We start from the raw sequence: 127,305 nt of genomic DNA, 5'->3' as shown, positions 1-127,305 counted from the left end.
AGTTTGCCGTGGAGGCCATTGCCAAGGCGTGCTACGAGCGAATGTTCAAGTGGCTGGTGAACCGCATCAACCGTTCCCTGGACCGCACTAAGCGCCAGGGAGCCTCGTTCATCGGCATTCTTGACATGGCAGGCTTCGAAATCTTTGAGCTCAACTCCTTTGAACAGTTGTGCATCAACTACACCAACGAGAAACTGCAGCAGCTCTTTAACCACACCATGTTCATCCTGGAGCAGGAGGAGTACCAGCGCGAGGGTATCGAGTGGAAGTTTATCGACTTCGGACTGGACTTGCAGCCCACCATCGACCTAATCGATAAGCCCGGCGGCATCATGGCCCTGCTGGATGAGGAGTGCTGGTTCCCCAAAGCCACCGACAAGACGTTCGTCGACAAGCTGGTTTCGGCCCACTCCATGCACCCAAAATTTATGAAGACCGACTTCCGCGGTGTGGCCGACTTTGCCATCGTGCACTACGCCGGCCGCGTTGACTACTCTGCGGCCAAATGGTTAATGAAGAACATGGATCCGTTGAACGAGAACATTGTGTCGTTGCTGCAGGGCTCGCAGGATCCGTTCGTGGTGAACATTTGGAAGGATGCGGAGATCGTTGGCATGGCACAGCAGGCCCTGACTGATACCCAGTTCGGGGCCCGCACCCGCAAGGGCATGTTCCGCACCGTGTCGCATTTATACAAGGAGCAGCTAGCCAAGTTGATGGACACGCTGCGCAACACGAACCCGAACTTTGTGCGCTGTATCATACCGAACCACGAGAAGCGCGCCGGCAAGATCGATGCTCCCTTGGTGCTCGACCAGTTGCGTTGCAACGGCGTGCTCGAGGGCATTCGTATCTGCCGCCAGGGCTTCCCCAATCGCATACCCTTCCAGGAGTTCCGCCAACGCTACGAACTGCTCACGCCCAACGTGATTCCCAAGGGTTTCATGGACGGCAAGAAGGCCTGTGAGAAAATGATTCAGGCTCTGGAGCTGGACTCGAACCTGTATCGAGTGGGCCAGTCGAAGATCTTCTTCCGCGCTGGGGTCCTCGCTCATTTGGAGGAGGAGCGTGATTTCAAGATCTCCGACCTAATCGTCAACTTCCAGGCCTTCTGCCGTGGCTTCCTCGCGCGCCGCAACTACCAGAAGCGCTTGCAGCAGCTCAACGCCATTCGTATCATACAGCGCAACTGCGCCGCCTACCTTAAGCTTCGCAACTGGCAGTGGTGGCGTCTCTACACAAAAGTCAAGCCTCTGTTGGAAGTGACTAAGCAGGAGGAGAAGCTCGTCCAGAAGGAGGATGAGCTGAAGCAGGTGCGCGAGAAGCTGGACACTCTGGCCAAAAACACACAGGAGTACGAGCGCAAGTACCAGCAGGCTTTGGTGGAAAAAACCACTCTTGCGGAGCAGCTGCAAGCCGAGATAGAACTGTGCGCCGAAGCCGAGGAATCACGTTCTCGACTGATGGCGCGCAAGCAGGAGTTGGAGGACATGATGCAGGAGCTGGAGACGCGCATCGAAGAAGAAGAGGAGCGTGTCCTGGCCCTAGGAGGAGAGAAAAAGAAATTGGAGCTGAATATTCAAGATCTGGAGGAGCAACTGGAGGAAGAAGAGGCCGCCCGCCAAAAATTACAGCTAGAGAAGGTTCAGCTTGACGCCAAGATTAAGAAGCACGAAGAAGATCTCGCCCTTACCGACGACCAAAACCAAAAGCTTCTAAAGGAGAAGAAGCTGCTAGAGGAGCGCGCCAACGATCTATCCCAGACACTCGCCGAGGAGGAGGAGAAGGCCAAACATCTGGCCAAGCTGAAGGCCAAACACGAGGCCACCATAGCGGAGCTTGAGGAACGCATGCACAAAGATCAGCAGCAGCGACAAGAGTCCGATAGATCCAAGCGGAAGATCGAGACCGAAGTTGCCGATCTCAAGGAGCAACTCAATGAACGCCGCGTCCAGGTGGAAGAGATGCAGGCGCAGTTGGCCAAGCGCGAGGAGGAACTCACCCAAACTCTGTTGCGCATCGACGAGGAGTCCGCCACCAAGGCCACCGCCCAGAAAGCCCAGCGCGAGTTGGAGTCACAGCTGGCCGAGATTCAAGAAGATCTAGAGGCCGAGAAAGCGGCCCGTGCAAAGGCGGAGAAGGTTAGGCGTGACCTTAGCGAAGAACTTGAAGCCCTCAAGAATGAGTTGCTTGATTCCCTGGACACCACAGCCGGTAAGATTAAATAAGTTCCTATCAATCTAACATGTTCTCATTTAAATACGATTTAAAATCAATTTGTTTTCGACAAACAGCCCAGCAGGAACTGCGCTCTAAGCGCGAACAAGAGTTAGCCACACTTAAGAAATCGCTCGAAGAGGAGACTGTCAATCATGAGAGCGTCTTAGCCGACATGCGGCATAAGCACTCGCAAGAGCTTAACGGGATCAACGATCAGCTTGAGAACCTGCGCAAAGCCAAGACCGTCCTCGAAAAGGCCAAGGGTACATTGGAGGCGGAGAACGCGGATCTGGCCACTGAACTGCGCAGCGTCAACAGCTCCCGGCAAGAGAATGATCGCCGTCGCAAGCAGGCCGAGTCGCAAATCGCTGAGTTGCAGGTAAATTCGCATTAAGCTAATCAAAAATACGTATTCGTCTCGGAGCAAGCACTTACCTATCTAAACAATCCCCAGGTAAAACTAGCTGAGATTGAACGAGCCCGATCGGAACTGCAAGAGAAGTGCACAAAACTGCAGCAGGAGGCAGAGAACATTACGAACCAGCTAGAGGAGGCTGAACTGAAGGCCTCAGCCGCCGTGAAGTCTGCGAGCAACATGGAATCACAGCTCACAGAAGCCCAGCAGCTGCTGGAGGAGGAAACGCGACAGAAACTTGGCCTGAGCTCCAAGCTACGTCAGATTGAATCCGAAAAGGAGGCGCTACAAGAACAGCTTGAGGAGGATGATGAAGCCAAGCGCAACTACGAACGCAAACTGGCTGAGGTCACTGCTCAGATGCAGGAGATTAAGAAGAAGGCAGAGGAAGACGCGGATTTGGCCAAGGAATTGGAGGAAGGCAAAAAGCGACTTAACAAGGACATCGAGGCCTTGGATCGACAGGTCAAGGAATTAATTGCTCAGAATGACCGCCTTGATAAAAGCAAAAAGAAGATTCAGTCGGAGCTGGAAGATGCCACTATTGAACTGGAGGCGCAACGCACGAAGGTGAGTCTTTATTTTCTCATTCAAAAAAATATTACCTGATGCAAATAAATATGTTCTTGGTCAGGTGCTCGAATTGGAGAAGAAACAAAAGAACTTCGACAAGATCCTTGCCGAGGAGAAAGCCATATCAGAACAGATTGCCCAGGAGCGCGATACTGCCGAGCGGGAGGCGCGTGAAAAGGAAACCAAGGTGCTGTCGGTTTCCCGCGAGCTGGACGAAGCCTTCGATAAGATTGAAGACCTCGAGAACAAGCGGAAGACCCTCCAAAACGAGCTTGACGACCTGGCCAACACACAGGGCACCGCCGACAAGAACGTCCACGAACTGGAGAAGGCGAAGCGGGCGCTGGAGTCTCAGTTGGCCGAGCTGAAAGCACAAAACGAGGAGCTCGAGGACGATCTGCAGCTAACCGAGGACGCTAAGCTACGATTAGAGGTCAACATGCAGGCACTGCGCTCCCAGTTTGAACGCGACCTGTTGGCTAAGGAGGAGGGCGCCGAGGAAAAGAGGCGCGGCCTCGTCAAACAGCTGCGGGATCTTGAGACCGAGTTGGACGAGGAACGTAAACAACGCACGGCCGCTGTGGCGTCAAAGAAGAAGCTTGAGGGAGACCTGAAGGAGATCGAGACAACCATGGAAATGCATAACAAGGTGAAGGAGGATGCGTTGAAGCACGCAAAGAAGCTGCAAGCACAAGTCAAGGATGCCCTGCGCGACGCCGAGGAGGCCAAGGCCGCTAAGGAGGAACTGCAGGCACTGAGCAAGGAGGCCGAGCGCAAGGTCAAAGCCCTGGAGGCCGAGGTTCTACAGCTGACCGAGGATCTGGCCAGCTCAGAGCGGGCGCGCCGTGCTGCTGAAACTGAGCGAGACGAACTGGCCGAGGAAATTGCCAATAATGCCAGCAAGGGCTCCCTGATGATCGACGAAAAGCGCCGATTGGAGGCTCGCATCGCCACTCTCGAGGAGGAGCTGGAAGAGGAACAGTCCAACTCAGAGGTGCTGCTGGATCGCAGCCGCAAGGCGCAGCTGCAGATTGAACAGTTGACCACCGAGCTGGCCAACGAGAAGTCCAACTCGCAGAAGAACGAAAACGGTCGAGCCCTGCTCGAACGCCAGAACAAGGAGCTGAAGGCCAAGCTTGCCGAAATCGAAACGGCGCAGCGCACCAAGGTGAAGGCCACTATCGCTACGCTCGAGGCTAAGATTGCCAACCTCGAGGAGCAGCTGGAGAACGAGGGCAAGGAGCGGCTGTTGCAGCAGAAGGCCAACCGCAAGATGGACAAGAAGATCAAGGAGCTTACGATGAACATCGAGGACGAACGGCGACATGTCGACCAGCACAAGGAGCAAATGGATAAGGTAATTGGAGGTAAAGTGAATTTTAGAGATCATTGTTAAACGTCTTGTTGGCTTTTACAGCTGAATAGCCGCATTAAACTGCTTAAGCGTAACCTGGACGAAACCGAGGAGGAGCTGCAAAAGGAGAAGACGCAGAAGCGCAAGTACCAGCGTGAGTGCGAAGACATGATCGAATCGCAGGAAGCCATGAATCGTGAGATTAACTCACTCAAAACGAAACTACGGTGAGTCGTGGCCGAGGCCACTATTTCAGGGCGGGAGGATCCTTAGGTGTCTCTCAGGGTTGCCCTTATGATTATTGTTTGAAATTTATCTTTGGTTTAAGCTCCATACAAGTGGCCGAGACCGAAAAGGCAAAGGCGTATTCGCCCAAAAAGGATGCTGCACTCATTATGAATTGTGAGGGTCTGCATTAGGTTTCGTTTCGCTTCGATTCGCTTGGTTTCCTTCGCGTAGGCTGTAAGTGCTGCTGTTCGCCATGCTCCTTAGAACCAATGAATGTCAACCGAACCGAACCCAGCAACCAAACCATCGTCTTCTTTCTGCATGTTAGGAACAGAACACACCAGTCCAAATGTGCGAACATGTGTTGTACCTCCAACTACCTCAACAATAGATCTTAGTCCTTAAACTCACAAACCGTACCCATGTTTTGATTTATCTGTTGACCCCTGCACTGCACGTTCACTAGGAATATGCAAGCCCAGATACTAATTGTTTTTCTTCGTTTTTCCCAAACCACTTTCTAGACGCACCGGCGGCATGGGTCTCAGCTCCAGCCGGCTCACGGGCACACCTTCATCAAAGCGCGCAGGAGGCGGAGGGGGCGGCGGCGGCGACGACTCATCGGTGCAGGATGAATCACTAGATGGAGAGGATTCAGGCAATTGACGCGTTAATTATTAGATGAAGATAAAGATAAAGCGGAGGAAGAAGGTGAAGATGAAGCAAAATAAACGATTATATTTAATGTTTCTTTTATATAATTTCTCTGTTATTTTTTATATAAACTATTATACATACTTAAATTAAAACGTAAACAAACGAAACCAACATTTTTATAACGACAAAACGTAAACATAAAACAAAACAAAAATATAATGTTGTAAACACACTCCCACTCCATACAAAACCTAAACACATAAGAAACCTTCCATCCCTCGAATGTCTGCGCATTAAGGCAGCCAACGAAATAAAATTAAAATTATACAATACAAAAATCAACCAAGAAACGTATTAACTCTGATCTACACAAACCTTCAAAATTAATTATGGACATGCAAAATCAGCAGGACACTCATTCTCACATTTTTTAATAACCTAAAATAGAACCCATAGAAGTAATATATGCAAAATGTAATTCATGCATTTAACAACTAAAATGGTTTTCAAACAGAAACAGATCAGAAAAGAAAATCATCTGTTGAACACGCAACTAACATACGAATTTCGTTTTTGTTTAGAACTAAAACAATAAAATATTTGCTACATGAAACTGATCTTTCTTTGGGCAGCAACAAAAAAGCGTGGTAAAATTGAAGAGGACCCGTTAAAGAAAAAAATGTACGATACCGCCCGAGTGTTTAAAGCTTAAACGTGGCATAAGGTAAAAAAAACCAAGATGAATAGTATGAACAATTTATTAAACGTTTTTCATATATATACATCAAATGACTACATATTAAAGGTAACTGGCGACTCTGCAGACTTAAGTTTAAGAACTATTCTATAATAAGCACTGACAAATTCGAAAATCTCATAAAAGTTTCAACAACTTCCCCCTTCCCGCCCATAACTAACTAACTAATGGCACAATTCGATCACATGGCAAACGCTGCTCGATGGTTGCTGCTCCCTTGCCCTGGAACCGGCGCCGGAACGGGCATGTCGATGTGGTGCACCACGACGATTTCTCCGTTTAGTGCCTCCAGCTCAGCGAAAAGACTTGCTCTCTTCGAGCTGCTCTTCCCGCCTGCTATTCATGTAGTATACTACGGCTACGATCAGGCTGAACAATGTCACCGATATGAGCAGTGTGCCGTACTTGAGAGTCTGCTGAATGGCATTCAGGCCAAAGGTACTCAAGTACAACTTATGGAGAACCTCCTCGGAGAAGTCACCCGAGGTGATCTCGATCCACATCAGCGGAAGAATGGTGGTGTTCCTCAGCCGAGCGCCCTGATCTAAAACAAGACGAATATTAATACAGCTCCAAGGAAAGTATTGATCCCTCGCTTGATCTTACTTCTTAGTATTGGCGTCTTGTCCAACATAATGTTGATCTGGACGCGTGAGGCTCCGCTAATGGGGAATCCGAATCGAGGATGGATGTCAGCATAGGTCTGATGAATGTCTGCGTCTGGCTTGATGCCATCAAAGTCCTTGTATAGCACCGGATCGCCGGTGAAGAAGTGCGGGAATGAGGGAAAGATGGGTGCGTCCCCGTAGCACTTGGTGGCGTTGATCACTCCGCTGGGCAGGCACAGCTCCGTGTTCTGGCAGTAGCACTGGTTCGCAGGATTTTCATCGGGATGGGCGAATACATCCATTGGCGTCCGGTAGCGCAGAACATCGATGTCGTTGTAGATGGTCACTTCCTTTTCAAAGTGTAGTGGCACTTTGCGGCACAGGACCTGGAGGAACACATTCACAGTACTGCGATCCTGCAGCAAATGCGGTGAGAACATCGATGGTTCGGAGCCGTCGATGCGGTTGCACTCCTCCCCCTCCCAGTAGTCCAACTGGGGCATTCCATTGAACTGGGTAATGACGCTGAACTTGGTGATGTCGTCCTCGCCCGTGTTGAGCTGCACGGAGTCCACGCTGGTTCCGTTGCGCTAATTAGAAAACTTTTTAATAACCTGACGAGTAATCCCCTTGCTCTACTTACAGTCATCAGAAGGCCAAAGCGCCGCCTGCCTTTGCCCAGGGACTTTAGTTTGATGATGCTGTCTTCATAACCCCATAGGAAATCGAAGGCTGTTAGGTTCTTAAAGAGCGGCTCCTGGTATTGATTGATAATGCTGGTAACAAATAATCGTTCGAGTGCCTTCATGCGCTTAACAGGTCCGGCCGCAGAGATTAGGGGCACATTGGGCACCCTTAGCACCTCGTGTTCCCCAACAGACGACTTCTCCGGCAAGAACTTGTACGTCTTGCGGTCCTGAAAATCATTTGTTTAAGCTATGGCTATAGCTGTTTTAGATAAGGAGACTTACCCTAAAGCTAACCGTGAAGTTCTTGTTAAAGGAGACTTCATCTTTGATAGTGTGTTCTTGGTAGGTGAGTGGTCCCACATCCACGACCTTTATTTTATCAGCCCGACCTGCCAAGTAGTCGTCGATGTTGGGGTAATGAAAGATGTGTGCCTTTAGCAACGTATCGTAATTGGGGTCGGGGTTCAGCCAACTGTTGGCGGTCTCCGAGTTCTCGGCTAAAATAAGGTTCTGTGGATCGGTCCGGAATGGTGAAATCATGGCACAAAAGGAGGCGTTAAAGACTTACCTCCAGCATGGTGTTGTTGTAGTATTCGGTGAACCACATTACAAAGAATCCGGTCACCGTGATTACAAAGAGCAGAAACATTACGCCGAGCACTGTAAAAGTCGAAGCGGATTAGTACCAGGGTTGTCCAGAGTGCTCTACTCACATATCAGGGTTCCGATGTCCTTGGACGTCGGTTCGCGGTTTTGAGCCTGATTGCGCAGGCCCAAGGCCTCCAGAATCATTTGCAGCACAGTAGGCTTCTCGGATCCGTTCGTCTGGCCGTAGCCTCCGAAGTTTCCCGTGCCCACCCCGCTCCTCGTGGAGGTTAGTGTGAGTGATTTGGTTATTTGTGGTGGCACTGTGCGATCGGATTCTTGACTAGGAGGCAAGGTCACCTCAGGGTCTGTGGCGCGTGGCATTGTATTGTGACTGTGGGGGCTGATAGTCTCACGTCCTGAGCTTAAAAAAACAGTAAATGCTGTAACGATGCGTTCTTATCATTCTCTTACTATGTTGTTGTGCTCGGTTTTGAAAGCCAGATTGTGACTTTAACTTTCCGACATTTATGTAATGTGCCTTATGGCTTAGTTGCAAATCCGAATCTTATTCATTCATCAACTTGTATAGAATGTTATCTGATAAATGCAAAACACGTGGCGCAACAAAGGGCCATGTTTGACATGATTATAAGCTTATCAGAGTCGTCTATATACGTTGGAAACTGGGGTTCAATGAACACATAGCAAAAGACTAACGGCTCCAGGGCACCTAAGTTAATTAGCACCAATTCATGAATACCTTTTATAGCACAATAATAATAATAATTTTAATGGATCAATTATTCAAGCATTAAAAACGCCTTTAATTTACTTCGATCAAGCCCGACGGACAGATTTTTAACCATGCGTTTACAGACGATTCCACGAACTAATCGGGGTTTTAATTCCGAGAGCCTTCGATGCTCCAGCGCTGGCTGGTTCTGCCCGTGCTGAATTCAAAGTTCAGCCATATGTACTCTAGTCTTATCAGCTGCTCCTACAAGTCTATATGCTTGGTACATACTTACTAGTCGTTAATTCATTATTAAATAGAAACAACAACCTATTTATCAGTATGTGCACTATATGTATAGAGTTAAGCTTTGGCAACCATGGGGCTCGGATTCGCCAACTTTGAAATCGGGTCAACGGCTTTAGATAAGGCGCAACCTAAGGTTTAATATTTTACAACAGTAAGCGCGATCCAAATTAGATTATTAATGATTTGAGATTGGCCTTAATGTTAGTTAATTTTTAATGTGATAGGATTATAGGAACCCTGCTTAGCACTCAAAATGCTTTATTGTTCTGCCAGGTATTGAATTCTATTTAGGCGCAATTACATTTTTGAAAATTGTTTCTGTTAATTTTTAATATGACAAGGCAAGAGCTTGTAGTTTTTTTCGTAAACCTACATATGTATATATGTTTAATCTTTAGTCTTATTCGTAAGCCCAAGACCAAAAGGTATTGTTAATGCTTTTCCCTTGCTACTTACTTTTATAGCTCTCCGATTCGTTGGTGACTGTGCTCCCCCGAATCAGTTGCAGAAAAGTGGCATTGACTGATAACGGGATGCGGGTTGGTCGGCCAGGGGCGTGTGGGTGGAATTGGTCGGGAGAGCGTGGAGAGAGAGAGAGAGCGATCTCGGGCAGCATGCACTTGAAATGAGCTTTGCGGGACCAGCTGATTTTTGGTGGGACAGGCCAAACGTGCGCGCCACAATGGAAGACCTCTCTCACAGTTTCGAACTCGAACTGCACCCACACGCTTATCTATCGCGCACTCTCTCGCTGTTTACTACTCGGCTGGCGGCTGGCTCCTCTGCTTTGCACTTTCGAAGACTGCCAAACATTTGGCGTCTTAATTAACAAATTCGTCGTGTTTACGCTGCCTGAACACAGTCGTGTTGAGTGGCCGCTTTACTTTATAGGTTTTATTTTTTTTTGGCTCTCGTCCCGCTCCCCTGTTAATAGACGCTTCTCCTGGATGCACTACCTTTGTATCTATGCTGCGACAGACTCGTTTTGTATCTGGTGTCTGGCGCTGGTGTATCTGAGTATCTGTGTCTCTCTGTTCCGTTCTTTTGTTGTTGCCTTGTGTTCTTTGTTCGCCTGCTTCTTTGTTTTGTCGTCGTCTCTTTTGTGGGCTCGATCGCACTGACTGTTGTTGTTATTGTTGTTGTTGTTGTTGTTATAGCTGCAGCTGAAGTCGTCGTTGTAGTTGCGATTAGAGCTAGAGCTGGTTTTGCACCCGAAGTGGACTTTTCCTGCCCAGCTGTTACTGGCGTGGATTTGTTTGCCCACTTCGGCCAATTCCAGTGAACAACAACAATTAAAGACGACGGACTGCCCGTGCGGAATTTGTTTATCTAGGCACGGAGAGTGGCCCACTGCCACCGGTTGGTTGATCCACTTGCCAGTTGTTGGCCGCGATTAGCTACATACTCGTACTCGGGCCTGCCCACGCACTATCTGGCAGGCAACCCTATTGAACCGATTAGATTTCGACCGTTTCGCGTCGATCTTCGCGGGGATTAGAGAGCGGGTTTGGCCTGGAACTGGGACTGGTTCTCCGCTGGACTGGACTGTGCGTACTGCCCACCAAACAAGTTATTACTACGACGTCGGAATCGGACGGAATCAGTTCGAGCTGAGAACTGCCAGCAGCGCAGTCGCTCCTCTTTCCTCAATCTTCGCCGTCGCAGTCGCCGCCGCTGCTTCAACCGACGCAGTGATAAGCGGTCGCTGCGGTCAGCTATGATGATTGGAGCTGGACGGGCTGGCGCCGACTGCGCTGCCGAGGAATCGGGATCTCTTGTTTACTACGTAGCAGCTTTGTGCGTGCCCACGAGACAAAGTGCAAACTTAATCGTCGTCGAGACAAAGAAGCCACTCAGCACAGATTGAAGAAGCTGCATCATCCCGCCAGCTGATCGCACCGCTCCAGCTCCGACCGCGTATCATTACTATCGAGTTAGACTGTCTTCATTGTTGCCACCGGTGTGGGTCCAGAAACAGGCTTTATTGTTTTGATCACTGTGAGAATAGTATGCCCTGAACACCTTTAAAAAACAAACCAAAAATTAACCTTTTTTAATTTCATTTTTAATATATTTTCTTTAGATAAGAGAGTCCGGGAGTAAATTAACATATCAAATAACCTGTTTTTAAAAAATTTAATAGATTTTATTTTAATTTGAGTTGTGTTTTCCCTTGGCTATGTTGCTTTACATCAATAAACACCGATCTTTTTATACCCTTGCAGAGGGCCGACCTTAGCGCTATATTCCCATTTGAACCACAGATATATAAAAAAAAATGAAAAACAAAATTTAACTTCTCAATTTTTGAATTCTTTTAAAAAATTTTAAGAACACAGTAATGGTTTGAAATTTCATAATTACGATTTTTATTTTATTAAAATCGGAGAACGATTTCACATTGAGCTAAACATATTTAAGACATACACACATATAAATCGAAACATAGATGTTTTAAAGAGTATTTAATTTTGGCAGTAGATGCAAGGGTATATTAACTTCGGCTTGCTGAACTTTGCTTTCTTTCTTGTTTTTGTTTGTTTCCAGACTTTAATTTTCACCACATGTTTTAGAAGTTTTTGTTCCAACGTTTTCTTAGTGTAGGCAGATGCAGATGCAAAGTACCCCACCCACAGTCTATTTATAGGAGTGCGCTGTCGCCAAAACAATTTAATTATCACTTAAGTACTTTAAGTACCCTTCAAGCATGGGCCTGCATATGGTTTACATAAGCAATTAACGGCGGATAAAGGCAATCCGCCGAGTGCATGGATACAGAAGGTACTCCCACATTTTCTGCTTAAATGTCGCAATTCTTGAAAACGTTCTTATTTAGACTGGCTTATCGCGCCTCTTCTTAGTTCTTGAGCTAGCAGAAAGGCCGGAAGAACGCAAATTTCCCCGACGGAGACGTGTTATTGAACCTCCAGCCTGTGTACTGAGCATTTATCAGTTCAGTCAAAAGTTTACAATCAATTCGCTGTGTTAAGCTGTCCCTGCCTAGTGCCCACATCATCGTGTTTCGCATCAGCGCGCTGATAGCCCCCCGAACTTTTTGTTTTCCTCAAAACGGATGACGATGACGCGGATGGGTCTTCAATAGCTCAATCTGTCGTGCTAGTTAATAGCCTCTCAATACTGATGAGCTGCCTGAAATATTTACCTGTGCACTTCCATTTTTGCGATCTAAACTCCATAGTGCTCAGTCCTCAAGTTCGGCTAACAGCCTAAGTGGCGACCTAAGTTAACGAAGTTCGTTTAGATCGTTACGCCAAAGTCACTGTTGGCTTGTGTCGCTCATTATCTGCTAGTGAGCACTTCCTTAACGACCGCTTACAGGAATCTTATCTCCCAATTGAGCTGGCTTATCAACCTGGTTGCCGGGCAGTCAAGTGCCAAACACTTCCGAATACATCAAAATATTAGCCCGAAGTCAAACGGTTCCGAAAGTGCTCCAAACCTTTTCCTGCCCCCTTGATGGATCACTGATTGTTGGTCATGCAGGTGGCCGACATTCTGCATAGTAAGTCTGAAAACATTAAAGAAGATTTACATTGACACGACTTTTGGGAGTTGGGGTAGGGGCAATTGATGACACGCCACCACAGCTAAATTAACATACATATGCGTACGTCGTTGTTGTTGTCGCGCTGTTTTTGTTATTATTTATTGCATCATTTACAGCAACAAATGCGCCATTTTGTACGACAGTTTACATAAACAGAAAGGTCGCATGCAACCCGGTTAGCCTTATTGGCATGCAAAGTCGCCGCAGTGTCAAGCATCGGATACGGGTCGCCAGTTAGGCGTGTGTGTGTGGTTGGACTTGGCGTGTATATTCATAAACATTGGGGCTGATCTAGAATTAGGGTTTGGGTTACCCTTACACGAAGATTTAATTTTGGAGTAAGCTCTTCCTTTTTTTTCATTAACTTCTCGTCTTTTTACGTAAACCTTCTCCAGTTTATGTTAAAAGCCACATTGTTAGTTTTGTATTATTATTAGTATTATTATTTCTTTATTATGTATCCTAGCACTACAAGTATTGTGTATTTAAATTACAATTAGCTTTTAATTTAAGTAGATTTTGTAATAAGGTGTGCGATTTTTGGGCTCTATTTATATATTTTACTTAGTTCTCAATCTTAATCGTTTTATAGCACAGCTAAGAAGGCGTTATCAGCACTTGTTAGTCATCCGAACCTTCTTTGAGTAATTTTAAATTGGCAATGTAAGTTTTGGCCCATTTTTTTCCTTTTTTCTGTTCGATTAAAAAAAAGAGTCAGCACCTGATTCACCTGGGTTATATTTTCACTACTTCTTCGTAGAACTCCGCCTGTGTATAATTAGCCGGGCAATTTATTGAATTGCATTAGTTTCATTGGTTTCCCCCTAGCAGAATGGAAATTTCTGGAGTTTGGTATTTTCGCAGCTGGTTTCTCGCATTTCCCAGATACCGTTTATGCTGATGCCCGGGTGTTTGGCAAGATTCCGATTCTGGGCATGCAGCAACATAAACCTTTCGCAATTCCGGCATCAAAGCTCCATCGGTAATAACAATAATTTGCGATCGCTGGAGCTGTCAAGTTTGCATACATTCTTAGACTGCAACCTGTCGTCGATCGTTGGCGATGTATATGTAAATGTGGTTGTTGTGCTGGGTTTGGCAACCACCCCGTGAGTCACTTGCCACAACAACCACGAAAGAAACACCAGCGGCAGATATCATAATCGCTGCGAGTGGATAAGTGTTGGTGTGGCAATCAATGAGATTTGCAGAGTGTACGCTGCTGTACAGCACTAAACGGAACGCACAACGCAACGAAATGAAAGACTTCAATGCAAGGCAACAAACTTGTTTTATCAGCCTGGCCCGAACAGTGGCCCCCACCTGGACCGCCTCAACCGATTCCGAATCCGAGTCCGATTTCGATCCGCCCGAGCTTTGATCGCATGCGTTGCACTCGCAAAAGCTTACTCTCGCTTTTGCTACCGGTAAGGTTTTGCCTACCTGTTTATCAGGTTTTCTTCGAGTTTCGCTTTGTCGCAACTTGGCTTGCCAAGTCGAGCTTCTGGGCGAGCTTTCGCCGCCTGAACATCTTACGTTGGGGGGCCACTCGAAGACGGCGACTTCAGTTACTCGGCGGCACTGCGAGCGTTCAAGTCGTTCACGTTTTTTACCGGCGGTTGCCTAAAGTTCCCTGTTCACCGATCACCGATCCCCGATCACCACGTTCCAGTCAGTCCGGGCCCAAGAATCTTGGCTTGCACATCGGACTGCCGCAAGTCCGTGTAACCGCCGAACTCAGTGTGAGTGTTGTTTGGAAATGCCTGTGGTTTCCAGCCCGTCCAGCCGCAATCAAACCTGCCGCACCAGATACAAAATATCTGCCGCGTTGTGGCAGCCAGCGAAGCAGTGTGTAGTGGAGGGGAGCAGTCGCATTCCTAGGAATCGCCTGACTGCAGCCAGAGTTCGATTGTCGTTTCTGCCCCGATCGGTAACAGACCCTTGGCCCCCAGTCCAAATCCAATTCCGAGTCCCAGTCCGCGTCCCAGTCTCCAACTCCAACTCCGAATCTGAATCCGAATCAGACTCCAATCAGAGCGCTGGTTGAGCAAGACCTTGCCCAGTCAGCCAAAGTAAAACTACTTCGACAGCGAGTTCGCTTGGCAGCGCTACAAAAGCGGAAAATCATTGAATTATGCTTTGGGGGCTTTGATTTTGTTTGTGTTTCTGTGCGCTGCCTCCGCGGCTAAACGCTCTGCGGCCCTGCCAAAAGCGCATTTTATGTACGTGCATAGTTTTATGATTACTTGTGTGGAAAAAGTGAAATTTTGCTCTGCACTTCACTCGAACTGCCAAGCTGCCGAGCTGCCACGAAGCAGCGGCTCAAAGCGAAATCAAATAAAAAGTTAACAAAACACACATTTACAAGATGCGAGATCCGAAATTAAGCATGCGCAGGCAAGAGACCCTAAGATAAATACTCGTAAATAAATAAATAGAGGGGCCTGAAAGCTTTTGTATTTTGACCACATAACGATGACGATTATGTGAAGGTTGCAGCAGCCGAGCCAGAGCTTTGGGCCATCTTCATCATGTCGGTTTTGTTTAGTGCCGCTGTGCCCAGTTGATCATTAAATTGAGGTGACAATTGCCTGGCTTTGTCTTCGCCTGCTGCTGTTGACACATTTCACTGTGAAAGCAACCGCAAACAAGACTCTGCACTTCCACTTCCCTTCGCCGTGCGAAACTGACCTACTGAAAGTCCAAGATGAGCCACTTCAGCCGCACATGTCTGTCACGCCATTGACTACGACATCAACATGCTTTAAGGCCCAAATTTAAAACCCATTTCGTTGCGTATTATCAAATGCAGCCCAGGCACGACAAAACGGCAGGTGAATTGCCAGCCGCTGGCTCACTTTTTTGGCCGGTCAGTGTCACAGTAGCCATAATCAGCGGCAGCAGAAAACACTGAACCGACGCTTTGAATACCTCTTAAAACCATTTACTACTGAGGCAGGAAAAAATCTGAGTACAAGGTCCTTTTCTGGGAGATTCGAGAAAATAATCTGGCGGTGTCAAAGAAATTTTAGGGTCAAGTTACTTTGCGTAGAGTTAAAAAACAATTTTGAAAAAAAAAACATTTTCCATCAGTTTGAAAACAAACTCTATAACTAATTCTACAACTACAAGTTTTCGATAAATCGTGGCAGTTAGTGACTCAACCCATAGAAGTTCGACTCACAGTCGAAGCTCTGCAAGGGTAGCAGCTACCGAATTGGGTCAGGGTAATTGCTTACACTAAATAGCTACCGCTTGTATTTATTTGTGCAACACTTAAACGCAGTGAAAATGTGAGACGACTGAGGCTCAGCTCGATCTCTGCGCCACCAAGCTGATCAGAGCAGCGGATGTCTTCACCGAGATTCCGCTTTCAGCTCAGTTCATACAAAACGTGTGTTTAGAAAGCAAGTTTCAATTGAAGTTTGGATTCTGGCCAGGCGATTCGTATTCGCTCTAACCGCCACAGCAGGCAGCTAACAGCTGCTAATTGAATGGCCACAACAAGTGAAACCAAAAATAAAAAAAAACTATTACATCAGCTATCGCATTTCGTTGGAATGCCGAAAAGCGCTGCTGTCTGCTCTGCCGTCAGTCGCTATTGTTATGGCAAGGTGTTGTTGCACTGAAGCGCCGCTTCTAAAGTTTCCTATCCAGCCGATTTGCATACTTTGCGGGGACGCTGATAACAGTCGCTCAAGTTCTGAAAGCAAACAATTTGTCCACGTTGAGTCACTGTCACTCCACTCGACGAGGTCTGTGTAAACATTTGGGCCTGGAGACCACGACCACTCTGATTCCGTTTCCGAGCAATGAGCAATCTGAAGGGCTTTAGCAGTTTGAAAAATTAAAACTAAACCAGCCTAGTGGGCCGTGAACACAGAACCCAATTAGCAGGCAAGCAAACAGCTGAAAATATGGGTAGCCAAATCCGAAATTGAAATCACTGATTAATGGCCTGGCTTGGCTGGCTGGAGTGTCGCCGAAAATTCATTTGAGGTGAAATAATTATTGGTTAATTAGTATTCAATGGGCATCGGCATGGGCCGCATCGATGCCAACAATGGTGGATCCGATACCCAGCACAATACGCAAGCACAGTTCAAATATTTAAGCCCAGCCTGACTTCGGCGAGCGACGACAGAGGCGGAGAAGTACGACCTTGTGGCGTTCGGAAAGCGCAGTAAACTCGGCAAATAATAAAGCTTCGTATCTGTGTGCGTTGATGGGGTAGAGCGATCTCAAAGTACAAAGTTTAACGCCTTTAGCTAAAAAAAACTGTGTGTGGAGAAATCATAAAACCGCTGGCCATTTCCGCGAGCGTCCAAGAATCAAAATCGGAGAGCCAATTAATCGAATCAAGGGGCGGACGTGCCAGAGCCCAGCTCCATCTGGAGTTTGGCCTATCTCATCGCATCGATAAGCGGCCGTTTGTATGCACATGGGGAGGAATTGAATTGAACGTCAAGGGACCGCTCGATCGAGCCACAATTAAAATGTTGCTATTGTCTCCGGCCGTGCGACGCCTGCAAATGGCCCGCGGACCATTAGCCGAAAACCATTTGGCTCCATGTCATTTGCTTTGTTTTATTTGGCTCCGTTTATGAATATGAATAATGGCAGACGAACCGCGCTATGCCTGGAATTGTCAATAATAAAAACGTTTCGGTTTACGCACGAAAGAAACATGTATCAGATGTATTTTGCGCTGGCGCAGCCCTGGCCTCGGTCAAGGTCCCCCACTCGCAGGCCGACCTTAGCCGAGCCAGAGCCTGTCAGCCCATTAAATAGCTCTTAATGGCCCAAGGTCCATCCCTGCCAGGAAGGGCAGAAGCGAGAGCACTGCTCGCTGTTATTATAAGCCAGCACAAAAGATGGCTGACGCGAAGGTTCTGTAGTCGGAGTCAGTCCCCCAGATTGGTTTTTTTCGCTTTGGTGCGCTATGATAAATCAGCTTTTGGCCGAAGCCGAAATGCTCGCACATCGACAAAGCGATGTCAAAACAGCACAAGGCTAACACGCCCCAAAACGTGTCTGAGGTCTTTGTGCCCCGACATCTCTCTAAAATCTGCATTGCGCATATGGAAAGAGTGGGGAAAAGAACGAGCACAAGTTGAGGGTGATCGTGATCGCGAAACGATGGCCAAGACCCAATGTCGCGTAGAATCCAGTGATCAAGATGTGGTATTGAATGATTACTTTCCTGTTTATCTGGCTGCCACAGACAATTATAGACTAACGATCCGAGACTACAGTTTAACCGGTATTACGGCTAGTCTGTCCGTGCATCTCTAGGTCTCCCTCATAAAAAACAACGCTATATCATTTATATATCATTTTGTTTTGCATTTTTAGTTAACAACTGCAAGGCGGTCAGCTCTTGACTTTCCAGCACCTTAAAACCCCAACGCGAATACGTCAACATGAACGGTCCCAAACACAAGTTTTGCACAAAACTCTCCAGCACTTATCTCAGAAAATGGTGTAAGTATGAAATAGTTAAGATAGGCTTAGTCTGGGGAGTGCAAATACCAAGAATTCACCAAATGTAAGTCCGTCTTGCTTATCAAACTATTTATACACAACGCAATGGGAGGCAGAATTACAAGTACTTGAGCGAGGCAATTAATCTAGCGTTCGCATATGTGTTATAACTCCACGTGCCTCGTTCTTGTTTTGTTTCAATGCTGGTTAGTCTGGTATGCGAATGGAAATATTCCTATTTAACTGCGATGTACGTTTAGGATAAACTGGATGTTCGAGGCATTCCTACTTACCCTTACTTTATTTATGAGACATACATTCCGCATTGTAACTTTTCGAAGGCCTTTTGCCAGAGATATCCCGGATCCGGTTATAGTTTTAAGCAGTCTTTCCGGTTCTGGCGTTTCAGCATCTATAATTTACTTGCAATTATTCAATCACAACTGATTGGGCTTATAAATAGATAATGGGTGATTGTACAACTGGGAGCTAAAGGTCAAAGGGTCAGTGATTCATTTTAGTTGCTCCATCAGCGGTGTATAAACATTTATGTCACATCCCGAACACTGCTATCGAGCAGTTTCAGTTGAGTTGCAACTCAAATACACTTTCCACGTTTTCCCATTCAATACCAAATTGACTCATCCCACTTATCGACTAATTTATGCATTCGGTGAACAATTGTTCAACAATTCGCTTTGGTTTTCAGGGATTACGATCGTCGTGGCGTCGGCGCTGATAATTGGCGGAATCGTAGTGGCCTGTGAATTCTCCGTGCTAATCGATGCAGTTGTGGACCGCATGGTGGCCTTGCGTCCCGGCGCCAAGACATTTGGCTGGTGGGCCAAGCCCCCGGTGGAGCCCCGAATCAGTCTATATATCTACAATGTGACCAACGCGGACGACTTCCTCAGCAACGGCTCCAAGGCCATTGTTGATGAGGTGGGCCCCTACGTTTACAGGTAAGTGATCTTCACTCCGAACAAATATGGCATACGATCCGATATGAACCCCATCTGCAGCGAGACCTGGGAAAAGGTAAACATCGTGGAGAATGACAATGGCACGCTGAGCTACAATCTGCGCAAGATCTACTCGTTCCGCGAAGATCTCTCGGTGGGGCCTGAAGACGACGTGGTTATTGTGCCCAACATTCCCATGCTGAGTGCTACCTCTCAGAGCAAGCACGCTGCCCGGTAAGTACATCACCGCCCTGCAACTCCTCTCTTGATAACCCTGATCTTGTCTTGTCTGGTGCAGATTCCTGCGTCTGGCCATGGCCAGCATCATGGACATTCTGAAGATCAAGCCGTTCGTCCAGGTGTCCGTGGGGCAACTGCTCTGGGGCTACGAGGACCCGCTGCTTAAGCTGGCCAAGGACGTGGTGCCCAAGGAGCAGAAGCTGCCCTACGAGGAGTTTGGACTGCTGTATGGCAAAAACGGCACCAGTTCCGACCGCGTCACCGTCAACACCGGCGTTGACGACATTCATAAGTACGGCATCATCGACAACTTCAACGGCCGCACCCATCTGCCGCACTGGACCACGGACGCGTGCAACACCCTAGCGGGCACCGATGGCTCCATCTTCCCTCCACACATTGACCACGACCGTATCCTCCATGTGTACGACAAGGATCTGTGCCGCCTGTTGCCCCTGGTGTTCGAGAAGGAGGTGATGACCTCGAACGAGGTTCCCGGCTACCGCTTCACCCCGCCCGAGTGGGTGTTCGCCGATGTCGATAGTCACCCGGAGAACATGTGCTTCTGCCCCGCAGGCAAGCCCTCGTGCTCCCCGAACGGACTCTTCAACGTCTCCCTGTGTCAATACGGTGAGGAGGAATCTTTGAGGCTGACTTCAATCAAGCTCTGACATAAAGTTTTCTACAGATTCCCCCATCATGCTGAGTTTCCCGCATTTCTACCTGGCCGACGAAAGTCTGAGGACGCAAGTGGAAGGTATTTCGCCGCCAATGAAGGAAAAGCACCAGTTCTTCTTCGACGTCCAGCCTGTAAGACACCAACAAGCATTCTTTAGGTTTATTTTAATCATGTGTATTGACAGAAAATGGGAACCACCCTGCGAGTGCGCGCCCGTATCCAGATCAATCTGGCCGTCAGCCAGGTGTTTGACATCAAGCAGGTGGCCAACTTCCCGGACATTATTTTCCCCATTCTGTGGTTCGAGGAGGGCATCGACAACCTGCCCGACGAGGTCACTGACCTGATGCGCTTTGCCGAGCAGGTGCCGCCCAAGATCCGCGTGGCGCTCATCGTGGGCCTCTGCGCCCTGGGCGTGATCCTGCTGCTGCTGTCGACCTTCTGCCTGATCCGCAACTCGCACCGACAGAGCACCCTGCACCTGGAGGGCTCCAACTACCTGGCCACTGCCCAGGTCGACATGAACAAGAAGCAGAACAAGGATATCCAACCCGCCAGATACTAAGCGCTCTAGTCGGAGTCTGGTCGCAGTCCGAGGGTCTCTGGGTGTCTTAATTTAGTATAGGTCTTAGCTAGGAACTGGGACTAGCCCTTCCCACTTCCATCCCCTAATCACCAATCCCATTACCCCTATTCCCATTTTAGTCCCTCACCTCACCCAATTGGGAATGTTGTCTCTGTAGTTTAGAAGAAATGGAGCTGGGAAGACTTGTATGTATTTTTATGTGTATCTGTATCTATTGTATTGTATGTAGGTTATCGTTGTAAGTAAGCGTTATGAAAATTTTGATATGTAGTCTTATGAAACAGTCGTGATCGCTTTAAGGCTCAAAGCTTTGACTTAGACTTCGACTTGTTATACCAAAACAGAAGCCGATCCCGTACTTGCTTTCTATTACCCCGTTGAAAATGAAATTTTATGTCCACACAATCAATCACAATCACAAAACTCGAAACGTTTCTCAAATAAAACAAAGTTCCGTCCTCGAATACAAATGTGCTTCATTAGACCAAATGTTGGACAAGCTCCGCATAGGAAATTTCTATACTATAAATACATAATTCTATCAATCGAATGTACAATTTATATTCATTAATGTGTACAATAAACTACGATATTATTTTAATTAGACATTGGCCATAATTTACCCCGAATCCATATAAGCTTTAAAAACTGACCCATCATGGTAAGACAATCGTCCAGGGATTGCTGGCTCTCAAATGGATTCCTATATGGCAAACAATTCGGTCTTGCACTTCAGAAATTAATTTAATTGATTGCCATTATTGAACACTTGCAAGTAAACAAAAATGAGCGATTTATTAATTCAAAATATAATATAACCCGATAACCCGGGGTTAACAATTAGTACTATGATTTTATTTTCCGTTTTTATGTTCAAGTAATAGAAGTTTTTTATTTCTACGATTATAAATTAATTCCTGCTTAATTTAATTTTTTAGTCACCTAACCATCTTAACGTACCGTAAATAAATATGATAGTGATACTCAAGAAAACTGATTGCCATTATTTTTTTAAAACATTCAGGTGATTTAATTTTTTGTATGGAAGTTAGCTTGTTTCTAAAAACGGTGGCAATCCTAACAGAGACTTATATTAGAAATGTATGCAAAAATGATAATATATTCTTGTGTTGAATATAATCGATTGATAAGAATTCATTTAAATGTAGATTTAATACAAATTTTAAAATTTAAACCAAAGTTCCTGTAGATAACTTTTGTTCTCATTTATATAGCTTCCTTGTTCTTCAAAACTTGTTAAGTAAATTCAAGTTCAGCATTTAAGTTGGTTTCTTTATATTCCCAAAAGTATGCAATTAAGTTTTAGATTAAGTTTTATTTAGATAGCATTAGGAAAGAGAAACTTAGTTGAAAAGTTCGGACAGGCAGGCATAGCTAGATCAACTCGCCAGGTGATGATAATCTAGAATAACTTATAAGGTTGAAAATGTTTTCTTCAATGCGTTGCTAACTTTTGACTCAATGTATAACACCCTAGACAAGGGTAAACCAAATTGAGTTGTTTCTGTTTGTCATAGGCAATAAAATGTAAACATAAATTAGCAATTAAAGCTCCATAAAAAATGAATCCCGAATAGTTAAGACTTCTACAAAATCTTGTTAGCAATTGCCATGTCAATACTTTCAAGTTAATTAGATGTCAAGTTTCGACACTGATTAAATTTTACTTTAAGTGATCAATTAAATCGACATAATATAAGGGCACACATAAAACTAAAATTAATTATTTAAAATTAATTTAACTACCAATTTTTTCATCGAAGTGGGCCAGACCGGATTTGGTAGCATAGGCATTGCGTTGTCTATAAATACTTGTGCAAGATCAGACAGACCAGCTGAAGCCAAACTTTAATGGCGAGTCATTTGTTTCGTTGCACGTTTGGCGGCCCGCGGCACTGATAAGAGCAGACTGCTCTGTCTGTTCCTGATAAGGCGACCTTTGCCGGAACCCCAGGACAGGGTCGTCGCCTTTTCAATTGCCTTTTTCAATCTGCTGGGCTGGGGTCGCTCTGGAGTGTGATGAAAGAGAGGTGAAATTCATGGAGGCAGTGCAGCAGTGCGTAGAAGTCTACGCCCGAGGCCAATCTGTGTTATGGGCAATGCCTATGCTCGGGTCAGAGATCCGTCGTTATCGCTGCTATTCCCCAAAGTCGGAGTCGGCATACGGGGAGTATAAGCGGAATCAGCTATTGGGCTTTTGCTGATAGCCTTTCTGCTATTTGGTTTTATAAACTTTGTTTTCATTTCGTTTAGGCAAGAGGATCAGATGGAGGGCGGAGGAGGCTCGTGATTAGTGATTGCAAAGCAATTGCCGAAAGCGTTTAGAAATCGACTCAAACGGATCGCGTGTTTTCTCCCGATCGGACGCGAATCACGCCTGTCTCTGGGTTCCGTTAAAGTCTTCCTCGGCCCCAAAATGAAGTGCGTTCAGTGGGTAAAGATAGTGTTCTGCCTCATCCTTGCGGCGCTGAGTGTCTATCTGTTTGTGGTGTCTTGTGGTGTGGAATATCCCATCCTGATCGCCAGGGAGCACGTACGCTTCCGCCAGGAGATGCCCACCATGGACAGCTGGATAAACTCGCCGTTCGGGAAGCTAAAGAACTATGTCTTCAATGTGACCAATGCCGAGGAGTTCCGGAGCGGACGCGACAAGCGGCTTAAGGTGCAGGAGATCGGACCCATTGTCTACAAAATAGTGGGCTTTAACGACATATTGGAAAGAAACGCGACAAACGTTAAGTACAGTAAGCACCGCTACCACTCAGTGGAGTTCCTGCCGGAGGAGAGCGTCGCGCCCGACGTCCTCAACTGGACCATCACGTCCACCAATAACGTGATGTTGGGCGCAGCAACGAAGCTCAAGCACATGGCCCCGCTCTCAGCCTTTGGTTTCGATGCCACCTTTATGATGGAGGATATGTTCATCACCGACACCATCTACTACTTTCTGTGGGAGTTCACCCGACCTCTGCTGCAGGCGCTCTCCAAAATGTCCAACATGAGAGCCAATGTTGCAGTTCTGCACAATGTAAGTCACAAGTCGACAAAGCTACTATCTTTCCTCTTTGACCCTTACGAATCCCTCCGCGCAGGCTCTCAAGGACAAAGAGGAGATCTACACGGTGAACATAGGCCCGGAGCGCGGCATTGAGAACTTCTTCCGCATCGAAACGCTTAACGACGAGGTCATCATCCGGGAGCAGCTACCGCACACCAAACGGTACACCCCTGACCAGTGTCCGTTCAACGTGACCGGCGCCCTGGACAACTCCCTTTACCCGCCCTTCATCCAGCCTGACACACCGCTGGACATAGTAGCGATCGAGTCCTGCCGTGTTCTCCCGCTCACCTACCAGCGCCAGGAGCGATATAACGGGCTGGACGCCTTTCGCTACACGCTGCTCAAGGTCAACCAGACGCCCCCGGCATGCTTGAGCACCAGCTACGGGATCAAGTTGCCCGACGGGATGTTTGACGTATCCCAGTGTGTGATAAGTACGTAATCGTGACTTCGTTCTTAACCATGCACGGCAAAGTACATACAAGTAGTAACCCACTAAAATGATCTTCCCCAAAGACGATGCCCCCTCGGCGTTCTCGATGCCGCACTTCTACGGGAGCGGCTACAACTGGAGCGAGCACTACGAGGGATACACTCCCAATGCCGAGGACCACGAGCCATACATTCTGTTGGAGCCGGTCACGGGCATTCCGGTCATGGAGAGGTACCGCTTCCAGTCTAACATCCCTATTCCCGATCTCAGATGGTTTAGTTCAAAGTTGACGAGGTTCAGCCACATGATGATTCCCAGCTTCTGGTATGAGTTTGTAAGTAGCAGTCGTTGGTGCCTTTAAGGCCGAAGTCATGTGCTAACGCTCAAAACCCTTTCAGGAAATGGGCCAGCTGCCCGGATTCGTTACCGCCCTGATGTGGATCAACGTGAACGTGGTGCAACACATGCAGCCGTACTGCATGGGGCTCTTCCTGCTTGTGGCCATGTGGAGCGTCCTGAAGGCCATCCGAGTGGCCTGCGGCGGCATCGGTTATGTGGGTCTCTTCCGCAAGGTTTGCTGTGGCGATATGGGCACGGTCACTGCGCTGGAGACCAAGTTCCCGGCAGCTAATCTCTCCCTGGCTGTGGCTGTTAAGTAGTGATCTGCTAAAGATCTGCTTTACTCCTCAGAGTGGTCCCGTGTGTATATGTATATGTATACAAGATTTAGATTTAGGCTAGAGGTGTGCTGCCGATGCACTATCAGTATCAGTAGTTCGCCATTACGTAATATACGATTAAGAGGAAAATTGAATGTGCCTCATTTCACCTTATCTGTCAGCCAACCAGACGACTAGGCCCAGGGCCTCCACCCGCGGCCCCACTGCATCCCTTGGCGATATGGCGGTCGGCGGTTTGAGGTCGCGGCTCACTGTTTGATTCGCCCCGCCTCTTAAGCCGTGCGGCGTGACACTGAAAACTTGGTCACGTACCGAGCCGAAGATTTATTTTGCGCTTTATTCAATCTGTGCATTTACCTTTTTATTTTATTGTTAATATTTCTTCAGCCTCACCGCCGCCGTTGTTGTGGATTTTGCGGTTTGTTTACTTTTGTTTTGCCTTGTTTACTTCTCCTTCCTGAACCTGACTTTTGCACATGTCTCATGATCTACCCTGGCTGCGAAGCTGATGCCCTGCCCGACTTCAAGGTAAGCCACCGGGCCACGGAGTTTTTTTCCTTTACAAGCTCTCTCGATTTGCATAAATCGATACCCCCAGCGCTCGGGGCTAAGGATGCCCCAATTTAAATGTTAATCACCGTGGACAAGCCGAAAGTTGTTTGTATAATTGGCACGAGAGTTACGCCACAGGTGGAGAGTCAACAGTCAACGCTTTTGATTTATTGACCTCCCTAGTCCAGACCGAGCAGAGCTGATCGTCAGTAGAATCGCCCGCGTCAGAGTCGTAAAAATGCTCATAATTATACGAGGGTATAAAGTGTATTTTGGCTTTATGGCCAATTACTGTTGGCCCCACCAGACTAGAATTATCAGCTTGAACTGGGCTGCATTAGCGAGCTCTGTCCCAAGTGCGGACGACCGCCGTGGCTTTCTGAAAAACGTCTAGTAGTGTAGCAATGAAAAACGTCCGAATCCGAAATGTCCACTTGGCAGGGTAAATCCCAATTGCTCGGACCAGACCAGTTGGAATCGATCGGGCTGCGGCTGCGCCAAAACAAAACAAAACCCAATCGCACACGATTGAAGAGCTTTCGAAATCTGGTTAAGTCTAGACTGGTGCGTGCGATTCATGACGCCAAAGATAATTAAAAGGGAAATGGAAATGCATAAAAGTGATTACAACACAGTGGCAACAACGTTGGCACTACCAAGTCAGGAAAGAGCTGGAAACCGAACTCGAACTCAAGCTCTCAAGCTCGGAGCAACTAAGACCGACTGCCTGCCAAAATCAACATGTATGTAAATTTCAATTTTCACGTACGTCAATGCTTTTCCTACGAATTTCGTACGTGAATGGGTAAACAAACGATCGGGGTGTGAGAGATAAATCTGTAATAAAACTCCCATTCCATTCCATTCCACCCTTTGTACCGCTTGGCCGGCTCTCGGACCGCTTGCCGAAATTCAGCTGAAAAAACCTTAAGTCAGACATCGAAAATCCGGTTCGGTTTGTCAGCTTTTAGTATACACTGTGCCGCGACTCTGGTCAAAGCCGCCGCCACCTCCCCGCCTGCAAAAGCTCCAGCCGCCAGAGAGCTGCCAATTGCGCTCAGTGTAGGGGCCGTTAAAGCTCCTGGTATAAAAGCCAGGCCAACAGGCTAACTACTCGCAATCCAAGCTGCGCCTTCGTCCGCGCCATAACTACCAGCAGGCCATCAAAAACCTCCGGAAGAGAAGTGAGTAAGCCATTTGGCCATACTTAGTCCGACCGGGATCGCCCCAACGAAAAATCGCGCTACTGAATTCGTATCAGCCTATTGCATAAACCGCATAAACCAGAGCAACTGACCACTGGCCTGCACGGATTTGAATATTGGCCATATAGAAGTCGAAAGCGACTAGGGCGACGTGGTCGTGAAATTGTGAAATCTTCTTTATAAAACATTTAAACCAAACGATACCCAATTAGTATGCATATGCGATATATATGCCAAGGGCCATAAATAATGCATGAAAAAAGTGGGTTGCGTCTCGGATGATTCTCTCGGCCTGCGCCTGAAAGTTAGAAATGCTGAGACTGGGCGACGCCGTTTAATTGGCAAACAGATATAGCACTAGACACCTGTGTTTTGGTTTTGTTCGCTCACCCGAAAATATCCTCTCTCCTTGCAGAATATCCGTCAACATGAAAGCCTCGCTAGCCATTGTGTTTTGCGTGATTGCCGGTCTGGCAGCCGCCGCTCCCGAGAAGCAGTACACCAACAAGTTCGACAACGTCAACGTGGACGATGTCCTGGGCAACAACCGGGTGCTGAACAACTACCTCAAGTGCCTGATGGAGAAGGGTCCGTGCACGCCGGAGGGCCGCGAGCTGAAGCGCCTCCTGCCCGACGCCCTGCAGTCCGACTGCTCCAAGTGCACCGAAACCCAGCGCCGCAACTCGCAGAAGGTGATCAACTTTCTGCGCACCAACAAGCCCGCAGAGTGGAAGCTGCTGCTGGACAAGTACGACGCAAAGGGCATCTACAGGGCCAAGCACGAGGGCCACTAAGCTTTCAGTAGCTCCTCATCCACAGCTACCAGCTACCGGCTAACAGTTACATGCACTCATTTCACATGAACCTAATTTAAATCAGAAATCCACAGTAAAGATTTTAGTTTTTTATACCTAAATGCGGCAAACGAAACTTTTATTCCAACGAGGGTGGTGACTAAAAACGGCTAGGAGGCGGCGAACGAAGGCTGTGTTGTGGCCAGGTGTTATTTGGTTTCATTGATCAGGTCGATGGCCCGAAACTGGTTGGCAACATTGATGGTCCAGTCCGATTGTTGTCCGGCAGTGAATTCCTTCACGAAGCGGTAGTTGCAGATGAACACCTTGTCCTGGTACTCGGGCAGCGTCCTGCAATTAAATGAGGAGGGAGGAGGGGATTAACTTTGGGCAGGACCAAAAAGCAACCAAAACTTACCCCATGTTCCATGGAATCTCCTCGCCGCGCTCTCGCATCTCGGACAGGCCGCGCATCACGTGGAACACCATGGTGATCTCGACGAAGCGCTTCTGCAGCTTGTCGTTGGCCTCGTCGAACATTATGCCCACCTGGTATGGGAAGCTGAGGTAGATGTCGCTCTCCTTGATCTCCAGCTGCCTGCGCTGCGTCATCGACAGCTTCTGAATCACGGGCCGCAGCTCCGAGATCGCTTCGGGGGAGACTAGCTTGTCTAGCGAGTCCAGGTCGCCGCCCATCAGTCTTGAGGACACCACCTTGCGGAAATTACGTTGAGTTACGAGTTAGAGGAGCATACTATATATCCGGAATGCCCAATGACCCACCTGCAGGGCTTGCTTGGCGCCGTATATAAAGTCCTTTAGCTGGAACTCGCTGTCGAAGTAGGGGCGGATGATGAACTGGATGGTGATCCAGTTCTTGAGGGTGTTCAGTGCCGAGGGCCACACGATCTCAGGGAAGTCCATAAGGCGGGGCAGTCGGTTGGGGCTCTCCCTGGCCTCCTGCTCCTTCTTATCCTGCTCCTGCGGCAGCGAGGCGTAAGACCGCCTGGCCGGCTGTTTGTTTCTGAATCCTGAGGTGGCGCCCGTATCCTGTGTCCTAGAGGCGGCCATGATGGCCCCGGGCTGCAGACGCGTCAGGGAGGATCGAGCCATGCCCAGGCAGCGTCTAAGCGTATGCTGCATCGCAAATATTGTTCTTTTAGCGGGTGCAGTAAAAAAAATATTTTGTTATTGCACAGCAGTTCAGTGTGACCGCAGCAGGACCAGGGAAAAATATCAAGCCTCTGTAATCGTTTTGAAAACGTAATTCTTGAATGATAGTAATTAATTGTGATTTAAGAAGTGCAAAATGCCTTAAAGCGCGTAATGCCTTTTTCAATATTGTTTATAAAACTTTCAAATTATTCTTGCCACTTTTGGCCAACTACATTGTACCCAGGCGTTGCCAGACTTTCACAGCTTGTTATCGATACATCGATAGCCAGCCACCTCTAGAAATTCGTGCTGACTTCCGGCTGTCAAATTTTTCTTTCTTTCCCAGCCACGACTAGCAAGGGTCGACAGCATGAGGTATAATTGAGTTTGTAAATACGAGCGCCATGGCGCATTTGCGGTGCCAAAATATGTGCAAAGTGTGCTGGGGCGGGGGCGTGCCACTGCGGCGGCCAGGGTGGCCGAGTGCAGCTCAGTTTTCGGCGGCAATTGTGAAATAACTAAACGTGCGCCTCTTACCCACACACACACACACGCGCACAGCGCAACACGCTGGTTTCGAATAGACCGACTAACAAGTACCCCTTAATTGCAGTTCTCTTAAGCTCCAGAAGAGGCTCGCAGCCTCCGTGCTGCGATGCGGCAAGAAAAAGGTCTGGTTGGACCCCAATGAGATCAACGAGATCGCCAACACAAACTCGCGTAAGTAAAGCCGACTACCAGATAACGAAGACAAGAGCCAATCTTCTATCACTCCCAATTGCAGGTCAGAACATCCGCAAGCTGATCAAGGATGGTCTGATTATCAAGAAGCCCGTCGTGGTTCACTCCCGCTACCGTGTGCGCAAGAACACTGAGGCACGCCGCAAAGGTCGCCACTGCGGATTCGGAAAGCGCAAGGGTACGGCGAACGCCCGCATGCCCACCAAGCTGGTGTGGATGCAGCGCCAGCGCGTCCTGCGCCGCCTGCTCAAGAAGTACCGCGACAGCAAGAAGATCGACCGGCATCTGTACCACGACCTGTACATGAAGTGCAAGGGTAACGTGTTCAAGAACAAGCGCGTCCTCATGGAGTACATCCACAAGAAGAAGGCCGAGAAGCAGCGCAGCAAGATGTTGGCCGACCAGGCCGAGGCCCGCCGGCAGAAGGTGCGTGAGGCTCGCAAGCGCCGCGAGGAGCGCATCGCCACCAAGAAGCAGGAGCTCATCGCCCTGCACGCCAAGGAGGACGAGATCGCCGCCAAGGCCGCCACCGCGGGTCACTAAGCAGTCCAGCCTCGCTAGTCGAGGTGCACCATATTGATAGTACTGTTTGTCATCTGAATAAAACAACTTTGGTTTGGCCGAAATGATTTTGTACAAACGTGAAACGCCCCCGCTTCTTAATGGCAGAAAACTATGACAAGACTTCGCTAGGGAATTAAAACAGTTCTTTAGCATCCTAGGAAACCTTTTCATTGCCTCACTTTTTGTTAGCAGGTCTGAAATGTGTTAAGATGTTTTACGCAAGTAATATTTGTAACGTTCAAATCTAAGCCGCCATAGATTCTAACCAAGTTAGATGTTATTTCGTTTTCCTGAAATGGCGCCCCGACCTTAAATTCTGGGGACTCATATCACTTTCCATTGGAATTGAATATTTTTGTGGTATATAGAAGCACTAACCATACATGTTGTATGGTTAGTGATAGAAGTTATATCATAATTATAATGTTCAGGTAGTCGTTACAGTGGCTATTGGCACTAGACTTTGGCTGCTCCTAAGTCGTAAATGCACTCGCAACCTTCCTGTACACGGGTAACGTATCCTTGCCCCTCGAGCTCCGCGTTCTTGCCGCTCCTTGATGCAATTAAAAAAAGCTTGGACGATCATGGACAAATCTTCATTGCTTTTAAGCAAATCAAAATGGTTTTATAGAATTTTGTAGATTTGTAAGAGCTGCATGGGTTTGGAAATTATTCATTTTTAGCTGTATTTACCATTACTAGAATTCAAAATTGAGATAGATTTTTGGTACTGCCATTTAATGAAGTAAATCAAGTACACAAAATGAGATTTCTTAACAAATGAACAGTAAACATATTTGAAATATTCAAGAATTGGAGGTACTCTAGTTGTGAGTGACAAACTTTTTAATAATTTAATGTCGAGAAAATTTCAGTTATTTTATTAAAACAGCAGTTGAGTAATGTAAATAACATATAAGTGATGAATGGTATACATAAAATCGGTTTTCTTAAAACATTTAAAATGTCTACTTAAGTTATATAGTTTATACGAAAGTTTTAGTCATTTTTACTTTTTTTTAATCCTTAAAAGATTTACGATGTTTTAGTTTCGAGGAAAACTTTGGCTTACCATTAACCGCAAGTAATTAAAGGCATTTATTTAACTGACGCCCAAAACATCTTTCACATCTGAACTGATGTTATGCATATTTCTTACAATCACTTACTACCCGACAAAATTTAGCTTTTAGCTCGTCGAAGACCGTCAATTTGTTTATCATGTCGTCAATATCTGTACGTAATGGAGCAAGTATGGCCTTGTCCTCGAAATTCTGCTTTGCACATCTCAAACGGCGATGTATCTCAGCCACATCGAGCATTTGTCCATTGGCAAGCTCCAGATCGGTAGACAAAATGGCCGAGCCGATAGCGGCCAACTCCTGACTTAATTTGCTTTTGTATCCAACACAGGTCTTGGGTTCATCTCCTTCGTCGTCCAAAAGCACGGTGTGGGATCCACGTCTTGGCTGACTTTCCTATAAAAAATTAATACGATATGGAATCATATTTTTACTACTGATGTAGGAGCAACTAAAAACTAATTTGGTATGTAATAAATATTGACATTTTATATTAAAATAGCTACATATGTATGTATGCATGACATGTTTGCACATTATTTACATGAGTGATTTACATATAGGGGCAAACATGTCGTTGCATGTTTGAGGTCCGCTAAGTGAATTTATGGATGTGTAAGGAATATATGTACCTGGGGTTTCTCAATATCGCCAATCAGACAGTAGTCACGGTCCTTTTGCAGAACAAAGCGAGATGCTAGTTCGCGATCGGGAGTATACTGATAGCCTTGGGCAACGCGTCGGAAGAGTGGGTGAATTTCTAAGAGCTTGAAGCGGTTCTTGATGCTCTCCGATAGCTCATAAGTCTCCAAATTTGGTAGAACTTCAGTCAGGAATATGTGACACACTTCGTCGGCAGAGAGATCCTGGAAATACTCGGTATTCGTGGTCCATTCCTTCCAAGCGGAAGCGTCGTGTATGTAAAACAAGCGGCAAGTTGTTGCTGCGTAGTTGATCAACGCCTCGTGAATCGGCGGCGCACTGTCGTCTATTTCCATTGGCAAGTTTTCCATTTTCCTGACACATTTAAGCAGTAATGTTCAGGACAACGAAAGCGTTATATTCAATTGACGCTTTCAGAGTTGCGTTTGTTCGTTAGGCGATTAGTGTTGGAAATCGACTTTCTATACTCCAAGAACAGCTGATAAGTCATAGGTTGTTTCGATATCGATAGTCCTATCGAAGTTGAGTATCCCTGGTCGTCCCACACCCTATATAAGCAACTCGCAACGCTCTCCTCTCTGTAATTTTTGGAAAATCTCTTCGTTGGCTGCGTCGTGGTCGTCGCAATCAAATAAAATTAAATCAAATCGAATCGAATTGGCGATGCGCGTGCTGACTGTTTAGAATTCCTACATATTTTAATAGGATCGTACAAGATCGACGGCCAAAGTCGTGGTCTTATCGAGCTCGGTGCGTGCATGCAAATTTTTGGCATAAAACAGCAGCGACTTCTTGGAGGCAGCGCACTAGTCAGAGCAGTTCCGCCGGGGCAGCAGCTACTCCAATACTCCAAACCAAACTAACTAAGCTCAATCAACCAAGCAAATCACCTGTGGAAATTTCGTAATCCCAGCCAGGAACATTCCGAACGCGAGTGAAAGTGCGCGAGTGTTGGTGCGGCCGAAATCAAAGATAATTTCTCACTTCAATTGTACTTGTGCCAGCGGGTCAGTAGCAGTTGTACATCATCATTGGAAAAACAGAATCAGAAACAGAGCCATCATGAGTGGATACACAGACCTCACCAAGCTGGAGACGAGTCGGTAAGTCCGAGTCCGAGTCCGCTAGTTAAAGCGTTTAAGTTTAATTTGCCCAAAGTGATGTTAAATTGATCCCCCCGTTCCCGATGCCTCACCGATCCGCCCCTGAATCTGAATGGCGCGCTCTCTTTCGTCGACTCACTCCCAAATTGAATCCAAACCAAAACCAAATCCAACCGCACCCCGCGTCCGTTTTCTCTTTCGTTTGCACCGACAAAGCGAAAAAACGAGATACAAGAAATTTATCGTACGATTTTTAGGTGGACGGCGGGACGGACGGCCCGGCCAATTCAAACACGAAAGAAAAAACCAAGCCAGCGCCGTCCGCTAATATGACACAATCGGCTATATATTGTACACCCATACAGAAAGAGAAATATGTTGGCGTTTTTTCACTGTTTGTTTGCTAAATGTTTCGAGTGAGCCAACGGAGGCAAATCAGAGGCCCAGCTTTTGGATGAGCGATAAGGCATTATCTGTATACCTGTATAGCACCTTCCCCTTAGTTCCGTCTACGAACTGACACTAGTTCGCTAGTTATTGGTAAAAAATCATTACTCATCGGGGCTAGATAGCCAGGTAGCCACTATTCGGCCTCCTTGGGCCGCTTAAATCGAAGAAAATTCTCTGATTTACCTCGCAGTGTGTCGCTCGTTTTTTAGGCAGGTGTCGCCTTGAACGGCAACTTACGACCGCCAACGGGCGCTGAGTAAACAAACCCAAACCCGGCCACCGAGTACTTGTACCGAGTTGGAAGAATATCTAATTTGCTGGCGTATCAAATATCGATTATGCTGGAGGTCGGAGCCAAAGCGCAAACCAAATGTTGGTCAATTCGGTTCAAAGACTGCGACTGTTGACTTCGTGTGTATGTATATGCCATTGCCCAACATTGCAAATACGAGAAATACCACAAAAACATGGCATCGCCAGCGATTCATTCATCATGCTCAGCTGATGGAGGCGACTCTTATTTTTGGTCCAACCATCGTACAGTTTCTGGGCAACATCACGCCACATCTCGGCAGCAAAGAGAAAACTCACGGACCGAAGAGAGCCCGTAAGAGAGGCGCTTCGCTTGCCACATGAAGCTGGCCCAGCACCACCCACCCACCAGCTGCAGTTCAATGAAAAAGTCGCCTGATTTCGGCGTTGTATGCGATGTACCGCACCTTCCCTTGCCCTTTTCTCCTTCTTCCATCTTTTCGCGCATGTCGCGTGACGCTGGCCGGGCTTAGCCCAATTCTCACACCGGGAACGGGAAACGGGGACCGGGGAGTTTGGGAGCGGGGAGCTGTCAGCTGGTGTGCTCACGATTCGAGACCTCCAATTGGCTGGCGGCGTGTGGCGTGTTACCCGAACCGGCGTTTGTGGGTTCGTGGGAGCGGCGGTTGAGGCGGAGATCAATGGAAAAGAATTGCTGTGCCCGCTAGGAAAGGTCAACAGCGCTTCCAAGGCATCTGGCGCGTGGCCAGCACTCAAGCGCACCTGATTAGAACCATCCATACAAATAAGCCAGGGTCGTGGTGTCGTGGTCAGGGGAGACAAATAACAATAATTGAAATTAAATTGAGGTGATTGTTTAGAGTTTCATGAGACAACAATCAAGCAATCTATTATGGTCGAGTGTCCATGCGAAAAGCGTTGATAGGATGGTAATTGTTTGCGCATTCCTACGCTGATTTCCATGATCGGAATGCCACGCAATTAGCTTAATTAGTCACTGAGTGGCTGGCTGGGAATCCTCCGCCGTCGTGACAGAGGAAAAAAACCTTGACACCCGTATAATGTTCTGCTTCTTGATCTACATCTGGTTCTGGCCCCTAGTGGGCCGATGTCGGTCAACGGAGCTCGGAGCACGCAGCACTCGCGTGGCCACCCCCACCCCCGGTAGCCCCGCATTACACTTCAGCCATCGATATCTAGATTGTCTAAGTTTGTTCGCCAGGGCAGCGGGAGCGGGCGGCCACAGCGGCGGAATTGTAGGGTAGAGGTCTTTGAATGGCGCAGTCACTAAAACTAAATTTATCAGTGCGCTCGACGCTCATTTTGTCAACTAGCTGCGATCACGCGGCCTCGCACTGGCTGGCTACATTCCGGGCTGGGCAACCTAGTCGCATTAAACGGCAGGCACGGGAGATACGCAACTCCAGCTCCGTCTGGGAACCGTCTGGCAGCGATAAGCCGTGCCGACTCTAGACTTTGACCGCTTTAGCTCCAGACACCAAAAACAAACTTCAAAACCCGGGGGGTTAATGGTTAGCGCGCTTTATGGGGCTTGACCTGACAATGTTACTCGATCTTCGTGAAATTAAAGTTAATGAGACCGGCCAGGATTGTATAACCATTACTTGGAATGTGGTGAGCCTAGTCGGGGCTTTGCCCTCCGCGCGCCCACCTCCATCTACTCCTCTTCCACCAGAACGTGGCCGGGTTAAATTGGCTTTAAAAACCAAAATAGAAATCTTGCTGTCCGTCCGGTCGTCTGGGCTTTGTTTTAAGAGCCGCACGAGCACTGTCAGGTACAAAAGCACCAACAGGTTTTCTATTTTATACAAATTGAATTTGAGACGTCAGCGAATCGTTGATTTGCATACAAACCAATTCATATCTATCATACGCCACGTTGGCCAGCGGCGAGGCCCACCCAGCGAAAGAAGACTTCGAGTGGCGGAAGTCTGATCGCGGCAGACTTAACGACGCTGTAGAACGGCCAGTCGCTGGTCCCTAATCACGCTGTCTATTGTCCAAACTGGTTCCTCTGCACACGCTCCACTGGTTTTCTGTTTGCGGTTTGCTGGCCCAATCTCATCTTCCGACTGTTCTGCTTTTTCAGGAACTGCCTGCGCCGCATCGCCCGTCACGATGAGCAGCAGTTTTCCAAAGACAGCATTGTCAATGTGATGGAGAAATTTGTTAAGACTGTCAACATTATGGACGACACCATACTGGTGCCTTGCAGGCTCATGGATCGACAGGTTGGTACCACAAGCCCCTTAAAGCTCAGTCCCACCCTGCGGCAAGCCCTTCGAACGCAACCGTACTTACCGCTCCTCCCGTTTGCTTGGTTCTCTTGCAGATCGGCGACAGCACTGACATCATCGCAGCCACCGGCAAGGACTCAACCGCCAACCAACTGACACAGAGCTCCAGTGCCCAGGGCAAGCGGGGGGCGGCGCACTCGAAGAACGTGCAAGACTTTCTCAGCGCCTCCGAGCTGTTCAATCTGTACAACATGCTGAACTCTCTCAAAAAGGATCTTCTGTGGACCGCCAACCAGGAAGACGACGAGCAGCACCCCCAGCAGCAGCAGCCCAACGCTTCATCCAACCCCACTTCGAATTGCAATCCCAGCGAGAGCAAGACTGAGTCCAGCGGCAGCCAACAAAACACAACCGCTTCAAGCAGTGTCAAGGGCCATGTGCGCCGCACCTCCACCGCCTCGATGATGTCCACCAACTCGGTGAGCAACATGAGCGACTCGGACTCGGACATCTCGCAGGAGAACGATTCGGGTCTGGAGTCGGACGGCAACAAGAGCGACAACGCCCAGAGCAGCGACGGCAGCGACATCGTGGACGTGGCCAAGTCGAAGCAGGGCTCCGGGGACAAGGCCACGGAGCTGGCGCAGCGCTGCCGGAGGCATCTGAACGGTCTGTACCAGTGCCTGGAACAAATGACAGAGGCGGCCAACTACCTGACCGCCAGATACCAAAGTGATATTGGGCCCGTTTAGGACGCCCAACCAAACGCCTTCTCGACCCTCTTCTCCTACGCCTCCTAATCCTACACCTACACCTAGAATTTCACTTCCTTTCGAGCTGGGCGGGGTTAACTTCATACCATATTAGCGGGCGGGTCTTACTCTCATTAGTATCAAGAGAACCAAGTGTGAGGTCTTTTTCTAACTTTAACTATAACTGTATCTGTATATCTATATCTGTGTATATGATAATGTATATGTATATGTAACTTGAGGGGGTGCTAAGTAAGACATATGAGGATCGTATGTGTGCATGAGGATTGTATAAATGTATAACTGAGGATGATAAATAACAACTGGTAGTTATAGTAGTTAAAGCAGCGCTTTTCAAAAAAAGAGTTATGTTGTAAAAATTGTAACCTCTACGTTGTATCCCTCTAATGGGTTTTAAGGGAAAACGAAATTAGAAAACAAAACACAGAAGCCAATCAAATCTATTCCGATCATTCCTTCTGTGTCCGTTGGGGCCCCACTGCGGCCAAGTCAAAATGTTATCCATTGCGCAGCTGTGGCCCTTACTCACATATCCCTGGTTCTTTGCAATTTAATTTTCTTATATGTATTGGATAGATAGCTATGGGAACTGCAGATACAACACTAAAGCAAACAATGTTCAACAAGTACAAGAAATTTAATTTCTAACTAAATAACGATTACGAACACAAGTGAAGTGGGAGCGGTAGCGAGCGAAAACGGCTTGCTTCACTTTAGCCTGTATGCAAATTTATATATTCCACAATTGTTATTGTAATTGTTTAAGCCAACTATTTGTGCCGTTATGTTTCGTTTGGTTTCCACTTTGCTGCCGACCAGCGATATCCAGGGGCTTTGAAGGAAGTGGCATGGGGACCTTCCCAGTTCCACCGAAACTCAATCCCTGCATGTCGTTGGTTCGGCATCGAAGTCTGCAGAGCAAACTGTAAATTATTAACGTTAAAAGCGCTTGTGCGAAAGCTAAAAGAGAATTATTTATACACAATAAATAAATTTTACTTAGAAAACATATTCCACCTGCTCGTTTCTTCTTTCCCCTTCTGGTTACCCCCCTCTCTGTCCCGTTTTTCGGGGCTTGGCAACAATAAACGATAAAGAAAGTGCCAACGAAGCTAAATTTTGAGTTGTGGCTCGTGTGATGGGTACAAAGGCCGGTTGGATCGGTGGAGTCGAACGGTTGAAAGGTGGCAATGGCCATTGTAAATGCGCTATATAGATTACAGTGAATTCACGGTAAGCGAACTCGGTTTTTGAGCAAAGTGCAGGTATGCAGGTGGTATAATGGACTGCCCCTTTTTATAACTATATGTATCCTATCTTGTTTTCAATATAAAAATGTACTCAAAAGTACGTATAAGAAATGTCTTCAACCTAATCTTGGCTCCCGATATTTAGATAAATAATGTACTTCCCGCCCCTCCATAACGAAAACTCTCCTTTATCTTATCCTACATGCAAATAAATATCTAACTAGGTCCTCTATCTTATCTAAATGGATATTTATAGTTATATCTGATCAATGAGACGATTGTTTTTGTAGTATTCTTAAAACACGTACATACTTGGCAATACATAAATGTTATTTAATCTAATCCTTCTTGAAAACGAAGATTTGTCTACCTCCGTAGACTCACTTTTTTAAATATACGTAAGCAAATTTTATTTAACCAAATTATCGTGCTACAAATCAGGAATATTAAATCCAAATAGGAAGCTTTCCTATCTAATCTTACTTCCCGTTGTATTAATGCAAGCAAACGCGTGCCGTATCATAACAGTCACTGGTTTTACTCCTCTGGTGATGATGATTGGGCGTAACTCGGGGAAAAGGAAAAACTTGCCCTCGGAAGAAATTTAGGTGAAGCCTATGAGGCAACCACCTTATCGACGCTTAGATAAAGTACTTAAGGCAAGGCGTTCCTCCAATTACAAAATAATTCCCCGCCCAGCCGATTCATAGCCAATGACCGCGAAAAACTTTCGATCATGCAACTGACTCATGGCCATATCTACTCTCTGCTCAAGTTCAGGGCGGGGGAGGACCAGGAAATTGGGCTCTCGGGTTCTTGGACACGTGCCCGGAATCAGAGCTATCAACACTATTTGCAAACAAAAGCGACATAATAGTATATGCTCTTCATCGGTCTCAAATCCGATCATGCTTCGGTGAACTGCGATGTGTAATCTGCTTTTAGAATGTCAGGCCATTGTGGTAAGTATGTATCTGGGCCAAGTAAATTGTGCTTTTCGCCGCGGCCACTCGACGGCTAGTTAATGTTTATTTCTGTTTCTATTTTGGCTGTGCTCTTGGACGTGGCCTTATCATCGTTGTGACAAGAATTGCGAGCAGTCTTTTAGAAGCCATGAACTTGATTCGTGCTTATCGGCAGACTCCACTTGAGCTTCAGGGTCTTCCTCCTCCTGGCCCACTGCATGTGGACAGGGTTGGGATTCTGGGGGATTTCTGAAAGCTCTGCTTCTTCTCGTCTCGGACAACCAATTAGCGCCTTGCTAAGGCTTCCGCATCGCAGGAGGGGCCGAGAGGGGGCAAACTGCGCCAGTCTCACTTTAAGACTCATTTTATGTTTCGAACATTTGTTTTGGCCTGGTGGATTGGCTGAGAGTTTGGCTGCTGCGGGGCAAAACTTGTTTACGGTTCTAGCTCGCTTTCGGCTTCCGCTTGTTGTTGGCTTGTTGGCTATCCGCTCGCCTTAACCCCGGACAGGGGCGGAGATAGACGGAAGTATCATAACTCATCGCAGATCGATACTCCGGCTATTCTGCTTTGTTTCGGCTTCGTTTATTGAACCCGCCCGCTCCGGCAGCATCTGAACCTTGAGCCGGGCAGAAGAACCGTCTCCAGATTCGGTTGTCCGGAATTAGCATAAGCCAGCGGCGACAAAAGAAAGTCGGAGTTGGCGTGAGTCAGCAGTTTGGGACGTTTGTAACTGGTCAAGCACTTCGGTACTGCCCAAGGTCCGAGTACTCAAGGCTGAAGCTGCTGTTCTTTAGCATTGAGCCGAACTAATCGCAGCAGCCATTGAAACAAGCTCGGAATCAAATTTTATCACGTGCCGCTGTCGCGATCCGAAAATAACTCGGCATGCAAATCGAAACGAGAAATTAATTAATAACTGCACTCCGACCAGATCCAACAGAGATTGGCATGAGAGGGCCAAAAGCATCGAGAAACACTTCCGTTTGACCCCAGATCGACGTACGCAGGCGGAAGCTGAAAGATCTTGACTGGAACCAAATCAAACTTTGACTAATTTCCGTTAGGGCCGCCGCCGCCGCCTCCCCCAGTAGCCGACTTCCTGATTCCATTCGCGGATGCTGGTCTCGTTATGGCCGCCGATCGATGGCCTGCCGATATGGGGCTACGATTCTGTTCTGGAGACAAATCGGTTGCCGAGAATTCCGCATTATGCTGTCAGCAGGTGCGTCACATTGCTGTCTGAATAATTAGAGTCCGCTGTCCACACGCCCATCCACAGCCCATCTTCGAGCCGCCATAGATGAGTAGCGAGGCGCAAACAACGCTCACGATCTGGTGGGGATTGGCGGGGGCCCGGACTGTGTTGGCGGCCAGCTCAGCGACGTCGGTTCATGGCTAGCCACTGGTGCAAAGTCCAAAAACTCGAAATTCCACACTCACACACGGCCAGAGCCGAGCTTGAGCTCACACGCCAGACATTACAGAGAGCGCTAAATCACGTTAAAGATATTCATTCACGAACTTTCTGCGCAGGTAGCTTCCCAATCCCCAGTCCCCCACCCATGGGGGTGCACCGAGAGCCTCTCAAAGTCCAGCGATCAACTTCATCTCGGGTTGAATGGGAGCAAGCGCTAATTGAGCACCCTCGAAATTAATTAGCTTGACCCACTCCACACAAGAAAGGGGAACTCACATTCGCAGAATGTGTGGGCCAAGTTCGAATCGCTGCCGTGACGTCAGGGGCTTTTCAAAACGGAGGTACTTTAAGGCAAGAAATGTACAAGCCCGGAAAAGGTTGCTGAAGGGGAGGGGAAGGAGGAGCAAGGGCTTACATTGACAAGGTTTATGGCTTTAAAAACAATTTTGTAACTGATACCTCAACTTTTAAGTGTCAAAAAATGATTTCGTAGAATTTATTTATTAAGCTAGACTTATTGAGCTACGCGGTAACAAAGACAAAGGTTTAGCCAGAAACGGAAAATACAGGCATCTGTTTTAATCAGGGCTTGATGGAAACCCACTAATCCCCCGATTAGATGCTGGAAACTAGAACCGGACAATCAGCTACGCAGCAGAATGAGCCAATTTTTGCACACAGCCGCATGACAGGGCTATTTTCCTTTGTCAACTCGGCTTGGCGACTGTTCAGTCCCCGTCTCCCCTCTGGTCGAGGCGTCAATTGATTTGGTATTGCGCACATTTGTCCCACCTTGCGAAACTCTGAAGAAGTGGCTGACGCAACATTGAGAACCAGCCAAAAGCAACGACTTGCATTTGGTTCAAAGTTGTGTTCATTTACCAAAAAGCCCATTCCACAGATCACTCATACGCCCTATATGCACCAGTGTGGGTAACTACATACTTACAAGAAGAGGAGGCAAAGGCAAAAGCTCGGAGCTGGCTTGCACACACACAGGCGGCGAGTCATTGGACTAGTTTCATAACTGCCAAAACAACAACGTACCCCTCCCGCCGCCTCCCACCGCTTCACCTGTTTGGAGCTGAGCGCTAGCAGCTCGGCTTGGCCCGACTCGGATTCGGACTCGGACTCGGACAGACGGGCCCGGTCCGGGCTCAGGTGAATCTGAATGCCACACACCTGGGTATGACCTTCATGGCTAAAAACAGCGGTTACGGCGACGCAACTGCGCGGCCACAGCGACGCCGGCAGAGGCCGGCGGGCCAGGCCAACACTAAAGTAACATTTTACGGCCAAAAACCCAGAGCGTCGACAACAACAAGAATCTCAATAATAATAACAATAATCGACAAAGACGTTAAAAAGCAGCAACAACACACAACCACAACAGTCAACAGTCAACATGATGGCTAACAAAAACGACAACTTAGCCCCCTGCCCCTCAAATCTTTGAGCTTTCGGCGCGCTAATCGCTCGAGATCGAAAGCTGCACTGTAGCCTCAGATCGGCACTCAATTGCTCACTCCACGGGAGGAGCACGGAGTCGAATATGTCTATACCCTAACTTGAAATCCCTTAAATCCTTCAAAAAATGTTGTAGGTGAAAATCCTATCCTAGTCTTAAAATGCTTTAGAAATATGTTTTCTAATTAAGTAGCACCCTGAGTTCTTAAAAATTAATTTGTGAAATTGGAATTGTGGGTATTGGGTATTAGTTAAAATCTCATCGTAGACCCAAAATTCATGAAAAATTTAGAAAATATATTCTCAGAAATTAACTACACCCTGTCGTTTTGTAAACAGAAGTGTACGCTTGAATACCTATTCATCTTTAAAATCTTTAAATAACTTGCAAAATATTACTTTTTTGCCTGCTGACTTCCGTTCACTGGCAGCATTTCTTGGAAAAGTACCTTTCATACACTACTTAGCGCAAAACAAAGCAATAACGAAAAATGCAGCTTGGGGACCGGCCCCTGCCTTTCGAAATGCACTCCGCCTCCTGGACAGAGGTCGGTCACTGCGGGCAGATTGTGGAAGCCGAAGCCGAACCAGTTTGCCCATATAGGGCCCATCTCGAGTGCAGCCAGCTAAGGAGATCAAGTCGCGCCTCCTTCACTGGGCCACCAACCATATAATGGCCGCTCTTTCGGACCATATTTTTTGCCCACTTAATACCGATTTGATGTTTCAAGCGTGGCCTGGCCAATTGTTATTCCGCCTGGCATTCGTTCCTCGCCTCGCGTCGTCCGCTCCCTGCCTCCATTTGCATAATTAGCAGCTGCGGAGGCAGCGGACGGCCGGCCAGGGCAGTCCATGATCTGTCTGCTAATTTTCCATTGCCGATGCTTTTCTGGGGATTTTTAGAACAATGCGGGGCTATTTTTACCGCCAGACACAATAATAAACAAGTTGACAAGAAACGGGGATTGGATCGGAGTCTCTGGAAATTCCATGATGACTGGGATGTCGATCACGCACGAAAGAGCAGTTAAGATAGGAGGTAGTTCAAAATATTGGTCCTTTATTGACGTTTAAAATACATGGGTTCGATAATTGTATGTGTCGGCTGATAGGGTTTTTGTTAATATCACTCATACCGCACGTGGTACTAGGTTTCCGCACATCCTGAACACATGTAAGCCCCCGTCTTGGGAGTGAGTCTGCTGCAGTCTTTCCTTAGTTGCCGTTTGTAAGTCATCATATCAAAAGCTCGTTGGATTGTCTTAAGGTCGCTTTAATCGGAAAGCCAATTGAATATTTGGAATCTAGGGCGCATAAATTACCACGACAGCTGCAGGCCCAAGCCGTTAACTACGCATTAGCAGCCCATTTAAAGTTCACAACATCGAGTTCGATTTTTGGAATTCGCGGCTTGCGTCTTTCGCTTGCAGGGCCAGCGGTCCGTGCCCGTTCAATGTTCAAGTGTCGCGTCGCGGGTGAAACTAATTAAGTAAATTTAACACAGCATACCGCTCCACTACCCCTCCTGCCGTGGGGCTCTAAAAGCAGGCACTACGTAAGAGAAAACGAAAACTAATTGCAATTTTAATTTCAATGAGAAACAAGAACGCAAAGCTACAAAGTACACAGGTGTGAAACAATAAACCACAAACTGTTACGATATATGCAATTACTTTATACTTACTACTCTGCGGATCCCCTTTAAGTTTGGATCTTGTTCGATTTTGGTCTAGGGTTTTCATTAATTTTATTATCACGTTACATTATTGACTTAAATTATGTATTCTCTGTGTAGGTTCTACATAGCCTATATGCATATAAATTGAGTACACAACACAATACATAATTCAAAATAACTTGAGTCAATTAATTTAAATTACAACCAATTCACCTCCGTTTGGAAATCATTAAAAACCTTACCAATACAACATATTTTAAATTAATGTTGACCAATCGAAATATAATTCAATATAGACTAGATTTATCCCATATCTAGCGCTAAAAACACAATCTTCGTTATCAACTTAGCTAAGGAAACCGAACAATGATTTTTTCATTAATCTACAAACAATTTTGCTAAAAAAATTTCTTTTGGATGGATAGTAATATGGTTTACTTAAAGCACTACTTTTGAATACTTTAGAGATAATGCTGATTAAGTAAAATGTTCTACCAAGTCTAGCCATAAATTTAGTGTTCTAAGTATACGCAAAATTCATGTAAGAAATGCATTAATGAGAATGAATTTTTGTTCCACATTAACGCACACACACACAAACACGTTCGATAAGAAACTAAGAAATATTACCAGTTATTGACTTATGTAATTTAATATAGTGATTAATATCAACGTATTCAAGCTATGGTTGTATAGTTGGAGTTGGTATGATAGTTGCATTGGAGACGCCAAGGATTTTGTGTTCTAAACACATGTTTAGCTTGGCGCATCCAAACTAATCAAAAATTACAACTCTAGGATATCTTTAAAAATAGAGAAGTGTTTTTAAAACATAGTGTTCTTAAAGTCAAACAACAAACTTAAACTTATCTATAGTAACGAAATGACGCTTAATATAAAAACCGTTTGATATGATTGAACTAAGATCTATGATATATCAACGTACATTACGAAATTAAACATTTAAAAATTAAAAATTTCAACACATTTCAAATAAATTAAACTTCTGGGTTATGTCTACGATTATTATATAAAAACTCCATCAAAAACAATTTGCTACATGCTAAAGATATTTCCTAATAACTTTCTGCACCAGTCCATGTTTCCAATTGCGGCCCTTAAGTATTGGGCCAAATGTGTAAATAATCGTCTTCTCTTATTAGTAAGAAAGTTATTGCGCTCAGTTTTCGTGTCTAGTCTGAGGGATTCGGTTGGACTGTTAGCCTAGGTCCTAACGAGCTATTTTATGTCTAAATAATGCGTTATGAATAAGTATGATGGTGATCTTAGCCTTAGTAGTTTGTTCACTCAGTTCTGTTCGACATTCAGGCCATTCAACTGATGGCTCTGATGCTCCAAGCTGCGCTTTAGATCGACAATGGTGTTCAGTATGAGCTGCTGCTTGCAGTTTCTACCAGCCGTTGCCTGGCCCTTGGCATCGTCAACGGTCACGTCTTGCATAGAGCTCTTGGCCGACACGGGGGCCGAAAGCTTAATTTGCGAACGCTCGTTGGACTTGCTCCGTCCGTTTGCATCTGTATTTTATTGTTGTTAGACAAAGGAAACGGAAACACTACACGTCTCAAGTACTCACCCAATTCCAAGTCAAAGTTCTTCTTAATTCGCTCGAACGAAGAGCTTCCCTTGTACACTTTGCGTTTTAAGGGCTCACTATGCGGGCAATAGAAGTTGTTGTTAATCTGCGACTCTGCCAACAGTTTAGTATTGATTGGGACCTCCTGCTTGATTTTCGGCTTGGAATGCTGCTGCGGAAGGTAGTTGTGATTGCCAATATCCTCCACAGCAATGCACTCCATCTCCGAATCGCTGCCGTTGAAGCTGATCACCGTAGTTGTGGTCCTGGAAGTGGAAGTCACCATCATAGTGCGTCGATGGCTCTTGGGACTTTCCTGCAGACGCCTTCCATTTAGCTGCAGCTGAGGTGAGAGTGGAGCAGTGAGAGTGCTGCCGCTTATCTTGCGTGGCGGTAGCTCTGGCGGAGCATTTTGGTTCATAAAGTTTGTCAGGTGCGTCTTGCGAGGGCTGCAGCGTCCAAGTTTCGGACTGTTGGGCGGCGAAGCAGCAGAAGAAGTCTCAAACTTTAGCATCTCTATGCGCCTATTGATCGCTGCGGCTAACTCATGCTCCAGCGGAGGAGAGTTTTGAGCCGGCGCCTGTTTCTTGGAGTCCACTTCGCTGTTCTTCAGCATCTCCACGCGCTTGTTAGCCAAAGGATTCAAGCGCCTCGGACTGGCGACTGGTGTGTCCCTGGGGATACTGTTAAAAAGAGAAAAATTAATTTATTATGAATGTGAAGAAAAAACCTTTTCCCACCTTTGCAAGCTGTTTTTTAAGGACTCAAGCAGGGACTCGGCCTCCATGATGAGCTGTTTGTACTTTCTATCAGCCTCCAAGTCCGCCTTAAAAAGAGCCTTCTCGCTCTCTGCAACGGTAAGTGTGTTTTTTTCATTGATACTGCCAAATATCAGCGAATTAGAGCGGTTTGACAGAGGTGAAGTCTTGTAGATCCTGTAAATAAGACACCATATGTGTATACACTATATATACAAAATCGAAGAATCTTTCTTACCTCTCCTTTCGACCCAGCAAATTTCGTCGCAAGCAGACGGGTGTGCCTCCCACACTTCGAGAGCCGCGAGGCTCACATAGCGGTGACGAGGGAAGCTTTTCGTGGTTTTCGCTACTCTTCTTGCGCGTCTTGAAAAACCGCTTACGTCGATGCTGTTGGGAATTCTCACCCGTTTCCTGGCCACTCTTGCGTCGAGAGCGTGTTGAAGCCTTCCGCTTTATTCCGGGACTAATGGGTTGATTGGAATAGTAGTGGCACCTGCCCAAATTGCGCGACAGATCGTGGCGGTCAAGTACCACCTCTTGCATGGATGAAGTGTCTATAAAGTCAATGTCCAATAACTCATCCGTGTCGCACTCATCGCCTGCGTCCTGTCCAGTATCCAGCTCCGAAGCACAGCAGTCGGTGACATCCGAATCGCTGCTAAAAGACCAATGGAAAATGAGCCGACCACTTGGGAAGCAGTTAAGGACTACAGCAGCTTACCTAAGTATGTCAGTCTCCTTCTCATAAATGTAGCTTTCGTCAAACTTCCCAATCATCTCGTTGAGGGTGGCCTCGTCATCACTAAGCACAAAGGAGGTAGTGGTAGCCCCAGCTCCACCAGCTGCCACAGGAGCTGAAGTTGTTGTCGTCTCCGCTTGCTCCAGGTGTCGTCGTTTTATGGTATGTGGTGCATGCAGATTTTCCACTTCAGTCGACGAAGAAGAGCCCTCGGACTCGTAAGCGCCCCCAGTTCCAGGTGCGCCAACAGCCCCACCCCCAAAAGTGCCCACACCCGCCACTCTGGCCGACTTGCTGGGAGTGCTTCGGCCGTTGGGGGTTGGTGTACAAGTGGCTGTTTTTCCTGCTTTGTTTGCTGTTGTTTTGGCCGCCGGAACTTCCAGCTCATTGCTCGACTTAATGCCCGACGAGGTCGTAGAGGTGGTGCTGGTGGCATCCTGCTCAATGCGAGTGGAGCCAGCGGAGGCTGGCAAGTGCTCTCCCGTGTTGTACCAGGGATTTGTTCTTATACGACAGCGCTGTCTTGGTGAGGGAGCTGCAGATAGGGGGATAAACGAGCAGTGGGTTAAATGCTAATTTTGCCGACGGGCCGGCTAAGAACACTCAAACTTACATTCAAAAATCTTTGGCTGCTGCCTCAAGGCCAGTGGACTGGGCGACGACTCAATGCCATGATTGCAACTTGCAAAGTTACTCTTGGGCAGTGGATCCATGGGCGACATCTCCTCAATGCGGTTCAGGCCGAACTTGTAGCGCTGCGCCTCGATGGCCAGCGAATTGACGCTCTTTGGAAAATAGTGGGTTCCCGATCGCATATTGATGTAGTACTCCGGTGGATTGTAGTTGCTGGCGGCGCACGGCGATGTGCCATCGGTGGAGTATCCCGTGGAGTAGGCGCTTTCCGGCGAGGGCAAGCTGTGGGGCCGGGGTCCCGGTAAAATATTGCTGCGCTGCATTCCCCGAGGAGTTCGCATCCGAGAGCCAGCTGGCGGAGCGGGTGGAATCGGAGGTGTCAAATTGTCTAGGGACTCGCCAAGCTGAATCAGCTTGGAGGGTAGCAAGCGACCGTATCGGACATGGTTGTTGCTTTGCCTGGGTTCCTCCTCGTAGATCAGCCGCACAGAGCTTAAGTTCTCGGACTGCGGGCGCTGCTGGTCCGCTGGAACGAGTGCCGGGGGTCGCAGCAGCAGAGCGCCAACCTCTTCGTACTCCACCTCCTCCTCAGGTGGAATGTGGTACTCCCCATTTAAAGCCTGCTCCTTCACAGCAGCTTGCTTACCAAAAGAAGGCTCCTTCGATCCTGTCGACCAGGACAAGGACGATATGGATGACGAGGAGCAGTTCACCCTGATGGGCGATTTGTCGGTGCAAGAGTTGTCCTTGCTGTTTGGGACGCTCAAGTGATGCGATGGCTGCTGCTGGAGCACGTGGGACTGATAGCAGTGCGGGGCGTAAAGCAGATTGTCCGACTTGGGCGAGGTTATGACGTACGAGTCTTCGTCAGGGGATTGCCAGCCATAGCGACGGCTGGGTGGCTACGGAAAAAAGACAGACGTAAGCAGTTTGTCAACTCTCCCGTAAGCTCCCACTTACGTGGCACTGGATGGGCGACACCTCGCGTCGCCGCACCGGACTAGCGATGCTGTGACTCCCGCTGCTGGTCAGGACCGGACTGGTCAAGTTGCTCCCCTGCGGGGGCAGGGTGCCCGCCTTCTTGGAGTGGTTGGAGCAGGAACTGCCCGCTTCCGAGGCGGCCTGCTTGTGCTTGCTGCCCTTTTTGCGGGGACGCACGATGTGCGTCTCCATCCAGGAGCGTAGTTTGGATCCAAACATGGTGGTAGGTATATCTAGTCTTAATCAAAGTGGACGGATTGTAGTAGCTGAAAGGGAAGAGGTCATTAGGCAAGTGGCAAATGCATTTCAGCTGCAACAATAGAACAAAGCGGACTCCTGGGACCTCTTTGCGCTGATAAGGAAATCCATTTATGTATGTCGGCACAATAGCCAAGCATTTTGTATAGTTTGTGTGGGAGGGGGCTTGTGCTGGAATTTTATGCGAAATTACCTTATTCGCAAATGCGGCTGACAACGGCATAATATCCTTTGCGCCTCCTTTTTTTGTGGCGCTCACACACACACACATGCACAAAAGAACGGTAAATCTATACCAGAAACGAGACCCACACTCGGACAGCGTCGGCTTCCAGTGTTTGTTTGTTTTTTGTTGACGGTTATTTTTTTCCGTTCTCCGTTACGTTTAGACCGAGTATCGACGCACCTAATGTTGTTGGGGGTTGTTCGTAAGCCGAGATGCTTCAAGGACTGGGGTCATCCCCTCCCCTCCCCTTCCGCCACCACCCACCGAACTCAAGCTGTGCGGTGAAGTAACTTTGTGTGCGTGTGAGCGAAGTGGGTGAGCCTGTGTGGGTTGTCTGTGTGTAACTCTAACTGTAAATCCCACGTAACTGTAAATTTTATGTAGAGCTATTTCCCTTTTCGGGTACAGAGTCGAATGCTTTACGATATTTTGGCACTTTGTTTGAATTGTTATGGCAGATTGGCAATATTCGAGTTTCGGTTCCAGTCGGTATATTGGTATATTTGTGTTTAATGCAAATTATTTGAAACTGTTCTCGCAAATTATAAGGAAAAAAGCACAATTGATTCTGGAAAAACTGCAAGTTGTGTTGGCCTAAAAATGTCGCTTTTCACTTGAATTTATCGCGCTTTGACTTTTTATTTTTCGTAGCTGTGTATGGGTATGCGATGCGTAAACTTCGGTGGTAGCGTGAAAAGCGTGCGACAGGATTAAGTGAACAAAAGATGCGCGGACACCAACGGAAGGAAAACGTCCGTCGCCGTCGAAGGGGAAAAAGCTAATGACGACAGGTATCAAGGACTACCGCGTTAAGGATATGCCACTGACCGTTACTTTTTGAATAATACATGAATAGCTTAAGTTCAGGAACAATGGCGTTGATTCCGGTTTTAAAATAGATTTTCCCGGTAAAACTACAGATTTATTGCTTTCGCCCCAAAAGTAAGCTACTTATTACGGAATTGAATCTCTCGCTGCAGCGCTGTTCAACACTGGCACCATCCACGCATTTGTGAGGGGTTATCGATAATAGACTTCGCTTGCCAATTCCCAGCTGAGCGCTGTCAAAATTATTTGTTAGAACAAGAAAACATGCGCTGCTACTACGAGGAGCTCGAGCTCCAACGAGACGCCAAGGATGGGGACATCAAAACTGCGTACCGCAAAATGGCCCTGCGCTGGCACCCGGACAAGAATCCCGACAGCCTGGCGGAGGCCAAGGAGCGCTTCCAGCTGATCCAGCAGGCATACGAGGTGCTTTCTGATCCACAGGAGCGGTTCTGGTACGACAATCACCGCGAGCAGATCCTGCGCGGCAAGAACTCTGAGTACGCGGAGAACTGCCTGGACGTGTTCCAGTTCTTCACCAGTTCCTGCTACAAAGGCTACGGCGACGACGAACAGGGCTTCTACCGCGTCTACACCGACGTCTTTGTGAAGATTGCCCTGGAGGACATGGAGTTCATGGACGAGGACGACCGTCTGGGGATGGCGCCGGACTTTGGCCACGCTCACAGCAGCTACGAGGAGGTTGTGGGTCCGTTTTACGCCTTCTGGCAGGCCTATAGCACCAGGAAGACCTACGAGTGGCTGTGCCCTTACGATGTGCGCGAGATCAAGGAACGCTTTATCCTGCGCAAAGTGGAGAAGGAGATGAAGAAGATCGTCCAGACTGCTCGTAAGGAGCGCAACGAAGAGGTGAGATTTGATCCCCAAAAATAAACAACTTCTTAAAATATAGTTTTTAATCTTAAAACAGTTTCTTAACCTTTTAAATTTTAAAAACTCGATTTTAGTAGCCTTAAGTTTCTTTTTTGATGAAACCTTTACTTTTCCCTACTTTTTCTTAGGTTCGAAACTTGGTAAACTTTGTGCGGAAGCGGGATCGCAGAGTGCAGGCCTACAGGCGAGTTCTTGAGGAGCGGGCTGAGGCCAATCGCCTGAAACAGGAGGAGAAGCGCAAGGAGCAGCTGAGAAAGCGCCAGGAGGCACTGGCGGCCGTCAGGGAAAACAAAGTGTTTAATGAGGGCTACGAAGAGCAGCTGAAGCAGTTGGAGCAGCAGTACGGCAGCGATTCGGACGACTACACAGATGAAGACGAGGACGCAGAGGTTGGCGAGGACTCAGAGGATGACATTGATCCGGAGGCCGATAAATTCGAGGTGGAATACGTGGACGATCTGTACTGCGTGGCGTGCAACAAGACATTTAAAAACGCCAAGGCACGGGCCAATCACGAGGAGAGCAAGAAGCACAGGGATAATGTAGAGCGACTATGTCAGGAGATGGAGGAAGAGGAGGAGGCGTTCAACGATGCATCTCACGAAGACAGCTTAAATGGAGTGGAGGAGTCGCTGGGTGAATTGCAAGTTGATGAGGCACAGTTGTCCAGCGAAGAGGTATCTACGCTAAGCAAGCGCAACAAAAAGAACAAAAAATCAAGGAAATCAGCTGCCAAGCAAGTGGAGGAAGAAGCCAGCGATGGACCTGAAGAACCCATAGACCTCAAGGCAGCCATTAGCGAATCAGAGGATGAAGACTGGAGTAAAGGCAAAAAGGGTGCCAGGAAAAGCAAAAGCAAAAAGGCGGCTGCTAGCAAGGCAAAACCGGCAGATCAAACGGCTCCGGAACCAATCCCAAACGAGTCCAAAGCGATTCCCACGAGTGCTTCTAAGAGCGGAGATGAAGATCTCGATCCCACCAAGCCGCAACACACCTGCGTCACCTGCCGGCTAATTTTTGACTCTAAGAACAAGCTGTTTGCGCACCTCAAGAAGACGAACCACGGCGTCTACATACCCAAGGCCAAGCCAGATGTCGAGGGCAAGCCTCCGGGCAAATCCAAGGGCAAGCGGAACAAGTAGATCCAAAGGAAAATCCAGCCACACCCTATATTACTATTGTAAAATGTTAGTCGTTTATTTATGCTAATGTTAAAGTTAATTCAAGAATGAAGTTAAGTATGCTCGCTCTAAGTCGGAGGTTGTGCTCATTGCATCTGGAGCCAGCTACGGAATGCAGACCAGTTTGCTGCCCGCCTCTACTCGTCTGCAAACGCGTGTGCGCATGTTGGAAGACTCCGCCTTGAGGCTGATGCCGGCGGCGGCGAATGTGAGGAGTACGCCGATGACTCCGCAGTAGAAGGAGATTCCTGTGGGGGTTAGATTTAGTTCGCTTCAACAGGGAGTTTCACTCAAGTACCTATGCTGCAGTCGGCGGGATAGAAAGGCTCTGCATCTGGACCGCACAGCCGTTGAACTCGGGGCGCCCTCCAGCCTATCGGATGCAGGAAGAGGGCCAGCATCACGCTTATTGCTGGAATTTGCAAGTATAGCTGCAGTGCCGACGGTGTGAACGGATTCGCTAGGCTCTTACCTGCCACCACCTGGGCGCAGGCCGTTAAGTTGTGGATGCTCTTCCCAAAGGCCGACTGGCGACAACAGGTAAGCAAAGTCAGCAGCACTGTGACCGACAGCAGGCTACATCCCAGCGAGGCGAAGAACATGGCTGCCTTCCACTCTCCGGGGTAAACGTTGCTGTCCGTGGCCAGTCCGTCCAAGTCGAAGCGTCCGCAATGATATAGTCCCCCCTCCTGCATTACCTTGCAGCGCGTGTAAATGCCCACCGAGGACTGGCGATGGGGGTTAGAGCTGGAGTTGATGGCTTGGGCGGGGCCCACCAGCCACTTGGGCGTGACCAGGGCCACTGCGACGAGCATGTCCGACACCAGGGAGCAGAGGAACCACACCAGACTGGCACTGGTGATGATAACGTAGCACATTTCGATGCTTGAGATTTACCAGAGTTCAAAGATTCAGCAATCCGTCGATTGGGAGTCGCAACGCGTCAGCACTGGCCGGATAGATAATAGACTCTAAGCGCTGCGGATCTGTCTGGGCACGCACATCCCACACCCACCACTACCGCTACCGCTACTCCACTGCACCGCTTGCCACCACCAGCAGCGCGGGGGCCAGAACTTCCTCCCAGCTGACCAGCCCGAAATGGAATTGTTTATTTTATGCTTTCGCCGTTCGCTGTTATGCGCTCGCCGTATGCCGTTTGCCTTCTGCCGTCTGTTTTATGTTATTCACCCCACTCACACGCGCACGGAGGGTGATGGTGGCTGGGGGAAATGAGGGAAATGAGGGAGAGCGGGGCGAGGCGGGGCCGTAGACCGCCCAGTTCGCGGTTGGCAGTTAAGTACTCAATTCGTAGACGCCGTGGAAGCGAAGAAAGAGAACCGCGAAGATAGAACTCTGCCTCGATGGCGTTTTCGCTAGTCCCCCAAGCGAATATTTGGCAACTTTGTGCCACTCTCTGGATCTGGATTTCCGTTCGCGCAGGCGTCGCCGTGTCCGCTGCCGTTACCCCACTGCGTCATCTCTCGCCGACATCGACCGACTGAATGAATGGGGCGGCCCATTAAAGCCAGCTGCAGTTCCAGACGCAGACAGAGCCAGGCCCCGATCGCAGCACTGGAAGAATTGGGTTGGAGAGACGTTTGTAACCTTGAGTGATTGTATTACGTATTTTAAAAAGTAAAAATGACTTAAAGCGCTAAATATATATGAATTACATCTTATAAGTATAACTTCTTAATATTTACAAAGTAATTTGAATAATCATATTAATAATAATAATTTATTTATTTAAATTTTTTTAAGAAAGACTTGCAATTCTTTGTCAATACAGAAATCAGGTACGTATCATTGTGCTTTAATATATTTTAAATTTATATCTCGGAACTACTGCGTAGTGAAATAACATTACTTTGTAGAACTATACTAAATATAGTAAAACCAATTAAATATCCAGTATTATTTTTTTCAACTTTTTTCGGCCCTAGCATAACCTGTTTTTAAACAAACAAATGGTAATCAAAGTTTACCTTTAGGAATGAGCAACAATTTTGGTCTTTAATGAAAAATATTCAAACTTACTTTTTGCAGTGTGGGCGTCGTCGCCGCAACATAGAGAGCGTGGAAATCCAGACATTCCAGAATCGGTCCCCAAAAGTGCTCTCTCTGGCTCTCTGCACACACGTTTGAGTTGGATGCGATCGGCGATCGAAAAAGTCCCCACCAGACTCAAAGCGCCACCCCTCCCACGAATTCGTGAGTAATGCAACGTCGGACCGATTGGATCGATGCAAATGCCCTGATCATGTGTAATTGCGATCTAGACGATCGCCGGTCGAGCGGTTATCAGTTGGCCGCGTCCGCTGGGGTCCATTGCGTCATCCGCACTCTGTTTGTACACAGCGATCGTGATCGAGGCCGTAATGAGATCCGCACACAAATTGCTCCGCCTGCGAAAAAAAGCACTTTCACTCTCACTCTCGTTGGCGGGACAGAATCCGCCGTGCAGATCATATGCCATTGACCAAGATGCCGCGTCGGATGGTCTTTCTGCAGCTGCTGATGCTGTGCATTCTGGTGCAGGGCCACTACTACTACGACTATGGCTACTGGGAGATCAACGAGCCTCCGCCGTTGTGTTCGGACTACGAGATGCTGGTAGTCAACACCCACCAGTGCGTGAGGCGCTGCAACATAGTGTGCCGGGATGGGGTCTGCTTCGAGGACGGACCCTGTCCTTGTGCCGATCAGTATATGGCCGGGAATCCGGACGGACTGGTCTGTGCCTCCGAGTGCCTCCCTGGATGTCGTGAAGCCGGTGGCTACTGCGCTGCCCCCGACCTGTGTGTGTGCCGTAATGACAGGCACTATTACTTCGATCCCCTGTCCCAAAAGTGCCGTCACAGGGCGGCCCGACTGCTGGACCCATGTCTCGGGTGAGTAGGAGCCATGTGGGACCATGGATAAAGATGTAAATATCCGGTGTCAACCGCAGGCGCTGCACCCATGGCAGCTGCTCCTCCGACGGCCAGTGTATCTGTGCTCAGGGCTACGAATTAAGGGCCAGTCTGCTCCACGGACATCAATGTATGCCCATCTGTGATCAGTAAGTAAGTTTGCTCGTTGATACTTCGCCGGTCTTATCATACAATTTTCCTCCCAGCAATTGCGGACCCCAAGCCTACTGCTTCGCTCCCAACTTGTGCGCCTGCCGTCACAAACACCACCATTATGCTCGCAAAGGAATCTGCTCCAGGGACTATTGACCTTGTAAGGCCATCTGCAAGCCAGAGGGGCTGTTTTAGGACAAGCTGATGTTTCGGTTAAATGGCCTGAGGCTTGTTTAAAATAGGATTCGTTATAAAAACTATGAATAGTTTTTGATTAATTTATTGTATTTATGTAGATCTCAGGCTACATACACGACATAAGTTGAGAGATAAAGACTAACTGAACTCTTTTCGAAGCTCAGTTATCTTTTCATTTAATCTGCCAATGTAAAATCATTGTAAGGATTGGGGTAACGTAAGTGGATCCTGTAACTCGAGTTTACGTTGATAGTATCAGATTTGATTATAGAAAGAACAACTTTAATAAATGCACCAACCAATTTCTTCACGTTAGTAAAACGTGCAAAAAAAGTAAAAAAATTAAACTATAAATTAATGGAGACATCAAATATAAATGTGAAAACTGTTTAACTGTTATAAATGCACCAACTCATAGTTTTTGCTTACATTGGTAGAACGGGCGAAAAAAAAGAAACCAATACTTATCTGTAGAACTGTGGATACATAAAACATACTTAAACAAAATACATTTTCCATTAACAGCAGATAAATAGATGCTTAAATAATAACTTTTATAAATATATAAGAATGAAAAAACATAGACCCACTAAATATTTAAAATGGATTTAATGTGGTTAATTGATGTAGATGCTGAATTTTTTTCAGTCTCAACTGTATGCGGAAACAGATGTGCCTTGCCTCTGTAGGGGAATATTGGAAGAGCACTGAAAAGTCTTTAAGAGCGGAAGAGAGCTGGCTAACTGGTTTTGTTGTTGCCTTACATAGCGACTTTGTTATTGTTTATAACAGAATGGGCGCATAGAAGGCCCGTCGCTATTAGTTTAAATAAGTTATCCACAGATATATGAATATCCGATCGTCATCAGTTTCGCAAACAAAGCTAATCGAAGAAGGCAAAAAATGCGTACGTGTTCCCCAGAGGCGTCGCCACCGAAAACAAATGCTTCGAGGGTTCTGAAAAGGGGAGCTTGGCTTTAAAGAGGGTGTTTCCCCACAAGGGCTCCTCTCAGTTTTCAGCTGATTCTCCGATAAGCCACGAATTTTGTAGTATTTATTTTGCGGGGCCTATCAAAATTGGGGTATTTCAACTGACCCTCACCACACCCCGCTGTAGAGGGTATTTCTTAGATAAAGCTAGAGCAAAGAAGGCAGCGGCAGCGCAGTCGACGCCGACAGAGGCGGCATTTTAGCTTTGCGCGTGTGGCGTGTTTTTGTTTTAAATTTTGTTGTTCCATGGGAGGCCGGCCTCTTGGTGTTGGCAACGTCTCACAGTGGGCAGGTAGAAATTTGTTTTTGGAAATATTTTTTTTATTTTCTCTAGAACATCTGGCCAATTACTCTTCATTAAGGAGAAAATTTTTTTTTCTTATTCGGAGAATTATATAAAGCAGATATAATCTTATGATTCCCTTTATTATACCCTTGCAGAGGGTATTATAATTTCAGTCAGAAGTTTGCAACGCAGTGAAGGAGACATCTCCGACCCTATAAAGTATATATATTCTTGATCAGCATCACTAGGCGAGTTGATCTAGCCATGTCCGTCTGTCCGTCTGTCCGTCTGTCCGTCCGTTTATATGCAAACTAGTCTCTCAGTTTTAAAGCTATCTGCATGAAACTTTCCCAAAAGTTGTCTTTCTATTGCAGGTAGTATATAAGTCGGAACGAGCCGGATCGGACGACTATAGCATATAGCTCCCATAGGAACAATCGGAAAAATAAATGAAAAAAAATTATAACTTTGCTGTTTTTTAATTTTTTTTTAGTTCTTCGACATTTAGTAATGGTTTAATATTTCAGAATTATGGTTTAAATTTTATCAAAATCGGACGACTATAGTATATAGCTCCCATAGGAACAATCGGAAAAATAAATGAAAAAAATTATAACTTTGCTGTTTTTTAATTTTTTTTTAGTTCTTCGAGATATAGTAATGGATAATATTTCAGAATTACGGTTTAAATTTCATCAAAATCGGACGACTATAGCATATAGCTCCCATAGGAACAATCATAAAAATAAATGAAAAAAAATTATAGCTTTTCTGTTTTTTAATTTTTTTTTTAGTTCTTCGAGATATAGTAATGGTTAAATATTTCAGAATTACGGTTTAAATTTCATCAAAATCGGACGACTATAGCATATAGCTCCCATAGGAACAATCATAAAAATAAATGAAAAAAAATTATAGCTTTTCTGTTTTTTAATTTTTTTTTAGTTCTTCGAGATATAGTAATGGATAAATATTTCAGAATTACGGTTAAAATTTCATCAAAATAGGACAACTATATCATATAGCTCCAATAGAAATAATAAAATTATATAAAATAACTACCTAATAATGAGCTGCAAATCATCATTGCTTCAATGTTTTTAGACATATACGCAAGTAAATCATAATTTTAATGTTTTCAAAAATATTAAATTCTTGCAATAGCTGCAAGGGTATATAAACTTCGGCTTGCCGAAGTTTGCTTCCTTTCTTGTTTTTTTTTAAATCTAAAGAAATCAATTTATAAGATACGTTTGTATCTTAGTAGCTAACGAGCTTAGGTAAATGAATATAACCATATTACAAATTTATCAAACATTTTTCCCAACCAAAGTTCTAAAGATGAGTTCCACTGTGCCCGACAGCAGCAACAGCGACAGCACCCGTGTCCGTGTCCGATTGTTCTCCATCGCGTTTCAGTTGGAGTTTTGCTGTCCATCGGCGCGGTTGTATCTTTCGCTGGAGCTCCTGCGCACGCATCTTAATACCGCAGTACTCTTTCTCTTTTGCTAACTGCAACAATTTGCAATTTTAATTATCTGCAAGGCGGTTCGACCAGAAAATAAAAGAAACAGAAAAAAATGGGCCAAGCAAAGGTAAGCGAAATCGGGAGTGCACCACCGTGTGTGTCTGCGCATATATGTATGTACGTGTGCATCCTTTTTTCCCTCGTCCTTGGCAAGTGGGCAACCCCGAATGGAAAGCGTGGGAAATCTAGTTCATCATTAAAAAAAGGATGTTAAAACACACTGCAAATCAGAAATTTAACATATATTTTATATAGTTTTTATGGTAGTACGCGTACGAACATACATATGTACATATGTATGTACATACATCTTTGTGTTGCCGCCAGTTCTGGGGGTTATGTAAGCGGATTTGTCAAGATGCTTCGATGCAACCGCTTGTCTATTAGTTGTAATGACTTTGATTACAGGCCGCCTTGCGTGTGTTCTCCATTTACTGCAATGATTAGACCGATTTAAGCAATTATTTATGTGTGCACTCAATCACGCGCACATACTCCTCGATTTATAAATACATGTGTACCTGATGGAGGCGTAGCTGATGCGCAGTTTGTGAGGAACGCACGACAGCCCCAAAAACGCTATATTAGCAACAATAACCGAAACAGCCATACATAAAGAAAACAAGTGTTAATGCAGGGAACCGGTTAGGACCATCCCATCTGTACCCAGAAAACAGTTCGGATTTTATAAATAAACGCTGAGAACCTCTATAATCACAAACTGAGTCGCCTTATCAAGAACTTTGCGGGGGGGCTTTGCCAGTGCAAAATATTCAAATGCCTGATAAGCTAGGCAATTGATTGATACTAATATTGCAGACATAAGATACAACCTGTTTGAACGCCTTTATCAGAGTTCATAACTAACCACACATTTCTCTTTGTAGAAAGTCTCATCCGCCCTGAGCAAACTCTTCGTGTACGGCGCCCTCAAGTACGGACAGCCTAGCAACTCCATCCTGGCCAGCTCCGGCAATGGATACGCCAAATTCTGGTGCAAGGCCACTACCACCCAAAAGCTGCCGCTGGTGATCGCCACCCGCTACAACATTCCATTCCTGCTCAACAAGCCCGGAGTGGGCTATTACGTAACCGGGGAGATCTACGAGGTGGACGACCGCATGCTCAATTCCCTAGACAACCTGGAGGATTGCGAGGAGATCTACACGCGGGAAAAGCACGACATGAACATTGGAGTGGGCGAGGGGTAGGCATTGCTTGTGGGGGCTGACGCCGTCTCATATGGCGAACTGATCTGATAAATTTTCTTTTTGTTTCAGAACCGTCCCCTGCTGGGTGTACCTGCTGCAGAAGTACCCGGAGAACCTGCTCAGCCTACGCTATTTGTCCGGATACGAGAACTCCACAACCCATCCGTACATCATGCGCCACCGCCGCACCCACAAGCACCCGGCCCAGGACGATCTCACCTACGAGGCCCAGAACTAAAAGCCTAAGCTGTGGCTCCCCGTTTCCTTAAATGTTTGGATGTGCTCTGGACAGCCCAGCCCGGCCACTATTCTTATGTTACCGTAGTTGCATTTCTAGATCGTACCTGCAGATGCAGCTGTACTGATCCATAAATACGCGCTTATATTGGCAGTGATATATGAACACTGATATGTACCATACGCATTATTTAGGTTTTAGCGAGAGTAGTTTGTAATTTCATAGTTTTCGACAAACAAAGCCAATAAACTGAAGCAATTCATAGTAACTGGCGGTTCGGATCTCTTACATAAGCATGGGAATATCAAGCTGCTGTCTGGTACTTTTCCACCATCGAGTGTTTTTGTTTCTCGCGGTGTACAGAAGCAAAATTCGGTGCGAATGGCAGCAAGAAGCAGAGCGGGCGGGTTACGTCGGCTGGGCAATCTTCAGGGCGGATTAAAAAGCACTATGCTTATCGAAACTGATAAGCCCGACGGCGGGTAGCGCAGTGGTTATGCTGAGAATGGCGTCGAGGGTCTTTGTGTACGGCACGCTGAAGCGCGGGGAGCCCAACCACCACTGGCTCACCAAAAAGGAGAACGGCCAGGCCCGGTTTCTGGGAAGGGGCAAGACGGCGGCCAAGTTTCCCCTGGTGGTGGGCACCCGCTACAACATTCCTTTCCTGCTGGCCCGCCCGGGCGAGGGGAACCACATAGAAGGCGAGATTTACGAGGTGGACGTGGCCATGTTCGGCAAACTGGACCAGCTGGAAGACTACCCACAGTACTACGATCGCGAGGAACAGGCCATATTGACGGAACAGAATGAGTATAAGGCGGCGGGCATTGCTGGCAGATGGAGCATTAATCAAAAGGAGTGCTTTCTTTGTAGGAATATCCAGTGTTGGGTGTATCTCATCAGAAACTTCCCGGAGAAGATGATGGCCAAGAAGCTGATAGCCTCGTACCACAACACGCCGGAGCAGCCGTACAGCGAGAAGTCAGTGCGCACAATTCCGGCCAGAGAAGATCTCTCTTACTGACGCAGATTCCTCCTGATCTTACAGCTACCTGAACAGCAGCCCAGAGGACTTGGCCACGGATGAGTGAGACGCGGGACACGAGAGCTTATAAAAAAGTAACGTTTATAAACGGATTTCAACGCATGGCTATTATTCGTATTCTATTACATTGATTCCATACTTCAAAAATGCAGAACGAAATGAACAATAGTAGTTTGTGGTTTAGGGTAAGAGTAGCAGTGACGGAGGTATGATGAATCAAAAAGCCTAGAAAATCTGCATTTGCTGGCGCAGAGCCAGAACCCGTGGATGACTTGAGCTCGGCAGCGGACACTGTGGTAGAAAGCGTGGTAGAACCTCGTGGCCAGCAGCAGCACCGTTGGCAGGGGCAGGACCTAGCTGGCCTCGTCGTCGAGCGACTGGAATCGATTGGAGGCCGCCACAGGGGCGGTCGTGGACTCCTGCACGCGCTGGAAGCGGCCACCGTGACGGACTTCTTCGAAGGCGGGTTCGTTTTTCTTCTTGCGCTGTTCCTCCGGACGCGCCGCACTTAGCGTGGGGAAGAACTCGGTGTTGGTAATGTCGGGGGCGGCGCGTCGTGGACGCATGGCGCCGCCAATGGAGCCGCCTCCCAGTCCGCTTCCGGCCTGCTGCTGCAAATGGTTCAAGGGTTAGACTGATTCTGCTTGTAATCGGGTACATCTCTTTACTTACGCTGTAGCGTAGCGCGGGTGAAACGTAGGTCTTGGACGAGGGCTTCTCCACCTCTACCGGCACCGGGATCTGCATCACCTCCTCGGCCGGGATCACCTTCTTCCAGGGCCCGTGCCCGACGCGTTCCTTGCTTGGGTCCGCGTTGTCGTACCCATTGCTGTCCTCGTCATCGTCGTCGTAGCTGCCGCCATCCGGAGCGGAGGAGGGCACCCGAGCGGCACGCGCCTCTTCGGATTCCTGGGCGGTTCTGGAATGGGCCGAAGAGCTGTATAGATCGGGTTTGCGCAACATATGCGGGGGTGAAATCAAAAGTTTAACAACTGAATGTGGCCTTTGTTCGCGCTCTTTGAACGGCATTCGGGCACTCGACGAAAACTCACATGGTGCTCAGCTGGCCGATCTTCAGGCCGCTGTAGTCCTTGCGCTGCTCCTCCTCGAACTCCTTCCACTCCTCCTCGACGGGCTGCAATTAGTGAGAGTGGGCTTGTAAATAAGTGGCACACGGACATCGACAGCTAATTTCACCAGACTCACCGGGGCGGACTCTGGCACATTGGTGCCGCCGCTGTTCTCGTTTTCGCCCACCACTGCCACGCCGCCAGCGACTGGCTCGGGTTTTTTTGGCTTGACCACCTCGCGCTTGCTGCCGTCCTCCAGACTCTTCACCAGCTCGTCGGCGGTCACAAACTTGGTCGCTTTCTTGGACTTCTTCTTGTCCTTTTTCGCGAAGAAATCGTCCAGTTCGGCCATGGCTTGCAATTAATTATAAATGAATAAAGGTTCGCGACAGGAAATTTGGAGAACAACTCTGCACGCCTTTTGTGCCAGGGCTGCGAGTATATCGATAGGCGTGCAGGGCTGCAGCATAGCAACGAATTTTAATTGTATACATTTTTGTAAGTACAATCGACACATATTAATTGAATACCTTTCGGTTTGTTGGTTGGACGGAATGCTTCTCCAATGTCTTTACAAATAACCCGTCGATATCTTGTCGGTATCGAATCCTTAACGTTATCGATTTTGTTGGCGGACTTTTTAAAATCACATTAACAACAGACCTGATTCAAAGAAATTAATTTTTTGCAACAACATTGGCAATGTGCATAATTAAGCGTTTGCAAAAATCACAGTAAAGACTTTGCATTGATTATCAGTATTCGCGACATTGGGTAACGTATTATTTGCATAGGAGATTGATAACCAACTAATTAAGTCAAGCAAAATGGAAATTGTCGCGATGGCTTCGAATGCGAAGCTGGACCATTGTGTAATGAAAACCAAGTCCAACCGTGGCTAATTTTGCATCAAAACAAGTTGTCCAAATTGCGGAGCTAATTGTCCCCCAAATAGGTTTAAGGTGTTCCTGGGACTCGCACTTTATTTCGTCCCGGGCTTGCCAAGTGCCCAAAAGACAACTATTTGGCCCAGTACTCGGCCCAGTCTCAGCCTTTTGGGCCAGACAGTTCCGCCTAGATTAGCCAAGCTAATAGATATTTATGTCTGTACCAACACCTAGTGGATATAACTTCGTTTCGGCTCGGTTTACCACATCCCAGAGCGCGGCTGGCCCACTCCGAAATCCATTCATATTGACAAGCACTTGGCTGGCCGCGTTCAGTCTTCTTTCGAGCGTCGTCCACATCGGGTCGATTCCTCCACTATCTCGATACGATTCAATTACAATTCGAGCCGATCCAGTCCCGCTATAGTTTCGCATTTATTCGCGTGCGCGTGTGACGAGTTCGATAAAAATACTGCAAACGTTTTAGTTGAAGAGAATCCCAAATACTCGAGGTAATTAAAGCACTTGACGGCGCTGGTGTCAAACATCTTCTCTACAAGATCGACCAGTGGTTCTGTTTATGATTGCCGCATTGTCTTTGGCTGTTCACTTTGCGGGGCAATTAGGCTGCAATTCGAGGCATTTACCTGCCCAGCGAAGCATTTAATTGGGGATTGTAAAGGCATGCCCCTCTAGATTCATATCGTGCCGTAATCAAGTGGTTGCCCTACTGAGACTGCGTCCGAGATACGCTCGTGAACCCGCTTCCATGTCAGGGTCGTGTCATGACCTGTCGCACAGGCTGGCAAAAAGATAAATCTGATATTTGGGTATTCCGATATTTTACAATTTCCGCTTCGAGTTCCGTCATTTGGCTTGGCCCTTTGCATATATTTGAAACTCGGCTCACTGTTAATTTCATGTGTCTGGGCTAAATCTCATTTGTATCAATGCTGATCCAATACAAAAGCTATTTACATATTGAGGGGGGTTTTTGTTTTTATTAAAATTTTTTGTGAGACTGCGCGACCAAAGGCCAAATGGGCAATGGAATGGAAGAATTGCCAAACATTTAAAATTTGTTCGATTTCATGGTTTAATGTCTCAGCCTCAAGTGGCTTTCTTAATGATCCTCCACACAGTCACGGCTCTTCTCCATCTTACATCACCGTAGTGATCACTTAGAAAAGGGGTCAGTGAATCGTCGGCAGTCCGTCAATCACATTGCATTGGCTCTATTAACGGTAGACAGATTGGGGCTGCACTTTGCATTGGAAAATTTTAATGGTCCCCCATCATCGTTAGCCAGTTCTGAGGTCGCAATCGTGTTGCAACAACAAAAAATGGCAATATATAAACAAGAGAAACACACCGTCGATAAACACAGCTACATACAAGCTAATTAAAGATTCGAAAATGTTTCTACTTACAACTGACATACCGGTTTGGGCTCTAATAAAATATGACAAAACGGAGGAGGAAAACAAATAACATAAAATAAAGTCTTGTCGTTTTGAATAGGGTCATTTTTTGCCATTGCGCAATATCTTAGGAGATTTTGAAAAATAAAAGGAAATTAACATTTACGGGAAAGGTAAATTCAAAATGTGAAATTTTAAAATGACAAAGCATCTTATTTGATGCTTATTAATCATATAATTCCTTCAGATGAAGTGTATGAATTATTCTTAGTAGTTACATTTTTTGTTTCATAATAATGGTATAAAGGGACACACTTTATTACAAATCGCGATTAGAATTTGATAAATCTTTTAAGTTGCTATTTGCGCTTAGTGTTAGCTAAGCTAAGTTAGCTAAGTGCCCCTTCAGCTTTCTCCCCTTCCGTTTTTAAATGGATCAAGTTCGTTGCCTAAGTCATTCGTTTGCATCCAACCAAATGAAGCTTCGTTGTTTTAGTTCAGTTTCAGCGGAGTTGGGTGTGTGTGTGTGTGTGTGCTATGTTCATGGCTTCGGGTTTGACAGCTTGGCCGACCCGGCTCTCAAAATTTGGCTCAATGTGTGTATTCCGAGCCTTGCATAAGTGCAAGCGATCTTAAGTTGTTTCTCGGGCTATGGCGCTGCTCTTGCCTTTTTCACACATATGGCGGACGCGGTTTAATTGGCCATAAAGCCCGAAACTGGGGATAAGTAACGAGCCCCAAAAGGTGGGCACCAAGAGATGAGGGATTACGCCAGTTGGCCAAGTAATGTGAACCCCAAAAGTTGCCCAGGTAATCTAGAGCTTGTAGTTCAAGGTGCGGGTGGAGCTGCCGCGTCATGCCTCCTAGCAATTTCCATAATCGCCAGCTCTGCTATGCTGGAGAAGGTAAACATTTGCGGATAAAGATACAGTCATGGTTTCGGTTATGCTTGCGGTGGGTGTGACACACAGTCGAGCCGCAGAACAAAAAATAGGTAAACAAATAATATTGGCTCAGTGTTTCGTGAAATGTCATGACATGGCCAAAGTGCAAGGCACAATTGGAAACTGCCGCGCAGATGTGGCCAAGTGAAACGCGGCTGCAATCCAATCCAAGTCAAGCCAGGCCAGCCGCATGCAGATTGAGCAACAAATACTTGCAACAATCCCCGACTTGGAGGAGGGGGCGATATAAAGCCAACCTGACATGCTAGACGGGTTCGATGCCAGCTACCCCGGGCCATTGCATAAGTAAGCAAAGCAAAGAAATGCGAATCCACAGGCGCAATCGAAAATCCAAATAGAAACCGAAAGTCCAACTGGAAACCAGTTTGCGGCAGGTTGCAGCTTGCTAAAGTTGGACTCCATATGTGGCAAGAGGGGCACGCGTGGCCAGAATGAGCTCCAGTTTTCTTGCGCAGCTTGCGCCACTTTTTGCCACAACCACTAGTTTTTTCTTTGGCTGGTTATCGATTTCCCGGAATGCTTTTTGCGCCACTCCGTTGCCATTTCCATTTCCAATCCGTCGAAGGTGTGCTAACTCACTCTGGCCCCCCTCTCTTTGCAGCCAATATGACGGTGGATCTATCACCCGTGCAGGAGTACTACAAGGACAAGACGATCTTCATCACTGGAGCGTCAGGGTTCATGGGCAAGGTGCTGCTGGAAAAGCTGCTCTACTCCTGCCACTCGCTGAAGGAGGTGATCATCATCTGCCGCCCGAAGCGCGGAAAGGCCCCCGAAACGCGTCTGGAGGAGATGTTCAAGCTGCCCATCTTCCAACGCATCAAGGACGAGCGTCCGGAGATGCTCAAAAAGGTGACCATCTACCAGGGCGACGTGACCTTTGACCGTAAGCACAGAAAAGTTCATTGCCATTCCCTCTGAAGGCAGCAGCATCTTCCGTCCTCCGTTTTTCCAGAGTTGGGCCTCAGCGGCGAAAGCTTGAAGCATGTCACCGCGAACACCAACATTGTGTTCCACATGGCGGCCACACTCAAGCTGGAGGGCAACCTTCGAGACGCCATCGACATGAATCTGCTGGGCACCCGGCGCGCCCTCAACGTGGCCAAGGAGATGAAGCAGCTCGAAGCCTTCATCCACCTGTCCACGGCCTTCTGCAACTGCGACCAAGAGGTAATGTACGAGAAGGTGTACGAGTTCCCGCACAAGCCCGAGGACCTCATGCGCCTGGCCGAGTGGATGGACGTGAAGACCCTTGACGCCATCACGCCGGACCTGCTAAAGCCGCACCCAAACACCTACACCTACTCCAAGCGACTGGCTGAGCTCCTGGTGCGCGACCACTACGAGTCCATGCCCGTCATCATCGCCCGTCCTAGCATCGGTAAGTGACCTTTTGACCCCCGGCCCCAGTGTTTCCTTTCCGTGTTGCTTGGCCTGCGGCCGATTCGAATGAATTATTTTGAATTTATTACCTCCCCATTTTTCTTATTTGGGCGTTTGCTTGCTTGCTTCGAGTCGAAATGGAGACTGCAATTGCCGCCAGTCCCCTCTGCTAACTAATCGTGCGCCTCCGCTTATCTTGCCTTGTGGCTGTGTCTATGGCTATGTCTTTGCTTGCTTATTATTTATCTCTTTTCGGACACCGTCTGTCTGGGCTGGCAGTCAATAAAAGTTTTCTATTAGCAATTTTCGGCCAACCTGAAAGGTCGTTATTTATAGGAAATAGAGAAACTATCAGCCAGAAACCTGTTAAAGCGATTCGATTGTTAATAAAAGCTTTGGGGTAATTTAATAGTATTTTCGGGGATAATGGGCATCTTACATAACAGTTATACTCAGTCAAACCTTTCAATCTTTCTGAACATATAAAAAAAACAATAAATAAAAAGTGAAGAAAAATTTTTTGAAATAGAAGGGTAGCCATATAAATAAGCAAGTTTTTTATAGTACATTTCAATATTTCTGAACATATAAAAAAAACAATAAATAAAAAGTGAAGAAAAATTTTTCGAAATAGAAGGGTAGCCATATAAATAAGTATGTTTTTTATAGTACATGCCGCAGATTACTGTACTAAATGTTATAATTGTATTCTATAATTATTTTTATTATTATTATTTTGCATTGCATTATTTTTGTTGTGAGTGTACGAGTATAGCTTGTTAAAATAAGTGAAACTGAAATTAGTTCAAAGACCCGATTAAGGCTCTCTGTAAGAGGCGGGGCCGCAAATAGGTAGTACCGCTGACAGTTCCCTCCGAACTTATCTTGAGATTGACGAGTCGGGAGGAGCAGCTAACTGTCTCGTTGTAGCAGTTGTAGGTTCAAGGCAGTGGTGACCCGCTTTGCTCGGCAAATAATCAATAAATACAGTCAATATAGGCACGGGTTGCGTTTTCGTTCGTTAACTGGCTAACAAAGTCCCGCTGAGTTCGCGAAACTAAGCAGATTTAGCAGATGTTTATGAATGGCTACATGAGGGAGTGGGATGCTTTGGTGCCAGTTTTAAGCCGCTTCTTGACGCTTTTCGCTAATTTGTCAAGTGTTTTACGCTTTCCGTGTGTTTTATGACATCGCCACCGGTTTGATCCCGCGTCCTACTCTGTGTGGCGGGCTCACCCGCTTGCCGCGCTTCTTAATACAAACACCGCACATGAACCACAGCAGAGGCAAAATATATCTGGCCAAGCTGAAAGCAACCAACCACCACCACAACAACCACAGTGCTTGAAAAGAAAAAGTCCGATTACATGGCTCGGCATGTAAAAACATTGCTTAAAACAACAAACTAGCAACTACCAACTACAAACTACATCAACCACTGCACACAAACGCCGTCGTCATTGACCAAAAAGTTCAATGAGCATGCAATGAAAACAGAAGAAGACAGCAACGCCAACCAGCCCCCCGCTTACCCCCGCCCCCGCATCCGCCTGATCCCCGGAACTGCTGGACGGGGAATCGAAATCCCAATCCCCGCCAGCCTGAACTCAAATCCCGTCCGCCCAGTGTCGCCGTCGGCATACGAGCCCGTTCCGGGATGGGTTGACAACCTGAACGGACCCACCGGCCTTATGGTGGGTGCCGGCAAGGGCGTCATCCGCTCGATGCTGATCGACACGCGCCACCTGTCCGAGGTGATCCCGGTGGACTACGCCATCAACGGACTGTGCGTGATCCCCTACCAGTTCGCCCAACTGACGGAACGGCCGGCACAGGTGCCTGTGTACAACATCACGTGCGCCGATCACCGCAAGATGCAGTGGGGCGAGGTGATCGAGATGAGCAAGGAGATTGGCTACCGGTACCCCATGGAGGCGGGTCTCTGGTATCCGGACGGGTGCATCACCACGAACAAGTTGCACCACAACATTAACGTGGTACTTTTCCACTGGCTCCCCGCCTACTTCATCGACTTCATCTTACTGCTGCTCGGCCAGAAGCGATTGTAAGTTGCGGCTGTGGCGGCTCGTGGGCCTAGATCCTGATCGTTTCTCCTTAGCATGATCCGCGTCCAAAACCGTATCTCTGTGGGCCTGGAGGTGCTGCAGTTCTTCACGATGCGCGCCTGGTTCTTTAAGTCGGACGCCTACTCCTCCCTCTGGGACATGCTCAACGAGGCGGATAGGAAAAAGTACGTACCACGAGAGTAGTGTTACTGAGTGTTACTGAGTTGACAACCCTAAAACCAATCGTTCCCGCCCAAAAGCTTTAATATGGACATGGATCCCGAGGAGACCATTCCGATGTACATTGAGTCGTGCGTCCAGGGAGGGCGGCAGTACCTGATGAAGGAGTCGCCTGACAGTCTGCCGCGCGCCCGGCTCCAGCTGAAGCTGTAAGCGAGCCCCGCCTCACAGATCCCCGATCCCAGATCACAATCTCTGAGCTCTCCACCTTCGTTCCTTTCAATTTTAGAATGTACACCTTGGACCGTGTGTGCAAGATGCTGATCGTGGGCTCGCTATGCTACTGGACCTACGGTTTGGTGTCACGTCTCCTGGGCGTCTAAGTGATCTGCCTGGTGACCCGGACCATTCCCATTTCATTAGCGCGCATTTCTCAAATAAACTCCGCTTAGGTTCGCTTTGGGGCTCCATTTCGGGCCTCTCGACGAGAGGCTTCGGATCAGGTTTACATTTCTACTTTAAGTGATTATCTATGTTTCATGTGAAAATAAAAAGTTTGTGTACTGAGCTTATGTGTCTGTGCTTCAAGTGTCCAAGTGTTGATCCAGTGCGGAGGAGCAACCGCTCGCGAGACAACACTAACAACATAAACAGAACCACACAACTATTACACAACTTTACCTTACCTATACCTTACAAATTCTAAAGTCGCACACTCATCCTTGGCTAATCCTTGACCTAATCTCCACCATACCACTTACACCCACACCCACACACCCACACACACATTAACACACTTAATACGGCTTCGGGGACCATCATCCTTTGGCTCGTGGTATGTAGACTGGTTTCAGCTGGAGTACCCATCGGACCTCTCCTAGTAAGCCTCTCTTCTCTCCGCCTTCTAGTCTCCCCGGCCGCATACGAGCCGCTCCCCGGGTGGGTGGACAACCTTAACGGACCGACTGGCCTGATGATCGGATGCGGCAAGGGAGTGATCCGGTCCGTGCTGGTGAACCAGAAGAACAAGGCCGAGGTCATTCCCGTGGACTACGCTATCAACGGACTGATCGTCATCCCCTACGAGTTCAACAAGCAGGCCAAGCGTCCTGCCAACGTGCCCGTCTACAACATAACCAATGCGGACCACAGAAAGATGTGCATGGGCACCGTGGTGGAGATGAGCAAGCGCATCAACAAGCAGATCCCCTTCGACGCCGGCCTGTGGTACCCGGACCCCTGCGTCACAACCAACCAGTACTACCACAACTTCAACGTGGCCCTGTTCCATTGGCTGCCCGCTTACTTCCTGGACTTCCTGATGCTAATACTTGGCCAAAAGAGATTGTAAGTTGTGGCGCCTTGAACTTGCTGGATAAGAGTTAACATTCTTAAATTTATTTAGCATGCTGAGGGTGCAAGAGAAGATCTCGACGGGTCTGGGCGTCCTGCAGTTCTTTACGCTCAATGCCTGGTGCTTCCGCTCTGACAATTACGCCTCGTTGTGGAACAAACTTAACGAGGAAGACAAGGCTATGTAATTTTTGTTAATTTATTTAACATTTACAGGGTCTTAAGCAATTTCTCTCGTTTAGCTTTAACATGAACATGAACACTAAGGACACCGAGGAGGAGTACATGATTGAGTGCGCCAAAGGAGCTCGCAAGTTCATTCTCAAAGAGAAGGAACAGGATATTCCCAGGGCGCGCGTGCATATGAAGATGTGAGATAGGTAAAAAGCTCTGCTGGCAGTAAACTTACATGGATCATATTTCTATTCCAGCCAATGGGTCGTGGATATCGTATGCAAGACACTCATCGTGGGACTGTTCTTCTACTACCTCCTTAAGTGGACGGGGGTGCTGGCCATATTCTGAGTCCAGTTCCCGATGGAATCTTGTTGGTTTGGTGGTCACAGGCAATAAATTAGTCACTTAGCTTAACTCTAGTTACAAATATTCGAGGTTTTGAGCCCAAATAAAAATCATCTTAGGTTGTTGAGTATATCGCCACTGACCCGTGTTTTACTCCCCCTACACACTCGTCAAGAGTCTAATTTACGGGCTTACCTGACATGATCTTTGTTCCCCCAGTAACTCCAGCTATTGCTGAGCCTCTGCCAGGTTGGGTGGACAATATGAACGGGCCTACGGGAGTCCTGATTGGCGCCGGCAAAGGGGTCATCCGATCCATGATCTGCAATGGTGAACTTAAGTCTGAAGTCATACCCGTGGACATCGCCATTAACGGTTTGATTTTAATACCTTACCACAACAGTCTTGCTGAGAAGAGGTAGGTTCTGCTATGCCATCCATATAAATATGATGTAAATCCGTCGTTGCAGAGCTCTCCAGATACCTGTCTACAATTTGACCGTGGACGATGCCAAGAAACGCACATGGAAGTGGATAATGGATGTAGGTCGCGACTTGGGAATTAAGTACCCCTTCGAAGTTGGACTCTGGTATCCCGATGGCAATATGACCTCCAGCAAACTCTATCACACCATCTGCACTGTCCTGTTTATGTGGCTGCCAGCATACTGTATCGACTTTCTACTACTAATCTTCGGACAACGTCGCTTGTATGCTGTTTATGAGAAGTTGGCAGGAGCTGAAACAATGATCGTCTTATTTCCTTTTATTTTAGCATGATTCGTGTACAAACAAAAGTCGCTGTGGGTCTGGAGGTTTTGCAGTTCTTTACAACGCGAAGCTGGGACTTCAAGTCTTCACACTTTGAGCAGATCTACAAGGAACTGGGCGCAATCGATAGAAGGATGTAAGCTTCGGCGTCATTATTGTGTATTTTAAAGTTGTATACAAAAATGTTACTTTGAAAAGATTTAAGATCAATACCAACGATGTAGACGACCATGAGTACATGAAACTCAGCATTTTGGGTGGACGTCAGTATGTGATGAAGGAACCTTTGACCTCGTTGCCTAAGTCCCGCATACAGCTAAGATTGTATGTAGTAATTGGATACTTTACTTTTTACTTAACTCTTTTGATTGCAGCATGTATGTCCTGGATCGTATTTGCAAAACCATTATAATTTTTGGTCTTCTATATTGGACTTCCCAGAAACTGGGAATAATCGATTTGGTTGCAAAAGGACTCCTGTATAGTAAATGAGCCATTGTTCTTTAAAAGCTAATTTTATTGTTTCGCACCTTCATGTTCACGTGCCTTTAAAAGGTTTTATTGTAAATCAGGTCAAATATATTCAGGTGTTTTGTATACGTTGACTTGTTTTTGCAAGTCGTGTTAACTGTTAAATAAAAAAATTTTTGTTTTTGTGTATAAAAAATCTTTATAGTTTTAAATAGATAGGGGCTAGCACTAAGAGGAATTACATAATTAAAATGAAAAGAAAATCGAACCAAAATACAAACCAACATATGATTTTTAGAACTTTAAAATTTCTGAAAATTGGATCCAAAATTAGAAACCAACGTTTTAACTCCGTTAAAAAAAAATAAAACATGATGATTCATAAACATTAATTTCAGAAAGATACTGTGCTTTATAAACGCTTTATTCAAGTTAACTTGTTTTTGCAAAATCAGAAGGGAGTGTTGCTCTTGAAATATAACATAATCGAGTTCATCAAGATCATAATAGAAAAAATCAATTTTATAAACGATCCAGAGGATGAAAGCAAAATTTCATTATTTTACTTAAGCATTATGGTTGAAATTTGAAGTCAGTAATTAAATTTAGAGAAAAGCTAGGGTGTGAAGCAGCGACGCCCCCAACCAGAGTGTATAAGTATCTTGTTTATGTTCTTTATAGGCGAATTAATTAACGGATCCACTAGTACCAGGTATGCAACGTTATCCTGTTAAATTTAAAGAGTTATCAATTAAAGTCCGATTCTAATGTAGTTGTGTATATCAGCATACCTTGATAGCTTCGATTTTAGCGAGAAGTCTACGGTAGCGAATCAGACGGAAAAAGTAGGCACTGACACTCGATGACCATGTCGAACCCTTCCAGGGAACTATATAGGCTAGGCGCCCGTGCAAACATAGCGGCGGCAGCACAGCGAACTCCTTCTTCAAAAACTTAACATCTCCGTAGGACACACACATTATGTCCCCGGTGTCTAGGAGTTCCACATCTATGGTCTTCATTATGTTAGTTGGTTGGTGTCGCACCACTTTGGCTCTTTCCCACACACCCGAATTGCATGATCGCACCACGCACAAGTGATTCAAGGCAATTAAACTCCCGGGAATAGTGAACGTTTTCATGTCTTGATTTTCGTAAAACGTTCTACAGAAAAAAAAGGATAAAAATATAAGTAACAAATTGTATATAAAAAATATATTAAATATATGTTGGTTTGCAGTTGAAACCAAGATTATTAAAATAGTTTAATAAACATTAGGCTTACTGCATGTTACAGGACAAGACCCAATAGTCATGAATCTTTTCGTCATATATCCAGATTTTAAAGTTGTGTGGACTGCACACCTTCACCAACTGCATTTCAAAGCGCTCCTTTACGTTGAGCGTAGCCTTAATATCGCGAGCCGGCAATTGGAACTCCAAGCGAACAGAGTCCTCAGGATATATACATTCGTCGTCCTGACCGAAAAAGAAATATCTTTAGTAAATATGTAGGCCATAATTTTCAAGTTAACAGTACCACATGGCTAGCAGGGCTGGCATTTTCACGACTCCCATCAAGCGCTACTGACTCATTTACATTTACAATTGACGATGGTTTTTCCTTTTTAAGGCTTATCCATTCCTTATCTTCGGATTCATTCGTTCCGATTTTGGGCTCATCTGGGTAACTAATGGGATAAGAATCCTGTGGCTTTTGCAATTTCGGTTTGACTTGCGAAAAGTTCTGTCGAGAAGAATAGGCTTACTGAAAGTGGTACATCTGGTCAAATATCAATATACGTACAGAAGAAACTATTTCGTCTTCCTGAAAAAAATCAAAATCAAGTGCCTGTGGCTCATTATTTTCCACAGGCGATGCGGTTTCTTTCCCAGAATTTATCCATCCCGTATCATCTGACACACATTCCACAGATGATTCGTTTTTTTTCTCAGAGCTTTTCAATTCCTCATCATCGAATACAATTTTTCGGATTTCTTGCTCATCGAGGTAATAAGAAGGATTAGTATTCTCCGGGTTTTGTGGCTTTTGTGGATAATTCTGTCGAATACGTATAATGAATATTTTCAGGCTTGCTTAATAATATCATATTTACACAACAAACTGTTTTGTCTTCCTCAGAAAAATCTAAAATTTCAACTGCACACTTAAATGCCTGTGCTTCGTTATATTCCACATGCGTTGAGTTTACTTTCTCGGAGCTTTTCCGTTCCTCATCGTCCGACAGAATATTTTTGGTTTCTTGCTCATCCTTTGGTCTGGATCGTGAATAGTTCTGCGGGAATGAGAAATTAATATAAAAAGGGTAAAGTTTAGTGTATACTATCATACTTACGGCACAAGCTGACTCCTCTTTTTCAAAAAAATCTTCATTTACAACGGCTTGTGACAGGGCCCGACAATAATCGTTTTCTCCACCACCCCCTAGGTCAGAACTATTCTCAACTAAAGCGATTTCCAAAGATGCCACCATTTCCTTGGCGGCTATTTTTGGTTGTTGAGACGAATTGTCCTGTTGACTCGCATAAGAACAATTACATAATCTATTTTTCGGAGAACGGCACCGGTTGCAATTTCCCTGCTTACTCGTATAGGAACAATAGCTTGGTCTGATCTGCGGAAAACTGCAGTGGTTAGATCTTTGGTTAAGTTGTGGGTAGTTATGTGGGTTAATCTGGATTGGTGTTGTAAAACACTGCTCCTGAAAGTTGTAATGAAAACCCCGGTGCTGGTAGTTATAATAGTTAACCGGCTGCTGGTAGAAATTATATGGCCGACTTTGTGGGAAAATCTTGTAGAAGACCTGCATGTCATAGTTGCAGGCGCTCATATTGGGATATTGATAAAAGTTGCGACGGACAACGGCCCTATTATGCTGCCAGTTATAATTGTTTGGGTACCACATATCCAAATTCTAACGCCCATAAAAATTTCGTTGAAATAATATTTTTTTCTGGTCGCTGATCACCGCCACATCAAGCCTTGAGTCCTTGGCTTGGGAACTGAAAATCAAAATAATTTAAGAACGCACAATTAGTTTAAGCAGTTTTCTGTAGGCCCACTGAGAAAGTGTCCTAATTGGAAAGCAGGAAAATTTCCAAGTCGTCAAGTTCTTGGAACGGCAAGGCAAGACTTTTTCAAGTGCTCTTATATAGTTATTACCAACGACATAACCAACGAGTATCACTTATTTTGAATAGATTAGCTCAGATCGGGTTGATTATTCATTTTAAATGTATTTTATTACACAATCTTCCTAGGGTTGATCAGCAACAAGCGCCAGGCTTTAAAATATATGTATCTATGCTAACTGTAAAATAGGGTGGTCAGGTTTTGATAAAATGTATATTCTTGCCTTTCGCAAGTCCGTTAGACTTAAAACTAATTTAATGTGCCCCTGCTGTCGCAGCTTATAAACAAATATAATCAGTCCAAATCTGTTTTGTTTTACCTGACTTGAATTCCGCGTGCTTCCTACAAGACCTGTGAATGTGGACAGTGATATTTATGTTAGCAAATATAATTTTATTTAAATTGGATGGACTCAATACTAGAGATGGCACGCTTATGGTCAGTTAGCTGAGACTTGCTCCCGACTCGGCAAACATCGATAGCTCCTCCCAAACATCGATAAGACCGATATTTTGATGGCATCGATGACATCGTTGTTACTATCGATGTTTCCACCTCTAACCCGTGCATAAAAGCAATTTTAGGCGTTTTAAAATTCGAGAGTAGCTAAATTCGGGGTCACAATGCGCCCAGTTCGCCTCTAAGTGGCTTTCGCAAGCGTCATCGTAGGTGAACAGGTGCGAGGTAGCGCGGAATTCCGCCCAAGTGCTAATCAGGAACCCAATATCAGGCACATCCGCCCAGCCAGTGGGGAGAAAAATCGATTTTGTGATAACAGGCTTACGCGTTTTCGCACTGCTAGTCGGAGTCCAGTGGTGGTTTCCAGTCCCAATCCCGCGCCATGAACGTGGACTTTGCGAAGGTGTGCAGCAAGCACATAGGCGTCTACGAGGCCTACTACAAACAGGTAAGCGGTGCGCCACGCCTCCTGGCCGAGAGTATCCACCTACAAACGCCAGTCCACAGCCCATAACTCATACCCACCCCCTATTGATTTTTGCAGATTGACCCCAAAGCCACCGGAGCAATCGAGGCCATGACGGCGGCCAAGTTTCTCAAGAAGTCGGGCCTCAGCGACGTGGTGCTGAGCAGGATCTGGGATCTGTCCGACCCCAACGGCAAGGGCTTCCTGGACAAGCCTGGATTCTTCGTGGCCCTGAAGCTGGTATCGCTGTCGCAGGCGGGCCAGGTGGCCAATATGAACAACATCTATCTGGACACTGCCAATCCGCCGAAGGTGGTGAGTAACGAATAAAATAAGCTTGGTTGCATATCTATGAGTATATCATATATATCATGCTAATACTAAGCAAGGCCAATCAAAAATTTGTTCAAACTAGCTCTTATTGTAATATTTCTTATATAATTATGGAACTAGCGTTTTTCTCAAACACCGCAAAAAATAGCAGTAGTTTGTTATTCCAAGTTGAATTACTTGACCATAGCTTTTAGAGTTAGTGGTGAGTTCTGTTTTGTATGTATATATTTGGTTCCCGCCTTGCAATTACCCTTTTGATTATGTCCCTTGTTCTGGCCACTATTATTCTTGAATTACATTGAGGGCTTTGTAATTTAAGAATCATTTTTCTTTCGTCAATGCAAAACGTTTTTTTCTCTACAGCAAAAAGTGCATATATTAACTGAAAAACGTTTGAGCTTCATAAACAAAGCGAACTTTATTTGGCCAATAAATTACGATGCTCTTAGCTAAGCGCAAGCTTGTGAGTTCTTAACTTTGCAGGGGCTTCAGTTAGATGGCTAGGTTTATTATTTGCTGCTATACGTAGATTTATGCAAAAATTGTTGGTAAAACGAGTTTTTAAAATTAATAATACCAATTTGACAGGGTGAAATACCAAAAACTATGCCAGCACGCATCCAGACGGTGCCCGTGTCCAGCGGCGGAGTGGCCAACGGGGACTGGTCCATCGGTGTGATCGACCGGCTCAAGTACGAGCAGCTCTTCGAGTCGCTGGGTCCCTACAATGGCATGCTGCCGGGCAACAAGGTCAAGGGCGTGCTGATGGACTCCAAGCTGCCCATGGGCATTCTGGGCACAATCTGGGATTTGGCCGACCAAGACAAGGACGGCAATCTGGACAAGCACGAGTTTGTGGTGGCAATGCACCTGGTCTACCAGACGCTGCAGAAGCGCACTATTCCCAGTGTGCTGCCGCCCGAACTTCGGAAGCCCGGAGGTGCAGGTCCGCCACCCAAACCCGCCATGCCCCCACCACCGGCTGCTGCCATGCCGCGTGCTCCCAGTGGCGAGGGATTCGGAGATGGCGGCTTCGTGGCCAACTTCCCCAAGGACATCGCCCCCCCGGCGGCCATTCCGCCATTGCCGGTGGCTGTGCCGCCCATGACGCGCATTCCGCCGGTGGGCGCTGTTAGTTCCCAGCCGCTGATCCAGACGGATCCGCTGATACCCATCGGGGCTCCACCCTCGGTTACGGCAAACGCCGACTGGGTGGTCACCCCGGCGGAGCTAAAGCGCTTTGAGGACATCTTCCGGCAGTCGGATCTGGACAAGGATGGCCTAGTCTCCGGCCTCGAGGTGAAAGACATCTTCATCAAGTCGGGTATACCGCAGCGCAGTCTGGCGGACATCTGGTAAATATATCTTTCGAGATTAGGGTATCCCTTTTAACCCGTCGTACCGTTTCAGGGCGCTCTGTGACACCAATCAATCCGGCAAGCTAACTGTGGAGCAGTTCGCCTTGGCCATGTGGTTCGTGGAGCGGAAGCAGCGCGGCGTGGATCCGCCGCATGTGCTCAACGCCAACATGGTGCCGCCTTCGATGCGGGCCACAGTGTCTGGAGTGGATATGCAGTCGCAGGAGGTGAAGCCAACTTACTCGAACCCGGAGCTGGAGATGATTTCGAAGGAGATCGAGGAGTTGGCCCGCGAGCGGCGAGTCCTGGAGACGGAGATTGCCCAGAAGGAGGCGGATGTGCGAATCAAGAACGGCGAAGTGCGCAGTCTGCAGGTGAGTTTAGTGAAATATTTATGTTCTTCACTTATAAGTGAAATCTCCCTGTACAGAGCGAATTGGACACTCTTACCGCCACGCTGAAGCAGCTGGAGAACCAGCGAGGAGAGGCCCAGAAACGACTGGACGACCTACAGGCTCAAGTAGTTATTTGCATGATTATGCGGGTGCTTTCGGGTGTTCCTGCGCCACTGCTTGCCTTTTGCTTGCTATTAGGCTTTCTTTTTATTTTAAACTTAAATTCCAACTTTGGTTTCCTTTCTTTATCATGTTCCCTCCGACACTCTGTTAACAATTGGCTAAACCCATACTAAACTGGTGAATGCACTTAAATTTACAATTACGATCACTTAAGGTTACCCACAATACGGCCGTGCTGGCCAACGTAAGTCTTGACATATCGCGCACCAACGATCAGGTTTGTTTTAGTTCCTCATGATTTCTGTATATATATTTGCTTTGTATTCCGTACATTCGTTCATGTGATTTATGTTTTGGCCTATGTGTTGTGCAAAGTCCTTGGTTTAAATGACCCTTTATTAAACTCGAAATCCGCTTGCTTGCAGGTGACCAAGATTCGCGACCAGTGCCACATGCAGGAGGAGACCATTAACGAGCAGGAGGGCGAGCTAAACGCCAAGCGCTCTGAGCTGCAGAAGCTCAAGGACGAGGAGACGTCGCTGCAGAAGGAGTACGACGACAACAACCGCGAGCTCTCGAAGTTGACCAACCACCTGCAAGTCACACAACTGCAGATCAGCTCGGTAAGTTTAGCTAGACCATATCTCATAACAACGAATAACGAATCAATCCGTTTCGAAGGTTCGCTCGATGGTCACCCAGCTGTTAGAGACGCAGCGCCAGATGACTGATGCCCTGCTCATCTGTCGAGCGGCCATGGAGAGCCAGAACGCCGAGCTCGTCTCCGAGTACCAGCTGAAGATCGAGCCGGACTTTGACGAGGCGCGCCAGACGCTGACCAAAGAGGTGCACATGCCCAAGGACGATCCCTTCGAGGAGAACAACAGTGGCGCCGCCAATCAGGCCACCAATGGTTTTGGCACCGACCCCTTCTCCGGCCAGCCGGCCAGCAAGCCCGCGATTTCCACCGGCTTCGATGACAGCTTTAACATGAGCTCGGGCTTCGACAGTGGCTTCGATGCCTTTGGTCAGAGCGGAGCGGGCTCAGCATTTGGTCAAACGACCCAGCGCGATCCCTTCGGTTCGGACGTCTTTGCGGCCAACAAGAACGACGCCATTACTCCAGAGGTGAGATTGGGAAGTAGTCAATCGAATTCTAAACTTACTCATTGGTGCATATTAACATAACAGCCGGGAAAAGACGACTTTGGCAGTGATCCGTTTGCCGCTCTGCATGCTCCAACTGGCCAGGGTCAGGTGCTCAGCCCCAACATGCAGAAGTCAGGTCCGCCGCCCAGACCGGAGTCCCCTAGTCCAGCATTGCCGCCAAAGAAGTCCAAGGTGCCGCCCCCGCGACCAGCGCCCCCACGGGCAGCCCAGGTAAGCCGACTTGGAGGTTGTCTTCCATAGAAGGGTCCTAATTGAATATCTTTGACAGCCTACGAGTGGATTTGGAGGCGGCGGCGGAGGAGGTTTCGCCGACTTCGACGACTTTGACAATAAGGTTGGTACTCCACAGTTCAGTGTCCGCTGGGATCGGTGGTAATGCATGCGTCCCGCACCCGCACCCTTCCAGTATGTTGTAATAGCTCTAATCCTTGGTTGTTTCGTTTCCTAACATTTCCTAAGTTCTGTAGAAATAAACCACTTTTATGCAACGTTTTTAAAAAGTAGAATTGATTACTTATGATTTTTGATTTGTAGCTGTTTTGGTTTGCCATTAGTAGTAGTTACAAAACACTGCCGGATAAATCCCTCACCACCAGATCACCAATTTCACCGCCCAATGTCACACATACCGTAGCTTTTGCCTTGGTGTTGCCCGTACTAAAACTAACCGTTTGGTCTCTCATCTCTGCAATTCTCTATTTTCAGTGAACATCTTAAGATAACCCATTCTATATACGATATATACCAGTACTAACACACATACTCTGTTAATGAATGGCCTCCTCTAGCAGCATAACGAAACAAATCAATTTGAGCGTACAAAGCTATTTGCAGCCGCATATTAACGTTAACGTACATATATCAGTCACGGTGCATGGTATAATATCTAGAGGACGCAGCATTATCGTTCATGCCTAATTAGCTAAATGTACTAAATCAATTCAATCGAAACTCAACCACAACTCAAACCAATTTCAAGCGTTATGTATCGTCGTGTTATAAATGTAGTCACAAAACCAAAAGCAAAAAAAAACAGCAGACGGATGGAAGCCCTAATCGTTCGATTCCCAATGTTGTGCAGCAATGTATTAGCTTACAATTATTACTATTATGGGTTCCATTCCTCTTTAAATCGTTTGGAGGACAGTGTATAGTCCCGGTTATTTCTTTTTGTGGGGAGAGAACTCTAAAAGGAATTTAATGCAAGTTGTTTGTTGTTTCTGCATATGCGAATACTAAAGTTTAAAGCAATTATACAGCCATACTCTATATTAAAGCATTTTTACACACGAGCCTCACAAGCATTCAGATATTCAGATATTGGTGTAACTGCCGCGAAAGTTCGAATTTTGCGGGGCAAGCGAGGGCAATCGGAGGCCGGAATCGGAGTGCCCACTACTATTTACCGAAAATTCATTTCCAGTCAGCTTATAGAGCCGTTTAGTGTTCCCCAGTGTAGCCAGCAGTTCGCGCTTGAGAGGGGAGCTGGTCCCCACTCAACTATATCAAAGTACATATATATATATTTGTCAGATCTTGATTATTATAGCCACACATGTACGAACACCCACACCGAAACTAACAAGCTTCCGTGCATTGATTTACCGAGAATGCATATTCCGTGCATAAATACATAATTATAGAGAGAACTTTTAGAGAAACCCCAGCCTAACCGATACAAAAATGTAACAGACACAACGTTTTGCATTATTAATAAAAAGATATCTATGTTCGACATCATTCAACGTACGTCCGTCGAAGTTTTTTTGGAGGAAGGAGCCCCAAATCCTTCTCACTTCTCTGTGTTCTGGTCATGATCCTAGACAAACTACAACATCCTACGTGGCTGCTTGAACGCTTTCGTTGACCTTGTTTGATTTCAGTTCCCCCTTGGTTGTGTTATCTTTTTGATTCCGCTTAATTTGGTTTAATTTTAATTTAATTTTGTTTCATTTCACTTCTATTCCCCCACGATACCACACGACATGACGCACCCACACAACACAGCTCCACAACATTCCAAGCACGCCCACGCCCACGGCCACGCCTCTTTCCCTGCCCCCACTCCCGCTTCCGCCCCCTATTCCGGCTTTGATCTCTAGCGGATCGTCGTTGCTGGACAGCTTTTCGCTGTTTGACGATCCCGGCCAGATCCGCAGCCAGGCGGCCAGCACGCCCAATCCCACACCCACCACCACCTTACATCCCCTGCTCTCGACACCGGTATCCACACCAGCAGCCCCATCCCCGGTATTAGCATCTGTATCAGCATCACCAGCGGGATTGGTAGCGGGAGCGGGAGCGGGAGGAGTTCCCCTTAGTAGCAACATCACCATCACCACCGCCCCCAGCCCAAATAACCAGCATTTGTCGCGTTCCAATACACCGCTGCAGAATCCAAGCACGCCGGCATCGGGATTGGGAGCCAGTGTGTTTGATGCCTTTGGAGCAGCGATTGTCAGCCAGAAGTCTCCGACTTCTGGCCTCATCATTGGACCCACCGATTTCAAGGACGATCCCTTCAAGGACTACCGCTACGAGGATCCCTTCAGCATCAAGGATCCCTTCGCAGACGATGAGGAGGAGCTGAAACCCAAAGGAACTGATGAGAAGAAGAAAAATAACTTTGCCGAGGACTTCAGTTCGGAGGGTAGGTCACTTATATATATAACCTAGTAAATCATCTCTAACTCTATCCCTAATCCCTTAGACGAGATGGGAGCAGCCGCCAAAAATCTGAGCAACATGTTAAACAACAATAATGGCAAGCCCAAGGCGGCCACGCCCCTCAACCACGATCTGCTCCAGCAGTTCGACGCCTTCAACCTGAACTCGAGTCCGGCTCCATCGTACCACTCGACCACCTCGCATCACTCCAGCTCCACGCCGAATCCCCAGAAGTCCCAGACGGCGCTGAACGCATTCGCTGATTTCGATGACTTCCCTGCCACCCTGGCCACCACTGCAGGATCGGGGTCTGGACCTGGCTCCGGAACGACGATCGCGGCCACAACCACTAGTAATACAAAACTCAATGATTCCTTCTTTGATGCATTTAACGACAACTTCGGTGTGGGCCAAAACTCATCGGTGACCACTGGCTTGACCAGCAAGCCCAATGAACAAAAGGCCACTGCCAAGGCCTTCGACGCCTTTAACGACAACTTCGAGGACCAGTTCAAGATGGGCCTCAACTTTGCCCAGTTCGAGGCACACAACTTCTCCAGCGACTTTGGAAGGACTTCCTTTGAGGCCACGGGCAAGGAGAAGCTGAATGGGCAGGTCAAGGCCAAGATGGATCCCGGTAAGAAGCCGCCGACCAAGGACAAGTTCGCGGCGGACTACTCAAAGCCGGAGAGCTTCGACGCAGATCTGGAGGAGGCCCTCAAGCGCAGCGTGCTGGACAACTAGATAAGAGGATAGTGCAAGCAGATACAGTTGAATATGATTGAGTTCCACGCGAAATCTCCAATGACACATGCAATGTTCTCTCTATTCGTTGCACTCGATCTGATCTTTAGTGTTAATGCTTCGTTCCCGTTTCGATCACGACGCCATGGATCTATGTATATCCATATTTCCCATGGTTTTTAACCCGTACTCCTCGTGCTCAAGGATCCCGGCGAATAGAGAATTCCAACGGAGCCGCAGCTGGTATTACAAGCTACATGCTATATAGAGTTACATATATAAAAATTCGCTTAATCACATACTCGTAGAGCCTAAACATATTACGATTTAACCTGTACCAAAACCTTATGAATAAACCTATGAAATAACATTGTGGAGGAGAGAGAGCTTAAGAGAGGCAGTGAGAGAGAGAACGTGATGAGAGGACTCCACTCCCAATCTCACCTACACCAAGGCAAATGGGTTCTCAGCAGAGCTAATGGCAGAGCTAGTGGAGCCTCTATATAGTTTCTCGTTCGCGATTCAGATCGCGTTTGGACTTCGGAAGAGACGTTCGTTTGCCAGCTTTATACATTCTAGTATATACATACGTTTGTGTTCATAGAAAAGTGTGAGTTGCGAGTGTATGCAAACCAATGCGCAAAATCAGCCCCCTTAAAAAAACAAACCCACACACACGCGCACAAATTGCTGCATTGGCTATTTGACTAGAAAAACAATTCGCCGGCGATTGCCTGTGCATTCGAACAGTGGGGGCGCGATCTACATGTGTGTGTGCGTGCTGCTAATTACATTTGTTTTGTAAACTTAATTCCCAGTAGCAAAAAGGGGAAGGCGGCCTAAATGGGAAGGGACAGGGTCGGCGATAGCCCCAGTAAATTTCCTTCGCTGTGTGGTTGTCGTGCTAAGTGCTCTGATAAGTCGCCAGTTACCGTGCCACAGATCCGGGGGTTATCTGATATTGCTGTGGGTGCGATACGGATTCGGTACTGGTATACTGGTATGGGTGGTGGTTATTGAGGTGGTGTGAGTGCGGTTAGCAGAGCTCTGGTATCTGATCAGATCGCTTGTTGACACACTGCCCACTGCGAGGGTTGCTCCAGGAGTCGTTAAATAGAATGTGCCGGACTACCCCCACAAGACTCCCACATCATTGATTCTCTGGGACAGTGACTGACTCACACAGTTTGCCGATAAGAACCCCACTTTTAGGCGATTATGAGTACTCGGATGGGGTGTCGGGTACATTGTTAATGTCAGCTACAAATCTGATAACTATAATTTTTGAGATGAATAAGGCTTAACCATAAAAAACTCCATTAGTTGATTCAAACCATATTTACTGTTTTGATATCTACAAAATGTTCTGTACATTTAAAAACAAGTGTGCGAAGAATAGATACCACTATAATTCTCTCTATGTATATATTAATAATTTTATAAGAACTACTGAAATCTTTCGATCCGGAATACCATATATAGACTTTAGGAATAATAAGAACTCTAAGCCTGACTCACTGTACTAATGTCGAGATATCCCCCCATCCAGTGAGTCCACCATGTCGAAGCCAGCTCTGTTTTACGCCACACTGAGCCCCCCATCCCGCGCCGTCCTCCTCACGGCCAAGGCGATCGGACTCGACCTTGAACTAAGGTAGGTTCCCATACACCACGCCACTTAACTCAATTAACAAGTGTCTCCGCCCGCCCGTACCCAGGCCAATTAACCTGCTGAAGGGTGAGCATTTGACGCCGGAATTCCTCAAGCTGAATCCCCAACACACGATCCCGACGCTGATCGATGGCGAAGCCACGATCATTGACTCACATGCCATATGCGCCTACCTGGTGGAGAAGTACGGCCAGGAGCAGCAGCAGCTGTACCCCAAAGACCTGGTGCAACGCGCCAACGTGGATGCCCGTCTCCATCTGGACTCTGGCCACCTCTTCGCCCGCCTGCGGTTCCTCTACGAGCCGATCCTGTACCATGGATCCACGGACTGCTCCATCGACAAGATCGCGTACATCCAGAAGTGCTGGGAGATCCTGGAGGGCTTCCTCAAGCAGGACGAGTACCTGTGCGGCAGCGAACTGACCATCGCAGACTTCTGCGCCGTGGCCACTGTGGCATCGGTCAACGATGCCGCTCCCATCGATGAGTTCAAGTTTCCAAAAGTGCACGGCTGGCTGAAGCGCCTGGCAGAGTTGCCCTACTACCAGGAGGTGAACGGCGATGGAGCCGATGAGCTGAAGGCCATCTTTAAGGCCAAGTTGGCGGAGAACCGCGGCAAGTAGTCGGCGGGGGCGGATCTCTCCCGTTTTTATTCTGTAACCACACACTCTATTTGCATATCCAGTTTGAATAAACGTCTATAGTTCGAAGATCTTTTATCGATCATTTATTAAGTGGACTTAACTTACATTTAGCAACAATATACTTAGGAGGTAATGGAAACGGAAATCGCCTTGGGGATCGGGACCAAAACGCTAAAAGGCAGGGCGGCCAGAAGACCTCCATTTAACGCTCGGTGAGCTATACATACACAAACGCTGGCGAAGATTATGTTTCACAACATAGGATCGTCCAGGGCGAGGTGTGTATTAAACTGGTAACTCGAACCAAATTACAAAATATATCTACAGAAAGTACAAATATATAAGCGCCTTCTAGCGGGGATCGGCCAATGCCAATCCCAATCCCGCCGGGAGTCGGGGGTCAATGAACGGCAGCGCTGCAGGCGTATAAAATATATATATGGGTAAACATACTATCACGACCCAGGCTCATGCACTCTCCCTCACACATGCATCTAACATTCACACACACTGGGCCCTATTGCATAGAGCTCATGGTCCGGAGGCTCTAGTCGCGGCGCAGCAGGAATCTTTTGATGCTCTCCGGCAGCGGCAGCTCGGTGATCGCGTCCTCTGTGAAGTTCTCCAGGATGACGTTGCGGCAGGCGCTCTGCAGGGACAAAACTGCGAGAACAAAGATTTAAATAACCTGCAGAAGGCTACCAGCAAACGATTCCACTTACTGCCCTCCAGCTGGATAATCCTGATCTGCTTGGTCGTGCCGTAGACGTCGATCACGACGAACAGGGGCGCTCTGTTAAGCGGAATGTCTCGAGAGACGGGGCCGCGGTCCACACCGTTGATGATGAAGTGCAGCTCTCCCTTGGAGGCGCTGTGCACCGTGGGCACGTAGATGATCCCGATGCGGGAGCCTCTGTCCGTGAGCAAGATGTCCGAATCGTTGCCGTTGCCCATCGCCGGGCGCAGAAGTCTCTTTGGTAACAGCCCGCGAGGAGTCCTCACGTGCGTGGCGTCGCCCAGAAGGTTTCCTGGCAAAGAATAATTGGCTACGTGGAGTAAACACTTCCATTTAGTCAGTCAGTACGTACTGTGGGGCTCGTCGTCCGTCTCCGGCTCGATGATGTCGTTGGCCTCCTGGCGCTGGTTCATCTCGAACTTGGATATCGGGTAGATCCAGCTGTTGCCCAGGTTGGCCAGGTCGGGCAGTGCGAAGTGCGGCAATCCCTCGCTGCTCGTCCGGATCACATTGGGCGCCAGTTCGGTGAGTCCCAGGCGCATGTGGCCCGACCAGCCGCGCTCTATCTTTTCGATCTCCACCAGGAAGATGTCGCCGGGGGCCAGTGGGCGCTCCGAGAAGGTCAGGGCGTCGGCAAAGCTTGCTCTCCGGTAGGCAACGGTAGCGTCGTCGCCCAGCTGAATGTTGGATCCGTGGTAGGGGTGGAAGCGACTCAACTGGCGCTTGCGACTGCTTAGGGATGTGACGCCCTCCCACAGCCCCATTGGCCGTTCCCGTTCCCGGTCACCGTGCAGATCCAGATCCAGATCCTCCTGGTCGGCGGCTTGCTCGACTGCGGCTGCAGCTGCTCGTGGATGCCCGCAGAGGGGGCGCTCCTCGGCGGCTTTCATGGGGCCGGTGGCTTGGTGTTCGGTGATCCTTGAGGGACTCTCCTGGAGTGCCCGCAGGTTGCTTATTTACCTTTTGTCTGTAATTTCCTCAATTCAATTTTGTTGTTCGGCGACTAGGGTTGGTAAACGGCAGAGCGTGCAGAAAAGCCATTCACAGCGAAGGATGCCGCTGGTCCAGTGTTGAGCAGCGTTCGTGACGTAACCCCAATCAGCTGTTCGACCAGGAGACTTTGGAAAATACGAGGTAAACTAAAATTGTATATAGTGAGTGAAAAAGCAGGAGTTACTAATCCAAAGTGTTCCAGATGCGAGTACCCAGTGCCCTGTTCGCCGCCCGTGGCCGAGCGCCGCAAAGCGAGAAGGACGTGCCCTTCCAGGAAATTCTACCGCTCCGTTTAAAGAACACCGTGAGTGGGAAGGCCGACTCAGGAAACGATGTGGCCTGCCTTCAGGAGATGGGCGTCCTTTTCGCTTGCCTGAAGGACAACGAGTTCGTGGAAAAGTACTGCCACAAAGAGATCAGCCAGTTTCAAAACTGCTACAAGTGCTACATGGACCGCAAGTTCGAGGCCAAGAAGACCGTGAATCAGGGCATTGTGCAACCCGGAAGCAACCTCAACTACAAACAGCTTAACAAGTACATGCGCCGCTACCCAAATCCCCTCTAGTTTAGAGATTGAGTCGTTTAATAATACACTATTTACAAAGTAAGCTATCTTGGTTGTTCAGTAGACCACATCGGCGTCACCAAGTCCGGCGGAGGATTGGCTGACGGGCGAGGGCTGACTGAGCACAAAGTTGGACATGGCACGCAGGAACTGCGGGTGCGGGTGCGGATGGGAGTGCTGTGGCTCGTACAGATCCGACAGGAGAGGCGGCTTCTCGCGGACGCGGTTTAGAAGATCGGACATCTGTCGGGGTTTCGATACGGCGGCCGTCGGCAGGGCCAGGTTAATGTGCAGTGGGTAGCCGCCGTGCTCCCAGGTGTCCGCCAGGATCTGGAGACTGCGATTGGCCTCCAGAACACGACCACGCTGGAAGTTGAGTCGCTCCTGCTGCAGCTCAGACCACTGCTCCTGTGGGCAATCCAAACAGGTTAACTTTTGATTCAAAAACGGCTGGGACCGAAAACTTACAAATCTGGTTCCCGAGCGACCGAAATACTTGATCTGCTCCTGGACATTAAGCACTTGCTGCATGTACCAGTCGCGCGCCTTCTCCACGCCATCCAGGCCAAACAAGAGCAGTTCCCGTTGCTCCTCCAGCTGCTTCATTCGCTTAAGCATGTTGTAATCGATCCCATTTTGAAGCGTGTGCCTTCGCGACTCCCGGCGCTTGCTGCTCGACTTCTTGGGCAAGGCGGGAAGGGCGGCCAGGCTCCAATCGGTGGCCGAGGCGGAGGTTGAGGAGGAGCCGCCATCCGCGGATCCCCGGTGCTCAAACTGCTCCCTTGTCTGCGGCGCCTTGGTCTTTCCTGCATCCGCCATTAGATTGAGCTGCCAATTTTGCAGGGCATGGCGTATGTCTACCTTTCCCAGGGCAGGCGGCGATGTGGCCACCTGACGTGGCGGCTTGGGCGGTGGAGCCGGAGAACTGTAGTCCATCTCCGGAGCCATGTTCGCCTGGGAACGAGGCCGCATCTTCACTTCTCCCAGGGCCTGCTGCTGATTTCGGAGCAGGCACAACTTTAGTCCCGCGCAGAAGCGCTCGAAGGAGAGCAGCCCACTGCTGGGAGTGACCCGACGCAGTGAGTCCAGCACCCCACGGGGCAGTCCCTTGGAGCCGTCGTCCTGCCAGCCCTTTTCGATGTCCGTGTAGCGCACGTAGCCGCTCTGCTTGTCGTCCAGAATGTCGAAGAGCTTCTTCATGGACAGCACAAACTGCTTGGGCAGAGCATCCATGTCCAGGGATTGGCACTGTGCCTGACCGGTATTGCCATTGCCATTGCCGCCTCCTCCGTCGCCAATGCTGAGGTTCAGCAGACTGATGCTGGTGTTCTGGCGGAGCATCTTCGTCTGCGGGTGGTGCAAAATGAAAAGTAGTGGGATGGCATTACGGATCGTCCCACGCTTGCTCCCAATGCATAACTGAATATTCATGGGAGCTCATTTGCATGGGTAAGTCAAAATGGAATGTGTGTAGATTTTGCACGCTTCGAATCTCGTAGAATTTAATTGAATGGTGCCAAACGAAAGACTCAGGCCATGAACCAAACTAATTTAACCCAGATTCTTAGTTTTTATATTTCAAATGGTAATGACATTTTTTAATACAACTTTTTAAAAGGAGTTTTTAGTTAAGAGTGTAACATCTTTTCGAATAAACCACTTTGCTTTGCAGTTTCCAAACCTTGTTTGTAAATCCACTTCGATTGTTTGTTTTGTTTATAAACAAAGAGTCTGCCGTCCAATTTGCTGACTTACTCAAGCTATGCGGAAACGCTGCCTCCTGAGGTCCAAGTCGAAATCAAATTGCAATCCAGTTCTTCCGTGCGGCTTCTCTGGCAGCTTTTGAGGCCGTTCGTCAAGGCTTCTGCGCAAGCTCTGCACCTATTCTGTGTATATGTAATGCAGCTTGGCTCGGTTCCCCGAACGAAGCTCCCAAACCCAACCAACTGGTTATATTGACTGCACACTAGAGGTTTTGTTTTGGGGCCTGAGTCTCAGTCTCGCACGCATGCGCAACTTGCGCGACTGGTTTCTGTGGTTTTTCTGTTTTTCGTGGATCTTTCAGAGCGGGAGAGCGCCAGGAGGCCAACCCAATTCACACAAAAACACACACACACACAGCCTAGGCCAAAAGCGGGTCCAAACACCCATAGAGATCTCTCTCAATTTAGGTAGAAACATATTTATTAGTAGAAATGCAATGCGCTTGGCTTAATCAGTCGAAAGAGGGAGCTAATCGCCTAGGTTAATAATGTATCTGGTAGATGTATCTGAACTGCAAACTCTGCGTGATCCAATGGAGCTGGGATGGATCACTAGAATGAGCCGTTCACCTCAAAGTTGTATTCTATTAAGTACTAGGGCTTAAACGTATTCCAAGGATTTCGACGTGAGGAATCCTGTCCAGCTTTCACAGTGCTCACAAGTCGGCCACCGACTTCCGTCGCACGTACTTGGCAAAGTAGTCCGGACGCCAGCACTTGCAGGAGCCGGGGATGAGGAACCAGTCATAGTAGAGACGCACCTGGAAGCAGCCCAGCTCGTCGTGTCCATCGCAGTGGGCATCGGAGGGCGCCGCGGAGCCGGATGCTCCGGAAGATGTGCCGTCGGAGGCGGTGGCCACGCCGGCTCGCTTCTGCAGATACTGCTGGTAGGCCTGGAAGTCCTGAACCGAGGGCGCCTGCGTGGTGGTCGAGCTGGTGGGCACCGTGTCCTCTGCGTTCGGGTAGAAGATCTCCGCGACCAGCAGACTCACCCAGCGAGGCGAGGACAGGCAGCCGCCGTCCAGGTAGTGACAGCGAGCCTGGATGCAGCGCGTCACCTCTACCGTCTGGGTGAAGTAGCCCTCGTAGGGAATCTGGACCACGTACCGCCAGGCGCCCTGGTAGTTCTTGGCGAAGACGGGCGTGGCGTACTCTACCTTGGCGGGGCAGGGAGTGGGCGGACCCTCGTACCGGATGGGGCCTACCTCCTCGCGGCGCTCCGCTGTGGGCGTGGCAGGTGCAGCTCCTCCGGTATCGCCCTGGATGGCCCTGTACAAGGTGCAGAATCTGTGGAAAAAGTTTAAATTTTATGATAGAGTGGGTTGAGAAGAGAGAACTAATAGTTTTCAATCGCGAACCTTTTTTCCTAAAATTTCACCTATGCAAATTCCAGTTTTGTTGTTTACCCATATAAATATTTATATGTTATGGAAAGTGAACCTAAATTCCATCGAATACTTTTTTTTTTTAAATTGTGTGCTTATGATAATTATTGATTAATAGTTCTTTCAGTTCTCGTTTTTTGCCAACTTATAGTAAATAATTTAATAGGTTTATATATTTTTTTAAAAGTACAAGAAATTTAAAAAAATCATGACGAATTTCCATTACTCTAAGTTTCTTAACTTAAAGTCTTTGAGCTAAGATAGTGCTTATAATAACTATCCTATAAAGACCGGTTTATACGTTAGTATTAAATTGACACCAAGAGTATTATTCCTATTACACCCATTTCTATTTTTTTGAAGTTAACTACTTACACTCCACCGCCATCACAGAACTTTCGTGGCTTCCTCTCCTCGGCGGCTCTTCGCTGCTGGTGATCTCGTTCGCGGTGCGGATGCTGATGCTGCTCCTCCTCGTCCAGGGCGGGATCAAAGTAGCTGTACTCGTTGGACTCCACTCCCTCGGGCAGACTGCGTCGGATGCGGGTTGTGGAACCTCCTGCGGGATATGGCCTGTCAATGTTATTGCTGTCCAGCTGCTCCACGGGCTCGTCGCGGATAATTTGGGTGACCTTGGGCAGGGTGTCGTCGGCCTTTAGCACGGGTAGGGTCTTCGAAAGGAACTTTAGCGTTTGGTTGCGAATCAGCTCACTGGGGGGAGAATAACTTCATTGGAGATTTACGGATTCCCCAGTACTTAACTCTTTACTTACAAGGGATAGGGCTCCCCAAGCACATTCTGTCCCAGCGGATTCTTGGGTATCTGACCCTTGTTCAGATCCCCGCAGATATTGTGCACGGACACGGCGGACTTCTTGCCGGCAGCCACATCCTTGCACTCCGCATTCACAAAGGTGTAGGGTGGCAGTCTGACCTTCGGCGGCACCGCATTGGGGGACTCCACGAAGGCGTAGTAGCCCTCCGGTGGCTGCTCCTCGCCGTAGTCCGATGGCGACTGCTGCTGCTGCTGCGGCTGCGCGAAACTCAATTGGGCCAACAGCAGAAAGCTGAGAATTTTCTACAAAGGGGCAGAAAGACAACAGACGGTCACTGTGGAGGTGGAATCATAGTGCCTTCACTGCCTGGAGTCAAATTAATGGCCCCACAGAATGGTAGGCCAGTGAATGGTCGGCATTGTCCGGAGAAAGAGTCGAGATCAGACACTTTTCGGTGTTTTGTTGTTTGGCGAAAGCGCGAAAGTTTCTGTTTCTGTGTAGATAAACAAACTGAAACCGAGACGCGACTTTTGCATCTCTCTGCTCGGCTCACTTGACCATTTAATTGTTCAGGGGAACTTAACTTTCCCTGAAATTTTGGGCATCGGCATCGCATCGCCAACGAAACCAAAAGTTCCTCGTAAAGAGTCGAGTTATTCAGGTCAAGTGGCAGTGCTTTTGGTGGGCGGATGCAGTGCCAAGAAGCTGTGGAATTTCTCTCTTTCGTGACACGGTTCACAGCGCAATTTGAATCCGAAATTGGGTCAGTCTCTGTTCAACTTATTCTTTTGTTTTTTTCCCTTCTAATGGGCCAAAAACTCGTTTGCCCTGCGAGAGAGTTCCACAACACAAATACGGAACCATTCCAATTTGCATAGGTAAATATGGGTAGCCCAATTGCAGATTGGAGACCCGAATTGGCCGTCTTTCGGAGGCCAAAGACTGAAAGAGTGGCTTTTCTGTTCTGGCCAGAACGAATATAACTCGTTGGCGGTGTGAGTTCCAAATATGCGTGCCACACGACCACTAACGGGAAAGTTGCTCGGCACCCGGCCAGAAAAGTCAGAAGTTAGAACATAACGCTGCTCCACAGTTAGCTTAATTCATTAGCATGCTCCAGAATCGGGCGCTTCCCAGCGACTGCGACTGGGACTGGGTAACAGTAAACGTGATCGCTTAGCTTGCCAATGCTAGCGCATTGCAAAACAAAAGACTTGTGCAACGAACTTGACTTGACTCGCCAGCCCCGGAAGAAGTTACCAGTTAGCACACCCGTAATGATGACATACCAGCACTAGGCGATAATCCATCTCCGCTCAATCGCTTTTTCTGTTCGTCTCGGTTCTTGGACTTGGACTTGGCCTTCTTCTTCGACTCTATTTTCTTCGATCCGCAAAGGGGAAAAACAGAACCAGACGCGTCAAGTGCAGCAACTGAACTGAGTCGCTGGCCATGTCGCTGCAGACGTTGAACCTCCGGCTGCTTTCAAGCGCCGGTCAACTAGCAAGAGTACGAGAAAGTGGAAAGAAAGAAAGCTTTACCTTGAATTTAGCATATTCCGAGAGAGCCAAGCTCGGATATGGCTTCCAAGCTCAACTGCATACTTTCGGGCTTAAAACGATGAAGAGGATCATCAAATACCAAGTGCTCTCAAACATAGTCGCACACTGAATTGATTGATGATTATTTTATATCCAGGTGTGAATACAAATCGATAGCGTACTTAATAAGTAGTTCAGCAAGGTATGGCTTTGCAATTTAAGAGGACATGTTTGTGTCCAAAATACTCCTTGTTTTTTGGACAACGATCAGGCTTTTTGTCAAAAACTAATTTTTTTTATTACTCGAGTTGTTTTGGGCAAAAAACTGTAATGGAAAATTTAAATTTAATTTAAATGAATGCTAATAATGAGGGGACCCGGGTAATGTGTTATTTTGGGCCATAGGTTCTACCTAATTTTTCATAACGGCCGACAGCCAAGACAATTTTGTAGTTTATTATTTTGCTTCAAAATCGTATTTCATATCCAACAACTTCACGTTTATTTATGAATACAATGAACATTTTACACCGTAATAAAGTTCTTTCTCTCCAAAAAACAATGTGGTAGAGTCCTTAAACATTTTTTATCATATAATGTTTTGGTGTAATGCTTTCTTCTACATGTAGAATACATTATTCATAAAGTAATATATATGTTTGTATATAGATCCGCATTATGAAAGCCCCACAAAACTTAGCCCCGACATCAAATCGAAAGAATCATGCAGTTGTACCAGAATTGTATGTGGGTGTGGAAAAGTGACAAGCAATAGATTGATATAGAAATAAAGGTAATCTTAATTAAAGAGAATACATGTTCTTAGATCTATAACTATACGCATAGATTGTAGTTTGAAACTTGGTTTCGTGTAAAAAAAAACTAAATTTAGGCATGCCAAGCACTTCATCGTTACGTCAGAAATCGATAGAGAACTATACAAGAAGAAGGTATACGGATGAAATGGGAAACTAAGTAAAATCAAATTGTACTTCATTGTTTGGCTAAATAAATATTGGTAGTCGTTAATTATTAAAAACAAATCAATGTCAATTCGGTAAAATACAAAGAAAATTAATGCTCACCATTGGCTTTGAATTGCCAGCGAATAAATAAACTTAATTAGGCTTACGGACCCTATTCAAGTTTCATCCAACTTTTCAAACTTAATGCAATATTGCAACTATCGTATATATGAGTACATATCTTAAAGTAAACAGAGTTGTATAACATCTTCATTATGCTTTTCGCTTGTCGCTCGGTATCTCCGGTTTAGAAATATCATATAAAGTAAACTGTAGGCTTATGGCTATAGTGCGTTTGTGTATGTTCTTGTTTCGGTTTCGTTTTCATTTTCATTTTCGGTTTCCATTTCTGTTTGTATCTATGGCCCGTACGGATCATAATATCGCATTTAATTCTTGGGCGAAACCGTAATGAGTTTGTGTGGCGTCACGGGGGATATCTGTAAAACATGATTGTTTGAAATTACTTCGAGTTCTTTTGGATTTTTTATCTTAACGTACCCATAGGGACCGGCCCATATACGAATCATCATCATCTTCAATCAGTCCCGCTGTGTGATGGTGACCCTGCTGGTCGATGAACAGCAGCGTGTCCTTGCTGCAAGTGTTGGCCGACTTCCGCAGCAGTGATGACAGAGTCTCCGTGTAGTTGGAGCTGGTGGAGAAGGAGTGCCGCAAACTTAGACTGGCCGCCACCTGCTGCTGTTGGTGATGATGGGTGGCATTCTCCACCACCGACACGCTGTTCCTGGATCCGTGCCAGTTGTGGTTGTGCAACACCTGCCGGGATAGTTGCAAGCTGGAGGAGAGCTGGGCGGCATTCATGTGGCCGTTGAACTTGCTCTGCAAAGTGGACGCCGCCGTCACTGAGGTACTCAGTGATCTCGGCGAGGAGCGTGACGAGAGCGAACTTTCCGAGGATGAAGAGCTGGGTGAAGAACTCACATGGCCGTTGGTCTTGACCTTGGCTTCGGCGTTGGTTGGTTCGGTAGCTAGAGGGGCTTCAGAGATGTCAGCTTCTTTCTTAGCAGGATTCTCATTTTTCTCCTCCACAAGGTCGGAGCAATCTTCATCCATGGCAAATATGGGCGTGGCTTCCTCTACAACACTCTGCTCGGGTTCATCTTCGGCTGCTAGAGCTGCCTGCGTCTTGCTATTCTCACTTACACTGGTGTCCAGATCGGCATCGGCAAACGCCAGTTCTTCAATGTTGAGCTCGTGTGTTGCTGATGGCTTCTCCTGAGCACCAGCTGTGGGTTCTTCGTTAACTGAAAGTGGTGAATTGAATTGGTTTAAAATATATTCTTCAATATTCACTAAGCTTGACTTACCCTCCGCCCTCTCCTGGCAAATTTTGGGTATGTCAACTGGCTTCGATTGAGCCTTCTCTGCCACTGCTGCCGCCGTAGTTTCGGTGGACTCACTGGAGCCCTCCAACTTTACCGGCTCCTTATCTTTTCCACAAGTCGAGGAGGCTGAGGACGAGGGCGCCGGGGCAATGCGCGATACCCAGTGATCGCCGGAATTCGAACTGGATCCCGAGCACTCGCCGGCGTCCACACTGCGTCGCTGGTAGAATAACATGTAGGCCTCGTTATTGATGATGTCCTGCTCGATGTCGTCCTCAGGCACCTTGCTCACGCGTTGGTCATCAAACTTGTACCACTGCCGGTCGTACGGGTTCTTGCAGGCCGCCGTATAGTGACCGGTTTCTAGGGTGTCACCCTGGTGGTAGCACACGGCGTATAGATCGTATCGCGTGTCTTTTGGGTCGCAGCGCGAATTGAGCGTGGAAGAACGCGAATCGCCGGAACGGGCCCGCTTCCAGGGATTTGAACCCAGGCCCAATCCGAGCCCCATTCCCGTGCCCATTCCCAGCGAGCTGCTGGCGCTCTCGTGGACGCCGCGTGCCAGGTGTGGCGACATGTCGAAGGCGGTGAGCGGAAACTTGACCATGGTGGTTAGCTTGGCAGCCTGCGGTCCCTTTGACTGGTGCTGGCGGAAGCGCTTGAAGTGCACCACCAGGATGTCGGGCAGAGACCACAGGCCCAGCGTCTTCACCACGGGGAGGTACTGCTGGCAGTGTGGACAGCGCCAGGCGTCCTCGGCACTCAGAGTCTCCGCCTTCGTGTAGTGTTCCAAACACTGCTCCAGCGTGAGGGAGGCGGTGTCGTTGGGCTTGCTGGCACTTAGCCGCGCCACGCTCTCGTGCTCCACAACGACTTCGTCCACCGAATCCTGCTGCTTGTTCAGGAAGTGCTCCTCGGGGGAACTCCACTCCAGCAGCAGCTTGATGTGCTGTGGTCCAGCCTCGGAGGACAGCACGGACAGCGCCATGTCGATCATCTCGGTGAGCAGAGGGTGCGCCACCTGCTCCAAATACGTGTCCGGGTCGGCGGAGGGGTCTTGCAGCCGTATACGAAACATCTCAGATAGCGGCGTGGCATAGGAGAAGACCTCTGGCTTGAGCAGTGGCGCCATTTCGCGCAGCATCCGTTTCTGCAGATCCTGGTAAGAGCAATCGCGTGGTGCTTTCATGCTGAAGGGCGCTCCAAAGCGGGTGATGTCCTTGCCATCCTTCGCTCGGTACATGTTGGCCACCAGGAGCAGCATGTCGGCCTGCGATTGAGCTGCTGCAGGAGCAGTAGCGGGAGCAGAAGTACCTGCCGCAGGAGCGGACTTATTTCCCGACTCTGGCGGGGCATCAGCCTTGGGAACAGGCGTCGTCGCCTCCGGCACCTCAATGCAGTAGACGGTCTCAATGCTGGCCAGAGTCTCCACCGGCTGTGTATCGTAGAATACCCGCGAAAACCCCTCGCCGTTCAAGTCCACCAGCACCATGCGCGATCCCTCGATGCCTGTGTCCGTATGCAGCTGCTCTCGGAGAGCCACTATTGGGGATCCGGCAGGCACACGCAGTCCCATCCGAACCTGGCGGGGCATCTGCTTCATGTAGACCACCGTGACGAAGATCGTCTGCTGGGTGAGCTGCGGCAGCTGCACCGAGATGCAGTGGAAGGGGTCGAAGGTGTTGGACTGCTTCTCGCAGCGCGGGCAGGTGAGCGAGGATCGGAACTGGGCCTGGAACACGGCCTGGACGAAGCTGTTGTTGCATCGGATGTGGTTGGCCAGCGTTTCGGCGGCGATCACCTCGTCCGAGCGGCCATACGAGTTCTGCGCGGGTGAACAATGAGGAGAAAGAGTTAGTCGCGTCGTCCCAGGACGGGGTAGCCGCCAACTTGAGATTGCCCCCACCTTGAGGCTCTTGTAGCGCCGCTTGCTAGCCGTGTTCAGGTCCTCGTGCACCTTGTCCAGCAGCCAGAACAGGAACTCCTGGGCGTCATGCTGCGTGGAGCTGCGGAACTGCGTCCCATATCGATCCACCACTGCCTTGAAGCTGGTGCTGTGGTCGCTCTCGTTCTTGCAGGTCCACAGCGCCTTCAGCACGTTGGCCAGCTGCTCGGTGAGCTCACCCTTGGTGCCGAACTTCCTCGAGTTGATCTTGTTGCGCCGCTTAAGGTCAGCCTGTGGTAAGGTAAAGAAGTTGGAGGATTAGAGTACCCTATAATAAAAGTATGTATTTACCTTGTACTGATCCAGCACAAAGTACTCGGCCAGGATGTCCGTGTGGCTGAGGCACTGCAGCACCGCGTTCATGAAGCAGGTGTTGCCGTGGTTCTTCAGTCCCATTACGCCCGGAGTCTGGTCCGCCGGCCACTGATAGCCTCCGATGGGCGGCACCCGCTCCGCACCGCCTGGTCCTCCTCCTCCTCCTCCTCCCGAGCTCGCTGAGGATGCCATTCCCGATGGCTGAGCATGTTTGTTCGCCTGGAGAGAGAGGAAAATGCGGTGTGTTAGTCGCTGGGGAGTACAAATTGCAGGCTGGTCAACTGAATGAAAACCCGTTTCCAGATCACACTGGAGTGCAGTGGAGTGGACCAGGGGCCAATTGGCGATTGGGTTTCAATTTCGTTGCCAATTAAAAATTGTTTAGTGCTGCGCGCCAACATCAATTTGCGATAAATGAAGAAATATTTAGAAAACAAGGCGAAAAAAGAAAGGCTTGTCAGCCACAAACGAATAAGTAAATACTCTTCAATAAAACTAAATCATCACTCGGCAAGTCAAAGGCTTCCGCGAATTCGCTCTACTAATATGCAAATATGATATGTAATGAACCAATTAGGAGTACATGTTTAATGCGATCTAAGGAGATGGGTAAACCAAAGAGGTTGTGTGTGTGTGTTTGTGTTTGGGCGCAATCGTCTGGAAAATTTCGGTGTTAATCACCTAGAAATCGAAATTGCTTTAATAGGATGTGCGGAGGTGTGACTGGATAAATTGTAGAACTGAAAAAAACTTTCCACAAAGCAAAAAAAGCCAACAGCGCGGGGAAATCTTTGCGGTGCAAAACCAAACCGAACAATAACTAGCCTCAGCATTTCGATGGATAATCTCTAGCCTTTAACTAAGTGATCGCTTGTAGCAAATCTTTTCTTTTTGTACTGAAGCAACACCTCTTAAAGGGGCCGAATATGAATTTACGATATAATAAACAAGCTCTGAAAAACCAACGGAATGAATTGTGGCTGATGTTGAGGCTCTTTGGCAGCGGCATTTTCGATGTGGCCGAGTGCCTTTAAAAGGCTTTTGCTGCGTTCAGCAATGAAATTTTGTGGATTATGAAATTGGCAGCCGCACTTGGAGGTCACTCGGCTGTTGCGGGGTCAATGCTAAGTGGGTTTGTTTCCCGATTTCCCGGGGAAATGCAAGAGTTGCCGCTGACGAAAGCAGACAGCCGGACAAAAGATGAGTAAGACTGGTAACGTCATCATTCGAGTGTGTTGTACAAAAATATGAAACAAAAAGCCAGCGGATAATGGATTCAATAGAGACAGAGACAGAGATAAACAGCGACCCAAAGAAGCGCAAATCGAACAAAAAACCCGTTTTCAGAAAGCAAAACCCACGCAAAACTTAAAGTGGCAACGAAATCGGCGGCCAATGGTAGATTGGCCAAAAGGAAATAAATCTCTGTGTGGGATGGGCGTTGGTGTAGGGCTGGTGGTGATCATGACATTTCGAGCAGGCGTATAGCCTGATTAGATTGGTACCTCTTTTCTGCGCCAGCATCCGGTGTAGAATGGAACGATTTCAATGAAGGCGATGCGACTCGCAGGCGAGTGGTGCTCCTCCGACTTGAAGATGCGGCATTTCCAGGAGAAGCAGGGGAGATTGGTTAGAGATTGGTTGACAGTTAACACAGATATTCCGCCACATCACGCAGCAGGAAAGCAGGAAAGTTCCCAAGACACAAGACATTAGCCGGGATTTCGTTGTCTCATTCGTTTAAGCTTACTGACACCATTGGCAACCCCCCTTTCCTTTCCCCTTCCCCACCATCTTTGAATAATTGTTGCTTTTGTTGGCAAATTGACATTGAACTGACGTTGACTGCATCGAACAAATGCCATTTGTATTGTGTTCTCGAAATTTCCTAGGGCGGGGGTGTGACCACATTGCACGGCGGCCAAGTGGCTGCTCGAGTGCCTCCCCGGACAAAAGAAAGATGCCCTGCAAAGGGCATGAACCGGGGCCGACTTTAAGAGTTGCCAATCCCAGGGCTTTTAGCTTAAAGACTGAAGCACCCGGCGGATTCCCCTCCACTAAGCGGATTATCTTAATAATTAGTGGAGCCGCGTTAAGCTGAAAGGTTTCCGAATTTAAGCTCAGCTCAGCTCATTAGACAAACCCAATTAAAATGGCCGGCTGTATGTAAGCCGAGTCCACAGTTCCACGGTGGAGAAAGGGCCATCTCAATGGATAAATTGAGTGGAATTTCCAAACTCATGTCCAATTTTCTTCTATATATATTTATATATATATATATATATATATATATATATATATATTTATGCCATTCCCGTCTGTGTTCTTAAGTCCGCTGACCTAATCGCGGTTGCCATTTCTCACACAGCTGGAGATACAGAGCAGCAGACTTCGAGACGTTGCGCATACGCCGCATTCGCCCGACTTCCATTTTTACATTTCTACTGCCTGGCTGGCTGGTTAATTGAGCCAGAAAAACGCGGAGGCATAGAATAAAAGTAGCCACTGGCCACTTGTCTCAATTTGCGCCGGCAATTTTATCATCATCGTCATTATTATTTATAAATTTAAGCAAATTTTTCTCGTTTTGTTTGCCGTCGAGTGGCCAAGTGGCCCCAAATGTTATTCTTTATATATCAAGTGTCGTCCGCCTCGAGTTCCTCCTCAGTCCATCAGCCCATGGCTTTGTTTACATTTGCGTATTCCGTTTAACTTGATGTATCGAGTTATTATGCCCGCGTCTCGAATTCTTGCTGCTTTTTTTAGTTCGTTTTTTCTGGTTTTTTTTTGCCGTTTCAGGCAGCAAAAATTCCATTCCGCCGGAGCGAATGTGTGTTTATGCGGCCACAGCTCTTGTGATAAGACAGACAAGGGGAATGGGGAGCAAAACGAGAGGGGCATAGCCAGATAACTTATAAATATGGCACTGCACTCGAGTATTTGTCTTGTCTTTACGTAAGCCCAACAACAAGCCGCTCCAGATGCAGATATATATCTGTTGGCTATGCAGTTACGTTTGCGTTTTTATTAAATAATTGTAAATAATTGAAGATAATTGCTGTTGATGTGGCTGCTGCTGCTTTTGCCTACGAGATCTTGGCCAGAGCATGAATGAAATTGGCTTTTGGGCTGGGCTGGGCCCCAGAGAGCGGAATCTCGGCGAGATCGAGAGCGATCGTAGTTCCGCCGCCGAGCCGAGTTCTCCTCCCGGTTGGACGGCATTTTATTAATGGAATGCTCGAGCAGACTATTATTAGAGCCCAGTTGCTGCCCCCACTCTTCTTTATGTCTTCCCGCTTTATCGCCACCCATCCGTCAATCGGCTAATCGCGAAATCGCATTCGATTCTCGGCTATTCCGAGTTTTGGATCGCTATAAACGATGAGTTCGGCCCGCCAGCGATCACGTGACATGGCGATAATGTATAGTTAATGTATAATGTCATTATAATCATTATAAGTGAAACATTTCCCCGGCTGTGATTTCGGGTTTTTCAGATAGAGGTTTTGAAATAGCATTCATTGTGTTACTGTCTATGGCAGACCTAAACCCTCTTTTTACCACCCAGTAAATTAATAAGATGCCGTATATTATGCCAGTTTTTAGCACCACGCCCATTTCGATTACGTGGAAGAGAACGCGAAGCTCTGTCAAGGTTGCGCCTACAAAGGCCACCTTGCGTATACGTCGCTTATCAGATACGAGTGCTCAGGGGTCCCATATCTACATATACAGTGCGCGATATAAGTATAGTAGTCACTAGATCAGGGGTACTTCAAATGAAAAACATTACTAAGGTAAAACCCGAGAGAGTTGATTTTTTCTAAAAAAAAAAAAAAAAACTATAGAAGCTAAACCAAATATTAATGATTAATATCACAACGAGCGAGTGCACAATGCTCTTGGGGTGATAGCTACTTCACAACTAACATTATTTAATGACATTTGTTCAACTTGGTGTCATGATCGTTTAGTGATTAAACCATATACGTAGCTTAGGTATTTCATAAAACTAAGTGTTTCGATGAATCTGTTAAAGAACCACTGAACTCAGAATTTATTCCATAATTAAACATTTATTATTGCTTATTCAACATGATTTGTCAGCTGCATTTAGACCCATTTCCCATTACACTTGTGATCGGCACTGTCCACTATTACGAGACAGCCCCTATGACTTCTATCAACTTTAACTGATATCTAGCATTCGGTTTGTACCGACTATTTTTGCCAGGCCCAAGCGTAGCTTTTTCGGGCAAGGGCAAATCGCTTGACAGCAGACGACCAGCGATAAATTTGCACTTCTCACTTGACGGACCTGCTGTCGCATATGTATAGTGTAGTACATAACGTCGTATTACGGAAGGGGAGGCCCCAGTATTTGGGCTCTTTATGGGACTTTATAGTCATATATCATTGTTGGGGCCACCTGAGCTGTGCGTAATTAACTCCGAATGACGTGGATAAATTCTCGATGCCGTCTGGGAACTAAATAAACAGAAAAGAGTAACGTCCAATTAGACAGCCTAAGCGCTGAAAACATAATTCTTCATTCCCTTGCAATGCAATGAGCATACTGGGGAAACTAAAGCTCCTTGAAAAGAATAAAAAAATAGAAATGTTATTTTAAAATGATTGTTTATGAAAATAAACGTGCCGGGCCATGGAAGTACGAAAATAAATGCAAAGGCTAAAAATTCAGAAAACATTTTTTCAATTAGTTTGATCTCAATTGGTTTTACCTTGAAAGCGAATTCACTCAGAATTCGAGAGAGGGAGAGAGAAAGAGAGAGGGAGAAAGGGGAAGAGAGGGACGGGAAAACGTGCGAGGCAACCCCAGCGAAAGCAACAACAACTGTAGCACTAGGAATCGCACTACGAACAAAACAACTATAGACAATAATTCGCACAGTTGTACAACAGCAAAAGTTACGTGTGAGCCACTGGGCGGAAATACGAAAAACAAAGAGTAGTAATATGCGAAAGGCCCCCCCCCCCACTGAACCATCTCTCCTGCCATATATGGGGGGTATTTTCCCTCTGTTCGTGCACTTGATATATCATAGAAAATCAGCAAATAGTAGCGGACAAACAGAGACGGCGGCTGGTAATGTAGGCACTCGCGTTACGTACTAATCTTGCCATCAACAAGTGCAACAACAACAACAACAACAACAACATGAGACACGGTTTTGTAGGTGGCTACAGCTAAAGCTTACGGAAGTAGACAAAACTGTTGCAGGCACAGGGAGAAAAATGTACCTGTTATCAGATTTGCATTACTTTTTTAAGAACTTGTTACTTTAAAACAGTATTCCTGAGTTTGTGTATAACTTTTTAGAGTTTAGCTTGTTTGTGTGTACCTACATACGTTTTGTTCTTTCAAAACTAAACCGTTTTACACTTTTCCAGATTAAATGGATAAAGTCGATAGTCCTGGTAAAACGTGGTCTCTCCCAATTTGCGAAAAACAATTTAATAGTAATGTAAAAACAAATTGTATGATTTGCGGATTTAAAAATAAGCAAATAATACATTTATTTTGTATATTAAAAAACTTAAATTAGTGACAATGTTATTTATTATTATTTTCCCTTGTGTATTTGTTAGCATGTGCGCCCTACCTCACGTGTTGTTTTTGGCGGACTTTTTGTTGGTTAGATCGTCACACAGAGTGTCACTTCTGCCTTTTATGCCACCGCCCTGTCTCACCAAAACCCCCCCTCATTCTCCACCCATTGGCATTTGCAATTTTTGGCATGCAATCTTTAATAAGCCATATTATTGCTGGTGTGTTGTTGGATGCCGTTTTTCTTAGTTTTCTTGCAGTTCTCGCAGCATTGCGATTTCGTTTCATTTTGCTTTTCCCCTTTTGCACTATTTTTTTGCTTTTATTTTTCTGCATCTATTAAAACTCAGCTTCTGAATAAAATCAATGCGAAATGCGCAAAACGAGATGCAAAAGTGCCAGCGGCATGATTCATAAATCAAGGCAATTGTTTACAATGAGGTAATCGCGCAACAACTACACTCAACAATGGTCAATTGCCACATAATGTCATAAAGAAAATACTTACAAACAAACAACAGCGGTAATAGGTACTTGTTGCTCAGCTCAACGAATGTTTTGGCTTTTTCGTGGCCTTTGTTGGTGAAAGGTGCCAAAAGACAAAAGTAAGACTATGGGCTACTAAATGTACCTGCAACTGGCAAAAGTCTGTACAGTGTACACCAATAACGGTACAGTTAAAGCTTGCAGCAGGCAAATCAGTTGAGCTTTCCCATACTCGTAAGTGCAGCTTCCCCGTTTTCACCGTCTTTTTCCTATCACAAACGGCTATGGCTGTAATAGCAACAACAGAAATTATAGATACTGCAGTTTTCATTGAGCTTTACGTGCTCCACCCTCACTTGCACCCCCACTACCCCCTTAAAAACCCCTACCCAAACTCCCCCACTTTACTACTCATTGCCGCCTTGCTTTGAATGAATTTAAGTCTGTTTTCGTATGCGGTTATCGTTCTGGAATTCAAACCGCTAAAAGGTCAGCTGCACTACGTACGTAAGGTCTTGCCCTCTACAATTAATCAAACTTGTATAGCAAACAAACTTATAGAGCCACAGTAAAACCTCTATTGATCGTTCATTATCAAAGTAATTACATATTTTACAAAGAAATTTGGTTTGAGATTTAATATATTTTATTAAACAATTTAAAAAATAATGTTTACCTCAGTGATTCTCAACACTCAACTAAACTAAAAATGTATAGAAGTACTTTAAAATTTAGGTAAAAGAAATAACAACAAGACCAAATCCTTAAAACGAAATTATTTCTAAAACCAAAAACAAGACAAGATCTTTAGAGATTTCTTTGGCACTCCAAATATTTTTCTAGAAATCGGTTGAGAGTATAAAAAGTAAAATAGTAGCTAATGAAAAAGTTTTCATCTTGACATTTTTGTCGGAATTAAATAGTATTTTACTTGAGTTAATCATAAAGTGGCAGAAAGTTCCAGACACTGAAGTTCTACTGTTTATAAATTGATACGCACACACTGGGCGCCCAATGTAAGTATTATTAGATCAAATTAAATTCCTGAAGCCACGAGTTGCTGGTGCTATTGCTTTCTAGAGAGGAGTGGGAATGGGAACGGCTGTAGGCTACCGGGGTGTGTCATTGCGCCCTGCACTTGTCTTCGGCTCCTCAGTTGTCGCTTTCCCCACTTTGTTGTGCTGTCTTCTCTGACAAAAGCGTGGCACACATTTGTCGACTTGCGCCTCCTTGTCGAGAGTTGGGTTCCCCCGTTCCCCCAAGTTGCCCAGAGTTCCCGACCCCCGGCTCTCCCCAGTCCATCATTAACTGCTGTCTCGCTCCAGCAGCGCACGACCTGAAAAACTCTTGTTTTTCGGGTTCTCTGTGTGTTTGCTTGCCTGTTTGTTTATAATAGCGCGCGGAGCAACAAATGTTGGCAACATTTACACAAAAATTGTTTGAACAATTGCTGTCTGCGAAACAAAAGGCGCCTACCTACACCTAGTTACAGTCTCCTCCCTCGACGCCCATCCACCCGAAAGCACAACAAAAATTATGATAATAATGAGACAGCAATTGTTTAAAAATAAAATTAATTTCCATGCGCCGCCGTCCTCGCGTATGGTAATCGTAAATTGCCGCTGAAGAGCGTATAGAACATTTGAGATACACTTCAAAAAATCGGAATACCAATGTATTTATAGTTGTGTAAACAAAGGCTTTTTATCCGGGGCGCAGAATGGAATGTGTGAACAAAGACGGGGGCTACCATATAGATTACCATACCGAAACTCCCTGAAGGAGGGCCAGCCAAAGTCCCAATAAGCCGCTTTTCGGACTGTTATATACGTTATTCGTTGAAACGTCTCCCTTATCATCGGTCACGCAAAATATGACTCAGCAACACGGGGAGCAAAACAAATAGCGCTGGGAAAGCGAAAACAGAAACGTGGCAAAGGGCGATTCGTGCCCATTCGATGTACTCCATTATATGGTCAATATATAGACATAGTGCCAAATCGGAGACAAAGTCAGATGTAGATTCAGATGCCCATGCCATGTGTCGGACGAAGACAAAGAGCAAAGAGCAGCCCAAGACATGAGCAAAACAAAGCCGTCGATAACGCACTAAACGATGCCTTTCATGAATATACGGCTCCCTGATAAGGGGCATAACGAAGCACGGAGTACGGAATATGGGGATACATTATAGAGAATATGGGGAATACTAACCATACAGAGAAGAACGGAGCTAGAAACTGCACTCTAAACAAAGAAAATAAAGAAAGGTATACTAGAACTGTTTACCCTACGTTTATGCGCACACTTTAATCACAAATAAACAATTGTAAATGACACATTTCAGTGTTACAATTCATATTATTTGCAAGTGATTTAGACACAATGACTATTGCCTTTGTTAATCTTAAACACACTTCGTTAGAGTACACATCATGGACTAATAATTTTCCAGTTTCTTGCAAAAAGAATCTTTATTTTTTTTGAACATTTAATTTTATACATAGAATTAATAAAGTGATAAGTTATATGTGTTTCTTTTACTGGATTTGTTAGGTGCGAAAAATTTATATAGTTAGCACCTTTAGTTTATAATCGATTCACTGTACTATGTTAGTTTCAATACTTTTCTATTTAAGAGGAGGTTGGAGGTTGATAAGTATAAGTTTCCGAAGACTGTTACTATAACACATAATTTTACTATTTTAAATAATTTCAAATGAACTGTCTATAATAAAATGATAATTTTATTCCTAACAAGATTCAGAAATAACATATAAACCCAATTCACGAGTAAAATACAATAAATTAATCAATTGTTAATAGTGTTACCAACTTATGTGTCTACTTTTACGGCAATTATTAGAATTCAAAGATGATGAAATGTTTAAAAATTTCCCATATATTACGCGAAGCTTGTCTGATGAGTGGTATTATTTTCTATTTAGTGATAACATTCCTCTTTTATACAGAGTAGTATTTTGCTTTATTTAGTTATTTGTTTTCAAGACTGAGTGTCTCATAAACGTAATATAAATATAATAGACAATTTCTAAATGTTTTAAAACTAATGGCACCATTTATTGTAATTTACTAGTAATTTTTTAGAAAATAAAATTTTCTGTTTTATTAATTACTTTTTAGACTAGCTAGCGCATAACGTAGTATTTTTTGAATGTATAATAATGTATATACTACATATGTATTCCTAAAGGATTTGTATAGCTTACCACGGCATTTACCGTTGAGCTCAGATGTTGGGCGATCCTGTTGAGAAACTTCCTGAAGGACGAACGGCGAAGAGCACGTGTCCGTTTGTGGTTGTTGGTGTTGGTACTACTGTTGTTGGTGTTTCCATTGCTGGCGGTGGTGTGGTAATTGTTGTTGGCCATGTTGTTGTTGGTTGAAATGGGAGCTTCGTAGCTGCTAAGCGACACAATACTGCCGCTCCTGCCCCGCCCACCGCCCACGCAGGACGAGATGGCCGAGTGGCTGCCACGCCGCTCTCCCTCTCCGCCGCCCCGTCCTCCTACACCGTTATCCTTGCCGCTTCCGTTTTCCGCTCCCGACGAGGAAACTGCTGCCGTTTTAAATTTACGCGACCAACGAAAGGGATTGCGTGGCATGGAGAAGGCGCGGCGAATCTTTTTGGCGGCATTCGTCGTGGTTGCTGTTGTAGCTGTCGTAGTAGTATCCCCCGCTACTGTTGTTGTTGTTGTTGCTGTTGAGTGGGTGGTGGCGGCGTCGCCCTCGCTCTGCTCTCTTCTCTCCTTTGTTGTGCCCATCTTGGTCTCGGTCTCGCTATCTCGTTCTGGCACACTGAACACACCGATTTCGATTTCGGTCACATAAATATGTATTTAACGTATAAATTGCACGGACGTAGGACGTACTGTACTACTTAATTAAACTAACTAACACGTGAATTGACCTTTTAGCAGTGATTTTTGCGGGCCTGTTAGTGCACAGTTTTTTCTAATTTTCGCTTCGCTTCGCCTTTTTTTTGTGTCTGCCTCTTTCTGCGCCGCTGCTTCTTCTTGCTCGCTGACCCACTCCGCGACTATTTGGTCGCTTTTCGTATGCAAATACTTTCACTTTTCGGCGGCGTTAGCTGCAGCCAATTTGGTCGATGGTCGCGCGTTCGAGCCGTTTTTTATTTTGGGGCCGCGATGGGGCGATAGTATTATTAACCGAAACAAGAGTGTGCCCGTTTTCGGATGATCCAAAATAACTAATAAAGTGTGCCCATTTTCGGATTTTTGAAAATACTTGAGGTAGAGAAACAACGATGTTATCGGGTGTCGACATTTGGCAGTGGTGGCAACGTCAGAGCTCTCGAGCGTCGATGTGTACAAGGTTGGCAGCCTTGCTGTGGGGTAACTCGGCTATTGGAAAGGTTGGCACCTCTGAGGAGTGGTTTTGAAACATGTGGCAGCATTAGCCCCCAAACCGGCAAACTCCAAGTCAAAAGAACAACAGTTTATGAAAATATGTATGTAAAATGTCAGAAAATACGTTTTTACTTACATTTTTATTGTAACTAGTATTTACTTAAAAATTTTAAAACGTGTTTTTCTTTTCACATCCATAAACGAAGTCATTATAAAATGCTTAAGCTGCTTTCACATCATTAAAGTCCTAATAGTAGAAAACATGCCTGCGCCTTTTGTCACTTGATACAAAAGTTGAAAAAAGGACCCATTAAAATATCCGATCACTCCCTGCGAAGGTACTATCCTCAATTTTTTCTTCAACTAAATACTTCCGTAAACTTAGATTTTAAATACATTCGATCGCTATGTTCTACAATTTTATATTTTTTCTAACCAGCAAATGAACCTATACTAAGGGCGGCCAATTCAAATTAAAACCACATCTGTTGATTCAAGGAAGAATATTTATTCCACGCTTTGTGCAATACACTTATATAAATACATATACATTGAATACAAAATATCTCTGCTCCTCTCTCTGAGTGTGTGTGTAAAACATGTTGCAAAATTTGTCGGGTTAGCACAAAGATTCGTAAATATATTAAACATGCCGTTAATTTCATAAACAAAGTTTAAATGCGTTCGATTTCAGTTTTTGAAGTATTCGATCGTTCAAAATTGCATATTTGTTTTTTTTTTGTTCATTTTTATAAACTTTTTTTGAAGAGTAATTGTGTGTTTTGAATTGGTTTTCTTTTGGGATCTTTTTTAGCCAGCATGCACAGACTGAAATGAAGAAAAAAAGGAAACGTAAAGTGAATCGAACTCAGGGAATCAAGATCGCAAATCAAAGCTCAAATCAAACAAAGGAAGCCAAATAATTTCGCGTCCTCTTGTCTACCAAGTCTTTTGATTGCCATTTGTTTTGGTTTGGGTTTCGTTAGGATCGTTGTCTTCCTTCTTCGCGACGAGCTTCGAAGTTAGATAAATTCAGAATTGGAACGTACCCGAGCAATGTCCACACCGGTTATGTTCTTGACCAGCTCTGGCACTTTGTTGACGATCGACAGGACCTCGCCGGTCAGCTTGGCGGCACCGATTTCGCCATTTCCGCTGGACACCATCGTGATCTTTTTGGCCTGCGACAACGGGGCAGCCACCTCGGCGGCCACCTGTGGTAAATAAAAAAAAATTGATTTAACAAACAATACTTTCAAAAGACACTAGTTCACCAAATCAAATTTCTTTACATTTTTTTTATCTGATTAGAATTGGTATATTATTACAAATTGAATTTCTCTTTAGTGAATATTGATATTTATCTGAACTAGTTTAATACGTATTTCATTAACTGAAATCAAACATTTGTGGCAAACAAAAGTTACAAAGAGTTTAAATGTAAAATGCAGTATGGAGATGGAGTAACCTATACAAGACACTCATGAGATTTTTAAACTCTTGTCATCGAACTCACAGGTACTCAAACAAAAATCTTAGTTAGGTGCTAGCTAGATAGATATTTAAATAATTAAATAAAAATTGTTACTCAAAATATTTCAATACAATAAGGTATGTCAAAGCTAGGCAATGACAATCTACAATAGAGATTATATTTACTTGTCATGGAACTTACCTTTGGCAACGTGTCCAGAAGCATCTCCACCATGGCAGCCTCGCGGTACTCGCGATAGGCTTCTGCCTTTTGGGCCATCTGCTCGGCCTCTGCCTTGGCCTTGGCAGCAATTGCAAAAGCTTCGGCTTCACCACGGATTTTAATCTGTAACAAACGAAGGATAGCTGTAAGTTTTTGTTTTTTGTCTTCCACCCATTTAGATCGTCTCTAACCGATTCAGCCTCTGCCTCGGCCTCCATCACCACACGCTGCTTGTTGGCTTCGGCCAACTTCTCCATGCGGAACTTTTCGGCCTCAGCTGGACGGCGAATGGTGGCCTCCAGCTCCCGCTCGCGACGCATGATCTCCTGCTCCTGCACGGCAATCTCCTGGGTGCGCTCGATCACCTTGACTTGCATCTGTTCCTCCTTGATGCGCTGCTTGGTTTTGGCTGCCTGGAGCTCGTAGGCCATCTCGGCTTCGGCCTTTTTGGTCTGTACCTCCACGTCGTAGGCGGCCTTCTTCAGCTCAAAGTCGCGCTGGGCCTTAGCGATATCGGTGTCGTTGAGGAACCTGGCAGCCATGCGCTGCTCCTCAGCAATGGCCTCCTTGATGTGAGCCTCAGCCCGGGCCTCAGCCTCTCCAATTCGGGCATCTCGCTTCACTTCCGCCGTACGGGCCATACCTAACGACCGCAGATAGCCCTGAAAAAGAGAATCGAAATTGGGGAGTCAGTATCTCGTTTGTCTCTAAGGGAGCAGAAAGTGGATTCCACGTAGTCCAACGGTTCCACACGTAGGCGGATGAGCGGTCATACGCACCTTTGAGTCGCCCTAAAATGGATCCATGTGGACATGCAAGAAATATATATATACACATATATACAAGAGGTTATTAGGGATAAAAGGACTTGAAGCCAGTACACAGTGATGGGAATTCTGTAGTACAATGCTTAGCTAGGATAAAAGAAAGATAAAGTCTATAGCATTCACTTGTCTCTTTGACAAGTTTAGAATGTTTAAACAAGTTGAAAATAAAATAAAATATATTTACATTTTTACATTTGCTACAAAGTATGATGACTGATTTTTTTGCTGGTTCAGCTTAAGCATTGTCCAAAACACATAATTCTGAAAATCTCTCTTTTAAAATCGATTTCTCATTTAAGATGAAAAGGAGTTAAATTGTTTAAGTTAAGTCAAATCGTTGTGGGAAAAAGATCATATCAAATCAATTCCCATCACTGCTGATGATTGGGTTAGTTTTGCAGGGGTTATGAGCATTATCCGTTGGAATGAACTACGCACCTCCTCATCGCGCAAATCCTTGATGGTGTAGGAGACGACAGTTATTCCCATGTTGGCCAGATCGCTGGAGGCCACTTCGAACACCTGCTTGCTGAACTTCTTACGGTCCTTGTAGATCTCCTCCACGGTCATCGATCCCATAATGGCCCGCTGATGTCCCTCCAGGGTGACCAGGGCAATATGGTTGATCTCTGCCTCCGTTTTTCCCAAGAACTGCTCACAGGCAGTGAGCAACATGTCCTCGTTCTGACCCTGGACCTTCACTTGGGCGATTCCCGTCACGGAGATCGGAACTCCTTGGCTGGTGTACACACAGGGACTCTCTACCTGGAGGGTCATGGTGTTCAACGAAATTCTGGCGGATATAATGCAAAGTTAAACATCGGGAAACTAACATTTCAATGGATAGGGATTCAAACGATATTAATAAAATTATTTAATTACATCTGAAATTGTTCAACGGATTCGTTCTCAATAAAGAGTTTTTCTATTAACAATATAAAAAAGTAACTTTACTTGCTTTTTAAATAGACTAAACAAAATATCGAGTAATTGTTTGATTCCCAGGCTAAGTTAAAATATTATTATCGTTGTACCCACCGCTGCACCTGCTGGATCGTGGGCCACACGAAAGCCCTTCCACCCGGCACCAAAAGCGGCTTCATGTAACAACATCCTGTGAAAGAGGGAAAAAACACTTTGTTTACAAAACATTGCGGCATTTGAATTTCAGTTACAGCATCGCAACGCCGTTCAAGTGCGCGCGCATGGCTTCGGACTGCTTCTTCCCCCCCTTCCTTTTCTTCGCCCAATAAATCGATAGTGAGCAGAGCCCATCCCGCTTTATTCCCGTCAAATCTGGTTGTTTTCGAAGTCCAGCTGCGGGAAAAATTTGTAAATTTCGTGAAGCGGGAATTCTAGATTTATTAAAAAATCGCTTCTTTGGTTTATTTTTAAATATTCTAACTTGTTTTTTGATTTTATTTAAAAATTTGTTAGCTTTTTTTTGTCCCGTCAAAAACAGCTTTTTTTCTGATCAAAAGTAGGCAGCACTGATGATGATGACGTCAGTCATTTCATTAAATTTCTTTTTCGTTGATCAAATTCTTAAATTAATGAATTAATTATTTAAATTACCGGAAACTACCAGGGCCTCGTTTGGCCCGCAGGTAACAAATCCCCAAGTCATTTTTTAAGTGTTTTTTCTATATTTCCCAACCGGTGGTTGATAAGAGCTGTTTGTGATTGTTTGACTCGCGAAGTTCTCGCTCAATTTTAATCGCTTAAATCGCGTTTTAGCGACCTGTGGATCGCCCCTTAATTGTTTATTAATACTTGTATCAAAATATATATAAACAACTCCCGCGGCACACCAAACGCAACGTAAAAAAACACGACCGATTCGGAGAAAAATTGTAGCACAATAAATAAGTTCTCTCAATCTCTTGAATCCAAATTCTTTAACCCTGTTTAGTGAGACTGCGCAGAACGACTTTAACCCCTATTGCGTTCCGGTGGTTCGGCCAGACCTCTTGAAAAATATCAGAATGTTGGGATGTCGTGCTTCGGTAAGTTCCTTTTTATTGATCTACAAAGCTAGGATACATTTAAATTTCTGGGTCGTAAGTTATTCAATGCTTAAGTTTTAAAAAGTTGTTTAAACATTTCTATCTCTGCATTTTAATCCATCTTTTGAAACCAACAATTCTGGCTAGTTGTTAAAAATTAAAAATAATTCAATTTAACGATCTTATTGCAGGTACCGTAAAAAATAATTAATAGTTTAATTGAAAAAAAATTTACAACTTCATGATTGTATTTTGAGTATTATTTAAACGCTGCAAAAAAGTTGGACGACTTAAAGCAAAATTGTTTAATCGACAAAATAATCATTATTTTTGAGTAATTTCTTTTCGCTCAAGAAATAAGTATAAAAAAGTGATTTTAGTTATATCACTTTATTTACTTAACAAAAACAGAAGAAAAGCACAACGAACTTTAAATCAATGGCTATATAAAGTGTCTCATTGTTAAGGATTGTCTTTCATTAAAATTCACTTTTGTTTTTGCTTTGCTAACTAAAAACCTTGCATACAAACAAATTGCAATAAACACGTTATAAAGGACAGTTTATCCTAGTCTATTACCGATATCCTAGTGCATAGATATACTTCGAAGATCTACACATTCATAGCTAAACAAGGTTAGGGTTTTGGCTTAAGTCTAATCAAAGTACGTGAAAACAGTCGCTCGAGTAGTGGCTAAGACCTATTCCAACCCCAACCCATTCGACTCCATATCAGTGACCCAAAGAGCTGCTGTCCGTGAAGTAAGGATGCTGCATGGCGGCCTCGGCGCTGATCCTCTGATTTGGCCGGCAGACGAGCAGCTTTTGCAGAAGGTCGCGACCCTTAGAGTTCAGCCGGGGTACCAGTTGACTCCACGAGGTGATGGCCGGAAAGGCTGTTAATTAATTGGGGGTTAATTCAGTACCAGCACAGAGATGATGGCTCTCGAATTCTTACATGGAAGCGCCACGTAGTCGGAGAGGTGGGAGACCCCTGGCCAGGAGTCCTCGTTGGGCGTGCCCAGCACTCGAAAGATCTTCATCAGCTGGTCGAGCACATCGGAGCCGGGAAACAGCGGTCGTCCAGCGTCCGCCAGTTCCGCCAAGATGCAGCCGGCCGACCACATGTCGATACTGGTGGTGTATAGCTTGGCTCCAAAGAGGACATCGGGTGGTCTGTACCACAGAGTCACCACTTCTGCGGAGTAGCACTTCACGGGAATGCCGAATGCTCGAGCCAGACCAAAGTCAGCCAGCTTCAGCTCGCCATTCTTGTTGATCAGCAGGTTTTGCGGCTTCAAATCGCGATGCAGGACGTTGTGGCTGGAATGGGGGTTTTATAAAGTTAATTTGGGCCATTTTGATTTTTTTAGGATTAAAGTTGTTCAATAATGAACAGACAAGAATAAGAAAGAAAATATAGTGTAAAAGTATCGCATTTTAAATTAAGATAGACGTTAAATTGGGTGAGAAAATCACCTAGAAGCGGACTTGTCTAGATTGAGAAATCCCAATTGAAATCATAAATATTCCTGTGGGAAAACCAGTAGATGACTTTAGTGAAATACCTGTGGCAGAAGGCCAGTCCGCGGAGAAGCTGGAGCATGAAGCTTCGGCACACGGCCATGTCGATCTCTCCGTTGAGACTGTCGAAGTACTTTTTGAGGTCTTGGTCGCAGTGCTCGAAGACCAGGGTGAGTTTCTTGTCCGAATGCAGGACGTCTATGAGGCGCACAATGTTCTTGTGCTTCAGCTCCTACGGGTTGGCACGGGATTAGATAAGGACATCCTGGTCATGGTCATAGTCCTCCCACTCACCTTCAGCAGGCAGATCTCCCGAAGGGCGGAGCTGGGCACTCCCTCATCATCCTCGTCCAGACGCACCCGCTTTAGAGCCACAATCTCCATGGTGTCGCGGTTGCGGCCCTTGAACACCGTGCCATAGGTGCCCTCGCCGATCTTCTCCATCTTGTCGTACTTCTGCATCTTGGTTTTTTTTGTGAATTTAGCTGGTTTTTAACGGAAAACTCCTGGAATTGGAGGATTCTTTTTTCGCAGTTTGTTTTTGCGGATTTAGCTGCTGGGGGTGGGGAAACACCGATACATAATATCGAAGTAATTCCACCTCTGACATGCCTGCGCTAACTGCGGTTGCGTGTCTCCACTACCTGCGGAGGGTGCCTCTGCTAGATACCAAAAATATATTTTGATCATAAGTGAACTAAATAATTTTACCTTTGCAGTGGGTATAATAAATTCAGTCACAAGTTTGCAACTCAGTAATGGAGACCCTTTAAAGTATATACATATATTCTTGATCTGCATCACTAGGAGTGTCGATCTAGCCGTGACCGTCTGTTTGTCCGTCCGTTTCTACGCACACTAGTCCCTCAGTTTTAAAGCTATCTGCATAAATCGTTACCAAAAGCCGCCTCTCTTTTGAACAATCGGAAACTTTTATAAAAAAATACAAACTTTGCTGTTTCAATTCTTACAAATTTGAGTTGGGATAAAGTAATGGATAAATATTTTGGAATTACGTGCGACTATATCATATCTCCCATGGGAACTATCCTAGGAATAAAAAATTAATGAAAAAAACATACCTTCACTGTTTTTCAAATTGTTTCTTGAGATAAAGGAATGGTTTGTAATTTCAGAACAACTGTTTTTATTTTATTCAAATCGCTCAACAATGTCATGTGAGAAAGATCGAATAATTTAGCGGTAAAATCATAATAGTTTCACTGATGGTAAACATAAAGGCATAAAAATCGGAATATTGTTGTTTTTATATATGTTTAATTTATTAAAATAAAACAAAAACATTTCCCATGATTTTCCACAGAATCCCAAGCCTGGCCTATTATGTCTGCCAGACGATGTACTGATTCTCATTATGGGACATCTTGACTTTCCAACCCAGCTGAAGATGACGCACATGCATCTCCGGTTCCTGGAAGTAATGCCCCATGTCTGGCGGTCTCGGGACAAATCTGCGAGTCTCTCCCTGATCGAATTGCATTTGAGCGACAAGGATCTCCTTTTCTTCCTGGGAAGCACCCAAAGAACACTCAATGCTCTCCGGTTGAAGATGGAGAAAAGGTCAAATTTTGATGTCCTTACGAATTATGTATTTCCAAAACTCGACGATTTCCGTTTCTCAACGCATTCGTTTTCGTTGAATGATTCGGATTTACCAAAAATGATTAGGAGTTTTCCCAACTTGAAAACTTTCAGTCCCCATGGAAAGTTCACTGGTAAGCACTTGGTCGAATTCCAGTTCCTGGAGAATCTTACGTTGTCGTACTGCAGCAAATTCGAAGTCAGCAACCTAATTCACATTCTAAAAACCAGAAATATAAAAAGTCTGAAATTGGGAGTTTTTGATACAAGTCAGCTTGAATCCATCGATTTGCCCTTGGAGGGGATAAAAAACATAGAGTTGCTGCAGTGTGACTGTGAGGAAATGAGGGTATGGTTCCTGAGGAATCTGGAACACCTAACCCACTTGAAGCAGCTATTTCTTTGTGGCCAAATTTACGGCGCCTTTGTCTGGGAAGTGCTGAGGTGTGCGAAACGGAGTAATATCAGAATTCTGGATATCAACTTCTATGAGGAACTTGATCAGATTCTCAACCTTCATGTGCAAATACAGACAATGAAGGTAGGAAGGCTCATCCGTGTAAATAGAGAAAGCAGAAGCTTGCTAAACTTTGAAAATATTAAAGAAATCTATTTTAAAGATTCTGTCTTTGATGAACTCGGTTTTAAGCAAATAATTAATAGTCTAAAGACTACTGAGATCCTAGGCCTAAGTGACTGCAAGTTTGGTTTTAAGGAATTCACATTTTTAGCAACGGAGATAGCCAAGGAACGTCACAAAACACTCAACATATATTTGGGTGAAAACCTCGTCTGTCATCCAGATGAATTTGTAAGTCTTAAATGTATCACGTATTTTTGACATTCGATAGTAATGTTTCTGTTCTTAGCTCCCGACAGCACCTATAATATGGAGAGTGGATGGCGAACATATGTATTTCAAGCTTCGCACGGAGCATCCAAAAATAAGTTATGGTTGTGATCCAGTTTCAATTTATTTTGACTGACTTTAACTATTTATGATTTAAATTGTTATTTTTTAACTTCACTGAAATTTAAAATGGCATAGCCAATATTCAAACACTTTGATTTGTTATCTATTGTATTATCTGAATTCGTATCGAATAATTCTTTTATAACAAATTGACTGCTTAGACAGTTACTTTTCTCATGTTGCGACGGTAACCTTTAATTAAATCAGTTAGGCTAGGAATTGGGTGTGAAATTGAAATAAGTGTGACTAGAAGGCTTCACGTTTTGAGTATAGGAAAGCTGCCCAGATCCATTCGGTCGTTTAATATGCATCAGGAAACGTGGCTGGGGGTTGGTTTGTCCTTCCTGCTAGCTTCTGTTTGGGGCTCCATGGCTGAGTTGGAGACAATACTACTTCCCAATTCCACAAGAGGCTTGCTGTATCCCCAAGACTCGGAGACTCGGGAAGTGCGATCGCTGGACGGAATCTGGCGGTTGGTGAAGAGCTCCTCTAGTCGACCAATGGAGGGCTACCTGGAGAAGTGGTTCGAGAAGGGTCTCGGCCAGTCGAGTCGCCGTGTGATCTCCATGGCGGTGCCCGCATCCTATAATGACATTACCGTCAGTCGATCGCTACGTGACCACGTTGGTCCGGTTTGGTACGAGAGAACCTTCTTTGTGCCCGCCTCCTGGGATCGACGGTCTCGGACCTGGCTGCGATTCGGAAGTGTCCACTACCGCGCCGAGGTGTGGATCAACGGACAGGCCGTCCTGAATCACAGCTCCGGCGGACTGCCCTTTGAGGCGGAGGTGGGGAACTTTGTGAATTTCGGAGTCGAGAACCGACTGACCGTGATGTGCGACAACCGACTGGATCGCTTTTCGATTCCCCAAGGGGAGCTGCAAGAAAAGGAGAAATTCCAGAGCCAGCAAGAATACACTTTTGACTTCTTCAACTACGCTGGCATCCATAGAAGTGTGCTCCTGTATTCCACGCCGCTCGTCTACATCAGCGATGTCTCCGTGTCCACGGAGTACTCATCGAAGCAAGTGGGCATCGTTAACTTCCGCCTTTGGGTGGCTGGAAAAGAAGAGCATTTAATGCGGAGAAACTACTACATCCATGTCCAGCTGCTGAATCAACGGGGTGAAGTGGTGGCCCAAAAAATAAGTAGACATGCCTTTAGCGGCAGCATGCACGTTAACCATGCCCGAGCCTGGTGGCCTTATCTCATGGATCCGGAGCCAGGCTACCTTTACCAGCTCAAACTAGATCTCTACGAGGGCGATTCTGCTATGGAGGAGTCGCAAGATGACGTCCGACTGGATGTCTACCGTCTGTCCGTGGGAATACGAAGTCTTAGTTGGGACAGCAACAACCTGCTCCTGAATGGGAGATCCCTATATCTGCGAGGATTTGGTCGCCACGAGGATTCTGAGGTTATTTTACGTCAGTTTAACAACATAAGTGTATGAAATTTACTGACTTCTGCCTTCAGATTCGCGGGAGGGGCCACGACAATCCGCTGATGGTGCGCGACTTCAACCTGCTGAGGTGGATAGGAGCGAATGCCTATCGAACCTCGCACTATCCGTACTCCGAGGAGTCCATGCAGTTTGCCGACGAGCAGGGCATTATGATAATTGATGAGTGCTCGGCAGTGGACTTGTACAGCTTTCATCCGCGCCTGTTGCACAACCACATGTCGGTGATGGAGCAGCTGATCCACAGGGATAGGAATCATCCCAGTGTCATCGCCTGGTCGGTGGCCAATGAACCTAGCAGTTTGTTCAGCAACCAGTCTGCCCTATACTTCAAGTGGGTTGTTATCTTGGTGAGATAAATCAGTAAATCAGGGTCTGTTTTTTCTCAGATATCTGGTGAAGTACGTCAGGCAAATAGCACACGATGACCGCCCCTTAACTGCTGCCCTTGCCACGGCAATCGATGAAATCGGTCAATCAACTCTCGCGGGACTGCTGGACATTCTGGGCTTCAATCGTTACAATGGTTGGTACTCGTCTCCCGGCAGTCTGGACAGTATCACCGCTCCAGTGATTGAAGAGGCCTTGCTTTGGCGCAACGTGACCAACAAGCTGGTGATAATAATGGAGTACGGAGCGGATTCCTTAGGGTTCTACCGATCGGTAAGGCATGGTCTTGCGCTGTTGTGTCCTCTGGTTGATTGCGTTTTTCTTAAAAAGTTGCCTTCGCTCATGGGTTCCCCCGACTTCCAGCGGCAGTTGTACTCCAGGCACTTTCGAGCCTTCGATAAGCTTCGTGAAAACTCCTGGTTCATCGGGGAGTTTGTGTGGAACTTTGCCGACTTCCAAACGGCCCAGTGTTAGTACTTATTTTTTCCCTTGTTTTTAATATACATTGGTTTCATTTGTATTCTTAGCTATCAACAGGATTGGTGGGAATAGAAAGGGCATCTTTACCAGGAACAGGCAGCCCAAGGAAATGGCATATGTGCTGAGGCGACGCTACTTTGGTCTGGCCCACAAACTGGAAAGGGCCAAAATGCCATATGATCTCTTTGAATACGTCGTGGGAGAAAGGTGGGTTATATATACTGATTAATTAAAAATAATTTAAAAAACCTTTGGCTTTCATCTGCAGCAACAACTCAAAGCTGGTCGAGCCTGAGTCTGAAGAGGAGTTATCAAATGTATAAATTACAAAATATATGGCTGTTTTTATTGAGATACTGGTTGGTTTTTAGGAGCACAACTCGAATTCAGCGCGCTCCGCATCCGACATGGGTTCCACGACCTGCAGACAGGCATTTGCGAACTCCAGAAACAGAGGCTCCTGCATGCCGGCCATCATGGCCGTCTGGGCATTGATGGCCACATCAATCTGTTGGAGCAGCGAGCGCAAGTGCGGATTGTGGAGCAAGTTTCGCAGATTAGGGCAGTTTTCTGTGGAGAAAAAACCAAAGGTATACCAATGAGAAAAGGCGGATTAATGGGGTAACCCAACCACCTAATTGCTGCAGCTTCTCCATGGGCACAGTGTCGTCGGTGGTGAAGGGAACATGGAGCGTAGGTTCCTCGTGGAAGGCAGATTTCTCCTTTTCTTTAACCAAATCCTTGGCCAAGCATTGCGGCGAATCCTTGTGGGCCTTATAACAGGCCACAGAACAGCTACAATTGGGGTTAGTTTTAGCCCATTAAACTATAACTACATTTTGTGCTACTTACTAAGGCGCCGAGCACTTGCTGCACTTGTATTTTCGCGTGTTTTCCTCGCAATTAATGCAATTTTCCATCTTATCCAAACCAAATCAGCGTGCCAAACAAAAACAGATGTGCGGGTGTCGCAGTAACCAGCTCTTGTCTACCTTTACAGTTCCAGGCCATTGTTACTGCAACCAGCTTTTGTCTGTCCTTAGAGTTCCAAGCCGTTGAGGCCCTTCTGGAACGCCGTTTTCTTTTTGGCGGTAGAGAATCAAAAAGTTAATGGCAAATCGCAAGCAGAATAATAATAAAATACGTATTAAATCGCGCAACTACATGGTAATTTAAGACGGTTTTTTTAACGATAACACTCGTAAATGGAATATTAAATTCATTGTACTGACAGTTTAAAATTTATGTTTTGTAACTGTCAGCTTTCAAATCAACAAACAAAAAAAACTTAAGTCTGTAACGCTAATTTACAGAATTTTCTATACAAATTTTCTAAAAACTGGATGCATACTTCGGTGTTCTTGTGTTCCTTCTTTGCACTGTGGCTTTTAAATGTTATACGTCTATTAACATTAATTTTTAAGTCACGGTATTGCAAAATAAAGCAGCATATATTGCAACATTTTTTAATCATAGAAATCTAATAGACAGGTTTAGTCCTATCAAAAATTTAGAAATTAAGCCCGCCTATCATAGAATCTACTGAGTTAATTTTATGTTTTTTTTCAAATTAAGCATGCTGATTAGTGAATGAATTTATAAAACTATTTTAACGCCTATAGTCGACTATTAAATACCCGTTACTCAGGCAACAAACTACAAACGAAGTGTTACCCTTAAAAACAATAGAAGCTAAGTGCGTGCATCACTCCCACCCCCCGCTTAAAGTTCTTTTGTTTTGTCTCCCTACTGCAGCTATTACCAGCAAGCAGCGGCCGAACAGCGGCAGAGCGGCGGCTGAGGCGCGGTAGAGCGGCGGCTGAGGCGCGGTAGAGCGGCGGCAAACGACTTCACAATCCGATAACTTCTAAAATATAAGCTCGATTTTTCAAACAATATATAAATGCAGATTTTTAGAGGCTTAAGCCACAACTCCACTACCACTTTGACATCAGATGCCTGAAAGAAAACTTGTGGATTTAAGACTGTATGTATTTGGTCACTTATCTGCACAGACTATTTTTTTTGGAATTTAGGATTATATCATAAAATTTGCAAAGAATCGGCCCACAATTAAAAATCAAGTTTTAAACGCAGTTTTTTAAAGGACTAAGCCACAGGACTTTAAAGATATACCACTTCAAAAATGGATGCTTGAAAGAAAAGTTATGGGCCTAAAACTGTAGGTTTTTAGTCACATTTATGTAATGCAATTTTCTGAAATAAATTAAGGAGTTGTATCGTAAAAATTACAACCCAAAATGTTTAAGCAAAATTTAAATGCAAATTTTTAGAGGCTTCAGCCACAAGACTCTAGAGATATTCGACTTTGACATCTGATGCCTGAAAGAAAAGTTATGGATTTAAAACTGCAGGTTTTTGGTCACTTTTCTGCACAGACGATTTTTCGGAGATTAAGAACGGGGTTACATCATTAAATTAGCATAAAAACGGCCCAAAACAACAAATCAAGTTTTAAACGCAGTTTTTTAGAAAACTATGCCAAAGGACTTTAAAGATATACCACTTCGAGATTGAATGCTTGAAAGAAAAGTTATGAACTTAAATCTATAGGTTTTAAGTCACATTTCTGTAATGCAATTTTCTGAAATATATTAAGGAGTTGTATCGTAAAAATTACAACCCAAAATTTTTATACAAAATTTAAATGCAAATTTGTAGAGGCTTAAGCCACAAGACTCTAGAGATATTCGACTTTGACATCAGATGCCTGAAAGAAAAGTTATGGATATAAAACTATAGGTTTTTAGTCACATTTCTGTAATGCAATTTTCTGGAATAAATTAAGGAGATGTATCGTAAAAATTACAACCCAAAATGTTTAAGCAAAATTTAAATGCAAATTTTTAGAGGCTTCAGCCACAAGACTCTAGAGATATTCGACTTTGACATCTGATGCCTGAAAGAAAAGTTATGAATTTAAAACTACAGGTTTTTGGTCACTTTTCTGCACAGACGATTTTTCGGAGATTAAGAACGGGGTTACATCATTAAATTAGCATAAAAACGGCCCAAAACAACAAATCAAGTTTTAAACGCAGTTTTTTAGAGAACTATGCCACAGGACTTTAAAGATATACCACTTCGAGATTGAATGCTTGAAAGAAAAGTTATGGACTTAAAACTATAGGTTTTTAGTCACATTTATGTAATGCAATTTTCTGAAATAAATTAAGGAGTTGTATCGTAAAAATTACAACCCAAAATTTTTAAGCAAAATTTAAATGCAGATTTTTAGAAGCTTAAGCCACAAGACGCTAGAGATATACCACTTTGACATCAGATGCCTGTAAGAAAAGTTATAGATTTAAAACTGCAGGTTTTTGGTGACTTTTCTGCACAGACGCTTTTTTCGGAGATTAAGAAAGGGGTTACATCATTAAATTATCAATAAATCGGCCCAAAATTACAAATTTGACATCAGATGCCTGAAAGAAAAGTTATGGATTTAAAACTGCAGGTTTTTGGTCACTTTTCTGCACAGACGATTTTTCGGAGATTAAGAAAGGGGTTACATCATTAAATTAGCATAAAAACGGCCCAAAATAACAAATCAAGTTTTAAACGCAGTTTTTTAGAGAACTATGCCATAGGACTTTAAAGATATACCACTTCGAAATTGGATGCTTGAAAGAAAAGTTATGGACTTAAAACTATAGGTTTTCAGTCACATTTCTGTAATGCAATTTTCTGAAATAAATTAGGGAGTTGTATCGTAAAAATTACAACCCAAAATTTTTAAGCAAAATTTAAAAGCAAATTTGTAGAGGCTTAAGCCACAAGACTCTAGAGATATTCGACTTTGACATCAGATGCCTGAAAGAAAAGTTATGGATTTAAAACTGCAGGTTTTTGGTCACTTTTCTGCACAGACGATTTTTCGGAGATTAAGAAAGGGGTTACATCATTAAATTAGCATAAAAACGGCCCAAAATAACAAATCGTAAAAATTACAACCCAAAATTTTTATACAAAATTTATATGCAGATATTTAGAAGCTTAAGCCACAAGACGCTAGAGATATACCACTTTGAAATCAGATGCCTGTAAGAAAAGTTATAGATTTAAAACTGCAGGTTTTTGGTCACTTTTCTGCACAGATGATTTTACGGAGATTAAGAAAGGGCTTACATCATTAAATTAGCATAAAAACGGCCCAAAATAACAAATCAAGTTTTAAACGCAGTTTTTTAGAGTACTATGCCATAGGACTTTAAAAATATACCACTTCGAAATTGAATGCTTGAAAGAAAAGTTATGGATATAAAACTATAGGTTTTTAGTCACATTTCTGTAATGCAATTTTCTGAAATAAATTAGGGAGTTGTATCGTAAAAATTACAACCCAAAATTTTTATAGCAAAATTTAAATGCAGATATTTAGAGGCTTAAGCCACAAGACTCTAGAGATATTACGACTTTGACATCAGATGCCTGAAAGAAAAGTTATAGGATTTAAAACTGCAGGTTTTTGGTCACTTTTCTGCACAGACGATTTTTCGGAGATTAAGAAAGGGGTTACATCATTAAATTAGCATAAAATCGGCCAAAATAACAAATCAAGTTTTAAACGCAGTTTTTTAGAGAACTATGCCACAGGACTTTAAAGATATACCACTTCGAGATTGGAATGCTTGAAAGAAAAGTTATGGACTTAAAACTATAGGTTTTCAGTCACATTTATGTAATGCAATTTTCTGAAATAAATTAGGAGTTGTATCGTAAAAATTACAACCCAAAATTTTTATAGCAAAATTTAAATGCAGATTTTAGAAGCTTAAGCCACAAGACGCTAGAGATATACCACTTTGAAATCAGATGCCTGTAAGAAAAGTTATAGATTTAAAACTGCAGGTTTTTGGTCACTTTTCTGCACAGATGATTTTACGGAGATTAAGAAAGGGCTTACATCATTAAATTAGCATAAAAACGGCCCAAAATAACAAATCAAGTTTTAAACGCAGTTTTTTAGAGTACTATGCCATAGGACTTTAAAAATATACCACTTCGAAATTGAATGCTTGAAAGAAAAGTTATGGACTTAAAACTATAGGTTTTCAGTCACATTTATGTAATGCAATTTTCTGAAATAAATTAAGGAGTTGTATCGTAAAAATTATAACCCAAAATGTTTATGCAAAATTTAAATGCAGATTTTTAGAGGCTTAAGCCACAAAACTCTAGAGATATTCGACTTTGACATCTGATGCCTGAAAGAAAAGTTATGGATTTAAAACTGCAGGTTTTTGGTCACTTTACTGCACAGACGATTTTTCGGAGATTAAGAATTAAATTAGCATAAAAACGGCCCAAAATAACATATCAAGTTTTAAACGCAGTTTTTTAGAGAACTATGCCATAGGACTTTAAAGATATACCACTTCAAAATTGGATGCTTGAAAGAAAAGTTATGGACTTAGAACTGTAGGTTTTCAGTCACATTTCTGTAATGCAATTTTCTGAAATAAATTAGCGAGTTGTATCGTAAAAATTACAACCCAAAATTTGTATACAAAATTTAAATGCAGATTTTTAGAGGCTTAAGCCACAAGACGCTAGAGATATACCACTTTGAAATCAGATGCCTGTAAGAAAAGTTATAGATTTAAAACTGCAGGTTTTTGGTCACTTTTCTGCACAGATGATTTTACGGAGATTAAGAAAGGGCTTACATCATTAAATTAGCATAAAAACGGCCCAAAATAACAAATCAAGTTTTAAACGCAGTTTTTTAAAGAACTATGCCATAGGACTTTAAAGATATACCACTTCGAAATTGGATGCTTGAAAGAAAAGTTATGGACTTAAAACTATAGGTTTTTAGTCACATTTATGTAATGCAATTTTCTGAAATAAATTAAGGAGTTGTATCGTAAAAATTACAACCCAAAATTTTTAAGCAAAATTTAAAAGCAAATTTGTAGAGGCTTAAGCCACAAGACTCTAGAGATATTCGACTTTGACATCAGATGCCTGAAAGAAAAGTTATGGATTTAAAACTGCAGGTTTTTGGTCACTTTTCTGCACAGACGATTTTTCGGAGATTAAGAAAGGGGTTACATCATTAAATTAGCATAAGAACGGCCCAAATAACAAATCAAGTTTTAAACGCAGTTTTTTTAGAGAACTATGCCATAGGACTTTAAAGATATACCACTTCGAAATTGGATGCTTGAAAGAAAAGTTATGGACTTAAAACTATAGGTTTTCAGTCACATTTCTGTAATGCAATTTTCTGAAATAAATTAGGGAGTTGTATCGTAAAAATTACAACCCAAAATTTTTATACAAAATTTAAATGCAGATATTTAGAAGCTTAAGCCACAAGACGCTAGAGATATACCACTTTGAAATCAGATGCCTGTAAGAAAAGTTATAGATTTAAAACTGCAGGTTTTTGGTCACTTTTCTGCACAGACGATTTTTCGGAGATTAAGAAAGGGGTTACATCATTAAATTAGCATAAAAACGGCCCAAAATAACAAATCGTAAAAATTACAACCCAAAATTTTTATACAAAATTTATATGCAGATATTTAGAAGCTTAAGCCACAAGACGCTAGAGATATACCACTTTGAAATCAGATGCCTGTAAGAAAAGTTATAGATTTAAAACTGCAGGTTTTTGGTCACTTTTCTGCACAGACGATTTTTCGGAGATTAAGAAAGGGGTTACATCATTCAATTAGCATAAAAACGGCCCAAAATAACAAATCAAGTTTTAAACGCAGTTTTTTAGAGTACTATGCCATAGGACTTTAAAAATATACCACTTCGAAATTGAATGCTTGAAAGAAAAGTTATGGACTTAAAACTATAGGTTTTCAGTCACATTTATGTAATGCAATTTTCTGAAATAAATTAAGGAGTTGTATCGTAAAAATTATAACCCAAAATGTTTATGCAAAATTTAAATGCAGATTTTTAGAGGCTTAAGCCACAAAACTCTAGAGATATTCGACTTTGACATCTGATGCCTGAAAGAAAAGTTATGGATTTAAAACTGCAGGTTTTTGGTCACTTTACTGCACAGACGATTTTTCGGAGATTAAGAATTAAATTAGCATAAAAACGGCCCAAAATAACATATCAAGTTTTAAACGCAGTTTTTTAGAGAACTATGCCATAGGACTTTAAAGATATACCACTTCAAAATTGGATGCTTGAAAGAAAAGTTATGGACTTAGAACTGTAGGTTTTCAGTCACATTTCTGTAATGCAATTTTCTGAAATAAATTAGCGAGTTGTATCGTAAAAATTACAACCCAAAATTTGTATACAAAATTTAAATGCAGATTTTTAGAGGCTTAAGCCACAAGACGCTAGAGATATACCACTTTGAAATCAGATGCCTGTAAGAAAAGTTATAGATTTAAAACTGCAGGTTTTTGGTCACTTTTCTGCACAGATGATTTTACGGAGATTAAGAAAGGGCTTACATCATTAAATTAGCATAAAAACGGCCCAAAATAACAAATCAAGTTTTAAACGCAGTTTTTTAAAGAACTATGCCATAGGACTTTAAAGATATACCACTTCGAAATTGGATGCTTGAAAGAAAAGTTATGGACTTAAAACTATAGGTTTTCAGTCACATTTCTGTAATGCAATTTTCTGAAATAAATTAGGGAGTTGTATCGTAAAAACTACAACCCAAAATTTTTATACAAAATTTAAATGCAGATATTTAGAAGCTTAAGCCACAAGACGCTAGAGATATACCACTTTGAAATCAGATGCCTGTAAGAAAAGTTATAGATTTAAAACTGCAGGTTTTTGGTGACTTTTCTGCACAGACGCTTTTTTCGGAGATTAAGAAAGGGGTTACATCATTAAATTATCAATAAATCGGCACAAAATTACAAATCAAGTTTTAAACGCAGTTTTTTAGAGAACTATGCCACAGGACTTTAAAGATATACCACTTCGAGATTGAATGCTTGAAAGAAAAGTTATGGACTTAAAACTATAGGTTTTTAGTCACATTTATGTAATGCAATTTTCTGAAATAAATTAAGGAGTTGTATCGTAAAAATTACAACCCAAAATTTTTAAGCAAAATTTAAAAGCAAATTTGTAGAGGCTTAAGCCACAAGACGCTAGAGATATACCACTTTGAAATCAGATGCCTGTAAGAAAAGTTATAGATTTAAAACTGCAGGTTTTTGGTCACTTTTCTGCACAGACGATTTTTCGGAGATTAAGAAAGGGGTTACATCATTAAATTAGCATAAAAACGGCCCAAAATAACAAATCGTAAAAATTACAACCCAAAATTTTTATACAAAATTTAAATGCAGATATTTAGAAGCTTAAGCCACAAGACGCTAGAGATATACCAATTTGAAATCAGATGCCTGTAAGAAAAGTTATAGATTTAAAACTGCAGGTTTTTGGTCACTATTCTGCACAGACGATTTTTCGGAGATTAAGAAAGGGGTTACATCATTAAATTAGCATAAAAAATAACAAATCAAGTTTTAAACGCAGTTTTTTAGAGAACTATGCCATAGGACTTTAAAGATATACCACTTCGAAATTGGATGCTTGAAAGAAAAGTTATGGACTTAAAACTATAGGTTTTCAGTCACATTTCTGTAATGCAATTTTCTGAAATAAATTAGGGAGTTGTATCGTAAAAATTACAACCCAAAATTTTTATACAAAATTTAAATGCAGATATTTAGAAGCTTAAGCCACAAGACGCTAGAGATATACCACTTTGAAATCAGATGCCTGTAAGAAAAGTTATAGATTTAAAACTGCAGGTTTTTGGTCACTTTTCTGCGCAGACGATTTTTCGGAGATTAAGAAAGGGGTTACATCATTAAATTAGCAAAAATTCGGCCCAAAATTACAAATCAAGTTTTCAACGCAGTTTTTAGAGAACTTTGCCACAGGACTTTAAAGATATACCACTTCGAAATTGGATGCTTGAAAGAAAAGTTATGGACTTAAAACTATAGGTTTTCAGTCACATTTCTGTAATGCAATTTTCAGAAATAAATTAGGGAGTTGTATCGTAAAAATTACAACCCAAAATTTTTATACAAAATTTAAATGCAGATTTTTAGAGGCTTAATCCACAAGACGCTAGAGATATACTACTTTGAAATCAGATGCCTGTAAGAAAAGTTATAGATTTAAAACTACAGGTTTTTGGTCACTTTTCTGCACAGACGATTTTTCGGAAATTAAAAAAGGGGTTACATCATTAAATTAGCATTAAAAATAACAAATCAGGTTTTAAACGCAGTTTTTTAGAGAACTATGCCATAGGACTTTAAAGATATACCACTTCGAAATTGGATGCT

The 127,305-nt window shown here is 45.5% G+C and overlaps 31 protein-coding genes and 2 long non-coding RNA genes across 64 annotated transcripts in view; 18 read left to right on the top strand and 15 right to left on the bottom strand.

The window, feature by feature from the left end:
- The window catches only part of LOC128256955 (myosin heavy chain, non-muscle), a 21,604-nt gene extending 15,544 nt beyond the window's left edge, over positions 1-6,060 (top strand). For 2 of the 3 annotated variants that reach the window (XM_052987695.1, XM_052987694.1), the window contains 6 exons: positions 1-2,214; positions 2,295-2,599; positions 2,675-3,205; positions 3,270-4,565; positions 4,626-4,789; positions 5,315-6,060. The exon at positions 1-2,214 is cut by the window's left edge and continues 526 nt beyond it. In XM_052987695.1, coding sequence (XP_052843655.1) covers positions 1-2,214; positions 2,295-2,599; positions 2,675-3,205; positions 3,270-4,565; positions 4,626-4,789; positions 5,315-5,456 — 4,652 coding nt within the window. In that variant the 3' untranslated portion in view covers positions 5,457-6,060. Of the gene's footprint in view, positions 2,215-2,294; positions 2,600-2,674; positions 3,206-3,269; positions 4,566-4,625; positions 4,790-4,890; positions 5,025-5,314 lie in introns of all 3 variants that reach the window. The other variant, XM_052987696.1, reaches the window with a different exon arrangement.
- Positions 6,061-6,191: 131 nt separating this feature from the next.
- On the bottom strand, positions 6,192-10,706 carry LOC128256962 (scavenger receptor class B member 1). The gene is given in 8 exon segments (XM_052987712.1): positions 6,192-6,505; positions 6,507-6,748; positions 6,811-7,402; positions 7,456-7,728; positions 7,784-8,011; positions 8,070-8,161; positions 8,215-8,510; positions 9,588-10,706. Coding segments are annotated over 7 exon segments (1,803 nt in total). The 5' UTR covers positions 8,471-8,510; positions 9,588-10,706; the 3' UTR covers positions 6,192-6,385.
- Positions 10,707-11,019: 313 nt separating this feature from the next.
- Positions 11,020-14,016, bottom strand: LOC128256985 (uncharacterized). Its single transcript, XR_008267827.1, has 3 exons — positions 13,421-14,016; positions 12,295-12,660; positions 11,020-11,153 (listed from the first exon to the last, which is right to left on the bottom strand). It is a non-coding gene; the product is annotated as an uncharacterized LOC128256985 (long non-coding RNA).
- On the top strand, positions 12,505-21,251 carry LOC128256964 (lysosome membrane protein 2). Of its 2 annotated transcripts, XM_052987714.1 has the most exons (7): positions 14,256-14,441; positions 18,055-18,183; positions 18,893-19,145; positions 19,206-19,379; positions 19,444-20,015; positions 20,074-20,195; positions 20,249-21,251. In XM_052987714.1, the coding sequence occupies exons 2-7, from the start codon at positions 18,123-18,125 to the stop codon at positions 20,627-20,629; spliced, it is 1,563 nt and encodes a 520-aa protein (XP_052843674.1). In that variant the 5' UTR covers positions 14,256-14,441; positions 18,055-18,122; the 3' UTR covers positions 20,630-21,251. The 2 variants fall into 2 exon arrangements, with proteins under 2 accessions (XP_052843676.1, XP_052843674.1); XM_052987716.1 differs by lacking the exons at positions 14,256-14,441; positions 18,055-18,183 and adding an exon at positions 12,505-12,654.
- A 1,727-nt stretch (positions 21,252-22,978) lies between these two features.
- On the top strand, positions 22,979-24,979 carry LOC128256965 (scavenger receptor class B member 1). Its single transcript, XM_052987717.1, has 4 exons — positions 22,979-23,699; positions 23,764-24,166; positions 24,249-24,499; positions 24,564-24,979. Exons 1-4 carry the CDS (start codon positions 23,088-23,090, stop codon positions 24,822-24,824), a joined length of 1,527 nt encoding a protein of 508 aa, XP_052843677.1. The 5' UTR covers positions 22,979-23,087; the 3' UTR covers positions 24,825-24,979.
- Positions 24,980-26,425: 1,446 nt separating this feature from the next.
- LOC128256981 (ejaculatory bulb-specific protein 3) lies at positions 26,426-27,518 on the top strand. Its single transcript, XM_052987751.1, has 2 exons — positions 26,426-26,581; positions 27,018-27,518. Exon 2 carries the CDS (start codon positions 27,031-27,033, stop codon positions 27,394-27,396), a length of 366 nt encoding a protein of 121 aa, XP_052843711.1. The 5' UTR covers positions 26,426-26,581; positions 27,018-27,030; the 3' UTR covers positions 27,397-27,518.
- LOC128256975 (m-AAA protease-interacting protein 1, mitochondrial) lies at positions 27,498-28,742 on the bottom strand. Its single transcript, XM_052987742.1, has 3 exons — positions 28,180-28,742; positions 27,815-28,110; positions 27,498-27,747 (listed from the first exon to the last, which is right to left on the bottom strand). The coding sequence occupies exons 1-3, from the start codon at positions 28,537-28,539 to the stop codon at positions 27,606-27,608; spliced, it is 798 nt and encodes a 265-aa protein (XP_052843702.1). The 5' UTR covers positions 28,540-28,742; the 3' UTR covers positions 27,498-27,605.
- Positions 28,743-28,826: 84 nt separating this feature from the next.
- Positions 28,827-29,939, top strand: LOC128256980 (60S ribosomal protein L19). The gene is made up of 3 exons (XM_052987750.1): positions 28,827-28,926; positions 29,165-29,271; positions 29,336-29,939. The coding sequence occupies exons 1-3, from the start codon at positions 28,922-28,924 to the stop codon at positions 29,833-29,835; spliced, it is 612 nt and encodes a 203-aa protein (XP_052843710.1). The 5' UTR covers positions 28,827-28,921; the 3' UTR covers positions 29,836-29,939.
- Positions 29,940-30,930: 991 nt separating this feature from the next.
- Positions 30,931-32,098, bottom strand: LOC128256977 (uncharacterized). The gene is made up of 2 exons (XM_052987746.1): positions 31,571-32,098; positions 30,931-31,334 (listed from the first exon to the last, which is right to left on the bottom strand). The coding sequence occupies exons 1-2, from the start codon at positions 31,949-31,951 to the stop codon at positions 30,999-31,001; spliced, it is 717 nt and encodes a 238-aa protein (XP_052843706.1). The 5' UTR covers positions 31,952-32,098; the 3' UTR covers positions 30,931-30,998.
- A 99-nt stretch (positions 32,099-32,197) lies between these two features.
- On the top strand, positions 32,198-37,469 carry LOC128256974 (dentin sialophosphoprotein). The gene is made up of 3 exons (XM_052987741.1): positions 32,198-32,704; positions 35,538-35,679; positions 35,781-37,469. Exons 1-3 carry the CDS (start codon positions 32,664-32,666, stop codon positions 36,435-36,437), a joined length of 840 nt encoding a protein of 279 aa, XP_052843701.1. The 5' UTR covers positions 32,198-32,663; the 3' UTR covers positions 36,438-37,469.
- A 5,737-nt stretch (positions 37,470-43,206) lies between these two features.
- LOC128256956 (uncharacterized) lies at positions 43,207-49,378 on the bottom strand. 2 transcript variants are annotated; one of them, XM_052987697.1, is made up of 8 exons: positions 48,398-49,378; positions 47,926-48,212; positions 46,946-47,867; positions 46,315-46,867; positions 45,829-46,251; positions 45,573-45,767; positions 44,833-45,515; positions 43,207-44,773 (listed from the first exon to the last, which is right to left on the bottom strand). In XM_052987697.1, the coding sequence occupies exons 2-8, from the start codon at positions 48,163-48,165 to the stop codon at positions 44,547-44,549; spliced, it is 3,243 nt and encodes a 1,080-aa protein (XP_052843657.1). In that variant the 5' UTR covers positions 48,166-48,212; positions 48,398-49,378; the 3' UTR covers positions 43,207-44,546. The 2 variants fall into 2 exon arrangements, with proteins under 2 accessions (XP_052843657.1, XP_052843658.1); XM_052987698.1 differs by having other exon boundaries at positions 45,829-46,248.
- A 2-nt stretch (positions 49,379-49,380) lies between these two features.
- On the top strand, positions 49,381-51,405 carry LOC128256963 (dnaJ homolog subfamily C member 21). The gene is made up of 2 exons (XM_052987713.1): positions 49,381-50,128; positions 50,281-51,405. The coding sequence occupies exons 1-2, from the start codon at positions 49,523-49,525 to the stop codon at positions 51,292-51,294; spliced, it is 1,620 nt and encodes a 539-aa protein (XP_052843673.1). The 5' UTR covers positions 49,381-49,522; the 3' UTR covers positions 51,295-51,405.
- LOC128256978 (LHFPL tetraspan subfamily member 2 protein) lies at positions 51,325-52,780 on the bottom strand. The gene is made up of 3 exons (XM_052987748.1): positions 51,806-52,780; positions 51,632-51,745; positions 51,325-51,581 (listed from the first exon to the last, which is right to left on the bottom strand). The coding sequence occupies exons 1-3, from the start codon at positions 52,209-52,211 to the stop codon at positions 51,439-51,441; spliced, it is 663 nt and encodes a 220-aa protein (XP_052843708.1). The 5' UTR covers positions 52,212-52,780; the 3' UTR covers positions 51,325-51,438.
- Positions 52,781-52,786: 6 nt separating this feature from the next.
- Positions 52,787-55,546, top strand: LOC128256979 (epidermal growth factor-like protein). Of its 4 annotated transcripts, XR_008267826.1 has the most exons (6): positions 52,787-53,132; positions 53,383-53,547; positions 53,616-54,227; positions 54,287-54,397; positions 54,455-54,628; positions 54,698-55,543. XR_008267826.1 is itself a non-coding variant. In XM_052987749.1 (4 exons), the coding sequence occupies exons 2-4, from the start codon at positions 53,806-53,808 to the stop codon at positions 54,555-54,557; spliced, it is 636 nt and encodes a 211-aa protein (XP_052843709.1). In that variant the 5' UTR covers positions 52,787-53,132; positions 53,383-53,805; the 3' UTR covers positions 54,558-55,546. The 4 variants fall into 4 exon arrangements, 1 of the variants encoding a protein (XP_052843709.1); XR_008267824.1 differs by having other exon boundaries at positions 53,383-54,227; XM_052987749.1 differs by having other exon boundaries at positions 53,383-54,227; positions 54,455-55,546.
- Positions 55,547-57,277: 1,731 nt separating this feature from the next.
- On the top strand, positions 57,278-59,120 carry LOC128256953 (troponin C-akin-1 protein). Its single transcript, XM_052987692.1, has 3 exons — positions 57,278-57,470; positions 58,291-58,610; positions 58,684-59,120. Exons 1-3 carry the CDS (start codon positions 57,456-57,458, stop codon positions 58,850-58,852), a joined length of 504 nt encoding a protein of 167 aa, XP_052843652.1. The 5' UTR covers positions 57,278-57,455; the 3' UTR covers positions 58,853-59,120.
- Positions 59,121-59,235: 115 nt separating this feature from the next.
- LOC128256954 (putative gamma-glutamylcyclotransferase CG2811) lies at positions 59,236-60,063 on the top strand. Its single transcript, XM_052987693.1, has 3 exons — positions 59,236-59,662; positions 59,726-59,833; positions 59,901-60,063. Exons 1-3 carry the CDS (start codon positions 59,349-59,351, stop codon positions 59,941-59,943), a joined length of 465 nt encoding a protein of 154 aa, XP_052843653.1. The 5' UTR covers positions 59,236-59,348; the 3' UTR covers positions 59,944-60,063.
- LOC128256952 (protein CDV3 homolog) lies at positions 59,962-61,420 on the bottom strand. 4 transcript variants are annotated; one of them, XM_052987689.1, is made up of 4 exons: positions 61,104-61,420; positions 60,950-61,032; positions 60,570-60,834; positions 59,962-60,505 (listed from the first exon to the last, which is right to left on the bottom strand). In XM_052987689.1, exons 1-4 carry the CDS (start codon positions 61,317-61,319, stop codon positions 60,251-60,253), a joined length of 819 nt encoding a protein of 272 aa, XP_052843649.1. In that variant the 5' UTR covers positions 61,320-61,420; the 3' UTR covers positions 59,962-60,250. The 4 variants fall into 4 exon arrangements, with proteins under 4 accessions (XP_052843649.1, XP_052843647.1, XP_052843651.1 ...); XM_052987687.1 differs by having other exon boundaries at positions 59,962-60,508; positions 61,104-61,419; XM_052987691.1 differs by having other exon boundaries at positions 60,570-60,816; positions 61,104-61,419.
- Positions 61,421-62,147: 727 nt separating this feature from the next.
- LOC128256951 (fatty acyl-CoA reductase 1-like) lies at positions 62,148-69,882 on the top strand. Its single transcript, XM_052987686.1, has 11 exons — positions 62,148-62,366; positions 64,842-65,126; positions 65,196-65,621; positions 67,250-67,688; positions 67,743-67,874; positions 67,950-68,078; positions 68,159-68,223; positions 68,778-69,216; positions 69,275-69,406; positions 69,465-69,593; positions 69,654-69,882. Exons 2-11 carry the CDS (start codon positions 64,847-64,849, stop codon positions 69,745-69,747), a joined length of 2,265 nt encoding a protein of 754 aa, XP_052843646.1. The 5' UTR covers positions 62,148-62,366; positions 64,842-64,846; the 3' UTR covers positions 69,748-69,882.
- A 62-nt stretch (positions 69,883-69,944) lies between these two features.
- On the top strand, positions 69,945-70,969 carry LOC128256950 (putative fatty acyl-CoA reductase CG5065). The gene is made up of 5 exons (XM_052987685.1): positions 69,945-70,162; positions 70,215-70,454; positions 70,520-70,651; positions 70,714-70,839; positions 70,957-70,969. The coding sequence occupies exons 1-5, from the start codon at positions 69,945-69,947 to the stop codon at positions 70,967-70,969; spliced, it is 729 nt and encodes a 242-aa protein (XP_052843645.1).
- A 430-nt stretch (positions 70,970-71,399) lies between these two features.
- Positions 71,400-74,577, bottom strand: LOC128256947 (uncharacterized). 6 transcript variants are annotated; one of them, XM_052987682.1, is made up of 9 exons: positions 74,171-74,327; positions 73,909-74,010; positions 73,344-73,622; positions 73,104-73,283; positions 72,794-73,048; positions 72,527-72,733; positions 72,272-72,465; positions 71,778-72,150; positions 71,400-71,713 (listed from the first exon to the last, which is right to left on the bottom strand). In XM_052987682.1, the coding sequence occupies exons 3-9, from the start codon at positions 73,479-73,481 to the stop codon at positions 71,603-71,605; spliced, it is 1,458 nt and encodes a 485-aa protein (XP_052843642.1). In that variant the 5' UTR covers positions 73,482-73,622; positions 73,909-74,010; positions 74,171-74,327; the 3' UTR covers positions 71,400-71,602. The 6 variants fall into 6 exon arrangements, with proteins under 6 accessions (XP_052843642.1, XP_052843641.1, XP_052843643.1 ...); XM_052987681.1 differs by lacking the exon at positions 74,171-74,327 and adding an exon at positions 74,460-74,577 and having other exon boundaries at positions 73,344-74,010; XM_052987683.1 differs by lacking the exons at positions 73,909-74,010; positions 74,171-74,327 and adding an exon at positions 74,460-74,560.
- Positions 74,578-74,679: 102 nt separating this feature from the next.
- LOC128256989 (epidermal growth factor receptor substrate 15-like 1) lies at positions 74,680-82,226 on the top strand. 6 transcript variants are annotated; one of them, XR_008267828.1, is made up of 12 exons: positions 74,680-75,047; positions 75,144-75,380; positions 75,987-76,753; positions 76,809-77,130; positions 77,187-77,276; positions 77,489-77,551; positions 77,700-77,897; positions 77,956-78,402; positions 78,466-78,654; positions 78,713-78,778; positions 79,150-79,889; positions 79,925-80,440. XR_008267828.1 is itself a non-coding variant. In XM_052987763.1 (12 exons), the coding sequence occupies exons 1-12, from the start codon at positions 74,982-74,984 to the stop codon at positions 81,853-81,855; spliced, it is 3,402 nt and encodes a 1,133-aa protein (XP_052843723.1). In that variant the 5' UTR covers positions 74,680-74,981; the 3' UTR covers positions 81,856-82,226. The 6 variants fall into 6 exon arrangements, 5 of the variants coding, with proteins under 5 accessions (XP_052843723.1, XP_052843720.1, XP_052843724.1 ...); XM_052987763.1 differs by lacking the exons at positions 79,150-79,889; positions 79,925-80,440 and adding exons at positions 80,839-81,094; positions 81,155-82,226; XM_052987760.1 differs by lacking the exons at positions 79,150-79,889; positions 79,925-80,440 and adding exons at positions 80,452-81,094; positions 81,155-82,226.
- Positions 82,227-82,332: 106 nt separating this feature from the next.
- Positions 82,333-84,237, top strand: LOC128256992 (glutathione S-transferase 1). 2 transcript variants are annotated; one of them, XM_052987772.1, is made up of 3 exons: positions 82,333-82,465; positions 83,405-83,509; positions 83,574-84,237. In XM_052987772.1, exons 2-3 carry the CDS (start codon positions 83,415-83,417, stop codon positions 84,148-84,150), a joined length of 672 nt encoding a protein of 223 aa, XP_052843732.1. In that variant the 5' UTR covers positions 82,333-82,465; positions 83,405-83,414; the 3' UTR covers positions 84,151-84,237. The 2 variants fall into 2 exon arrangements, with proteins under 2 accessions (XP_052843732.1, XP_052843730.1); XM_052987770.1 differs by lacking the exon at positions 82,333-82,465 and adding an exon at positions 82,497-82,629.
- On the bottom strand, positions 84,227-85,831 carry LOC128256991 (neuralized-like protein 2). The gene is made up of 3 exons (XM_052987769.1): positions 85,260-85,831; positions 84,894-85,199; positions 84,227-84,834 (listed from the first exon to the last, which is right to left on the bottom strand). The coding sequence occupies exons 1-3, from the start codon at positions 85,795-85,797 to the stop codon at positions 84,719-84,721; spliced, it is 960 nt and encodes a 319-aa protein (XP_052843729.1). The 5' UTR covers positions 85,798-85,831; the 3' UTR covers positions 84,227-84,718.
- An 81-nt stretch (positions 85,832-85,912) lies between these two features.
- On the top strand, positions 85,913-86,508 carry LOC128256993 (uncharacterized). Of its 2 annotated transcripts, none has more exons than XM_052987773.1 (2): positions 85,913-86,041; positions 86,103-86,508. In XM_052987773.1, exon 2 carries the CDS (start codon positions 86,103-86,105, stop codon positions 86,463-86,465), a length of 363 nt encoding a protein of 120 aa, XP_052843733.1. In that variant the 5' UTR covers positions 85,913-86,041; the 3' UTR covers positions 86,466-86,508. The 2 variants fall into 2 exon arrangements, with proteins under 2 accessions (XP_052843733.1, XP_052843734.1); XM_052987774.1 differs by having other exon boundaries at positions 85,961-86,041; positions 86,095-86,508.
- LOC128256990 (suppressor APC domain-containing protein 2) lies at positions 86,436-88,440 on the bottom strand. Of its 3 annotated transcripts, none has more exons than XM_052987768.1 (3): positions 88,147-88,440; positions 86,934-87,812; positions 86,436-86,873 (listed from the first exon to the last, which is right to left on the bottom strand). In XM_052987768.1, exons 2-3 carry the CDS (start codon positions 87,804-87,806, stop codon positions 86,523-86,525), a joined length of 1,224 nt encoding a protein of 407 aa, XP_052843728.1. In that variant the 5' UTR covers positions 87,807-87,812; positions 88,147-88,440; the 3' UTR covers positions 86,436-86,522. The 3 variants fall into 3 exon arrangements, with proteins under 3 accessions (XP_052843728.1, XP_052843727.1, XP_052843726.1); XM_052987767.1 differs by having other exon boundaries at positions 88,221-88,439; XM_052987766.1 differs by lacking the exon at positions 88,147-88,440 and having other exon boundaries at positions 86,934-88,139.
- A 191-nt stretch (positions 88,441-88,631) lies between these two features.
- Positions 88,632-91,838, bottom strand: LOC128256987 (uncharacterized). Its single transcript, XM_052987758.1, has 4 exons — positions 91,679-91,838; positions 90,387-90,691; positions 89,989-90,324; positions 88,632-89,515 (listed from the first exon to the last, which is right to left on the bottom strand). The coding sequence occupies exons 1-4, from the start codon at positions 91,697-91,699 to the stop codon at positions 88,885-88,887; spliced, it is 1,293 nt and encodes a 430-aa protein (XP_052843718.1). The 5' UTR covers positions 91,700-91,838; the 3' UTR covers positions 88,632-88,884.
- A 570-nt stretch (positions 91,839-92,408) lies between these two features.
- On the bottom strand, positions 92,409-106,862 carry LOC128256944 (ubiquitin carboxyl-terminal hydrolase 43). 3 transcript variants are annotated; one of them, XM_052987674.1, is made up of 7 exons: positions 105,850-106,862; positions 98,070-98,153; positions 96,541-96,783; positions 96,211-96,480; positions 94,287-96,129; positions 93,457-94,223; positions 92,409-93,395 (listed from the first exon to the last, which is right to left on the bottom strand). In XM_052987674.1, exons 1-7 carry the CDS (start codon positions 106,402-106,404, stop codon positions 93,345-93,347), a joined length of 3,813 nt encoding a protein of 1,270 aa, XP_052843634.1. In that variant the 5' UTR covers positions 106,405-106,862; the 3' UTR covers positions 92,409-93,344. The 3 variants fall into 3 exon arrangements, with proteins under 3 accessions (XP_052843634.1, XP_052843635.1, XP_052843637.1); XM_052987675.1 differs by lacking the exon at positions 98,070-98,153 and having other exon boundaries at positions 105,850-106,861; XM_052987677.1 differs by lacking the exon at positions 98,070-98,153 and having other exon boundaries at positions 105,862-106,861.
- LOC128256946 (uncharacterized) lies at positions 103,478-104,905 on the top strand. Its single transcript, XR_008267822.1, has 2 exons — positions 103,478-103,635; positions 103,700-104,905. It is a non-coding gene; the product is annotated as an uncharacterized LOC128256946 (long non-coding RNA).
- Positions 106,863-107,498: 636 nt separating the features above from the next.
- LOC128256939 (flotillin-1) lies at positions 107,499-111,404 on the bottom strand. Of its 2 annotated transcripts, XM_052987665.1 has the most exons (8): positions 111,109-111,404; positions 110,572-110,647; positions 109,972-110,326; positions 109,486-109,497; positions 108,898-109,368; positions 108,686-108,829; positions 108,060-108,224; positions 107,499-107,838 (listed from the first exon to the last, which is right to left on the bottom strand). In XM_052987665.1, the coding sequence occupies exons 1-8, from the start codon at positions 111,158-111,160 to the stop codon at positions 107,821-107,823; spliced, it is 1,293 nt and encodes a 430-aa protein (XP_052843625.1). In that variant the 5' UTR covers positions 111,161-111,404; the 3' UTR covers positions 107,499-107,820. The 2 variants fall into 2 exon arrangements, with proteins under 2 accessions (XP_052843625.1, XP_052843626.1); XM_052987666.1 differs by lacking the exon at positions 109,486-109,497.
- Positions 110,770-115,924, top strand: LOC128256940 (uncharacterized). Of its 5 annotated transcripts, XM_052987671.1 has the most exons (5): positions 110,772-111,140; positions 111,446-111,539; positions 114,387-115,205; positions 115,396-115,475; positions 115,534-115,580. In XM_052987671.1, exons 2-4 carry the CDS (start codon positions 111,519-111,521, stop codon positions 115,405-115,407), a joined length of 852 nt encoding a protein of 283 aa, XP_052843631.1. In that variant the 5' UTR covers positions 110,772-111,140; positions 111,446-111,518; the 3' UTR covers positions 115,408-115,475; positions 115,534-115,580. The 5 variants fall into 5 exon arrangements, with proteins under 5 accessions (XP_052843630.1, XP_052843629.1, XP_052843631.1 ...); XM_052987670.1 differs by lacking the exon at positions 115,534-115,580 and having other exon boundaries at positions 110,770-111,140; positions 115,285-115,421; XM_052987669.1 differs by lacking the exon at positions 115,534-115,580 and having other exon boundaries at positions 110,771-111,140; positions 114,387-115,223; positions 115,285-115,416.
- On the bottom strand, positions 111,522-113,668 carry LOC128256942 (cyclin-dependent kinase 5 homolog). Its single transcript, XM_052987672.1, has 4 exons — positions 113,357-113,668; positions 113,107-113,294; positions 112,497-112,861; positions 111,522-112,434 (listed from the first exon to the last, which is right to left on the bottom strand). The coding sequence occupies exons 1-4, from the start codon at positions 113,522-113,524 to the stop codon at positions 112,271-112,273; spliced, it is 885 nt and encodes a 294-aa protein (XP_052843632.1). The 5' UTR covers positions 113,525-113,668; the 3' UTR covers positions 111,522-112,270.
- Positions 115,925-115,942: 18 nt separating the features above from the next.
- LOC128256988 (beta-glucuronidase-like) lies at positions 115,943-118,322 on the top strand. The gene is made up of 6 exons (XM_052987759.1): positions 115,943-117,055; positions 117,115-117,434; positions 117,490-117,763; positions 117,821-117,959; positions 118,018-118,177; positions 118,239-118,322. Exons 1-6 carry the CDS (start codon positions 115,943-115,945, stop codon positions 118,291-118,293), a joined length of 2,061 nt encoding a protein of 686 aa, XP_052843719.1. The 3' UTR covers positions 118,294-118,322.
- Positions 118,295-119,197, bottom strand: LOC128256943 (zinc finger HIT domain-containing protein 3). Its single transcript, XM_052987673.1, has 3 exons — positions 118,823-119,197; positions 118,605-118,765; positions 118,295-118,540 (listed from the first exon to the last, which is right to left on the bottom strand). Exons 1-3 carry the CDS (start codon positions 118,888-118,890, stop codon positions 118,338-118,340), a joined length of 432 nt encoding a protein of 143 aa, XP_052843633.1. The 5' UTR covers positions 118,891-119,197; the 3' UTR covers positions 118,295-118,337.
- Positions 119,198-127,305: the final 8,108 nt, after the last annotated feature.

The sequence above is a fragment of the Drosophila gunungcola genome, assembly GCF_025200985.1.
Source record: "Drosophila gunungcola strain Sukarami chromosome 2R unlocalized genomic scaffold, Dgunungcola_SK_2 000079F, whole genome shotgun sequence".
Taxonomy (NCBI): domain Eukaryota; kingdom Metazoa; phylum Arthropoda; class Insecta; order Diptera; family Drosophilidae; genus Drosophila; species Drosophila gunungcola.
The sequence above is the reverse complement of the archived record's forward strand: the minus strand, read 5'-3'. Positions and strand labels throughout refer to the sequence as shown.

Excerpts from the sequence above, each read along its gene's own strand:
- LOC128256964 (XM_052987714.1), top strand. The coding sequence starts at position 18,123 with ATGAACGGTCCCAAACACAAGTTTTGCACAAAACTCTCCAGCACTTAT. Across the intron at positions 18,184-18,892 it reads CACTTATCTCAGAAAATGGT|GGATTACGATCGTCGTGGCG; the intron begins GTAAGTATGAAA and ends TTTGGTTTTCAG. Across the intron at positions 20,016-20,073 it reads CGTCTCCCTGTGTCAATACG|ATTCCCCCATCATGCTGAGT; the intron begins GTGAGGAGGAAT and ends AGTTTTCTACAG.
- LOC128256965 (XM_052987717.1), top strand. The coding sequence starts at position 23,088 with ATGAAGTGCGTTCAGTGGGTAAAGATAGTGTTCTGCCTCATCCTTGCG. Across the intron at positions 24,167-24,248 it reads CGTATCCCAGTGTGTGATAA|ACGATGCCCCCTCGGCGTTC; the intron begins GTACGTAATCGT and ends TCTTCCCCAAAG. Across the intron at positions 24,500-24,563 it reads CCAGCTTCTGGTATGAGTTT|GAAATGGGCCAGCTGCCCGG; the intron begins GTAAGTAGCAGT and ends AAACCCTTTCAG.
- LOC128256981 (XM_052987751.1), top strand. The coding sequence starts at position 27,031 with ATGAAAGCCTCGCTAGCCATTGTGTTTTGCGTGATTGCCGGTCTGGCA.
- LOC128256975 (XM_052987742.1), bottom strand. The coding sequence starts at position 28,539 with ATGCAGCATACGCTTAGACGCTGCCTGGGCATGGCTCGATCCTCCCTG. Across the intron at positions 28,111-28,179 it reads GCGCCAAGCAAGCCCTGCAG|GTGGTGTCCTCAAGACTGAT; the intron begins GTGGGTCATTGG and ends AATTTCCGCAAG. Across the intron at positions 27,748-27,814 it reads GAGATTCCATGGAACATGGG|GACGCTGCCCGAGTACCAGG; the intron begins GTAAGTTTTGGT and ends ATTTAATTGCAG.
- LOC128256980 (XM_052987750.1), top strand. Across the intron at positions 29,272-29,335 it reads GATCGCCAACACAAACTCGC|GTCAGAACATCCGCAAGCTG; the intron begins GTAAGTAAAGCC and ends TCCCAATTGCAG.
- LOC128256977 (XM_052987746.1), bottom strand. The coding sequence starts at position 31,951 with ATGGAAAACTTGCCAATGGAAATAGACGACAGTGCGCCGCCGATTCAC. Across the intron at positions 31,335-31,570 it reads GCGATATTGAGAAACCCCAG|GAAAGTCAGCCAAGACGTGG; the intron begins GTACATATATTC and ends AATTTTTTATAG.
- LOC128256974 (XM_052987741.1), top strand. The coding sequence starts at position 32,664 with ATGAGTGGATACACAGACCTCACCAAGCTGGAGACGAGTCG. Across the intron at positions 32,705-35,537 it reads ACCAAGCTGGAGACGAGTCG|GAACTGCCTGCGCCGCATCG; the intron begins GTAAGTCCGAGT and ends CTGCTTTTTCAG. Across the intron at positions 35,680-35,780 it reads GCAGGCTCATGGATCGACAG|ATCGGCGACAGCACTGACAT; the intron begins GTTGGTACCACA and ends GTTCTCTTGCAG.
- LOC128256956 (XM_052987697.1), bottom strand. The coding sequence starts at position 48,165 with ATGTTTGGATCCAAACTACGCTCCTGGATGGAGACGCACATCGTGCGT. Across the intron at positions 47,868-47,925 it reads TGTCGCCCATCCAGTGCCAC|CCACCCAGCCGTCGCTATGG; the intron begins GTAAGTGGGAGC and ends TTTTTTCCGTAG. Across the intron at positions 45,768-45,828 it reads TTGCTGGGTCGAAAGGAGAG|GATCTACAAGACTTCACCTC; the intron begins GTAAGAAAGATT and ends TCTTATTTACAG.
- LOC128256963 (XM_052987713.1), top strand. The coding sequence starts at position 49,523 with ATGCGCTGCTACTACGAGGAGCTCGAGCTCCAACGAGACGCCAAGGAT. Across the intron at positions 50,129-50,280 it reads GTAAGGAGCGCAACGAAGAG|GTTCGAAACTTGGTAAACTT; the intron begins GTGAGATTTGAT and ends ACTTTTTCTTAG.
- LOC128256978 (XM_052987748.1), bottom strand. The coding sequence starts at position 52,211 with ATGTGCTACGTTATCATCACCAGTGCCAGTCTGGTGTGGTTCCTCTGC. Across the intron at positions 51,746-51,805 it reads CTGCGCCCAGGTGGTGGCAG|CAATAAGCGTGATGCTGGCC; the intron begins GTAAGAGCCTAG and ends TGCAAATTCCAG. Across the intron at positions 51,582-51,631 it reads TCCCGCCGACTGCAGCATAG|GAATCTCCTTCTACTGCGGA; the intron begins GTACTTGAGTGA and ends TAACCCCCACAG.
- LOC128256979 (XM_052987749.1), top strand. The coding sequence starts at position 53,806 with ATGCCATTGACCAAGATGCCGCGTCGGATGGTCTTTCTGCAGCTGCTG. Across the intron at positions 54,228-54,286 it reads CTGCTGGACCCATGTCTCGG|GCGCTGCACCCATGGCAGCT; the intron begins GTGAGTAGGAGC and ends TGTCAACCGCAG. Across the intron at positions 54,398-54,454 it reads TGTATGCCCATCTGTGATCA|CAATTGCGGACCCCAAGCCT; the intron begins GTAAGTAAGTTT and ends TTTTCCTCCCAG.
- LOC128256953 (XM_052987692.1), top strand. Across the intron at positions 58,611-58,683 it reads AACATTGGAGTGGGCGAGGG|AACCGTCCCCTGCTGGGTGT; the intron begins GTAGGCATTGCT and ends TTTTTGTTTCAG.
- LOC128256954 (XM_052987693.1), top strand. The coding sequence starts at position 59,349 with ATGCTGAGAATGGCGTCGAGGGTCTTTGTGTACGGCACGCTGAAGCGC. Across the intron at positions 59,663-59,725 it reads ATATTGACGGAACAGAATGA|GAATATCCAGTGTTGGGTGT; the intron begins GTATAAGGCGGC and ends CTTTCTTTGTAG. Across the intron at positions 59,834-59,900 it reads GAGCAGCCGTACAGCGAGAA|CTACCTGAACAGCAGCCCAG; the intron begins GTCAGTGCGCAC and ends CTGATCTTACAG.
- LOC128256952 (XM_052987687.1), bottom strand. The coding sequence starts at position 61,319 with ATGGCCGAACTGGACGATTTCTTCGCGAAAAAGGACAAGAAGAAGTCC. Across the intron at positions 61,033-61,103 it reads ATGTGCCAGAGTCCGCCCCG|CCCGTCGAGGAGGAGTGGAA; the intron begins GTGAGTCTGGTG and ends CACTAATTGCAG. Across the intron at positions 60,509-60,569 it reads CACCCGCGCTACGCTACAGC|CAGCAGGCCGGAAGCGGACT; the intron begins GTAAGTAAAGAG and ends AACCATTTGCAG.
- LOC128256951 (XM_052987686.1), top strand. The coding sequence starts at position 64,847 with ATGACGGTGGATCTATCACCCGTGCAGGAGTACTACAAGGACAAGACG. Across the intron at positions 67,875-67,949 it reads AACGAGGCGGATAGGAAAAA|CTTTAATATGGACATGGATC; the intron begins GTACGTACCACG and ends CCCGCCCAAAAG. Across the intron at positions 69,407-69,464 it reads AACGAGGAAGACAAGGCTAT|CTTTAACATGAACATGAACA; the intron begins GTAATTTTTGTT and ends TCTCTCGTTTAG.
- LOC128256950 (XM_052987685.1), top strand. The coding sequence starts at position 69,945 with ATGATCTTTGTTCCCCCAGTAACTCCAGCTATTGCTGAGCCTCTGCCA. Across the intron at positions 70,163-70,214 it reads AACAGTCTTGCTGAGAAGAG|AGCTCTCCAGATACCTGTCT; the intron begins GTAGGTTCTGCT and ends CCGTCGTTGCAG. Across the intron at positions 70,455-70,519 it reads ATCTTCGGACAACGTCGCTT|CATGATTCGTGTACAAACAA; the intron begins GTATGCTGTTTA and ends CTTTTATTTTAG.
- LOC128256947 (XM_052987681.1), bottom strand. The coding sequence starts at position 73,913 with ATGTGGTACCCAAACAATTATAACTGGCAGCATAATAGGGCCGTTGTC. Across the intron at positions 73,049-73,103 it reads AAGACAAAACAGTTTGTTGT|AATTATCCACAAAAGCCACA; the intron begins GTAAATATGATA and ends CGTATTCGACAG. Across the intron at positions 72,734-72,793 it reads AAGACGAAATAGTTTCTTCT|AACTTTTCGCAAGTCAAACC; the intron begins GTACGTATATTG and ends TCTTCTCGACAG.
- LOC128256989 (XM_052987760.1), top strand. The coding sequence starts at position 74,982 with ATGAACGTGGACTTTGCGAAGGTGTGCAGCAAGCACATAGGCGTCTAC. Across the intron at positions 75,048-75,143 it reads ACGAGGCCTACTACAAACAG|ATTGACCCCAAAGCCACCGG; the intron begins GTAAGCGGTGCG and ends TGATTTTTGCAG. Across the intron at positions 76,754-76,808 it reads CGCAGTCTGGCGGACATCTG|GGCGCTCTGTGACACCAATC; the intron begins GTAAATATATCT and ends GTACCGTTTCAG.
- LOC128256992 (XM_052987770.1), top strand. Across the intron at positions 83,510-83,573 it reads GGACTCGACCTTGAACTAAG|GCCAATTAACCTGCTGAAGG; the intron begins GTAGGTTCCCAT and ends GCCCGTACCCAG.
- LOC128256991 (XM_052987769.1), bottom strand. The coding sequence starts at position 85,797 with ATGAAAGCCGCCGAGGAGCGCCCCCTCTGCGGGCATCCACGAGCAGCT. Across the intron at positions 85,200-85,259 it reads GACGGACGACGAGCCCCACA|GAAACCTTCTGGGCGACGCC; the intron begins GTACGTACTGAC and ends ATTCTTTGCCAG. Across the intron at positions 84,835-84,893 it reads GATTATCCAGCTGGAGGGCA|TTTTGTCCCTGCAGAGCGCC; the intron begins GTAAGTGGAATC and ends TTGTTCTCGCAG.
- LOC128256993 (XM_052987773.1), top strand. The coding sequence starts at position 86,103 with ATGCGAGTACCCAGTGCCCTGTTCGCCGCCCGTGGCCGAGCGCCGCAA.
- LOC128256990 (XM_052987766.1), bottom strand. The coding sequence starts at position 87,896 with ATGAATATTCAGTTATGCATTGGGAGCAAGCGTGGGACGATCCGTAAT. Across the intron at positions 86,874-86,933 it reads GTCGCTCGGGAACCAGATTT|GAGCAGTGGTCTGAGCTGCA; the intron begins GTAAGTTTTCGG and ends GATTGCCCACAG.
- LOC128256987 (XM_052987758.1), bottom strand. The coding sequence starts at position 91,699 with ATGGATTATCGCCTAGTGCTG. Across the intron at positions 90,692-91,678 it reads TGGATTATCGCCTAGTGCTG|AAAATTCTCAGCTTTCTGCT; the intron begins GTATGTCATCAT and ends GCCCCTTTGTAG. Across the intron at positions 90,325-90,386 it reads CTTGGGGAGCCCTATCCCTT|TGAGCTGATTCGCAACCAAA; the intron begins GTAAGTAAAGAG and ends TTCTCCCCCCAG.
- LOC128256944 (XM_052987674.1), bottom strand. The coding sequence starts at position 106,404 with ATGGGCACAACAAAGGAGAGAAGAGAGCAGAGCGAGGGCGACGCCGCC. Across the intron at positions 96,481-96,540 it reads TTGTGCTGGATCAGTACAAG|GCTGACCTTAAGCGGCGCAA; the intron begins GTAAATACATAC and ends ACCTTACCACAG. Across the intron at positions 96,130-96,210 it reads GGCGCTACAAGAGCCTCAAG|AACTCGTATGGCCGCTCGGA; the intron begins GTGGGGGCAATC and ends TCACCCGCGCAG.
- LOC128256939 (XM_052987665.1), bottom strand. The coding sequence starts at position 111,160 with ATGACTTGGGGATTTGTTACCTGCGGGCCAAACGAGGCCCTGGTAGTT. Across the intron at positions 108,830-108,897 it reads CCGAGGCAGAGGCTGAATCG|ATTAAAATCCGTGGTGAAGC; the intron begins GTTAGAGACGAT and ends CGTTTGTTACAG. Across the intron at positions 108,225-108,685 it reads TTCTGGACACGTTGCCAAAG|GTGGCCGCCGAGGTGGCTGC; the intron begins GTAAGTTCCATG and ends TATTTACCACAG.
- LOC128256940 (XM_052987667.1), top strand. The coding sequence starts at position 111,519 with ATGTTGGGATGTCGTGCTTCG. Across the intron at positions 111,540-114,386 it reads TGTTGGGATGTCGTGCTTCG|AATCCCAAGCCTGGCCTATT; the intron begins GTAAGTTCCTTT and ends GATTTTCCACAG. Across the intron at positions 115,476-115,533 it reads TCTGTCATCCAGATGAATTT|CTCCCGACAGCACCTATAAT; the intron begins GTAAGTCTTAAA and ends TTCTGTTCTTAG.
- LOC128256942 (XM_052987672.1), bottom strand. The coding sequence starts at position 113,524 with ATGCAGAAGTACGACAAGATGGAGAAGATCGGCGAGGGCACCTATGGC. Across the intron at positions 113,295-113,356 it reads GGGAGATCTGCCTGCTGAAG|GAGCTGAAGCACAAGAACAT; the intron begins GTGAGTGGGAGG and ends GCCAACCCGTAG. Across the intron at positions 112,435-112,496 it reads CGACTACGTGGCGCTTCCAT|CCTTTCCGGCCATCACCTCG; the intron begins GTAAGAATTCGA and ends ATTAATTAACAG.
- LOC128256988 (XM_052987759.1), top strand. The coding sequence starts at position 115,943 with ATGCATCAGGAAACGTGGCTGGGGGTTGGTTTGTCCTTCCTGCTAGCT. Across the intron at positions 117,764-117,820 it reads CCTTAGGGTTCTACCGATCG|TTGCCTTCGCTCATGGGTTC; the intron begins GTAAGGCATGGT and ends TTTCTTAAAAAG. Across the intron at positions 118,178-118,238 it reads GAATACGTCGTGGGAGAAAG|CAACAACTCAAAGCTGGTCG; the intron begins GTGGGTTATATA and ends TTTCATCTGCAG.
- LOC128256943 (XM_052987673.1), bottom strand. The coding sequence starts at position 118,890 with ATGGAAAATTGCATTAATTGCGAGGAAAACACGCGAAAATACAAGTGC. Across the intron at positions 118,766-118,822 it reads AGCAAGTGCTCGGCGCCTTA|CTGTTCTGTGGCCTGTTATA; the intron begins GTAAGTAGCACA and ends CCCCAATTGTAG. Across the intron at positions 118,541-118,604 it reads GGAGAAGCTGCAGCAATTAG|AAAACTGCCCTAATCTGCGA; the intron begins GTGGTTGGGTTA and ends TTTTCTCCACAG.